Source organism: Delphinapterus leucas, chromosome 14 (assembly GCF_059928025.1).
Source record: "Delphinapterus leucas isolate spDelLeu-1000000601 "Yukka" chromosome 14, BTC_Dleu_Yukka2, whole genome shotgun sequence".
NCBI lineage: Eukaryota > Metazoa > Chordata > Mammalia > Artiodactyla > Monodontidae > Delphinapterus > Delphinapterus leucas.
In genome coordinates, this window is record NC_143142.1 from 790,786 (window position 1) to 931,135 (window position 140,350).

Consider the following 140,350-nt stretch of genomic DNA (forward strand, 5'->3'; position numbering starts at 1 on the left):
CTTGGGTCTCAGCACGACTCTCTGGGGCAGAGGCACGGACGTGGTCCCATGCTGCCTCTAGGGATGTATCAGGGTGTCTGGGGGGCCACCAACCTTTCCCTCCCAAGGGATGTAACTCCCTCCCAAGGAAGCAGCGCTCATCCCCAGAGGGCACAGCTGGCTTAGCTGGAAACCTTTGAGGCCAGACCACCAGGGTGAAGCAGTCCCCAGGGTCGCGAGAACATGCTGGTCCCTGTTGCCCAGGAGTCCCAACTAGAGCTGGGAGGGGTGGGGTCAGGGCAGAACCCAGACCCTGGAGTGTCCACCTCTTGCTGGTTCTGGGGAGGCAACTTGAGTCAGTGTGTGCGTTATTTCATCGAGGCCGGTACAATTATCCCATTTCTCCAGGAAGGAAATTGAAGCTGAGAGGATAAAGTGACCTTCGAGCCCTGGGCTGGAACATTTCCAGAAATGTCTTCTGGGAAAGGAGCCGAATATTCCAAGGCTATTTTGATTGTAAGTGACAGAAACCCAACTCAAAATGGCAGAAGAGCAGATTTATTGGTCATGAGAGTGGACTCAGGCACAACTGGGTGCAGGGGTTCAAGTGCTCCCAGGGTCGGGACTTGCCTGGCCGTGCAGTGGTTGAGAATCCCCCTGCCAATGCAGGGGACATGGGTTTGATCCCTGTTCCTGGAAGATCCCACATGCCACAGAGCAATGAAGCTCATGCACCACAACTACTGAGCCCATGTGCCACGGCTACTGAAGCTCACGCACCTAGAGCCCGTGCTCCGCAACAAGAGAAGCCACCGCAATGAGAAGCCTGCGCACCGCAACGAAGACCCAACGCAGCCAAAAGTAAATAGATAAACAAGTGCCCCCGGGGCCTCCGGCTCCACCCATCGTCTGCTTCTCTGCTGAGCTCTTCACTGTCAGCCATGCTCCCCAGTCGCTGTGAAGATGATCCCCGGCAGCTCCTCACCCATATCCCCCCACATGTGCAAACCCCATGGGAAAAAAGCACCATTCGTCAGTCTTCCACAAAAAAGTCCAAGAATTGGGTCGTGTTGACCTGTCTTGGGCCACGTGTCCACCTCCATAGCAGTCCTTGGGCCATGGGCATGGAATATGCTCACTGACCTGAGGAACCCTGGACTGCTTCAGAGCTAGAAGTGGGGTCTTCCTCACCTCAACCAACGGATTGAGAATAGGTGGCTCCTTGAAGAAATCTTGGACGCTCAGTCAATACCAGACAGCTGTTGACAGAAAATAATGGCATGGGTATCCTTCCTCAGCTGGACACAGAGTCAAAGTGAGATGCACTGTATGAGCAGGGTTCACCAGCACGTCTTCCCCAGGAGGTCTCGGCAAGATGGGTGTTCTTTTCTTAAAACAAATAAATTTATTTATTTATTTTTGGCTGGGTTGGGTCTTCATTGCTGCGCGGGCTTTCTCTAGTTGCGGCGAGCGGGGGCTGCTCTTCGTTGCGGTGCGCGGGCTTCTCATTGCAGTGGCTTCTCTTGTTGTGGAGCACGGGCTCTAGGCACGGGCAGGCTTCAGTAGTTGTGGCACGTGGGCTCAGTAGTTGTGGTGCACGGGCTTAGTTGTTCCGTGGCATGTGGGATCCTCCCGGACCAGGACTCGAACCCGTGTTCCGTGCACTGGCAGGCGGATTCTTAACCACTGCACCACCAGGGAAGTCCCAAGATGGGTATTCTTAACACAGGGTTCCAACCCCACCTCCACCAACCACCACTCTCACCCCCACCAGCTCTGACCCAGTTGCGCTAACTTGTACTTGCATGAGCTGCCGACACTTGGATACGTTGAGAGAGCTCTGAAAGAGGTCAGAGGTAAAGAAATGAATCTGGTGAAAGAGAGAGACAGAGAGACACAGAGAGTCTCTGTGTGAGTATATAGGGATATGCGTATGGGCAGTGGTGGAGGAGGTGGAGATGGTGATGGTGATGGTGACGGTAGTGGTGATGGTGGTGGTGATGGTGGTGGTGATGGTGGTAGCACTTTTGCTCCTAGCACAGGAGAGTTGAAGAGGGGTCAGCGTTCTATAAAATTGATCCCAAACTTAAAAGTCCACAGACCAGAAAGGTAAAGTAAATGACCGAAGTGGGCCAGACGGGAGTGTGGCAGACTGGATTTGCATGTCCTTCTAAAAGGAGTGGTACTTGCTCAGCTCCATCTACTTTTTCCATGAGGAAATAGAAGCCCTAGGTGGCCACATCTCTCAGTACTTCTAGAGACACCAGAAATCCTTTTAAATGTGAAATATTCTGGTTTGTAGATATTGGCAAATAACTCGAATTTTTGAAGAAGTGTTGGTGGACAAAAGAAAACAGGTCTACTGGGAACACGTGAAGGCCCTCTTTGAAATGACTTTGCACTGGAGGAGATACAGAGTAGAGCCAGAGGGGCTTGGAGCAAGACCCTGAACCTCCGCAGCCCCGGTCCAGGTGTAGGGGGCAAGGTCTCTCCCGGAGCTCCAGATCCATCCCCCTCATTTCCAAGGCCTGGGGGTCCAGATCCCAGGGTTCCCAGGGCACCCTGTTCTCCCTGGCTGGGTGGGAATCTCAGCAGTCTGCTGTGTGAGGAGTCTGGTGTTCAGATTGAAACGGGGCTTCTCTGGGAAAACTTAGTTCCACAGCAGCCTGTGATTGGAGCCTGGGGGAGCGCTTACTCTTCTGGAGAGGTAATGGAAAGCTCTCTTGCTGGTTTCAGGAGAAATTCTGGTAATTTCACCACAAAGCTCTCTGAAAGCCCTCCAACCCAGCCCCCCAAGTGGAGACAGAGCCCGAAACAGCTGATCTTCTCCTGCTGGGCCAGACCCGGAGGAACGCCCCTTCCCTGGGCCGAGGCCACAGTAAGGGAAGGAAGTGTGGAGCAGGGAGGTAGGGCCAGAGGAGCTGGTGTGTCTCTGGCAGTGACGCATGCAGCAGGCCGGGAGTTGGGCGCTGCACATTCATCCTGATGAATAACAGGATGGCTGATGTCTACCGGGCGCCTCCAAAGCGCCAGGCCCCATTGTTCACATGTTACAGGCGTTTATTCTTTAAATCCTCACAGCATTAGGTGGAAAGCACCCCGTTTCTCAGACCACAAAGGCCGTCAAGAGAGCTGAGGTGCTCCGCTCAAGGCCACGAGCCCCTCATTGGCTATCATGGGTCAGACTGTGTCCACCCCCCCAAATGCACACGTTGACATCCCAAACCCCCAGTAGCTCAGAACGTGACCCCACTAGGAAACAGGGTCCTTGCAGATGTAATTAGTCAAGTTAAGATGAGGTCGTACTGTAGCAGGTGGACCCTCATCCACCATGGGACTGGTGTCCTCATAAAAAGGGGAGATTTGGACACAGACACACACCCAGGGAGAAGGCCACACAAAGACAGACGTGGAGGGGGTGAGGCAGCAAGCCGAGGACACTGGGACTGCCAGCAGCCACTGGGAGAGCCTCGGAGGACCAGCCCTGAGATCCAGGATCTGGGCCTTCAGCCTCCAGAACAACAGGGAACAAATGTCTGCTGCAGGGGCCACTGTGCGTGGTGCTCGGTAGGGTGGCCCAGCAGACGAACACAGCGGCATGTCTAGACCGGAACCAGGCAGGGTGGTTCCAGCCGGCTCTTCCTCTACCCCTGTCTCCCCAGAATGGGGGCTGTCACGCTCTCATAGGCAGGCTGGGGGCTGGGCAGAACCCACACTGATTGGTCAGCCCTGAGCACATTCGCCCCAAGTGACCCCCCAGTTGCCACTCACCCCTGTGTTCCACAGGTGAAATAGGTTAAGGCTGAGACACGGGCAGGTGAGGGGACTTGCCCGAGGTCACAGAAGCAAGGCTTGAACTCAGGTGTGTCCCTCAGTGGCTCTCGATGTGGGGTCTCCAGGACACAGAAGTCTCTAAATACCCACCATCTCAAAGGACACCCAGAGGCCTGCCCAGCACCACCAGGCCACCCAAGAGCCCTCAGATCCCCAACGCTGGAAGGAAGGCAGAGGCTCAGGAACAGCCCCCAACACATACACCATGACATGGGAGCACACACATACACAAAGGGGCACACATAACACAACACATACCCGCGTGCACACACATACATTGGTACACACGCCACACATAACACACAAATACACACACATCCCAGTACACACCAGCACACAACACACATTCACGCGCACACCACGTGTGTGCACACGAAAACATGCACACACACACCGGGCACACATGTGCACACATGTACACAGCACACACACACATATACATAACCACACAACACACACGTGCACGCACACACCACACAAACGCCGACACATAATGCACATCACAATACACACACGCACGACTACACAATGCACATTCTTGAACACCACACGTGCACACACACAATGCTTGCACACACACGTATACACATATGTGTGCACACACTCACACACACACACACATGCACACACCCACAGAGTGCATACACATACATGCATGCATGTCAGTCCGGGAGCTGACAGCGTGGGCTCGGCTGTGACGGGGATGCCCGGTGAAGCGGTTCAGCACCTCAAGGCAGAGCCTCCAGGGCCCAGTGATGGCGAGAGCCGCTCCGAGGGCGAAGCTGCATTTTGGGGGCACCGTGGGGGCGTTCTTGGGAAAGTTTGCACGAGGGAACCGAAGCATGGGGGACTTGCGTTGTTTCTGCAGCCCACACCCGCTCCTTCCACTTCTGGAAACTGCAGCCCTCTTCTGTTTGGGGTCACTGCTGCCCCACTGTGCAAAGTCTTGGAGGGACCGGCCAGACGCCATTCCCTGCCCTCCAAAGAGAAGCCAGCTGGCCTCTGTCTCCCTGGCATCTGGCTGCTGAGCAGAGAAGGGCTAATGCTGGTCCAACCAGAGGCCCACGGAGCTCCGCCCCCAATCTCTGCCTCCACCCACTCCCATCCAGGGGGCACTGGCCTTTCTCCCAGCTCGGCTGTTCCCTTCACCTCCTATGTTGCTCACATCTTCCCAGTAGATCCTATTCCTGCACTTGTTTTTCGGGATCAGTGTCTGTGGCCAGCGACCAAAGGGCTCTGGGTAGATTGATGGCATCTGTGACCCCAGGAGCAGACCCCGTCCTTCAGCCCTTTGCCTCCCACGTTGCGGGCCCCCCACTGTGACGCACACCTTCCTTTGGCCACGGGCAGAGCAGCCTAGATGCAGACGGAGGCTTGAGACAGCCCTTGTGCATTTTCAGGCCCTCTCTTGCCTCTCCTTGAGCACTTCCAGAAGGTGCCCGGGCCAGCCCGCGGGGGAAGCCGGGTCATCTCAGCCAAGGGTCCACATGTGTGGAGGGGAGAGCTGTCCTCTCGCGACAGCCGAGCCAGCCCAGGAGAACCGGCTGACCTCGCCGTGGACAAACATAACAGTTCAGTGCGGGCATCTGCTGTTCTGAGCGCCTGATTGTGACTCAGCGTAACGGAACGTAATTCAACAGATGAGACAGAGAGAGCCACAGTATCTCCACAAGGTCTCATGACCAGCCCACCTGAACACTTCGCCCGGACGTGACTCAGCAGGGCCACCAGTCAGGTAGACGGGAAGCTGCCTCCTCTGTGGGGGGGACGCGACCCCAGCCCGTCAGCGAACTCTGTGCGTGGGCTGCTGCCCGCAGCTGCGTGGGTCTCAGAGTCGTGGTGATGACAGCTCCCACACACAAGGCAAGTCCCAGTGAGCAATTTCCTTTGATAAAGTCGTTAAGAAAATTATATGTAGAACTGAAATTATATAACTGTTATTACAGCTTGTTGAAAAATTATTTGGATTTAATTGATCAATTAGATTAAATTATATAGTAGTGGTAGCTGGCAAAGGCCCAGGCCGGCGCTCGCAGAGCTGAGAAGCCCACGCTCCGGGCTCTGGCTCCGGAAGCCTGGAAGCGCACAGATTGCGTTTCTAATGAGGTTGTTACAGGTTATTCTAGACGGTTTGTTTAGAAAAAGGGCAGGTGACATTCCTGCGTCTGAACGGCCTCAGGGCGTCCTGGGGACACCTGACAAGTCTCGTGGCAGCAGCACTGGCAGTTGCTCTGCAACGCGCCCCCGGCACAGAGCATCCGGGCGTCACTGCCACCGTTCCCTGCTGGCTTCCCATTTCCCCACCTTCTCCGGACACCCTTGCGATGGCCGAGCCCCCGGAGGCCCAGAGGTGGCCATGGGGAGCGCTGAGCAGGCAGCTTTCTCGCGACGGTAACTTTGTGTGCAGGTGGCCCCAGGGGACCAGCTCTGGCAGAGGCTGTGATCTCCTCCAGCCTCAGACCTGGGACCCGTATTGGCGGGTTCCAGTGACCGCTGTCTGGAGTGTCATGGGTGCACCCGCGGGGGACACGTGCGTGTGGGCAGAGGGCAGGTGAGGTCTGGGGGGGCCCGCGAGTCCATCTGCCACTCTCCCAGGCGCCACTTTGGCCAAATCCGATCCCATCGGGTCAGAGATGGGAAGAGCTGCAGAAATGTTTTCTCGCCAGCACAGAAGAGCGTTGATTTCCCCTAAAAATTAACTCATGGAGTTACGACAGGGTGGAAAGCCAGGTGTCCTCCAAAGCTTGGAACGATTCAGCCACCCACACGCCCTCTCTGCCATCTGCTCTGGTGCCCCCTTCTCTGTTAACTTGGTGAGGAATTGAGGTTTTGATTAGAGCTCACTGCCAGCTCGCCTTCACCAGTACCCCCAGCTAGCGCCTTCCCCTCTTTTCTGGATCTGTGTTTGCAGACACCCCGAACCTCCAGCTGGGAATAGGGCATGGAGCTGGGCAGCTTCCCAGAGGTAAGTCCTCAGCCTCGGGACTAGGTTCCTACTCTTACAGGAGCTGGTTAGGGCCCCCTCGAGACCCTTGACTGCTTGACAAGAGGGCTAGTCTGGGGTTCCCCGGCACCTCCACTGCCCACCCCAGCTGTCTGTGTCCACTGGCTTCTCCGAGGCAGACCGTGCAGTTCACCTCTCCTCCGTCCCGGGAAATGGGAAGCAAGTGTTTATCAGGCTCCCCCCAAGCGCCAGGCACTGTCCCTGAGGCCCGGAGTCTGAACTGGAGACACAGCCCAGGCACACAGCCAGGACCCCTGGATGCCTGCTCCGTGGTGACGAGGACCGTGAAGCACAGTGAGACAGACGCAGTGACTGCGGGGGCTCAGTAGGGGGTCGGGGCATGCTCGGGGGCAATGACACCAGAGCTTGGGCCTGAGAGGCGAGAAGGAGCAAGTCGGGTGAACACTGCGTACGGTGGTCAGCAGGTCACGGGTGTCCGGGGCTGGGACTCTGAGACAAGCGGGAAGAATAGCTTCCTACTTGCGGACGCCCACCCACGCATTCCTCCTCCATGGATGCATCACTGACACCCACTCCTGCACTCTGGAAGGGGTCTCCCCGCCCACCGGTTCTCGGGACCTTTCCGTTGGCCAGAAGAAAGCCGGGAGCAGGGCAGTGATGCCCCACCCAGAGCCGGCCATCCCGGCAGGTGCTCAGAGATGTCTGATTTACGAGGACTGAGTACATGCAGTTTGGGACCCACTTGCTCCTTCACACTAAATGAAAGGAAAGGCAGCGGCTGGGGCATCGTGTCCGCGAGCACACACGCGTGTACAAAAGGCTGTTGTAAATCTTCCTGTGTGTCGGCTCTGCTTTGTTGCCTATCTTGGGGGGTTCAGCTGGAAAACCAGAGTTGGGGAGACCGCCCGGAGGGGAGAGGAATGTCAGATGGCCCACAGGGGCGCCCGTGTCCTATCCCGACTCTCACTGCTTCCAAACGTCACTGAAAGCGCTGAGCTTTCCTGCTGTCAGCTTGGACAAAGTGCTTGGCAAGTAAAGACCTTTCTGGGATTCCCAGGGAGACCCCTTCTTAGAACTAAGAAATTACATCCTGGGTAATGTGTTAGTAAGAAAGCTTTTGTTGGGAAGACTGCACAGGCTGCGGAGCAACTAAGCCCGTGTGCCACAACTACAGAGTCCGCAAGCCACAACTACTGAAGCCTGCACGCCTAGAGCCTGTGCTCTGCAACAAGAGAAGCCACCGCAGTGAGAAGCCCGCTCACGGCAACAAAGAGTAGCCCCCGCTCGGCGCAACTAGAGAAAGCCTGCACACAGCAACGAAGACCCAATGCGGCCAAAAATAAATAAATAAATAAAAGAAATTAATTTTAAAAAAAAGAAAGCTTTTGTTAGCAAGCAGTAGAGTCCCAGCCCACACAAGTTTAACCAAAACAGGAAATGTACTGATTTATATAACCAGGGGTTGTGTGATGGATCTAGGGCTTCAGACATAGCTGGATCCAGGGGCTTAAATGATATCATTACAATTTACACACACACACACACACATATACACACGTGTTTGTGTATTTGGTCTATTATAATTATTCTCAGTAGTTATGTTCTATAAAGTCACTGCAAATACTGAATCAGTGGATACTAAACTGCTGTTCTTAGGGGCAAAACAGAGTTGTGTTCCTGTGAGTTCCTGGTCACAACATTTTCATCAAATAATCAATACATCACCTTGTTTTGTGTACATTTCTGTTTAAAGAAATCTCAATTAATCTATGTTGTTGATTCAGGCATGTGGACTTCACGTCCACAGCGCTGTGACCACACCAGAAAAAAACCCCTCTGACACGCATTTTCTCAGTGGCACATCACAGCCTTCTTGTCCTTAGGACACTGGATGGCGCTTCAGCTCTGTGCTGAGGGCTGTTTTAAACAGTGAAATCACCCACAAAAAGCACAAAAATGCAAAAAACATGGCCCTGAACAGACACGAAGTGCACTTGCTTACAGCCCCAGAGCTGACACAAGATGACAGCATCGCCTGGCTCCGCCCCTGCCAGGAAAACGCATGTCGGGCCAGTCACGTCTCTCCTGCTCTGCCACGTCCCCGAGTGACCAGGAAGAACCATGAGTACCGATCGTGAGGTTACAGATAGATTCCAGTGGGCAGGCACATGCGCAAGTACGGAATCCTCCAACAACGGGGAGGGACTGCACACGTGTGTATATATGTACTACGCATGGATTCCCTACACTGTGTGTGTTCTGTGTGTGTGGGCGTCTCCCTCTTCCACCCTCCCTCCCTCAGTTCTGCTGCCCTGGGCGTTGACTGTATTCTCAGGCAGGCTCCCTCCCAGAATTGCGGCCAGGACCTCCAGGTGTGTATCTCATCCCCTTAGTGACCCAGCAGAGAGAGAAAGCGCAGGCAGCCATCCCGGCCACAGCCAAGCAGGTGGCCCACCGCGCCCAAGGCAGAGAGAGTGGGGTCAGCCCAGGTGGGCTATGCGGGTTCTGGGGCCGTGGATTAGAGGTGGGGAGAGCCTGACATTAGCCCGCCTCCCTGTGGTCATTGCATGGAAAAGGGCCCTGCTTGTGGGGAAGAGAGGGCCAAGCTGGTGGGGAGGGCATGCTGGGGAGCAAGGTGTTAACAAGGGCCCGAGACCGTGGGGTGGAGGTGGAGGAGCGGCGCAGCTGCAGCCTCTGCCAGGGTCTCTGGTGTGAATCTCCCGCCACGGCCAGTTTCAAGCCCCAGCGGGATGTCAACCAGCCCCCGGCAGCCCTCGCTGCTTACCAGGCGGTCGCTCCCGGGTGAAGGGCGGGCGTGAGCCCCGTGGGTCTCCAGAGAAGCTGCCCCAGGTGTCTCAGACGCGGTGTTGACCCACAGCGTTTTAGCACATGCTGCTTCTTGCAAACATTTAAATACTGAGAAATTTCACGTGGAATTTGAAATTTCTAGTTTTCTTGAAAATTTTGGAACCTCTGACAACATTGGGGCCACAGTTGGCCGGAGATGAGATTTGTGAAGCCCTGGCAACAGTGAGGACCACATAAACATCAAATGGAATAAAGTCCCCTCCCCTCCCCCACTGGCAGACACCCCCCCCCCCCCGTCTAACCTCATGCCTGCGGGGTCCGCCACAGACTGTACAGGAAAATGGGATTTCCCTCATGCATATTGATGTCCATTGTTATCACTGTTTATATTTGAAGCTTGTTTTAAAGTCCTGTTATGAGTTCCCTGAGCACTGAAAACCGCAGGAGTTTGTCCTCTCGGTTCTGGAGGCCAGAAATCTGAGACCTGGGTGTCGAAGGGCCAGTTCCTCCTGGGGGATCTGAGGGCGGATCTGCTGTTGATTCTCCCGCTCCTGGAGTGGCGGCCCCAGCCCTGTGGACCATGCCCTCCGGTCTCTGCTCTGGCCTCGCCCGCCCTCCCTCCCGTGGGCCCCCATCCCCCTTTCTCCCCTCCCTTAGGGAGCCAGCCGCTGGCTGTAGGGCCCGCCCTCACGCAGGATAATTCATCTCAATATCCTTGCCTTAATTCCACCTGCAAAGGCCCAGTCTCCAAATGAGGTCTCCTTCACAGGCCCTGGGCCTGGCACATGGATGTGCGTTTGGGGGGCTGCCATTCAGCCCACGACAGTCGGAGGCCGCTGCGCCCCACCTGCCTCACCTGTTCTCCCGTAGGTGACTGCTCACAGCTTCAGCCAGGGCCCTGGAAGGCAGCGCAGAGACTTCAGAGGAGAAGTCAGGTCGGCCCTGTCCACTCCCGGTCCCGGCTCGGGGTCACCCATATCCCCAGGAGCACGACAGGTCCCCTCCTCCCCTTCCTCTTGGACACCAGTGTGCACCTCCTCCAGGGAGAAACCCGAAGCCACAAAGCCTGAAGGTCCTGCTGCCCAGCCCCAGCCCTGCCTGCGCCTGCCTTTGCTCCTTTCTCCACGGGGGAAGCTTTCCCCCCTCCCCCCCGGGGAGCCTCTTCCTGGCTGCGGAAGCCCCTCCATCCCGTGGCATCTCCGCCCTCGCTTCGCTCTCCTGCACATCCAACCCGCCTGCTGGATGCTTCCTAGCCACGCTGCACGAGCTCGCACTGTGTCCCCCGACCGCCCACCGCAGGACAGAAAGCCTGACCTTCTCTAACGAAGCGTGAGGTGCCCTCCGTGATTGGGACTCTCTGCTCTCGTCCGGGACACGGTCACACTGTGCCTTGGGCTGCGTGCTTCTGGCCTCCCCGTCTCGTCCTGACCGCCCTTTCCCTCTTTCTTGCTGAGGCTCAGCCACTCCAGCCTGCTCCCGGTTCCAGAAGGTTCCCCGACCCCGCGCGGAGCCCATCCTCACCAGGTTCTCGCGGGATGACGCTTCCCTTCTTCACCTGCCAGGGCCTCCTGCTTGGCGGCTTCCTCCGAGGAGCCGGGCGCCCCACCGGCCGCTCAGACGCCCTCTGCTATGCACAGCTGCGGGCCCTCCCCAGGGCACAGCGCCTGTGCGCCGCATGAGTGAGGCTGGGGCCCGAGCTGCCGAGGGTGTGGGTCTGTGTCTGGCTCAGTGAAGGGGCTGCGCCAGGGCCTCCACGGCTCCTCGGGCAGGGCCAGGGCCTCTGCATTTGGATGGGCCCGTGTGGGGTCACAGCCACCACGGGACGGACGTCAGACTGCAGGACGACAGCCCCGGGGGTGCGCAGTGAGGGGATGCTTGTGCGTGTGGGCCCTGAGAGGTGCCAGCAGCCTGACTGCGTGAGGTCAGGATTCCAGAGACAAGAGCGATGCGCCTGTACCCCGGTCGCCGGGGAGAGGCGAGCCCGCTTTCCATCCCTGCCGCCCAGGTGTGGCGCCCATCCTCCGTGCCCAGAAGAACCAAAGTCCGCGCAGACGTCAGGCTTTCACGCCAAGACGACGCGCTGCGGCCTCCTGGCCTCTGACCCTGGCCTTCTTTTCTGCAAAGCAGCCTTGGTGACTTATGCAAACCAGCATTCCCCTCTCTGCCCGGCCGCATGCCACCCACTCCCGCCAAGTCAGTCAGGCCCTGTTGCCGCGGGGGGCACACACGGGCACGTGCACACACGCAGTCACACACACACTTGTGTGCAAACACGCGCAGCACACACCCACTTGCAAGTCACCTCCACGTACACACACTGCACACACACTCACATGCACACCTGGCAAAAAAGCGTTCCCCACCCCCTCCTGAAACAGCACTCCAATCTCCTTGCACACCTGTCTGTTCACATCTCTGTTTTGGAAGCACACAAGACTAGACGTAGTTTTGCAGTCAAAGGCGGGCTGTGACTGTGGGGACTTGGGTCAGTAGGGCTAGGTCGCCCCCAGAAAGCGCCCATTTACTCTCCCTGCAGCGGGAGAGGCAGCCCCGCCCCATGACATCATGCTGTCCTTTTGGCCCCAGCTGGTCGAGCGGTTACAGTGATATTTATGGATGTTTTAATCTGGAGGTCTTTGGTCACCAGAGAAGTTGATTGTTTCTCCATAAGTGTACTGGCCACTTGTCTTTCCTCCTTTGTGAACTCTCTTTCTGGGGTGGGCGCAGGCCTTCCTGCAGGACGTGGGGCAGCGCTGGCTGGAGGACGCCGCCAGCCTGGCTGAGACTTCCCAGCCGCATCTCAGACTGGGCTCCACGGCCCTGCTACTCCTTCCTCCTGCCGCCCCGCAGGGGCCAGACCTGCTCGGTCTGAACACGTCCCTGCCCCCTCCGGTTTCCTCCCCCGCACCCTCTGCAGGCATTTCTTCCCACAGGTTTCCTGCGCCTCTCATCTGGTCTTGGCACTGAACTGACACGTCGTGTACCGGCTTCAGGTACAGATTGATCCAGAGGCTCAGTCACTGCCTCAGGGTCTTAGCTCTTCCCGTCCCAAGGCTGTAGTTTCCCCGGGGCTTGGCTGCATGGCCCTTTGGGTTACTTCCCTGCAGCGGCACTGGCTGCACCGGGGTCACAGCTCACAGCCCCCAAATCTGTCTTTCCTGGTCACTCAAGCAGAAGTCTTGGGTCACCTCTGACCAGATCCAACAGCCTGGTCGCTGTCCTTTTGTGAGCCGATCACGGTCACCAGCACAGCACAGTGTCTGATCCGCCCACCTGATGTCCGCCTGCCCCAGGGTGAGTGCGGGGTGGGAGGGGAGCCATGCAAGCCCCTGGACTGTGGCTGAATGAGGGGTGGCGCCCCCAAACAGACATTATTTCCAGAAGAAGGGGTGATGGGTGGGCGGCAAGAAAACAGAGGTCCACCACAGGGCCGGTCACTCTCCAGGCCTCAGCCCCACCCCTCCCCCTGCGAGGCTGCCAACTGAGCAGACAGAGGGCCCCCTCAGATAGCTTCTGTTCCCACATGGAGCTTAAAAAGAAGACCATGTTGGGGCTTCCCTGGTGGTCCAGTGGCTAAGACTCCAAATAAATAAATAAATATTAAAAAAAAAGAAGGCCATGGGGCTTCTCTGGTGGCGCAGTGGTTGGGAGCCCGCCTGCCGATGCAGGGGACACAGGTTCGTGCCCCGGTCCGGGAGGATCCCACGTGCCGCAGAGCGGCTGGGCCCGTGAGCCATGACCGCTGAGCCTGCACGTCCGGAGCCTGTGATCCGCAGCGGGAGAGGCCACAACAGTGAGAGGCCCGCGTACCGCAAAAAAAAAGAGGCAATCCTGCCATTTACAACAACATGGACGGACCCGAGTGAGATGATCCAGACAGAGAAAGACAAACACCGCATGATCTCGCTCACATGTGGAATGTGTGTAAAAGCGAAAAGAGTAGGATGCCGGTTTCCAGGGGCTGGTGGGGGGGATGGAGAGATGCTGGTCAAAGGGCAGAAAGTTCCATTTGCAAGCGGGATCTCACAGACAGTGTGGAGACTGTGTTTAACAGACCTGCTCTGTGTACTTGAAATTTGCTGAGAGGAAATGTTATTCTCACCGCACACACAGAATGGTATCTAAGTGGGGTGATGGATGTGCTATTAGCTTAATTGTGATGATCGGTTCACAATGTATGCGCGTATCAAATCATCACTTTGTACACCTTAAGTATCTACAATTTTTACTTGTCATTTATACCCCAATAAAGCTGGGGAAAAACCCCGATCTTATCGTGCAATTGTTCTGTGTCTACAACCTCCTCCAACTCCGCCCCGACGCTGATATCTTTCCAGGTCAGGTGGAGCCACAGAGCGTGTCCCCGGGACAGGGGCCCCTTCCGGGGGCCTTCTGCTCGCTCCCAAGCCACTGTGTGTCCCCCAGCTTCCTCTGTGGTCAGACCCGGCCATCAGCTCGCGGAAGTCCAGGCTGGACGCTCCCAGCCTCTCAGGGCCGTGTGTGGCACGGGGCCACCTTCGCTCACTCACCCGCACCCCATGCCGCTCTGGGAGCCTCGGCCCACGAAGGTCTGACTCCGGCCGGCCTTGGCGACTGCGTGGGTAGCACACCGCAGTCATCGGCGGCCCACAGCTCCGCGCTGGGGCTGCTCCCCAGAGGCTGCAGCCTCCCTCTGCTTGGACAGGACCCCGCGAAGGCTGGGCAGTGGGTCCCTGGAAACTATGAATGCTGTATTTTCAAGTCAGCCTGGGTTATTAGACCCTTTCAAGGGACCCGATAAGGGCGGGCTGGCCGGCCAGCTTACAGGTCTACTCCAGGCCTGGGAGTCGATGGAAATGAAAACCGTTTAGATGGAGATTTTCTCCTCTGGCAGAAGGAAGAGTGTCCAGTAATGGCCTTTTCCAGCTGAGGTGTTCTCTGTGGGCTCTGAGCTAACCCTACCTACAGCACAAAGGGAGATCAAAGATGTCCCTCTGCAGATGACGGTACTTTCACGTTCCTCATGCAAAGATGTCTGTTTCTCTTTGATAACGCGCTGACCCAGGTCACATCACTTCCCCGCATGACAGCAGCAGGAACCCTGAACAAAGGGCCTTCGTCGTGGTCTTCTGGGCCTCAGGAACTTGCTGAGCCCCCTTATCCTGTCCTGGCAGCACACCGGGCACCTTGAAACGTGTCCTCCAGGTAAGGGGGAGGTGGCAGCCCTGGGCCTGCATGACTGAGGCCCCACACTCTGGATGTCTTGAGATCCAAGTTCGCTTCCAACGAGGCAGAGCCTGCTGGCATACGACTGCCCTCGTGCCAATCCTGGCTGTGCAGCTTCCCCACTGTGTGGCCTGGCTGGTCACTTCACGTCTCTGAGCTTCAGTTTCCTTGTCTGCAAATCGGTAGTGATAACACCATTACCAGCCAGCCGTGTCCGGGGATTCCTGGGAAGGGACAGCTGAGCTCAAGCACAGGGGCACGGGGCAGGGTGTCGAGGAAACAGCGCAGGTTTCCATTTTATCGACCAGTGGTGAGGGGAGATGGAGCACAGCAGCAGATGGTGCTGGGGACATAGCGGAGAGCGAGCGTGCAGAGGCCTGAGGCGCGCCGGGGCAGACTTTATCCTGGAGGCACTAGCGAGCCGTGGAAGCATGTGAGAAAGTGTGGCACCCCTGCTGGAGCTATGCTTTGGAAGGAATCCTCATGCCACCATCGATGACGGACGGCAAGAGGGATGGGGGTCACGGGGAACAACTTTTTCTAAAAAATTAATTTTTTTAATTTATTTATTTTTGGCTGTGTTGGGTCTTTGTTGCTGCGCGCGGGCTTTCTCTAGTTGCGTTGAGCAGGGGCTACTCTTCGTTGTGCTGTGTGGACTTCTCTTGCTGCAGAGCATGGGCTCTAGGTGCACGGGCTTCAGTAGTTGCAGCATGTGGGCTCAGTAGTTGTGGCTCGCGGGCTGTAGAGCGCAGGCTCAGTAGTTGTGGCGCACTGGCTTAGCTGCTCCGCGGCATGTGGGAGCTTCCCGGACCAGGGCTCAAACCCGTGTCCCCTGCATTGGCAGGTGGATTCTTAACCACTGCACACCAGGGAAGCCCATGGGGACCAACTTAAAGAGGTGATGAAGACCTGTGCTGTGTGGTCTGATTGGGAAGGAAAGAAAGGTGTGGTGTGGAATGAGGATTACAAAGTGTGGACCACCGAACCACAGGATGGGCAGAGACCGGGATGGGACCAGTCGCCTGGACGGACCCGGGGAGTCGGCATCTCCATCTCGCTGAGGTCTCTGCCATTCTGGGCTTGTATCCGCAGGCTTTTCTCCTAAGCTCCACAGTATGGGAAGAAGATGCTGACTTGGGGCGTTCGGACAGAAATGGAAGCGGGTGTGGATGCAGTCGGGTGGAGTGCGTTGAAGGAAGGTCTAAGGACAGGGCCCTGAGCGGCGCCACACTTCAAGGCTGAGCAGGGAAGACCAGTCTCCACAGGAGACCCAGAAGGCGAGGCCAGAGGCGCAGGAGGGAATCCGAGGAAGGGTGGTGCCACCCTAGCTGGAGAGCAGTTTCCGAGAAAGGCGAGCGACCTGGTGTCAGGGCCGCCGAGAGAGGGGCTGGCCGGGCGGAGAGGCTCCACCCAGCGCACAAAGCCCAACTGGGCGTGTCCCCAACTCTATGTTCAGTGGTGTCACATTGCCAGCTTGAAACCAGCCGTGATGGGAGTATTTACACAACGGAAATTGGCAAACCCTACACAACTGCTCTCTTCCCCCCGCAGAGCTGATGTTAAACACGTCCCAGCACAGCATGGGAGGGGCGTGAGGGAGGAACTGAGAGCAGGTCCCTGAGTCTGGCAAGTACCTTCACGAGAGCCCTTCTGGTGGGAAGGCAGGGGTGCCACTGAAGGGGGAACCGAGGATGGGAATCCAAGCAGGAAGTAAAGGCAGCCGCACCAGGAAGCTTAGCCACAGAGGGCAGGACAGAGGGACAGGGATTCAGGAGGCCCTGGTGGTCCATCTCCTCCACAGGGGCCAGACTCCAGGTCGGCACGGACCACAGAAGGGGCCCCGTCAGAGAGAAGCAGGTGTGGGCCGAGCCATGCCCAGGCAAGGCGGGCACAGGTAGGGTGGGGGTGGCGCCATGTGGGGCTGGCAGAGCCTGCAGCAGCATTCCCACCTGGGTGCAGGTGACCCTCCTCAACCCGCAGAGCGCTCAGCTGATGACAAGGCTCTGAGGGCGAAGACAGCCAAGGTCATGGGAAGCTCCCTCCCTGCCTCTTTCACTGCAAAGGTACCAAGCAGCCTGCAGCCTCTGGCCTTGGAGTAGCCTGGGTGCCCCGGGTGCAGTGACAGCCCTGGATGCACACAGCCCCAAGCAGAGGCCACGGGTGCTCAGGGCAGATCCAGGTTATACGTGTTGCTTTGGCAACAGTTTGCTAGTTGCAGTCACTAAAAGCTCCTTGCTCAGAGCACAGGACGGGGAAGACACGTCACCCTTGTTCTCCAGCTATAGGACGGTAGACATTTATGGGGGTTCATGAGTCAGGGCACCGTGGAAGTTGTGCTTGTGGTGGATGACTGAGTGGTTCAGCCGGCCCCGAACCGCGGAGTGGCTCATGAGGCGTATTGACTAGGGATGCAGGGCCGAAAGCCTGGCTAATGGCAGCTCAAGCGATAGCAGTTCATTTGTTTCACGTAACAGGATTCCACAGGCCAGCAGCCCAGTCCTGGAGAGCTGCTCAGTGATGCTGTCAGAGACCTTCCTCCTTCACTTTTCTGTTTTGTCGTCCTTAATGGGTGTTGACCTTCATCCATATGCTTGTAGCTTCATGGTTACCAAATGGCTGCTGTCCCTCCAGGCATCACATTTGAGTTCCAGAGAGGACAAATGGAAGGGGGAAAGGGAAAATTGGCCAGATCAGTAGAATCAGTGCTTTTTACTCAAGGAAGAAAACCTTTCCTACAAGCTGTTCCCTGCAGACTTCTGCCTACACTCTCGGCCACAACTGGCTAATGTGACCACCTGTCTTAGTCCATTGGAGCTGCTATAACAAGATGCCACAGACTGAGTAGCGTATAAACAACGGATACTTATTTCTCACAGTTCTGGAGGCTGGAAGTCCAAGATCAAGGCACCAGCATGGTCAGGTGAGGGTCGTCTCCAGGCTACAGACTGCCAACTTCCGGCTGTGTCCTTACATGGCGGAAGGGGCGAGGGAGCTCTCTGGGGCCTCTTTAGTAAGGGCACTAACCCCACCCTTGAGGGCTCCACCTCATGACCTAATCACCTCCCGAAGGCCCCACCTTCTACTAATACCATCACCTTTGGGGGTTAGGATTTCAACATATGAAATTTGCGGGGGGGGGGGACACAAACATTCAGACCATAGCACCTTCCATAGACCTATCATGGGTTGGTTTCAACTAATCAAGATTTACTTCTTGGTCTGAAATAGGCGTTTGTGGCCAAGAGGCGTTTGTTGCTGCTCTTGCAACAGGGAAGGAAGGGAGGTTGGTTAAGCAACTGACGGCATCTGCCCCGCTGGGACTCCAGCCCAGGGTTTATGACATTAGACTCAGCTGCTCAAGTGGTGTAGCTGTTAAAACCTAACTGCAATCAAGAATGATGCCCACACAAACAAGACCCCTGGCTCCACCGGGGGGGATGGTCCTCCGTGCAGCTAGGCTTGAGCCATATCCTTCCAACAGCTGGGAAGTGAGAGCAAGAGACATTTCATCAGACTGGTTAGGGAAGAGGTCCCCAGGTAGAGTGATTCCAAAACATGCCCACAAAGAGATGTTGTCTGTGTCCCTCCCCTCAATCTGGGTGGCGGAAGCAACACTGTGTAACTTCTGAGGCTGGGTCACAAGAGGCAGTGTGGCTGGCCCTCTAGGCAGGCTTGGTCCTGGAATTGGCAGTCACTTTGTGAGGAAGCCCTGGCCACGTGGAGGGGCCAGTGTGAGCGGAGGGGCCAGCATGGGTGTTCCGGTAGCCCAGCCCAGGTCCCAGCCAACCACTGGCCACAACGACAGCCACGAGTGAATGAACCTTCAGATGGTCCCCTTCCACTCCTTAATGCCAACTGGGGCCCCAGACATCATGGAGCAGAGATGAGCCTGACCTGTGAGCCCTGCCTTGGTTGTAGACGCACCTGCTGAATGACTGAATGCTGTTGATTTAAGGTGCTGTTTGGTGGTGCTTTGAATACCCTGGTGGATTAATGATTCAGCAGCCCAGGCACCTGTGATGAAGGGACAAGTTAGCGTTATGGGAGAGTAGGAAACAGGAGAGATTAATCTTCAATATGATAAAAGGAAGAATATATTTTAGATAGCTTACTGGCAGCAGAGGCACCTGAGCGTAGAGTTTAAGAGCTGGAGCCCGGTGGCCTGGGTTGCATCCCAGCTCCATCTCCGATACCTGTGTGACTTTAGGCAGTTACTAAACCTCTCTGTGCCTCTATTTCCTCATCTACAAGATGGGCATAATGGCGCTTCCCTTTGAGGGTTGCATGAATGCATTTTGTAAAGTACTTGGACGAGTGTCTGGCATGTGGTAAGCGCTCTTTAAGTGTCTGGTAAATATAGTAAGAGTCGGACACGGAAGGCCTCCTAGATGAGGTTTTTGTTCTACGTGAGACCAGTGAGGAACAGACATTTGAACCATTACTGTCGGGAAATAGACAATGTCATTGTGCCGGAGCAGTTGTGAAGCTGGGTTATAGCTTCAGAACCCAAGGGCCAGACGTGATTCAGGCGGTGAGGACGCTCGCAAATTCGATCACCATTTTAGAATGTCTTGGGGAGAAATGACAGCAGGAAGCGACACCCAGCGTCTTCCATTGCGATGGACGCTCCCTTCCACCCCACCTCCCACCAAATTCTCTTTCTCCTCCGCCCTCCCCGTCCTTCCCATCTTTCTCTCCCTGTCCATCTCTCTCTCACACACCCCTGCTCCCCCTCCCCACCCCTTGCACGCACTTTCTGGTCATCCTGGCGCTACTTTCCTCTCTTGGCTCAGTGGAAGGTGCCCTTTGTGCCCGGAGAAGGCAGGTGGTGGTCTGGCCTGCAGATCTCAGACCCCCCTGCCTCTCCACCCACTGTGCACCTGCATCACCTGCCCGAGGACTGATGTACCCATCTGTGGGGGTAATGGGCTGCAGGCCCACCGGCTGTCATGGGGGGCATCCAAAGGGGCCCGTGGTTAAGGAACGGACTCCGCCAACATCTCTGTTGCCTCTTTAAAGCTGCTTAGAGTCAGATCTGGTGGCCTAAGTCAGAGGCAGGGGAAGACAAGACTGGAGTTGGGATCCTGGGGTGTCATTAGCTCCCCACTTTGTCTCTGGTCATGAACTGGAGCTGTTGGAGTGTTCCTGCAGCTCCGTGTCTGGGGGTCAATCTCTCAGCAAGAACTTGGCCCGTACAACCTCTGCCCTCGTCTTGGACCCCTGCCAGCTGAGAATCCCCATGGGGAGGAGCCCCATCATTCAGAAGCTCAGCTTGCAATTCTCAGAGGATGTTGGCTCAGGAGCAGATGCCTGAGGTCCAGCCTCATCAATGATTCCCGTCTAAACCAAAATTCACCGCACGTTTTTTTTTTTTTTTTTGCTTTAGTCTTCCATAAAATGGTTGCATTAAATTTTAATTTGACAACAATCCTGGGTTGCTACCCTGGGGAGCCTGGTATTTGGGAGTGTGGGAGGAGTTTGGAATAAAATCCTAATTTTCTGGAAGGTTGCTGTGTGGATCCTGAGTGTTATTCACCCAAATATCTCCAGATCGCCCTCTTCCAAGTGCATGGCAGAATTTCACTTCTACCCCAGCTGTTGGTGCGGGGTGGTCCACATGACACTTTCTGGAGGATACGTTTTGAGTGGAAATAGCAGGTGTCACTTCTAGGCTGGGAGTTTAATGACCAGCGTGAGGCCCCCCCTAAGCTCTCCTCTCCTCTCCCCTCGGCACAGCTGTAGGCAACGCTCAAGGTGGCTGCTCTCGGACGACTGGGTCCCGAGGTGAGTCGTCAGCAAACTCCCCTGTTGACCCCCGTGGATATGCAGCTTGTCCGAGAAATAGCCCCACATTGTTTGAGCTGCCGAGATTTGGCCGTTTGTTTCTGCAACACCACCCAGGCTCTCCTGACTGTTACGTTTAGATAATAAAACACCGCATGCCATATACTCAGGCTGAATTCTGAACAGGAAACGCCCTCCTCTCCATGAGCTAGGAGAGAATCATCTAGTGAATCTTGAGGTTCAGTTTGTGGTCCACAAAAGGACAAGGCCCAAGTCAGAGTGAATTCTGTTCAGACAAGAGTGTTGTCTCAAGGCAAACCTCGGGACGGAGGCTGACTTCAAGGACATCAGAGGACCTAGCACGTCCCTTCCCGGGGCCACTTTGTATTTCCATGGTTCCGCCTTCCCGTGGCCTGCACCAGCACAGACGCCTGCCCGCCTCAAGGCTGTGACCACAAGACTCCCTTAGTCCCGTGGATGCCTTCCCACTTGGTATCCGCAATTCCGGTGAGGGTTTTCCCAGGCTGGCAAATCAGCACTGTGGACTGCAGGCTCCCTTGCGGCTTCTGAAGGGCTGGCATCTGAGGAAGCCCCCGGGAAGCCAGAGCTCTGTCAGAGGGAAGATGGTCCTGGTGGAAGCGGGCTGGTCCTTCTCCTGGCACGGTCCTGCGTTAGAGCCACGTTACTGCAGCATATCTCACAACTTGCTGCTGAGCATTCAGCATGTTTAAGAAATCAAATGAACACCAGTCGGCTGGACTGATGCATTTCCGCCCTGCAAAGTACCCCCAAGCTTTCCCAGGTCAATGTGCTTTTACTTCAGATGAGATGTAGCCAGATGTGAATGCATATTGCGGATGCATCATTTCCTGCTAAACCTTAGGACGCAGCTTAATGTGTTTACATGAACAAAAGAATGCTTCCTTCTGCAAAACCACTCTAACGTCATGTTCAATAGACATCTAATGAAAAGTGCTTGATTTTTCTTTTCTTGAGTGACAGTGGCTAATACATTTGATTCTGGAGCCAAATTGTCTGGGCTTGAAGCCCAGATCCATGCTTTGCCCTTGATGTGACCTTGAACAAGGCTTTCGCCCTCTCACTGCCTCAGTTTCCTCATAGTTTAATTAGATCATGCCCGTTGCTGTTGGTCTTAATCGGTTAATGGCCATAAAGGACCTAGAACAGGGTCTGGCACAATCTTACCCACTGTGTAAATGTTAACCTTTTGTATTTTTATTCCAAAAGCCATCCTTGTAAAATGGGGAAACATCTTACAACTCGGCATTTTATAAACAGAAAAATACAGTATTTCTTAAGGAGGGACAGGGGAACGGCTATTTACCAAGAACAGACCAGTGTTTATCAAACTTGCTGCATGTGAGACTCTCCCAGAATGATGATGAAAAACAGAATCTCAGCTTCCTCTCAGGCGAACACCCTGTAGCCAGCTGTGGCCTCAAGTCCCAACGGCTGGGCCCTTCCTGCTGATGGCTCTCTGCCTTTCTTGGACAAACTTCCTGAGAAAGAAAAGAAAGTTTTGACGAGGGAAAGGAGCAAGGGGTCTTTCGGCTTCTCAGGAGAATCTACCAAGAGGCACAGAACCTCCATGCTGGATAGGCTAGTATGTCTGACGTTTAGAAATGTATGCTTGCAAGAAGAGCACTGGACCGAGAGCCAGAGACCCCAAAGTTCCCCTAAACACTCATACATGGATACACACACATATACACACGAACACACACACAGGTACATGCTCACGGACACACCCATAAATGCACACATGGACAAATACACACATGTACACATATGTACACACATAAATGCACCTCTGGACACACAAATGCACATATGTGGACACACATATGAACACACACACTCAAATACACACACAGAGGAACTTCCTTGGAGGTCCAGTGGTTAAGAATTTGCACTTCCACTGCAGGGGACACAGGTTCGATCCCTGGTCAGGGAAGTTCCACATGCCACGTGATGTGGCCAAAAAACAAAATGCACTCACAGAGACACACATGCATACAGACATGTGCACACACACACACACACACACGCCAAGAGAGCCCTGAAGCCCAAGGGTCAGTATCTTATTCATCTCTGTATAGTGAGGGACCAGCACAAAGCCAGCTCTTTTTAAAATAAAATTATTTATTTATTTATTTATTTATGGCTGCGTTGGGTCTTCGTTGCTGCACGTGGGCTTTCTCTAATTGTGGTGAGTTGGGGCTACTCTTCGTTGCGGTGCGCGGGCTTCTCATTGCGGTGGCTTCTCTTGTTGTGGAGCACGGGCTCTAGATGCACAGGCTTCAGTAGTTGTGGCTTGCAGGCTCAATAGTTGTGGCACACGGGCTTAGTTGCTCCGCAGCATGTGGGATCTTCCCGGACCAGGGCTGAACCCGTGTCCCCTGCATTGGCAGGCGGATTCTTAACCACTGCGCCACCAGGGAAGCCCCACAAAGCCAGCTCTTAATGCGTGTTCCCACAATTATTCACTCAACAAGTATTTACTGAGCACCAAGTAAACATGAGGCACTGGCGAGACAGCGTGAAGTCGACAGAACCCCTTGCCTCTGGCCGCTCAGTTTCCAACGGAGCCCGGCTGTCTCATCTATAAAACGCGAGCTTGGGGCTAGATTAGAGATGGGAATGGAGACGCGGTGAGCCGGGTTTGCTCTCCCCTGAGGTCTGAGGACCCCGACCTGGAGCACCCGATGCCCAGGGGTCTGCGCCTTTTCCCCCTCCTGGTGGGTTTCGCAGTTCCGCCTGGAGGTGCCCCTAGGTACCACCGACTCTCAAGCGCGGCCCACCCGTCCTTGGGCTCAACTTTCCCCAGCCTTCAGCCCCAGAGAGGGGCAAGGGGAGGGAGGCCGGGAGTAGATTCAGTTTGGCCTAGGGAAGGGGGAGACGAGCCACCGAGGTGGCTTTGACCCTACTGTCCCCGCTTCTCCTCATAAAGACGCCCCCGCCTACCCCTGCTCATCCGCGCGGACTACACCGCCTTGAGCAGGCGCTCCCCAGGACCCCGCTTCGGTCGGTCAAGTCTGGGGAGGGGGCGTGGAGAGAGACTGCGCGCGTGCTCCGCACCCCCCCGCCCCCGCCCGGATGCCCTTGGTCGGGGTACCCTGAGCGCGAGGCCCCGCCCCACCCTGCTCGGGCGCCGGGAGCGCGCGCCGGACCTTGCGCCCCGCAGGGGAGGTGAGGTGAGGGGAGGGTGGTCCCGGAGGGGGCGTCCCGGGAGGGTGGGCCTGCGGGGGAGGGTGCGGGCCCCGCTTGCATGCTGATGAGCTGGGCGGCCGCGTCACTCCGCACCGGCGCCGTGGCGGCGGGGAGGGCAGGAGCCGCACGCCAGCCGAGCGCCTGCCGGCCCGCACCTCCGTCGTTTCTCCGGGCCCCGAGGCCCGCCCCGCCGCCCCCGAGACTGGGCCGCGCCCCTCTGCAGAGGATGCCGGGTGCCCCCTGCATCCGCGGCCCCGGGCAGCCCCTGCGCGTGGGGAACCCGGGAGGCGGAGGGGCGTGCTGAGCCGGCGCGGGCGGTGCTGAAGGGACAGCTCCCGGGGACAGGCGACAGAGCGCGCAGCGGGTCCGCAGCCCCCAGCCCGCGGCAAGCCGGGCTGGCTCATGGTCCCCGAAGCAGCGGGCCAGACGGAGGCTCCTGCGGCCGCCGGGCCCACGGGGATGCCCCGCGGGTGAGGCAGCCCCCAGCTTCCAGCCGCGTTCATGGCGGTGGCCAGGAAGATCAAAACTTTGCTGACGGTCAACATCCTGGTGTTCGTGGGCATCATCCTCTTCTCGGTGTACTGCCGCCTGCAGGACCGCTCAGAGGGGCCGGTGCAGATCGTGCGCAGCGCCGACCGCCGGGTGCGCAGCCGGCACGCCACGGTGGGCGCGCTGGCGGAGCGCGAGGCCATCCTGCAACGCCTCGACCACCTGGAGGAGGTGGTCTACACCCAGCTGAACGGTGAGCCGAGCCAGCGCCCCGCTCGGGACAGAGGCGCTGGGCAGGGGGGAAGCGTCCCCGTGCTTGGGACGCTGCACTGCGCCCGACCGCTAAAACCTCCGAGGACCCCAGGGGCCCGATGGCCAACCAGGGCTGGGGTCGAACTCCTGTTTCTTGGCAGGGAATTAGGCAGGAGACCAAAGGCGATGAAGGCTCCGTGTGGCAGAGGGCACTGGCCTGCTTGGCCACACACGCATTCACTCGCCCAGTGGACCCTTGCGTACCGTCCCCCCTCCCCCCAGCACACATGAGGGGAATCCGCCTTGTCCCCCGAGGGGATGTGAAAGAACTTCTAGAGGTTGTAGGGCCTGCGTTAAGAGCAGGCGGTGCCCAGGACAAGAGCTGTGATGCCCTGGGAGATGTGGCGCATCGGGGCTTAGCCAGGACTCACTCCCCTCCCTCGGGGAGGAAGTGCAGAGAGGTGGGGTGGTGGCACTGCCCTTCAGAGGTGTCCTTTAAATGTTGGTGGAGAAAGGTACCCCCGGCCACTGGGCCCGTTCAGCCCCCTGTCCTGGGGATGCTCGGGGCTCACTCCACAAAGAGTCGTGGGCCACGTCTGAGGCCGTGAGCCTGTGGCTCGTGGATGAAGAGACTCCAGTGCCTAGCAGGGGCTTGGCAGGTGTTAAGTTACCCAGATGGACCCTGGAGTCCTTGGAAGCTTCTACAGGAAGCCCAGCTCCTGGAGGTGGGCGCCTTGTTTCATCCCAAGCAGGTGTGGGTCACCCTGAGAGTCAGAGTGGGAGTCAAGGAGGGTGAGGGGAAGGGGGGGAGTACTTTTCCACTTGGGGATGCAGCGGAGCAGAAGAAAGCGACTGCTCCCCCGTCGGTTCACTCGGTGCCGAGGTACAAGGAGGAAGGAGGAAAGTTAGTGCCTACCTCACTCGTGGGCCCTCTGCCCTGTGCTGTTCTGGTTTCTGCATCAGTGGACCCAGCAACGCCCCTCAGGCAGCGTCAGCAACAGGCTCTGGCAGGAGCTATCTGGGAGTCAGCTTGCACAGGCAGGGCCTGTTCTGCATGGCGCCCGCCCGATGTGAGGGTCATCTCAGGACTTTCTTCTGGAGGCCCAGCCGGCCTCGGAGCAGCGGCTCTGAACCTGAGGCTTGGTGACACCCGGAACGCAGGAGTTGTCCGCAGCCGTGCCCACCTGCTCGGGGAAGGCAGAGCATCCTCTGGCTTCCCAAGCACCTTCTCACCACCCGCGAACTCCTGGTTTTTCTCTGGAGGTACTTTTGGTGGGCTCCGTGGCTTTTCTGATCTCTCCTGCTCAGCTGAAGCCACGAGGGGAGAAAAGTTTGGTTCAACTGCCATTTGACCATTCTGGCAGTGATTCATCTCTGGGAAGGCGGCGTGCCCCAGTAATAGCACACAGCTTTATTGAAGTATACTTGCCAGGGTGTTATGGTCTGTTTTATGGGGAAACCAGAGGATTATATAAAAACACTGGCAGTGTGTCGGGTTGTCACATCATGACGGCCAGCTCAGCACCGAGAGCCGTTCTCCCCACCCTTCAGGGTGAGAAGGGACCAGGATTCTTGGAGGCAGAAAAAGCCAAGACCTTCGACCGACTTTCCCGACACTGATGGGAGATGATGAAGGGTTTCGGGAAAGTGGAGTGTTATCCCCAGGCCCACCCCAGCCTCTCCCTCTCCTGTCTCCCGGCTTCTCCCTCCTTCCTCTCTCCCTTCCCCTCGCTTCCCTCTTCCCCCTCCTCCCACCCTTTCTCCTTTCTTCTTTTTAAAATCTTTCCTCCTCTTCCCTTCAGCAAGTCTCTTCCTCGTCATCAATGTCCCTCTCTCCTTCTCCTTTCTTTTTTTCTTTTTTTTTTTGCAGTACGCGGGCCTCTCACTGTTGTGGCCTCTCCCATTGCGGAGCACAGGCTCCGGACGCGCAGGCTCAGCGGCCATGGCTCACGGGCCCAGCCGCTCCGTGGCACGTGGGATCTTCCCGGACCAGGGCACGAACCCACGTCCCCTGCATTGGCAGGCGGACTCCCAACCACTGCGCCACCAGGGAAGCCCTCCTTCTCCTTTCTTTACCCACCCCTTCCTCCAACTCTTCTGTCCCTCTGTCCACTCCCCCCAACCCCACTCTCTTTGATGAATCCGTCTTGCATCCCTCTCTTAGGCCATGTGCCTAGCATAGCATCTTACCCAGGGGTCATTCAGTATTTGTTCCTGGAAATGACAAGAGAGCCCCAATCTAACACTCAGCCCAGGTCGGTCCCTAAGGATAGGACAGTGCAGGAGTGGGGCTGACCTTTGTTCACAAGAAGCTGTGTGAAAGCAGCGCTCACCCCTTCAAACTGGCACCGGTTCCCGTGTTAAAGGGTGTTGAAGCACGGCAAAGAGAATGCTTCCTGGAAGAGGCGAGCCGCTGCCCTTTGCACTAGTGTCTGTTGTGTTTTAGATCCAAGAAATATGAAATGGATTCCTGGAGTTTCTACTCGACACTAATTCAGCTGAGTTTAGAAAGGAGAGGGAGAAACCCAAACAAAATTGATTAATTGCTTATATTTCCTTTGCTTTGACTGCTTTCTAGAAATACCTCTCCTGGCTTGAAGGAGCTGGTGGGAAGGAAAGGCTGTCCCCGGGAGCAGGGCCCAGAGGCAGGGTATTCTCCCCAGCTCTCCCCACACCCTTTCTTTAGCCGGTCCAGTGACCTTTACTTGAGATGTCTTGTTGACCTCAGCAAAGACTTATTAAGTAGTGTGTGTAGATTCAAATTCACAGGACCCGGGGGAAAATATTCTTTAAGGAAATGCAGTGTAGTCACATCCTGTATGTACACGAGAGTTTGCTTCTAAATTCAGTGCTCAAGGCAAGAAAAAATGTTTATAGACAAAAATCATCCTTCTGAATATCTTAAATTGCACATAAAATACAGCATCCCTGGTTCCGTTGCCTGCAACTGGCACAGCGAGTCTTTCGAAAGTGGAATTGGAGAACCTCTAAACTCAGTGAGAAGGGAAAGAGAGTCCCATTCAGTTGATTGTATGTTCAAGCCCTTCTGCCTTCTTATGACCCCTTAGGAGCAGAGGCTGAATTCAAGCTGGGGATGGGATGGGAGGGTTTCCATTTGGGTTGGTTGGTTGGTTTTTAAAATTCAGACACATGTGCGTTAATTCCCTCTAACCAGACCCACCCCAGCCCAAGTGCTTTACAGTCAGAGGTCAAAGCCATTACAGTCAGAAGTCAACGCCATGGGCCCATTGTACAGATGGAAAAGCTGAGGGCCAGTGAGACAGCAGGACTTGCCCCAGGTTGTTTAGAAAGTTAGTGATGGCAGCTGCTAAAAGCATACTCGCTTCAGAATGATCTACATTTCTGCACTTATTAAAAGTTCAAGTTAAAATAACAGAAGGTCCAGTTGTGGTCTACCAGGCAATGGCCTTGGACATCTCAGGTGCAGGCCCCCTCCCGCCAGCCCTGCCAACGTCACTCCCCTCCACTGGGAACAGGTACTTGCTGGCCCTGCTGTCTCTCAAACTAGAGACATTCACATAAGACTGGTACTGTTTCACCAGATTTGTGCACAACACCTGCTCTGCCATTCATCTCAGGGTGGGAATTTGCGTCTGTTTTACTCACAGCTCTAGATGCCAAGGGTTAGGGAGGCGCCCTGCGTATAGTTTGTGCCTTATAAACATCTGTTGGCTGAGCGAGTGAGCGGCTCTTTCTCTAAACAATTGTTTTGTTTAGAATAAATTTATTTTAAAAGGCAAATCACCACTGTACCCATAAGCAGGAGGGGACTACGTGAATGAACGCAATGAAAACAAAATCATGCCCTTTAATTCCACCGTGATGCAGCTGTCACCAGAGGCTCTGAGCCGGAAGCCTGCCCTCTCTTTGTTAAAAGGGAGATTCTCGAGTATGGGGGATATATTGGCATGAGACCAAGACTTTCTCCTTGAAGAAATCGGGAGATCGAGGCAGACTTTAAAAGGGGATAAGTCGCATGGCGCGAGTCAATGCTGTTTAACACCGTGTTCATCTTCTGCCAACAATCCTATCCTGTGTGCCGGTCCTGCCAGGGTTCCGACCTCACACTTTGGGAAGCCCGGGTCTGCATCAGAGCAGCAGAGGGGATGGTACGGGGGCTGCGGGCATGGAGGAAGGGGGTGGGAAGAGTGGGGAGCTGGGCTGTCATGTTGCCAAGGGGCGTGTGTCCCCGAGGCTGCCTCCGCTGCGGCGGGGCCCAGGTTTCAGATCGGGAAGCTGAAATCCTACCAAGAGTCTGAACACCGTGAGTTTTAATAATCGAAGCCTGTAGGAGCTGTGGCTGGGAGGCCCCCGGGGGAAGGTGAGAAGCAGAAGGGTGGAGAGAAGGCATTTCCCTTGGACTCTCGGGCCACAGAGGGAGCAAGTGTCTCCTCGTGCAGCCGTCTTCCCATGCTGTGGTTCTTGCTTCGGCAGTAGGCAGATGCCACAGCTGAGAAGCTGAATCTGGGGAGGCGTCCAAGGTTTCCCCACCTGCGACGGGGATTCAGACGTCACACGAGAGCACAAGCCACATGAGGACAGCAAGTGCCTCAAACTGTGGCACTGGGAGGATGCCTCGTCAGTACCGTTTACGCGACACACCTGGGTGGAGCCTGCAGGAGAGCGCCGTGGAGAAGGGGCTGGGTGGGAGTCTGAGAAGTGCATGGAAGGTTCTTGAGGCCGGAGGGGGGCTGGCCGCGTCACTGGACCACCCCTTGCCTCCGTGGCACTCCTGTACCAGCCCGCCCACCCCTGAGAGCCGACTTCTCAGGAGGGGTTTCCGAGCCCCTTCTGTGCATGAGTAGCTCCATTTTGAAGACCACATTCCACCTGTAGGGCATGTACATTTCATCACAAAGCTTCCCCTGTTCATTGTGAGTTTTAATTCCAGGAGTAGCTCCCCGCTGGTTCCGGGGCCTTTCCAGCTTGAGTTCATCCATCTCCATCCTCCCTCAATCTGCTTTACGAGCTAAAATGTCCTGCATTGCCCATCCCAACAGTCAAAGCCACCGTGGCTGAAAGAACAGCTGCAGTCTGTTTGGGATTTAATCACGGGTCCTGGCAGGTCTTGCTTCAAAGTGGCAGCATTTAACTGGTTGGCCCTTCCCCCCGCTCCGGGTCATTAATTGAGTGGCCTTATCCCCCTGCATCCGTCTCACATCTCCCCCACTGTTGTTGATTTACTACAGAAAGTGAGAAAATACTTGGTGCTCCCAACTGGAGCCCAGGCTTCACACAGCCTCGGCCAGCGGGGTGTTTGACAAGAATCACCTTTTCCCTTCTCCTCCGCTGGAGCTGCCTGCAATTACATTTCACTCACCCTGAGAAGACTAAGAGCGCGTTGGTTTTGCTTTTTTTCCTCTTCTTTGCCTGTGATCCTCTGCCTGCTGGTCTGGCTCTGACCCCAACTGACCACTGGTGAGTCAGAACAACCGAGGCCACTTCCGGTCACAGAGGTTAGCGCTGTGCAGACCTGGGCCTTGGCATTTTCAGGGGACGAGAGGCAGGGATGCTTCACCCTGAGATAAACACCCCTCACGTAATTCCCTTGGGAGGAGCGGACCTCACCTGGGCTGGCTCTATCCGCAGACTTCTGTCTGCAGATCTAGTGGGCCGGCGCTTCTAGGAATAATTCATGCAGGCGGTGATCCCCGCCTCGGGAGTGTGCCGGGGCTAAGTGATTGCATTTACAATTCAGCTCAGCAATCTGCATATTTCAAAGTTTCGGCACCGTATTCTGAAAGGACAGCTTATCCTTCATTGGCTGGAAACTCGACAAAAAAAAGTCTCTATCCATTTCCATATCCGATGTCCCACTGAGGACATTCCCAGATGGGATCCAGGTCTTGGAACAGTTTGGTCAGCTTCTCTGTTCTGCTCTCAAAAAGCACAGGTACCCTTGAAGGGAGGTTGGCCAGGTGTCAAAGGAGGGAGGGGTAAGGCCGATTCATGGCGAGAGGGGTCCTCGGAAACTCCCCTGCAGGCGGAAGCTCTCCCTCTCTGGAATGATGGAAAATCTCCTTTATCCGTGTGTTTTTCACTCCTCACGTGTTCCTGATGCCGAGTCAGGAGTGACTGAGGCACGGGTTCCTGCCTCTCGGGGCTGACGTCCCAGCGGGGACGGTAGTGGTGGGATTTGGACCCCGGCACGCTGGCGCCAGGGTCCCTGCCCTGGACCGCCCCCCTGGGGATGGACTGGGAGACATCAGCCTGGTCAGCTCGGTGGTGAGGGCTTATGCCTCCGGCTAGAGCGAAAAGGACTGCTTGTACTTTTAACAGGATACAGTCCAGTCAAAGCCAGCTCTGGGCGCAGCCTGCATCTGAAACCCAGCAAGCCTCGATTTCATTTCAGAGAAAGAAAGTAACAGAAAGTGCCTGGGTTATGCAAGGGACTATTTTCACACTATGTGAGCAGACTGTGGAAAATGTGTTAATATTCCATGTGCTTGAGCTCTTAGCAGTGGACGCAGGGAAGGAGAAAAGCTTACCTTCCTTGGTGGAGCAGAGCTTTGCAGCTAAAATGTGGCTGCAGAGCCAGACCACCTGGGTAAGCAGCCCTGCTCCCTGCAGCCTTGGGCAGCTTCCTTCACAGCCTTGCTCTCAGTTTCTTCACCTGTAAAATGGGATGAAATACTGATTATCTCCCTGTATCACTGTGAGAAGTAAGTGAGGGAAGCATGTGAGCTCTTGGGCGATGCCTGGCGCGTGGGTCTCGCTCAGCTGACTTGGCTGAGAGCTCCAGCTCTCTTTTCCGCTTGTCCACAGTCCCCTGACCTTCCCTCCACCGACTCCGCCAGCCCTGTGGGTCCCTTTCTGATGCAGCCCCACCCCTGCAGAAAAACGCATGGCCCCCAGGCATCCACAGGAAGCTGGGGAGTGGGGATCAGGGAGGTGGTTTCATCCAGTTCACACTTTGTTCACAGAACCAACGCTGGCTGCTTGCAGAGCACAGGACGGGGTGCCCAGAGCTCAGAGCCTGGGCGCCTTCCTCTGAGAGTTTACAGCCCGGTAGCGGGGAGGCAGCTGCCTGGCATTCTCTGTTCTCTAAGGCAGTGAGTGTGAGTGACAAGAAAGCACGGTGCTGACGGGCTGTGTTGAAGGTCAGGAGGGCTTCCTGGAAGGAGAGGAGTTTGAAGCTGCACACTGGAGTTGGAGAGATGACCCAAACCCCAACTGGGAGACCGTGGCAGGTCAGTTCCCCTCGCTGAGCCACGGTTTTCCCATCTGTGAAATGGGGAGGGTGATCATCCTTCCATGAAAGGATTTCTTTTTTTTTTTTTTTTTTTTTTTTGCGGTGCGCGGGCCTCTCACTGCTGTGGCCTCTCCGGTCGCGGAGCACAGGCTCCAGACGCGCAGGCTCAGTGGCCATGGCTCACGGCCCCAGCCGCTCCACGGCACGTGGGATCTTCCCGGACCAGGGCATGAACCCGCATCCCCTGCCTCGGCAGGCGGACTCTCAACAACTGCGCCACCAGGGAAGCCCCATGAAAGGATTTTGAGGCGACTAGACAAGATGATGCATGTGAAAGTGCCTGACACATAATAGGTCCTCAGAAATGTGAGCAAAGACAATGGAAGGAAAAGAATTGAAATGAGGCAGAATTTGGACAGATGGCTAGCATGATGCCTGACACATAATAGTTTCTCAATAAATGTTCACTGGATGGATGGATGGATTTATGGTTGGAGGGAGGGAGGGAGGGAGGGAGGGAGGATGTTTGAGTGGACAGGGGAATGGGTGGGGAGGTGGATGGATTATGGATGAATGAATATGGGAGGAGACCCCATAGAGGGTGCAAAGCCAAGCAGTGAGGAAGCGGGACAGGCATCTGGAATGGCTGGAGGAGGACAGAGACCCAGGAAGGTGGGGGCCCCGCGCACCCTTGTGGAGATGAACAGCTGGCCTGGCGCAGGTGTGAGGAAGACAGCCTCGTATCCGGCGTGGTCCTGGTGTAAGGGCGGCCCCACCCTGTGGCACAGTCAAAGAGCGCTGGGCACTGCCTGGGGCTGCAGGAAGCCCTTGCTGCCCCCGCGAACAGGGCTGTGAGGCACGTGCTCCCTCCCGGGCTGCAGATGTCAGAGCAGACTCCTGGCAGCTGGGAGCGAGTGTGTCCAGAGAGCTACCCAGAGAAAATTCACGTGGCTCTGAGACCCGCGGAAGTCAACTGCTAAGCTCTAGGCCTTCACCTCCTCGCCTCCAAGGTCCCTCCGCTGCTGGAAGGGCTGGCATCTCTGTTCCTGACCTGGTGGCCTGTGGGGTCAGAAGGACCCAAGAAGCAGGGACCTGCTGATCCTCAGTCAGCGCCACTTAGGGCAGGTGTCTTCACGCTGCACCCCACCTCCCTCCGGAAAGGCAGCTCTTCTGGGCCCAGGACTCTTCCCCCGACCTGGGGCCCTGCGGCTGGAGTGGCCTCTGGGAATTAGAGGGAACCCCCTCGGGCCGGTGGGTACCACAGGTCCCCAGCCCTCTTCCTGGTCTCACTTCATCCCAGCGCTAGCGAGGAGCCAGGAGGCCACAGAGCTGTGTTCGGTGAACTTGGAGCCATCGAGGGCAATTCTGAGGGTGGGTCGGGGACAGCCACTGCCGGTCTGATCTGTCCTGACTCGGCAGCCAGCCCGGCTCGCAGCGGATCTGCAGATTGGAGCCTGCAGACCATCCCCGAGCAGGAGCTGGTCTGCCTACTGCAGCCTCGCCCAGCCCTCCGTTCCCGCCTCAGCCCGCACCACGTAACTGTGGTCGCCGTACCTGCCCACGTCTGGCTGCACCTGCGCCACTCTGCCCTCGGGTCTTCTCGAAGGCACTTGACGGTGGGCCCATGACTCTCCTGTCTTGGTGGGAGTGGCTGGGATGCTAAACGTGGGGGAGAGAAACCCAAACGGCGGGGAAATGCGAATGGCCCCTGTGTCAGGAGACATTCGAGGACAAACAACACAAGCGCCCGTCGTCCTGGGTGTCACGCGCGCCACCTCGTTCAGCCCCACAGCAGCCCTGGGATGGGGGCTCTGCCCCCTTCACCCCGAGGGGGGCACACGAAGGCTGAGCGTCTCGCCTGAAGTTAGGACGCGGGTGAAGGTGGGGTTTGAATCTTGGTGGCTTCGCTCCAGCCTCCAACTCAAACACATTCCAGCTTTATTTAGGGGGGAGGGGGTGGGGTCAGACCAGGAGCAAAATGAGACGCCGGACTCGGCCCCCGCCTGGCTCTGGGTCCTGGAGAGCCCGGCGCCACAGCTGTCCAGGGGCTCAGGTCTGAGGGGACGTGAGTGGCTGATACACATTTAGAGAAGCCCTTGAGTTGAGACTTCCTAGTTGATGCCAGAGCGGATTAAGGCTTTTGGGGTTGTTGGGAAGGACTGAGTGTATTTTGCATGAGAGAAGGATATGAATTTGGGGGGCCAGTGGTGGAATGCAATGGACTAAATGTCTGTGTTCCCCAAATTCCTATGTTGGAGCCCTAATCCCAGTGGGCTGGTGTCAGGAGGTGGGGCCTCTGGGATGTGGTTAGGGGGAGGTGAGGTCATAAGCGTGGCCCCCATGATGGGATTAGTGGCCTCGTAAGAAGAGGAGGTCGGGGATCTCATTCTCTCTGCGTGCACACACCGAGGAAGGGACCCCTGAGGGCGTAGCAGGGAGGCCGCCATCTGCAAGGCAGGGAGAGGGTTCTCATCAGGAACCAAACTGCTATCTTGATCTGGACTTCCAGCCTCCAGAACCGTGAGAAATAGATGTCTGCTGTTAGGCCCCCTGTCAGTGGTGTTGTCACGAAGGCCAAGCTGACTGAGCTGGGGGTACCACGCCGTGGGGCGCTCTGCATCTTCAGAGTCAGTGTGAGCTCTTACGCTCGTCCATCATTCTTTGTCTGGAGGGACACTCTCTCCAGACGGAGCATGGGGGCAACACCCCTGGCTCCAGTTCCGTTTCCTTCGGTGGGCGCCCTGCAGTGGCCCCTTCATTCATGCATATGTGCCTTCATGCATTCATTCATAAGCACCTACTATGCACAAGGTCCTGGGGCTCTAGCCTGAGTAAGGCGGGCAGCCCCTGCCCCAGGATGTCAGCAGCTAGGCCCAGGGTGGGGCCAGGCCCTCTGTACCTGTCCAGTGGGGCTAGGGGCACAGAGCCAGGCTCACTCTCTGGGCTGCCCAGACTCTCGGCTCCCTGGGGACCTGAGTGTGGGCTCTGAGGTCTCCTCCTGCCTGTGACCCCCAGAGCAGGGCTGGCCTACGGGACAAGCATTTCCCGGGAGATTCTGCCGTCGGGACCGGAGCCCGATGCGGTGGGCGTGGGGAAGTTCGGGCCCCAGCCACCCTGACATCCTTGGGCAGCTTCGCTCAGAGCCAGGTCACCACTGAAGGGACAGGACGCCCAAATGTCCCCCGTACCCACTCCCCAGCAGTGATCAGGCCCAAATTTGGGGCACGTTGGCCCAAGAGCTGGCCGAGGGACATTCCACTGCCCATGTGCTTTACAAAGTGAAGGAGCTAGGAAGCGCATTTCGCCAGATGTTTCCAGTCATCCCTTATCTCCCAGGCTTTGGCCCCATAAATATTCATATTAGTTGAACATGAGTATTATGTATGAAGATTTATCAAATACCATATTAGTCTCAGTGAGAATATATTTTACAGGTATTGCCACGTCCTGCAAAATATTCATGGCTTCATAGTTTCAGAAGGGCAGTCTGTCTTCCCACTATTGACAATATGTTATTGGTTTGGGTCCCCAGGGAATCTTAAAAGACCTGTCTGTAATGAAATTAGCCGTTGTGTTTGGAGAGAGTGGCTAAAACTGAAGCTGGGAGGGACGTTATCTTCGAAGGCGAACCAGGGGCTCTCGCTTTAATCTCCTCTTTGTAATCATCAAAATTAATAATCAGGCACATTAAATCAGCCTAAGTTCTCATATGGGAAGAAAAGAGGGAAGCCGGGGCCACCGTTGCCACCCCTCATCCCCCCAACCCCAAGGTCACGGGCACTGGAAGGACACCACCTAGAGCCCGGCAGGTGACGGGCAGGTGACGGGCAGGTGACGGGGGATTTCTCCACTGCGCACTGTGGAGTCCCGCTTGCTGGGTGATGTTAGGAGAGGGGACTGAGGGCCTCTTTGATCCGAGGGCAGCGTGAGGACCCACAACCCGGCAGTGCCCGTCTGAAGCCTGTCTCTGTTCTCTCGAGTGTCCTGGTGTGTTTGCTGCGTGCTGGTCATCGTCAGGAAACACGGAGTTGTGGCCTCATTGGAGGCCTGGACGGGCAGGATCTGTATCTGCGCCGTTCCCCAGGCCTCCCAGAGGCTGTATGCCCCACACGGGGGTCCGTCTGGCCCTCTGACTTCCTTCCCCCTGTGCCCCCAAGTCCACAGAGTTCAGAACATCCTCCGGGGAAAAAGCAAGTCCTGGATTCATCTCCCAGATCTCCAGTGTTCTTCACGCTCATCCCAGTAATTTCTTCCCGTCTTGTCAGATACTTAGTGCTTTTTCACGATTGATTTTGTTACTTTGTTTTAAATCTTAGTGGTTTTAGGGCGGTGGGTCAGTCCGACTGGCCTGTCCTGTCCCTATGGGGACCCTGCTGACGGAGTCCCCTTCTCTAGGCCGCCAGCAGCCGTGTGTCCCCAGGGGTGTCCCAACACCGAGGCCGTACCTCACGGGCCTGTCCAACCCGGTTCCCAAAGGTGTCTTCATTCTGCTTCTTCCTCTCAGATTATCTTGTGACCGGCAGCCTCTCCATTTGGGCTGTTCCCTCTCTCAGAATATTGGCTTAAGTCACTATGACAGATGGAAATCGGTGATTCAAAGAGAAGCTGGAAGCTTGAAAGCCACGCTTCCTTCCAAGTTGAAAAATTGCAGTCGCCCACATAGCCCAGGTTTCTGTGCTGGAAGGAGTGGGTTGGCCAAGTGTGAAATGACTCTTCTCGGGAGAGGATGTTCCGGGGGGTGGTCCTCGGGAGCTGGCGGCTCCATCCACGTCCCAGGAAGGCTCTCAGCTCAGGGTGGGCAGCCAAGTCCTCCTTGGGTGGGAGGCCACTGGCTGGGGGAGGCGGCTTGGCCTTTCTTGTTGCAGTGTCCTCTTATTCCTAACTTGAACCGCCTTGCCTCTCTGGGTGAAGAATTCAGAGTCCTGACGAAACCCCAGCTGACATGACCTAGCTGCACTGTGCTTTGTTTTTCTTGTGAACATGACATCCCGAGGCTGGTAGATGTCCTCGAGAGCCCAACCCCATTTGAATTGCAGCTCCCCCCTTCCTCTCGTGTGGCATTCCACCTCATGGTCACACGACGGCTGCTCCAGCCCCAGACATTGAGTCCTAGTTCCAGGTAGGAGAAAGGGGGAAGGGCTGTAGATAAAAGGCAAAAACCAAAAACAAACCCCACATATACCAGCTGAGTCTCTGCGCCTTTTAGACACGTTTCCCAGAAATTCCACCCAGCGAATGCCATTTAAATTTTATTGACCAGATTTTGGTCACATGCCACTCCTAGCTGCAAGGTCAGCCCAGGGAGGCGAGCCTTTTAGCTGAATGCATTTCTCTCCAAGACAAATTGAGGTTCTACTAATAGAAAGGATGGAGAGAATAGATGCTGGCCAAGCAACCACAGGGTGTGCAGCTGGCCCTTGTCACCCTCCTACCCACCCCTCCCTCTCCCCCTCCCCCTCCTCCTTCCCTCTCCTATGAGCTTCCTGGGGCCGCTATAACAAATGACTGCAAACAGGGTAGTTTTAAACAACAGGAATTTCTTCTTTCACAGTCCTGGAGGCCGGAAGTGTGAAATCAAAGTGTTGGCAGGCTGATCCCTCCTGGAGGCTCTGAGGACGTCTGTTCCAGGCCTCTGCCCAGCTTCTCGTGCCCCCGGCAATCCTCGGCAGTCCTTGGCTTGTAGACGCCTAATTCCAATCTCTCTCTCCCTCATCATGTGGCTTCTCCTTCTGTAAGTGTCTCTCTAAATTGTAAGGACGCAGGTTGTTGCATTTAAGACCCACCCTCATCCCGATGATTTCATCCAAAGTCCTTACCTTAGTTACATCTGCAAAGACCCTTTTTCCAAATAAGGCTACTTTCACAGGTTCCTTCTGGACAACGCCTTTGGGGCCACCATTCAACCCAGCACCCCTCTCCATCCATCTAAACCAGGGGCACAACCTCTCGACCTCCAGGGCACCGTGCAAAACCTGCAGGGAGGGCGAGAGAGCAGAGGCCCTGCCTGGGGCGGGGGTGGAGCTCTCGGCTGCAGCCCATCGCTGCCCTGTGGAGAAGCAGGCCCGTGCGGCCAGCATGCCAGATCCTTCCAGAAAGCTGGAGTCAGGCTTCCACGTGAAACCTGATTTCCAAGAGCACCACGTGGGGAAAACACCAGGACCCACAGCAGCACCTCTGGGGCTTCATCCCCGCTCTAGCCCCGCTGGTTCCTCCTGTTGGCTGGTCCTCTGCAGGGTCCGGACCGTCCGCATTAGCTGAGGGTCAGCGCCCGAGGGTCCCGAGGCGTGTCCAGCTGCCGGGCACCTCAGAACCCAGGCACCTGTACTCTAGCCGGCTGCCCTGAGGTTCTGAGGTGCCCAGCAGCTGGAGAATCCCCGGGCCAGGGCTCATCTCCAGAGCACCTGGACTCCTGGGCCAGTGTACCCGGGCGCCTGGACTCCACGCCTGGCCCTGCCTCCACCAGCTCATGTGGCCCCTCAGCAGACGCCTTCCGCCTCTCCACCCCCCAAACCTCCGGGTCTGACAATCTGTGCTCCCGCCATCCCTGGGGCACCACGGCTCACGTGTGCTGACGGCAGATGAAAGGGTTTCGACTGCCCAGCCCAGGGCTACTGGCAAGGGCTGGTGAGAGCAGACCATCCCAAGACCCCAGCTCTGGGGGCCTCCCCACCTTGGCGGGCAGGTCTCCAGCAAGCGCTCTGCCTGGTCCCCTGCCACATCCTGGGGACATCAGGGCCGCAGGGCAGAGGAGCGAGAGAGGAGCCGCCCAGGACATTAGCTTCCCCTGCTGTTGCAGCAGCTTTGTCTGTCGAGTTCATTTCCTGGAGCTGCGGTGACAACTCACGTGCTGGGGACTTAACACCGCGCAGATTTGTTCTCTCACAGTTCCGGAGGTCAGGAGCCCAAAATGGGTTTCCCTGGGCTACGGTCGGGGTGTGGGCAGAGCCACGCTCTCCGAAGGCTCCAGGGGAGGATCCTTCCCGCCTTCGCTGCCCGCTGAGTCTCCACGTCACAGGGCTCCCTCTCTGTCTCTGTCAAACCTCCCCCAACCCTCTCCATTCAGGGACACTTGTGATGGCGTTTAGGGCCCTCCTGGGTAACCCATCTCTGCCCATCTCAGGGGTCTTAACTTAATCCCACCTGCAAAGTCCCGTTTACCATTTAAGGCAATGTGTCCACAGGTTCTGGGGATTAGAACCCGCTATCTTTGAGAGCTATTAGCCCACCACACCGGTCTTGGCTAACTAACAGATAGAGACCCTATTTGCTACTTAACTTATGAGATTTTTTTCCAAAATATGAATGAGTTGCTGATATGCAGAGAGATGAATCTGTACTGCTGCTTCCTCTCGAAAGTCTAGAAGATCTGATGTCTTTGGACCTGTTAGATCTGGAGCAGTAGTCCCTGCAGGTGGGATGTGTGCACCCACTCACCACAGTCCCCACCCCTCCCTATTGCCCTATGACACATGCCGAACGACAGTCCCTATTTATCATGAAATGCCATCGTCACTTTTCTCAGGGCACAACAAGAGAAAGCATCCAGGAAACGGGCTCCAAATTCCTCCCCTCAGCTCCTGAGTCGTCTCCTCAGTTGCACCTTCCTGCTGTCCTGCCTTCCAACCCAGAGTCAGTCCCCTGCCCCCCGCGTGAATAGGGTCTCCCACCCGCGCTCGGATAGAGATATCTCCTCGCCACTGCGTCTTCCAAATTATCTCTTGTAATTAGAAAAGTGTGCTCCCTCAGGTCGTGGGAAAGGAACTTCAAATGATTATTCCATAAAAGCAGAATTGCTGTGGGCGATCGGCGGTCTTTCACATAAGTGCACGATCCCTGCCAGTTACCGCAGAGATGATGAATTTGAGACGGTTCACCCAGGCCCTCAAACGGAAGACACTTTACCTCTGGAAAGTCAAATTGTTGCCTCTGAAGCCAAATGCGTTTCACCAGAGGTGTCCCCTCGGGCTCTGGGCCAGAGCAGCAGAGCAGAGAATGTTCTGGAAGCAGTGGGCACCCCGATGGGCACTCCATCAGTAGGAGCATGCTGGGACTTTGGATTTGGAAAGGGTCTTGAGTTGTGCCTGCCCCTCGGAGCCTTGCTTTCCACCCGACCTTGACGACTTGCTTCCTACAGCTCGGGACCCACCTCTGCCCCCTCCGCCTGGGCTCCCAGCTATCTGGGCCCCTGGGAGAGCCACCCACCCACCAGGCCTCTGTGCTGGGGCCTCAGGCCCTGTTCTGCCTTGGCCAACTCAGCTCCTGTTTACCTGGGCTGGGCTGGAGTGCACCTGAGTGGGCCACCCACCCGGGCTGGGATGGAGAACACCTGAACGGGCAGCCTCCCTTTGTGGAGACCAAGACGGCCCTCAAAGCCCTTATTCTTGGTGCTCAAGACATCAGAGGAGGGGGCTGTGTCTCCTGCTTATTAATCTTCCTGGGGCACATGCCCACCGTTGGCCAGTGTCCAGGGGATGAAGTGTCTCATTGGAACCCTGTGGCGGAGAAGGCAGGCCACATGGGTGACAGCCATGGAGAGGGCCGGTTCCTGAAAGAACCAGAGAGGGTCTGCTGAGGTCGGGGGGAGAGAGAGGGAGGGAAGGCACTGGGTCACCCATGCCCACAGGCCACCTTGCCCGCAGGGAGCCTTCATCCCCTCCCACCTGGACGCCACCGCCAGACCGTCAGACTCAGCACAGGCCCCTCTGAGCCCCCTCCACCCGATGGTTAGTGTTCCTGGCCCTTCCGTGGGCCCCTTTCCTGCAGGTTCAGAAAGCTCCCCAGAGGCTCCAGGAGGCCGTGTCTGAACCCCCAACCCCAGGCTGCGGGGGCAGCTGCCCTGTGTCTTCCCGTGAGCGTGGCTGACCTCAGCACACTGGCCCACGATTGCGTTTGTGTGACTGTCTCCTGCCCGGACAGTGAGCCCCTTGAGGGCAGGCATTGTGCCTGTTCCCCCGGGAACCTACGCACAGCACCTGGCACGGATCCTGGCATTTGAGATGCTTCATATATTTTTAATGAATGGTTGAAGGAATAAATGGTACAGCCACAAGATGAGATTTTATGTTCGCAGTCATAAAAAGTTACGCTTACGCAGAATTTTTGTGACATAAGAAAATGCTTAGGACGTAGTGATAAGAGCAGAATGCAGACTTGTATATGCATCATGTGTATTTATTAAACTTAGTTGAAACTATTATAGACAATCTTATAGAAATAATCTAGAGCACTGAAATACCGGTATTGGTTTTCCCTGTGGAGTGAGACCCTGGGTAGTCCTGTGGGCGTGTGTGTGTGTGTGTGTGTGTGGCTTCAGAATTTTCTGCAATAAGTATTTATGATCTTTTCAATCAGAAGAAATGCACTTTCTAATTAGAGAAGTAAGAACATATATTGCTGGCAACAATATAAAACAAATCTAAACTTTCTGGAAAGTGATTTGGCACCAAGATCCACAAAAATATTTTATCCTTGACCCAGTAGTTCAATATCTGAAATAAGGAAACAAACCTAAATGCATAAAATAAATAAATAAGTAAATGTACAAGCACATAGGAACTGTTAAGTAAATGTTTAAATATCGTGGTGCTTTAAAAGGTGATTATTAATTATAATTATTACCGAGTCACATATAAGAGCGTAGGAGACACTGACAATAACTTTAAGTGGCAGCGAAAGCAGGATGCAGAATTGCCCCTTGGTGCCCCCCCCGGCCCCTCCCCAAGGGCAATGCAGAAGCGGGGAGCCAGTGGGCGCCAGGGAAGTCTGGGTTGTCCGATTCCCACTGAGCTGGAGAAGCTCCCTGAATGCCAGTTGGCAGCTCATCTTTTGGGAGAGATGTGAGGCCCCTGTGGGTGTGCAGAGGGGCTCCATAGGTCTCCCGACCAGGGCTTGTGTTCAGTCTGGATGCTGTGACGTGGCTGCATCTGTTATCCACCGTCACCTGGTCGGGCCCCGTGCCATGCTGACTGTGGGTGTTCCCAGCACCATCCCTGCCTCTAACCTTGACTGGCATTTCCCCCCCTACCCACAGAGGGAGCCCCTTACCTGCCTGGAGGGGAAGTGTGCGACCAGGAGCACCGTGGACCAGCAGGTGCTGGGAGAGCCTCCTGTGGCTCACCTGTAGTGTGGGCCTGAAGCTCACCCCCGCGCCCCCACCTGCCTGGGCAAAATGGAAGCCAGGTGTATTTCACTAAAATGCTACCATGAGGATGCATCCTTCCTGCCCAGGGTGTAGTGCAGGACCTTCCTTTCATGAGATGGTAGTAATAGTGACAAGTAATTGTAATTAAAATGTCCTTGATGTCAAAGTGAAAAGCTGGTGACCTTTCTGAGTCCCCTCTAAGAAGCTTCTTTGAGATGCTTTGAAGTTTACAGCACGTGGCTAAGAGGCTGGGCTCGCCACCTCCTGGCTCTGTGGCCATGGCGAGCCTCGGTGGTCTCCTCCGAGAAGTGGGGAGATGAAGGCGCCTGGCATAGAAGGGTCCGTGGGGAGTAATGGAAGCAGGTGTGGGCAGTGCCTGGCATGGGCGGGCCAGTGCGGCGAACGTCGGCTCTGACCTCCAGTCCCAGAACTGCGTTGAGGATGCTGGCTTTGTTTCTTTTGTCAGAAAAGCTGTCCGACAGAAGTTTCCGAGCTAATGAATGCAAATTTCCCATTGTTCTCAAAATCATGGCTATTCAAGGACGAAATGACAAGTTTGCTGCACCCTCCACTGGAGGAGGAGGTGGAGGGTTTCAAACAGGAAAAACAACCCCTCTGCTCCTGTTAAGGAAGCCGGTGCCTCTGGAATCTGCACCCACATCCGCGCAGGTCAGCCTGACGATGGCCTGAGCGTCCATCGGATGTGAGGGATGCTGCACCTTGGCACGTGCAGTTCTCAGGATCCACTGGCTGCAGGTCACATCCCAGTGGGCGGTGTGAGTGGTGGGTCTGTGTGTTCGTTTCCTGGGGCCACCCTAACAAAGCACCACAAGCGGGTGGCTGAAACAAGAGTCATTCGTTCCCTCACGGTTCTGGAGGCCAGAAACCTTGCAGCCAACGTGTGTGCAGGGCCACGCTCCCTCTGGAGGCTCCAGGGGAGGGTCCTTCCTGCCTCTTCCAGCTCCTGGTGGCCCCAGGTGTCCTGCGCTCGTGGCCACATCACTCCCAACACCGCCTCTGTGGTCTCATGGCCATCTTCTCTGTGTGTGTCTGTGTCCAAAATTCCTTCTTCTTTTAAGGGGCTCAAGTCATTGGGTTAGAACCCACTCCAATTCAGGATGCCCTCATTGTAATTGACTACATCTGCAAAGGCCTATATCCAAATAAGTTTGCACCCATGGGACCCAAGCGTCAGGGCTTGGGCGTATCTCTGGGGGCCACAGTTCAACCCAGAACCGTCTGGAGAATCTGGTTTCTTGCTCTTTCAGGGGCCCTCGCACCGAGGCTGGCTAATTGGAGCGGGAGCCCCAAGAGGCAGGGCAGGAACGAGGGCACTTTGCTGCCTCCCCACACCCCCACCCCCAGCCCTCCGGCCCCAGCCCCGCCCCTGCCCCACCCCGGCCCCGGCCCCGCCCCACCCCCGGCCCCACCTCCGGCGCCCCCCCTGGCCCCAGCCCCGCTCCCCCGGCCCACCCCAGCCCCAAACCCGCCCCAGGCCCCATCCCGGCCCCACCCCCGGCCCCACCCCCTGCGGGCTGCTTGGTGATGCCAGGAGCTGAGAGATGTGAGGACAAAAGCCCAGTTGCAGGCGTGGCTCCAGCAGGCCTTGGCAGGCCCTACCTGGCCATCGGTTTAGTGGGCCTCAGACCCTGCAGTAACGGCCGAGCCATCTTTAATCTTGACAATTTTCTTCTCTCTCCGTTTGCCCTCATTTCCCGGGGGTACCAATCAATCCCGCCTCTTAGAAGGAATTCTTTGGGAGAAGAGATGTGAGTCAACGCTGGGACACGAGAAAAAAGGTGGGATGAGAGCTCCGGGAACCCTGCGGGGAAGCACCGATGTGCGCGACTTTTCCTTGAAAACGAAACGAGATCCGTGGGTTCTCAATCAGGCGAGCGGTTACATGTCTTTACTGCTCTGGAGACTGCGACGGGGGCTATCAGAGACCCGCGGCGGGCAGCTCTGACCCCTTGCCTCCCCGCAAGGGTGCTCTGGGGGGCCAGCCTCTGAGAGCCGCTGCAGCCTCCTCTGGGTCGGCCATCTCCACAGAGCCAAGAGGGCCCAGGGTGAGGCCCAGAAGGTGCCGACCCAGGATCCTCCCCTTGCTTCCAGCCCCACTGGAGCCCAAAGGCCGGGTGTGCACCATGTTCTCGCCTGCAGTGCGTCTTGTACTCGTGGCGGGGTGAAAGGCGGTGAGCGCCTGTTCCACGGCAGAGGTCCTCCGAGTGGGGTCCCCAGCCGGCAGCATCATGCCCTGGGAGCTTCTCAGAGGTGCCAGTTCTCCGGCCCACCCCGGACCTGCGGAATCAGATGCTCCGGGTGGGCGCCTGCATTCTGTGTCCTCCAGGGGTCGCTGCCCACGTTTGAGAACAGCCATCTAAGGGCAGCTGTTGCTCCGCGGAGCCCCCGCCTCCAGGGCCCAGCAGGAGAGTGTCTCAGGGGTACAGCCCCTTGGGGTTGGCGTGCTGGCTCCCTGCCCACCCTCTCTGTCCGTCGGACGCAGTCATTCATTCTCCATCCACTCTCCCAGCTCACGTCCCTCCGGGCTCTGTGGCTGCTGGGAGATCAGCAATGAAGAGCACGGACAAGGCTCCCGGGGCTTTGGTTCCAGCGATGGCCAGTGTCCAGCTGGTCCCACCAGCACGTCCGCAGCGGTGTTTTGTGGTCATTTGCGGACGTGGGCACCTGGCAAATGGCTGATTCAAGAAGCAAAGTCGTGGAGGGCTTTGAGGGATGGGGACCCTGAAGGCGAGCGTCTCCTTGAATCTTGCACCCCAGGCACCTCACTCTAGTCCCAGCTCTTCCGTGAGGAATGTCTGCAAGAGGAAACTGGACCCTGTCTCACGAGGCAGGTGATTCGGAAGCTCCTGGGAGAGTCAGCCGCACACAACAGTGAAGTGCCTTCCCTTGGTGCCACATCGCCTGCGCACAGATGCAGGTTCTGGTGCTTGCAAACTGTGTGACCTTGAGCAGGTCACTGGACCTCTCTGTGCCTCAGTTAACTCATCTGCAAAATGGGGTGAATTATAGCCCTACCTCACAGGGGTGTTGTGGGGAATGAATGTGCTGGTATCTAAAGGACACATGCTAGCTACTTTTAGCATTCTTATACGTTCATCTTAAAAAGCTGTACGGAAAGTCAAGTTGCAAACCTAAAGCAAACCAAAATATGCATACTTCGGGGAAATTAACAGAGTATCACAAAAGCAATCAATACTGCCTTGACATTTGGAAATTCTTCACTAAGTGCACGGGTTGAGTTAGTGATAGAATTCCACTTCAGTCCTCATGGGCCCTCATTGCTTGTCTCCACAGTGAATAATATTAACATAATCACAGTGTGGCAAATGTGGACTCCTCTCTCGTTTTGGAATCAACCCATGGACAAATCTGTGGAAAGCCCAGTCGCAGTTACAGAGCAAAATGTAGATGTTACAAATGATCTTTGACACCATAAAAGGGATGGCGCAGCTAAGCGGGAGACGCAAAGGAAGTATGTTAATGTCTTTTCTTTTTCTTTTGCGATTCAACATTTTATTTATTTATATTGTGGTAAGAACACTGAACATGAGATATGACCTCTTAACACATTTTTAAGTGCACAATACAGGATTGTTAACCAGGCACGGTGTTGTACAGCAGAGCTCTAAGTTTATTCAGAGGTGTGTGTGTGTGTGTATCCCTGGAACAAATATATATAACTGAAACTTTATACCCATTGAACAGCAATCCCAGGAGTATGTTAATTTCTCCTGTAACCTGGTAAGGAGTCCATAGACAGCAGCTAAAGTTGATACTTCCAGAAATAGAGCCTTAAGTGTTCCTTTTAAGGTCACAAAAGTAACCACCAGAACAGCTAAAAATAATAACATAGCTAAGAAAAATCAAGGGAGGCAGGAGCGGGATGTAGGCGGTAGGGGAAATGGACTAAATCCTCATCTTTCATGCCAGGAAGTCAAGGGAAATAGTCTCTGGCTGACAAAAACTAGACCCATAAAATTACTCTGCGTGTCCACAGTGGGCAAAATGGGAAGGCCTAAAACCAGAAAAAGTCATTTCCTTTGGAGAGAGGGAGAGAGCACAGGAAGCGCTAGCTCTTCATTTTATAGCTTTTTCTGGGTGGTTTGAATTTCTCAACATGTGCATATTTTCCTATCGTAAGCGGAACCTGGCGTGATGGTCTCAGCCACGCTGCCGGGGCCCGGCTGCAGCAGGCGGTCCCACCCGGGGCAACCCCTGCCCTCTGGCCACCTGAACGCACTCTGAGGCTGGGCTGCCACGAGCAGTGAGACTCTCTCTTCAGGTTTGGAAGCACATTTGCCTGTGGGAGACGTCTATTTACAAACCTTTCAAAGAAACTGCAAGTACAGTACAGACGTTTAAAAACAGCATGATTATACATATATATATATATATATATATATATATATATATATATATATATAGCAGTATTAAGATAAGTGATTTGTGTCATGTGATTTTTCAATTTTACATCCAGTGAGTATCCTTCAGTCCTACATAGATACCAACGCTACATTTGTCATTTACAATGGAGTATTCCCAGGACTTCCCTGGGGGTCCAGTGGTTAAGACTCTGTGCTCCCAATGCAGGGGCGCGGGTTTGATCCCTGGTCTGGGAACTGGGGGAGGGGGGTGGTCCCTGGAGCCTGCGGCCTTGGCTCTGGTGATCAGAGGAGCCCCCGGCTGTGTGGAGGATGGAGGTCGGCTCCCCCCCCCCCGCCCTCGCTGGGAACCGCTAAAAGACAAACTGAGGCATATTGCAAATTTTAAGATTATATTGGACATGGGAACTCCCTGGTGGTCCAGAGGTTAGGTCTCCAGGCTTCCACTGCAGGCGGGCGTGGGTTTGGTCCCTGATTGGGATCCCGCATGCGCACTGCCAGCCAAAAAACAAACAAAAAGGATTATATTTGGACAAAAATTGATTAGAATGGGGCAACCTAGAACTGGAAGTGCTTAGGAGCGCCCCACCCATAGCAGCTGGAGAAAGTATAGATTAAGCGCTGAAGCAAAGCAAAAGTGATCGTTAACTGGTATGGCTTAAAGCCCAGCTGTGAGTGGTTGGCTGTGATTGGCTGAGATTGGCTGTGTGTGGTTAGCTCTGTGTGATTGGCTGTGTGTGGGTGTCTGTGATTGGCTGTGTGTGATTGGCTGTGATTCTCTGTGTGTGATTGGCTGTGTGTGGTTGGGTTTCCATTTCGTAGCCTTGAGGCATTCACAGGCTGAGGTTTGGGTTTGTTTGCATATAGGCCGTGTATTAGATCCCCCAGCCAAGTGGCCTCCTTGTTTAACTAATTTAAAAACCTAAGGAGGGAGAGGGTGTCACAAAAGAAGATCCTGGTACCCAGTGTGGGGCAGCGTATGACATCAATGTTAGATATTTCCCTGAGTTTATACTTCTAGTGGCCTGAGCTAGGACCAGAGACTTCTCTGTGGAAGATAATAACTGCATCTCTGGGATGGGAATTCATCCCAACTCTTTCTGGCTTAAACTTCTGCTCCCCGGACCTCACTCCCAAAACCAAGATGCCCCAGACTCATCCATCCCAGAGAGAGCAAGGGGTGTTGTCGTTGCTAGATTGGCACTGCTCTGGTCCCTGGCATCAGGGGGATGGTGTCTCCTCTCCTGGCACAAGTGACCAAACAGAACATTCCAGAAAACACTCCCTTGGCCTGGCCTGACCTTCTCAGGCACCCACACATGCACACACACCCTGGTCATCCCGGGAGGGCTCCTTTTCAGCCAATGCCACCTTCCACCCCGGTGGCCCCTGCTCTCGCTGCTGTCACCATAGAGTAGCTTCCTCTGTTCTTCCAATTTTGTAAATAGAGTCGTACATGTGTTTTCCTCTGTGTCTTTGGAGGCTTCTCGCTCAACATAATGCTTTTGAGACTCATCCAGATTGTTGCATATTTGGTAGTTCCTTTGTTTTTATCCCAAAGTAGCGTTCCATTGTGTGGATGTACAATTAGTTTAAATTATGAAGACCAACAACTTCAAGGATTGGTGAGCACGTGGGGCAGCTGCTTTGCATTTTTTAAGTTAATTTATTTTTATTTTATATTTTTAAAAAACCCATGGGAGTTCCCTGGTGGTCCAGTGGCTAAGACTCCTTGCTCCCAATGCAGGGGGCCCGGGTTCAATCCCTGGTCAGGGAACTAGATCCCTCATGCATGCCGCAACTAAGAGTTCGCATGCCACAGCTAAAGACCCCGCGGCAATGAAGACCCGGGGCAGCCAAAATAAATAAGTAAATATTTTTTAAAAATAGCTTTTGCTTCTTAGAACAGTTTTGGGTTTATAGAAATGTTGAGTGGCGGGTACAGAGAGTTCCCATGTAGCCTAGCCCCGGCCCAGTTTCTCCTGTTATTAACACCTTGCATTAATGTGGTATATTTGTTACAATTAATGAACCTGCACTGACGCATCATAATCACTGAAAGTCCGCAGTTTACATGAGGGTTCACTCTCGGTGCCGTACTTGCTCTGGGTTCGGACAACTGTATATGGACATGTACCCACCATTACAGAATGATACAGAGTAGCTTCACTGCCCTAAAAATCCTCTGTGCTCTGCCTAGTCATCCCTCCCCACAAACCCCGGCAACCACTGATCTTTTTACTGTCTCCATAGCTTTGCCTTTCCTGCAATGTCCTAGAGCTGGAATCCTGCAGTATGTGAGGAATTTGCAGAGTTTGCACCTGAGAAAAGGGCCTTTTAGGGTGAGGCTGGGAGAAGGGCGGGGGAAGGACACGGTAGGTCCTGGGACATGCCTGACCCCCTCTTTTCTCCTTTCCGCCAGGGCTCGCCAAGCCCATCGGTCTGGTGGAGGGGCCGGGCGGCCTGGGCCAGGGCGGCATGGCGGCCACACTGCGTGACGACAGCCAGGAGACAGAGGGCAAGTTCGAGGAATACGGGTACAACGCACAGCTCAGCGACCGCATCTCCCTGGACAGGACCATCCCTGACTACAGGCCCAAAAAGTGAGTACGCTGCCCCTCCCACAGACACCTCCAGGCAGCCCCCCGCAGGCCTGGGCTCCTGGCACCCAGATGTTCACAGGATCTGCTGGACAGGCAGAGCGGAGGGAGGGGTGCCCTGGCAGGTGGGGCACCCCCCATCCGTCTTCTCTTCTCCGGTTTCTCTGCTCTCGGCCATGGGCATCTTCTGCAGGTGCCCAGTACAGGAATGAGGCTGCTCAGGGACGGCGCTGCCCAGGAAGCTGGGCAGTGCCATCGCCGATGCTCCAGGTGCGACCACTTATACAAATGACACAAGTGACAAGTGACACAGCTTGAAGCATAGTCTCTGCCAAATGCGTTTGTCCTCCCGCTTTTGGTGCAGGAGCCGTGATGGTGGGTGGAGGTTCTGCTTGAAATGAGCATCGCCCGTGTCTAAAAGGCATTCCATTTCTGTCACTTGCCTGTAAACCCCTGTCCCCCCCATTCCCAAAGCCACAGCAGTTGATTCGTCAGAAAAGTCAGACCCCTCGATGGCTGTGCCTCGCCTTCTGGTCACTCAGGACTCCTGGTCTCAGATCACTGCATCCTGTAGTAAAGCAGAGGCGAGACTGGAACAAAACTCCGTGTTGAGTGGACCTCATTGCTTTACTAACTTCTGCCGAGCAGGGCGCCTGCACCCTGGACATGCAGCCAGGCTCCTTTCTGTGGCCCTGCCTGCAGCTGGCAGCCTGGAACAGGAAAACACTTTCAGCAGCACCTTCTTCCTGGCAGGGGCTGCAGTGCAGGGCTGGGCTGGGCCGGGCAGCCGTGTGGGCAGAGTTGCCGCTCTGAGTCCTGAGTCCGCGGAGCAGCCTTCAAGGAAAGGTGGGTGGGGGGTGCGGGGGAGTGTCTCCTTTTAGCGCCTGTCTTGGTTTGCCTCTCTTCCAGTTGTGGCTTCTGAGACAGGACTCTGGTTTGGGAAGTGGTCCCAGAAGCCCTGGGAGGGGGTGGGAAGGCTGACAGGGAAGGGCCCGGAGCACGAGAAGGTGCATCATCGTTGCGGGTACAGGTGGTCGGCTGCGGATCAGCTCCACTGGGGACACAGGGCCTCGGGGCTACCCCAGCCCAGGGAGGACCAGGGAGAGGTTCTCACAGACTCCCTGTTCCTCCAAGCTTGAGGGCTTGCTGTGCGAGGAGTGAGGTGAGATGCCCAGAAACGAGTTTCTAGGGCGCTGGGGCAGGGCTGGCAGTGAGCGCGTGGCCGCACCAGGGAGTGCTGGGGCCTGCAGGGGTGCGGGGACCAGCGCGTCTGCCCAGGTTCCGTGCTCTAGCCGCAGCCGGGATGCGTGGTGGGAACTGGCTGACCTGAGCTGCAGAGTGGGAGGTTAGGCTGTCTCGTGACTCCATTTCTGTCGCATTATACCCAGAGAGCCTGGAGCAGGCGGCTCCCCCCCCGCCTTGACCACCGCGGCTCGTGATGGCGCTGTTTCATTTTCATGGTTACTGTTGATTTAGCATAAGTGGTGCTGCTTTCCATTTGCAGCGACGAAATAAAGGTGCCGTTTTGAATTTAAAAAATGCATTTAGGTGTAAAACAGGCCAATTTGGAGAAACATACAAAGTAAATAACAACGCAGGTGGTGCCGAGATGTGACGGCCACAGACCTGAATGAGTCAGGGGCTCTGAGGGTGTGTGAGTGTGTGTGCACGCGTGTGCGTGTGCATGTGTTTGAGTGCGAGTCGATTTCTGAAAGCCCCCGTTGTGTCCTGACTTTTGGAGGATGAACTAAGTTGCCCACCAGCAGGGTCAGCACAGCTGCTGGCGTTTAGCTCTGAGCGCCTGGGCAGCCCTGGTGCGGTTCGGGGGACCCCCCAAGGCCACCCTCAAGTTCAATAACTCACTAAAAGGAGTCATAATGCTCAGCAAAGCTGTTACACACGTGGTGCAGTTTGTTATCGCTGAAGGACACCAGGCAGGAGTTTCCAGCTGGCCCTCATGGTGGGGCTCACAGGGACGGTGCCTGATTACCCCCCAGTGGGGCGTGAGCACGCTGTGACATATTGCCAGCCGCGGGGCTCCCTCGAGCCTTTTGTTTGTTTGTTTTTTCCCTTGAGCCTTGGTGTCTGGGTTTTTACTGGCTGACCTCAGTCTCCAGCCCCTGCAGAGGTCAAGCCGAGACCCCAGATGAATCCCACTGTAGCAAAAACCACCTGGCAAGGCCCCAGGCCTCTAGGTGAAGGTGACGCTCTTCTCAGGCAGGATGTTCCAAGGGCTCAGAGGTCACCTCCCAGGAGGTGCAGGGCATGCACGAGCCAGACCTGTTGCCTTGGCCCCTTCCTGTGCACGTGGTCCTAGTGGGGACACCTCAGCTGACTTGGTACGGAAGTGGCGCCGTGCTCCACCTTCCTGAGCCACGCGGCACATCGGGTCACAGCACCCCGTCCCTGTGACTCCGGGGGCTTGCAGCCCCTGGACTTGGGTCGGAGGCAGTGGGGGGGTGTTCTTCTGCTGCGTCTCCTCCTTCACCTCATAGCATTTGTTGTCATAACTGAAGAAAGCCCCTTCTTGCCCTGTTTCCCAGAGATCGTGTTCTTTTGGTGGTCCTGCAGAACCCTCTAGAAGCCCTCCACGCTGCCTCTGCATGGCTGGACCCCTTGCCCAGTGGGCATTGGGCTTGAGTCCAGTCGTGACCAAGTTATGATGAAGCTGAAGCCTCTCTGTGACCCCCTGAATCCCCCCAGGGCCCGCTTTCAGAGCAGTCCCAGCCCACAGGGGTCCAGCCCACCACCCCCAGCCCTGGGCCAAGGGCAGGGGTCTCCCAACGGTCCTGCCGCATCTCGCAACATCAGAGCAGTGGTGCTTACAGAACAGATGTGCGTCTGCGTGTAGCAGACGCTTGTCGGTCGCCTCCTCAAAATCCAGTTCTCTTTCTTCGGGCAGTAGCTCCCTGTTTCCATGTGGGGACCCACGGAAACTTCCCACCCCTGCTGCAGGGTGGGTCACATGACCAGGGCTAAGCCAATCAGAGCTCACGGTCCACCAGCCACAGTGATTGGCTCAAGGAGATCACATGGTCTAGGCCAGTCCAGCATGAGCCTTGGAATTACCTGAGGCCATGGCGGGGAAAATCAAGATTTTCCCCAAAAGTAAAACTGTAAGTTTAGGAGCCTGGGGATCTGCACTGTCTTATCATCATGAGGGGAGAGCTTGAGCTCCCAGGGCGCACTTGTGAAACCGAAGAAAAAAATCCGGTTGCAGGGCATGGCAGAGCTGGGATGTGGGGAGGAACTGGGTTCCAGTGCTATGAGCACCTGGATCCAGCTGTCCCTGAAGCCACTTGCAATAAATTACAAATAAATTTTAAAAATAAGTCCGCTAGACTCTGCAGTAAATTAGTATACACACATACACATATATATTTTAAATTTTTTGCTTAAGCAAATTTGCACTGGATTTTCTGCTTTTTAAGCTGAAAGGGCTCCACCTGATGTGTGTGGTGTGTCACTGCACACTCTCCTGTCCTCGGGAGCACTGTCCTCCCATGTCTTGCTGGGCCTGGGATTTGCTCAAGCAGCAGGAGCGATTCTGGCTTTCCCTTTGAGGATTCAGATCCCCCGTAAGAAACCTCAGCCTGCCGAAATAAAAACTGACAGAGTGATCAATCCCAGTTGTCACTCTCACGTCACAAAAGAAGACATCAGGGCGAACTTTGAAAGAGCTGACCTTTACAATCTGCCTTAATTGATAGAAACCCGCTTTACAGAAACTCTGATTTGAAGGGGCGGAGCTCTCTGCCTCCCTGAATTAGAGAATGTGGATTTTATCTAGTTACTCACCTGGTTGTTTATATCCCATTTCTTCCCAAAAAAGAAGTGAGGAGGGTTTGGCACCAGGCGCGTGTGCAGACCACCCCTCCTACCCCCATAGGCGATGTGGCTGATGAATCAGACGTGGAAAGGGGCCTTCCCACGCCCCTTCCCTCACGCCCCTCCCCCCAGTGCTCTCCTGTCCCACAGGCTCTGCCCGGGGCCTCTCTGGAGCTTGCTGTCGCTGTCACTCGACCCAGAACTTCCCTCTGCACTCAGGGGACTGCATCATGGGGATTATTCAAAGCAGTGACAGCCCTCATGAGAGTCTCGCTTAAAACACGGGCTCCAGTCCCCCAGGGGCCTTTCTGACGAGGAACTGGGGTCTTCTCATGAGCATGACCAGGCATCCAGTCTTCTATATTTGGAAGTGAGATCTTCCCTGACCTTTAGTCCTCCAACAGGAATTCCCCTTATTGCCTACCATTCTGGGGGCTGAGTTGGTAAGACTTAAAACCCAGTTTGAAACAGCTGAAGCAAAAAAAGGGAATGTATTGGCTCAGGCGCTGAAGGGTAGGCTTTCAGGCACGGCTTGATCTAGGGGATGCCGCTGTTAGCCATCAGCTCTGCCTGCCTTCAAGTCGGCCCTTGGGTCAGTCAGGATCCTGGAAGGAAATGGGTGACATCCTCAAGAGGGATGTGGGCAGAATCTAGGAGCCCCACGAGGGATGTTGAGGCACCCAGGGAGCGCAGCAGTGGCTGAAAAAGCTGCTCAGTAAAATACAATATCCTGGTGCCTGATGTTCTGCAGTGGGGGGCGTCAGAAAACTTTTCCTGAAAAAGGCCGTGTGTAAAAACCTCCCTGTTTTTCTTTACTCTCACAAGACTGCCACACTCACAACACTTGTGACATCAGATGTGTGGGGCTTTCCCACACCAGCCAATTCTCCGACACCAGCTGGGTGTCCTACACTTCGATTCAGTTCTGACACTCTCTGCCTAGAGTCGGCATCAGACCCCACAGGTGCAGGGCTCAGAAGCCAACCTCAGCTCCAGGCTCTGCCCCGGCACTTGTGACCCCTGCTCGGCTTCAGACACTTGCTAGGACTGCTCACGGAACTTAGGGACACTTGTGTTTACTGGCGTGTTCTAGAATGGAGACGCGATGAAGGACACGGGGGAGGAGCCGGAAGAAGCGCTGCACAGCGGGAGGCCTGGGAGGGTCCTGAGCACAGGAGCGTCTGTCCCTGAGGAGCCGGGGTATCCCACCCTCCTGGCACTGGATGTGTTCGGGACCCCAGAAACTCTCCAAATCCCGTACTTCAGAGGCTTTTACGGAGGCTTCATCACGTTGGCATGATCCATTTTTAGCGTCACTTTCAGCCCCTCCTCCCCAGAGGGTGGGGAGGAGGGGCTGAAAGCGCCAACTTTTTTTTTTTTTTTTGCGGTACGCGGGCCTCTCACTGCTGTGGCCTCTTCCTTTGCGGAGCACAGGCTCCGGACGCGCAGGCTCAGCGGCCATGGCTCACGGGCCCAGCCGCTCCGCGGCATGTGGGATCTTCCCGGACCGGGGCTCGAACCCGTGTCCCCTGCATCGGCAGGCGGACTCTCAACCACTGCGCCACCAGGGAAGCCCTGAAAGCGCCAACTTCTAATCGTGGTTCGGTCCTTCTGATGACCAGCCCCCAACCAGGAGTCCACCCAGAGCTGCCTCATTAGAACAAAACTCCCTCCCGTCAGCCAGGGACTCCCAAGGCACTCGGAGCTCAGTACGAACACTCCGACCTCGCCCTTCGCCCTGGAGGTTCCAAGGCTGCGGCTCTGTGTCTGAGAAGCGGGCTCAGAGACCAGTGCATGTTTCTCATTACTTCATGAGCCAGACAGTACATGTTTCAGGCTTTGGGGCCTTGCGAGAGCAGCCACAGCCAATAGGTACATGAACGGGCATGGCTCTGGCCCCAAAAACTTTATTTGCAAATCCAGGAGGCAGCCTGTTGTGTGGCGTGATTTCCCCCAGAGTCTTACCTTCCTCACGTCACCCGGTGTGACCGATCGTATTTTCCAAAGGTGGACGCAAACCCCTCGTCTGGAACCTTGCCCCGCCCGCATCAAGAGGTGGAGACAGTGTCCGTCCCCTTGCAGTCAGGGGGGCTTTTGAGGCTGGTCATCCCATCGAGGAGGGCGGACGTGAGGCTGTGGAGCTCTAGGGCTCCCCGCCAGCCCGGCAGGCGCCCTGGACCAGGGGCCGCCACGTTGTGCGGAAGCCCCCGCGCGCTCCGGCAGAGCGTCCATGCGGCCAGGCGCCGAGAGCCGGCGCTCAGAGACCCGCCAGCCGGTGCCGCCTCAGCCCCACCCGACAGCCCGCTCCACAGTCCCTGACCCGGCACTGCCAGCCGAGACCTGGCAGGGGGCCGCGGTAGGAAACAAGATGACCACGATCCCGCGCTGAGGATGCCTGGCGCCGCGGGAGGAGGCCTGAGGCTGGCGCTGCAGCAGGCTGACACGCGGGCTTGCGAGGCTCGCTCGCGGGCACTGGGGGAGCCTTGCGCTCCGCAAACAGCAGCCGCTACGCGTTGTCACACGTCGGTGGCCGTGCCTGGTGCTTAGGAGGCCCTCAGGAAATATGCATGGAGGATTAAATGAATCAATACATAAATGCAAGCTCTGTCTACGCCTGTTTGAAACTTTCAGAGTTTGGTTTCCTGAACAGCCTTTAGCCCCCGGAGCCCATCCATCCAATCTGGCAGGTGCAGTCATCACAACACACGCGGGTGGAGGAGCGTGTGCGTGTGTGTGCAGGCACACGTGTGTGGGCATGCGTTCCCACCTCAACTGGCAATTCCATCCACTCTCAAACCAAAGTTCTCTCTACCTTTCTCCATTAGATACATTATTGATTTCCCTTTGTCTGGAGGTAGATAACTTTTCTGATTAAGCGGTGGCTTTAATTATGCCACAAAGCACATAACAAAGATCTTGATTATTAAGACTGGCCCACGGGATAATGGAAGGAAGACTGGCAAACCCAAATTAAACGGCATCGTAAAAATGAACGGCCTTGTCCGAGGCCCCGTCCTGCATTCCCTTGCAGTGATGCCCCCGCCCCACCCCCCGTTAGGGCTGGAGAAGTCTCAGTGCGTATGAATCGTCTCTGCTGCGCATGGCTCGGCGGTCAAGTGTAATGAGTGCGGATTTAGGGGATGGTGATCGCGAGGCACTGGAAGCAGGCACCGCATGCCACGTGCCAATCCGGCTCCACATGGGGGCTCTGATGCCACCGGCATTGAGGGTCTGCAAGTGGAGGCAAGGGTCCCAGATGGCGGGATGGAGAGCACGGTGCTGTCAGGGAAACGAGCTGGTTTCTTTCCTCCTGCTGCAGCCAGTAGACCCCCTTCCCTTCCCACCAGGCCCAGGAGCTCAGGGAAGGAGATGCTTGGGGAGGGCGGGGGCCCCTCAGCTGAGGCTGCTCCTCCGCCTGGGATGCTCACCAAGGGGAGCAGGCCCCACCCACTCACCCTCCTGTGTGCCGGGCTCTTCCTTAGAGCCAGCTGGTCCCCCTGCAGCAGGGTTGGAGGCTAACAAAGCCAGACAGGAAAATCGGAGGCCACCTGCCCCGTGGCTCCGTCTCAGCTGGGAATTTGCTGGGAAGGGGGAGCCCACTCAAGGGCCCCGTGGAGGGTCCACTCAATGTGGGGCTGCCCCAGATCCCGTCGGGGGCCGGACAAACAAGTACCAGGGTCCCACCTCTCCCTTCCCTTCCACTGTCCACCCTAAGGGCTTACTGATGATCCCCAGGGCCCTGCTGGGGCTGCTGGGGCAACAGAAGACACCTGCGCTGAGCTGGACCCTGGCATGGGGCGGGTCATCGGCCTCTGGCCCAGCGGCCCCAGGGACTGCCCTAGGGAGTGCCTGGAGGGGATGGAGGTCACATGCCCTGAAGGTCGCACACTTGGGCCCCGATGGACCTCACTGCCCAGGCAGAGACACTCCAGGTGGGCGCAGGGGTCCTCTGCAGCACTGCACCCAGGGATGTGTGGTCTGGCCACCCTTGCAGTCCGCTCGCTCTCCTGGGCACGAGCAGGCCTCCAGGCAGCCAGACGGCGACCGTGCCCATAAGCACACGACCCCACGTGTTACTGTCCCACCTGGCTCCTATGAGGGGTGTGTGTGAGGGGCCTTTCTGTGCACGGTCCAGTGTTCTGTTTCTGACCGGCTTTTGCTCTGAGCTCTGAGGGTGGCGTGTGTGCTCATTTCTCCTTGAACACGTGGTGCAGTGATTCTCATGCATCTCAGCCCAAGTGTCTCTCCAAAGGTGCGTGTGGGTCGCCCGCAGCTGTGAGCGAGGGCCTGGGTGTGGAAGGGTGAGTCTGAGATCCGTACTCACCCTTAGCTCCGCGCACAGGCTCCTCCAATGAATATGAGCCATTAATGTCTCCACAGAGTGTGGCTGTGCGTAAGGTGCCCGTGAGGGCGTGCGTGTGAATGCATCATGGGCACGTGTAATGCGCGTGTGCACATCTATGCTGTGTGTGTGCAGTTGTATGTATATTTGCAGTGTTTTACTTGTGTGCACGTGTGCTTGTGCACGTGTGTAGTATACGCACGTCTGGGTGTGTGCACGTACATATTGCTTCTGGGAGGTCTTGCAGCCAGCTGCCTGGACGGATGGGTGGACTCAGGCTGGGAAAGACAAGACCCCAAAACAGGAGGCTCTGGCGTTCCTCGTTGCTCAGGTTTCCTCCTCTCCACCTTCCCAAGCAGCCCCTCTTCTGCCGGTTTTCCGTGGGGCTGCGCTGTCTCTGTGCCCATCAGGATTCTGCCTTGGGCTGGCAGGAAGGCCAGGTGTTGGTGTGGGATGCACTGGTCTGGGATTCCAGGCTCGCATCGATGTTCCCAAGAGGGCAGGAGCGTGTCAACCCAGCAGGCTGCTGCTGCCCGGAAGGCATCCCCACTCCCCGGTGACGTGCTTCCAAGAACCCTCCTGACAGCTGTTCCCAGCAACGTCCCTCTCGGTTTCCGAGGGTACAGCTGCCTGGGTCTGTGCTCAGCCCAGACCCGTCTCCTCTGGCAGGAGATGGATGTGTTTCCTGTTGTCACAGGCAAAGCTTGCTGTCCCCCCGGGAGGCCACTGCCACTTCATCCCCTCTCTATCCTGCATTTCTTTCTCCAGCGGCACAAAGGGCGTCCCCATAAATTTCCATCAGTGTCGCTGCCATGGCCCCGTTTCCCCGGAGGCCAGGTGGGACGCGGCGTGCGACGCATTCCAGTCACGACCTCGGAAGTGGCTTCGAGAGCCCGTAACCGCGCCTGGTGCTCTGTGGGTGTATAAATCCTCTGTGAAACGGCTTGGTGGTTGAGGATGTCCTGCTTCTCGGGCTCCAGATAGGACATGCGAAGCCGAGCCAGAGCCTCTCTGGGGCCCATAGCCCAGCCCCTCCTCCGGCCTTGACCTGAGGGGGCGGGCGTGAAGCCGGCCAGCCTGCGGGAAGCGTCCAGCGTGTACCCAGCCCCGTGCGGGAAGCGTCCAGCGTGTACCCAGCCCCATGCGGGAAGCGTCCAGTGTGTACCCAGCCCCGTGCAGGAAGTGTCCAGCGTGTACCCAGCCCCGTGCGGGAAGTGTCCAGCGTGTACCCAGCACCACGCAGGACAGCATGTGTCCGAGAACAGGACGGAGCCGCCGGACTTTGGGGAACGCACCTGTCCTGGTTACGATTGCTGCTTAGTTAGCTGCGTTAAACCACGTTTTAATGTACTGAGGGGCAGGAGGTCAGGCGGGGTGCAGGGGGAATAGCCTCTCTCAGCAGTACTTCCTGAGACCTCGGCTGGGAAGGTGTGATGGGGGCTGCTCAACGGTGGGGGCTGGAATCATCTGGGGGGGCAGCGTGCACACGCCTGGCAGCAGATGGACGGTCCACCCAAGCACCCACACGTGGACCCTCTGTGTGGCCTGGGCTTCCTCACAGCGCGGCGGCCTGGGCAGAGTCCTGTGCCTCTCTGGTGCCACGTGGCCCCAGAACAAAGTCCCAGCACACGAAGCCTTGTTGCTCTTCGTGACTCAGCTCAGAAGGCACGTAGCACCCCTCCCCTGTGTCCTGTTGGTGAGAGGCCGCAGAGCCCACTGTCGTGCAAAGGGAGGGTGGCAAAGTCCCAGGGGACTTGGGGACTGTCGTTGCAGCGTCTTTGGAAAGCATGATCTACCACAGCACCCATCCCGGACTGTCATGAGGTGATGTCTGAGGGCACAAGGGCTAGATGACATTCCGAGGGAGGAGTGGGATTCCCCTAAAAAGAATGGATGTTCTGTGTCACCGAGAATGCTTTCAGATGAAAAACCTAGCAAGTCTGAAGTGGCTGCAACAATCCCGGGATTCCTGATCTCAGATAGTGAGAAGTCCACAGCTCGGGGTTGGGGGGGGGCAGAGTTGTTCATTGGTGGTTCAACGACATCATCAGGGACCTGGGCTCTTCCCACCTCTCTGCTCTGCCACGCTCAGTGCATTGGGCTTATCTCCTCATGGTCACAATATGGTTGCCATAGCTCTCAGCATCACGTCTTCACAGGCCAAATTTCCAAAGGGCTAGAATAAATATGTTCCTACATCTTGTTCCTCTTTAAGAACAGAGGAATCGTTCCCAGAGCCCCCTACAGACATCCCCTCCTGTGTCCTGGGCTGTCTGTGTGTCTCACCTTGCACCATGCAAGGCAAGGATGCTTTCCTGCTCCTTCTCAGAGCCCCTCCAGTGTTTAGTTTGCTCAGTCTTTGCCTCTCAGGATGGCGGGGACACCCAAGTCTCAAAGAATGGGGTTTGCCGAGAATTTAGCTGAGGAGGTTGGCAGTTGGCTCTCTCCTCCTCTCGAGGCAGCCGAGGTCCCAAGCTGGGACTGTCTGTGTCCTAGACAAGGACAGGGTTAGGATGAAGCAGCTGGTGTCATCTCTACCAACAATGTGAGAAAGCCCCCAGCTCGCCTGGACGGGGATGTCCTGAGACAGGGTGTGCAATGGCCAAGGCCAGACTAACGTCTGTGAGCACTGGACCCACTGGTCCCCTGTCTTCCCCTCTCGGCTTGGTCTGGGACTCTGGGGTGCGGCTGACTGGGCAGACCCCTCCTGAGGGGCATTCACAAGTGTGTCTTTGCATCATGCACATGTCAGGACCTGTGCAGGATCAGGACTGACAGAAGATCCATTTCAAATTGGCTTAAGCTGGAAAAAGAGAGAGAAAGAGAGAGATGGGGAGAGAATGTATTATTCCTGCAACTACAAAGTCTGGAGGAAGCACTGGCTTCGTGTAGACTTGGATTTGAGGCTCAGCTGATGTCATCTGGACCTGGCATCTCACCATCTCTCTGCTCTGCTATTGGCCTCATTGACTTCATCATGACCACTGGATGCAAGATGGATGCAGCTGCTCCAGCCTCACATCCTATCTCCCCAAGGCCCCAGCCAACCTCTCCATGGCTCTGTGTGTCTGTTCCTGAGCCTATTGCTGAGCTGCCTGGTTCAGACCCAATCACGTCCCCCCTGCTTCATCCAGGGGCTGGGATTCCACCCAGTGACTTAGAATGTGACAGTGGGGGGTGAACCACACGTGTTATGGGGGACAAGGAAGAGACTGAGCAGGACCACAGCAGACATCCACAGCCTGAGATAGGATGGACAGGACTCCGGCTGGAGTTCGATTTTCAGGGGGAGGAAGGGACCTAGGGAGTGTTGCACTCCAGCTAACATCAGTCACCGGGCACGCTGGGCTGGGTGCCGGGAGCCTCATGATGCTGGAACGGTTGCCAAATCCCAGCCCCGCCAGGGCCAGACCCCAGATCCTAGACCAGGGCTTCTCACGGGGCGATTTCACCCCGGGGCACATTTGGAGATGTCTGGAGGCATTCTGGGTTGTCTCAACCTGGGTGGGGGCCACGGATGCTGCTAAGCACTGTATCACACACAGGATGACTGCCACAACAGAGAATTATCTGAATTATCCAGCCCCAAAAGTCCATAGGGCTGAGACTGGGAAACCCTGATCTGGATGGATTAGACGTGGCTCATCCAGGACTGGAGAGACCCCCAAATAAGGCAGATGCCCCAAGTGGGGCGGGGGCACAGCCCTGTCAAGGGCTCATGGGTGTGTGTGTGTGAGTGTGGGCATGCATGTGCCCATGTGGTACGTGCAAATGTATCCTCAAATTCAGCCCGAGGCTCAAGTTTAGACTTTTAACGTCTCCCTCACACAAAATTATTCAGAGTTCCGACACATGTCGCAGATTTAAACGTGCACCTCATGCCCCACCTTTGATTCCACCAGGAGCTGTGAATGGAAGCTTCTTAGATGTTGTGGATTGAAGCCCATGGAGCGTCTGCCGTTCTAGATGCCGTGAAGCAGTGACCAGACAAACAGGGGGCCCTGCCTGGGGGCTCCCAGCCCAGGGGAGAAAGAGCAGAATAGCGGTCAGTGACGTGGCCGCGTGGGGGAGGGCGTGCAAAGGCCCTGAGGCAGGAGCAGGACTGGCGTGCTCCTGGAGGCACTGGGGCCACGTGGAGCCATTGAGTGAGCAAAAGGAAACAGACAAAGAGGTCAGGTCAGAGGGGGCCCAGCTCACACATCCTAGAGACCACGCCCTTTCTCAGCGGACGGTGAGCGCATCCAGGAAGAGGGTCAAGGGAGAGGTGGGGAGACCACAGTCAAGGCAAAGGCTTTGCCAGAGCAGGTGGGCCAGAAATGAACCGTGTTCATCACTAAGGGGAGCAGGTGGGGGGCAGCAGGAGGGAGGGCTCAGGGCGATGTCGTCTGGTTCTCTCCTGACCTGTACCTGTTAGCTTCAAGTTTGAACGTAGAAATGTTACTCGGTCAAGTGGAAATCTTTAAAGTGTATCACCCGTCTTCCTTCAGTTTTACGGTGAACCAAGAGCCTTGGCGTGTGGGAGCGCTCTGGGTCTCCCTCCACCTCCGGAGGCTCTGGGAGGGGGTGATGGGGTCCTCCTGCCCCAGGGCCCGAGTTCCTCTGTCCCGGCCTCTGCCCCACTCCTGAGACCCACCCTGGGTCACCAGATTTACAAGCTCGCAGAGCCGCCCCCTTGCTGAACTCTGATTCTTTCCAATCACCATAAACGTGGTTTATTTTCTGTCGGACAGGAACAGGGCTTTCAATTACAGAGGAGAACCTTCTGGCTCCGCTTAGACCGACTTCTTCCAGGGCTGCAGTGTGGCGGCCAGTTTTGTTTCCCCCGCCCCACCGAGTGCCTCCCGGGCTTCAGCGCAGGGACAGTCCCTGCAGGGTGGGAGGACATTGAGCCCTGAAACTGAGGCTGATTCAGGTGCAGAAGGAAACCCAGAAACACAGCACCTCCTGCCCGGAGGAGGGAAGCAGGGACATCGTGGGACAGTCCCACCCAGTGGCTGCCGGAGCTTGTGCGGGTGCAAAGGCAGGACAGGAGGACTCCAGCCTAAGGTCAAGTCCAAGTGCGCTACTGGCCAGGTACCTGGGGTCAGAGGGGTCGGGGGAGGGTGGTAATCTTCCTTGTCTTCAACGGGGCTTTAGTCTTGGGTTTCTTACTTCCTCACTGACGTCATACCTCCCTGTGTGTGAGGAACATCCCCTTCGATCTGCTCAATATTTACCGATTGATTTTTAATTTTTTGGCCTGCACAACTCGGCTTGCGGGGTCTTAGTTCCCCCACCAGGGATTGAACCCGGGCCACAGTAGTGAAAGCACCAAGTTCTAACCACCGGACCACCAGGGAATTCCCTCTGCTCAATATTTAACACAACCAATTTTTTTTTCAACTGAGAAGGGGATTATATTATAAGGAAAACAGATTATTTTTAGGCAAATTTGTGGTGGACCAAAATGAGCCGTATATATTGCACAATTTCTAATTTAAACAACCATTTGTAAGCTGCACATGTTTATAACAGGAGTGATTTGTTACGTGTAGATGAACACAATAAAGTGAGACAGTGCATCGCCCCATGGGAGACGTGCCCACACACTCCTGCCGCACCGGACGGCCCCGGTCCTAGCCTGGCTGGGCCCTCCTTAGCCTTTGGGTCTCGTTAGGGGCTGAATTGTGTCCCCCGACCCCAATGCACAGGTTGAAGTCCTGACCCCAGGACCTCAGGATGTGACTGTGTGTGGAGACCGGGCCTTTACAGAGGTGACTGAGGCAAAATGAGGCCATAGGATGGGTCCTCATCCCATAGGACTGGTGTCCTTAGAAGAGGAGATGAGGGCTTCCCTGGTGGCGCAGTGGTTGAGAATCCGCCTGCCGATGCAGGGGACACGGGTTCGAGCCCTGGTCTGGGAAGATCCCACATGCCGCAGAGAAGCTAAGCCCGTGCGCCACAACTACTGAGCCTGCACTCTAGAGCCCACGAGCCACAACTACTGAGCCCATGTGCCACAACTACTGAAGCCTGAGCTCTAGAGCCCATGCTCCGCAGCAAGAGAAGCCACCACAATGCGAAGCCCGTGCACCGCAATGAAGAGTAGCCCCCGCTTGCCACAACTAGAGAAAGCCTGCACGCAGCAACGAAGACCCAACGCAGCCAAAAATAAATAAATAAATAAATTTATTAAATAAATAAATTAATTAATTAAAAATCACTCTATTTGAATTGTGTTTATTGTAAACTGCACACAGCAGAGCTGTGTGTGACTGAGTGAATGTGTGCATGTATAAGTATGCTTTAGTGTGTATGTATCTAACTTCATTGAAAAGCCTCTAAAAAAGAAAAAAGAAAGAAAAGCCTCTGCCATTTTGAGGAGAGAGTAAGTTTGTTTGCATTTATTGTAGCAGCCAACGTACTTGATTGGGTGCCTTCTGTCTTACTTTATTTTTTGTTCCTTTTTTCCCATTTCTCTAGTTTTGAGAGCTCCCTTTGCCCCTTTGTGAACTTATTCCACTGTCACTGGCCTCATCCCACATGCAACATGGAATATTTTGCTTTCCCTGCCCCCCATCTTTCCCCCTCCCACAACCTTACAGCCAAGATAAGACCTTTGGAAGAAGATACTTCATTCTTCCATTTCACCCTCGATGCTAAGGTTGGGCGGAGGCCACGATTAGACTGTCCTGTGCAGGCATCTCTCCCGCTTCAACAGCCCTCGTCTGGCACTAGCGCTCCACCCTCCTGGGCAGCCCAGCAGTGTCTACTTAGACCCCACTTCAGGGGACAGTGGCCGCCGAGCGCAGGACCCACCCAGTAGATGCCACGTGTCCAGCAGCAGCCTGCTCCGTGACCACCCGGCGCTCAGGTAGAGCTGGGCCTCGGGAGCTGACATGGGCTCCGGGCTGGGCTCTCTCCCAGGCCCTCCACTGGGCTGCACTGTGAGATGACTACCATTCCTTTCATCTCTCTTCCACGCCTTCCAGGGGCATCAAGGAAGAATGCTCTGTGTGATCCCAGTGGGACTTTAACCCCTTAAAGTGCAAGCTCCCTGCCTCTCTGCAAGGAGACAGCAGGGTTCAGGCTCAGAGCCTTGAAGTCCAGACCTTCTGCGACAAACATCATCGTGCTGTTCCTCTCACCGTGCTCGGTCCTTTTCCATCTGTGGCATTGCTGTCGCCCTTCCACTGGAAGCAGGATTGAGAACTGGTCCCAGGGGGCATCCCGCGGGGGCACCAGGCTCCCACCTCCCCGTCACATCCCGGCACGGACCACTGCCCCCAACCCTGTCTCTCCCGCAGGTGCAGACAGATGACCTACTCGGACGACCTGCCCCAGATCTCCGTGGTGTTCATCTTTGTCAATGAAGCCCTCTCGGTCATCCTGCGCTCCGTCCACAGCGTGGTCAACCACACGCCCTCCCAGCTCCTCAGGGAGGTCATCCTGGTGGACGACAACAGCGATAACGGTGAGTGGGACCGGACCGGCGCCCCGCGAGGGAAGCATGTCAGAGCCCTGGAAGCCAGCAGTCTGAATTCGGGCTGGGAGTCGGGCCACACTCCCTCCAGGGGCTCCAGGGGAGGGTCCTTCCTGCCTCGCCCAGCTTCTCCCGGCTGCCGGCATCCCTGGTGTCCCGGGCTTGGGGCCACATCCCTCCCACCTCTGACTCCACCTTCACAAGGCCTCTTCCCGGTGTGTCTGTGTCTCTCCTCTTCTTCTAAGGACACTTGTCATTGGATTTAGGGCCCACCCTAACCCAGAAGGTTTTCACCTCAAGATCCTGAACTAGTTATATCCACAAAGATCCTACTTCCACCTGAGGTCTCATTCTGAGGTTCTGGGTGGACCTGAGCTGTGGCAGGGTGCTATCACTCCTCCAGCCAGGAAGGCCCCCAGCGTGTTGAGTTCTCCCATATGCTAATGGCACCTGGACAAAGCTGCAGTGGGAGCCTTGCTGGTGGGGAAGCTGGACTGGCGCTCACGGCCGGAACCTGGGCCATTAGCGTGGCCCTGTGTCAGCCTCAGTCCAGCCCAGCACGCTGTCCACACCCAGCTGGCACAGGGGCTCCGAGCCCCTCACAGGGGTCCGGAGGTGCCCCGCCTGCCCCCGTCTGCGGTCCCCACACCGAGCCCCTGGCGCGCTGAGCCGGGCCTGCCGGCCCCTCCTCGTCCCCAGTCCCTCCCATCACAGCAGCCTCTCCTCCTCACCTCGGGAGTCGGGGGGCGGGTGGAGGAGAGCGGGGCGAGGCCTCCCAGAGCCCTCCAGGATGGCCTGAAGGAGCTCCAGCCCTGCGTGTGCTCTGTGTCTACGCGGGGGGGGGAGAGCCCCGCCTGACACCGTCAAGGGAGCAGGGAGCGGGTGGCCGGCACCGGCCTGCGGGGCCCTGGAGAGGGCGGGACAGAGCACAGGAAGGCTGCTCCAGGAGCCCCTGGCTGCTGCGGCTGGGGGCACCCCTGGGACCAGGGCTGCCCTCGCAGGAGCGTCCACTGGAGCCTGGTGATTGAGGGGGAGGGATGGAGACAGGCCACCCCTGCACCTGCCCAGCCGACCCGGAGAAGCTCCCGCCTCACTCAGATGCCCACTCGCTTTTCCCCTTTTTCTTTTCCCTAAAGTCTGTTACTATTGTGACTTACTTTGTTGCTTGCACTTTTGGCCGTGGGGAGCTTCCTCACGTAGACGCCTGCGCCCTCGTCAGTTTTTTAATAATTTACTGAGTTGAAATGCTCATAACATACAATTAACCATTTACAAAATAAGTGTAGAGTTCAGGGGTATTAAGTACATTCACGTCATTGTGCAACTATCGCCATCATCATGTCCAGAACATTTTCACTTTCCCAAAGTGCAGCTCTGTCCCCTTTAAACACTAACTCCCCGGAGCCTGTGCTCCGCAGCGGGAGAGGCCCGCGTACCGCAAAAAAACAACAAAACCCCCCAAAACCCCACTAACTCCCCACCGCCCTCCCCCAGCCCCTGGCACCCAACACCCTGCTTTCTGTCTCTGTGGATTTGTCTGCTCTAGGGACCTCATATAAGTGGAATCACACAGGATTTGTCATTTGGCTACTGGATTACTTCACTGAGCGTAATGTCCTCAAGTTTCTCCATGTAGTAGCATGTGTGAGAATTTCCTCCCTTCTCAGGCTGGATCACGTTCCATTGTATGGATGGACCACACTTTGTTTATCCATCCATCTGTCCATGGACTGCCTTCCTTTCTACAGCTGAGTAATTCAGCCCCGTTTTCTCCTGTCTTTATAACACGTGCCTCTGTCTGAATTAGTCTGGCTTGATTGTTCATTGTCTCTCCCGCTGGAATGCAGCTCCGTGAGGTGGGCTCTTATCTCTCCGAGGTCCCCCCGCAGCACCCCGAACCCACATCCAGCAACGGTGGGTCCTCTTAAATGTTTATGAAATATGGATCCAGGGCACACAACGACAGTGGGTCTCAGTGACCTCAGGCCCTCCCGAGGTGTCACGCCCGAAACATCTCTGTGTCCCCCACAGTGGAGCTCAAGCTCAACCTGGACCAGTACATCAGCAAGAGGTACCCGGGCCTTGTGAAAATCGTCCGAAACAGCAGGAGAGAAGGCCTGATCCGGGCTCGGCTGCAGGGCTGGAAGGTCGCCACGGCGCCTGTCGTGGGCTTCTTTGACGCCCACGTGGAGTTCAGCATGGGCTGGTAAGGGCGGGGCTGGGCCCTGGGCGGGGTCGGCGGGGTCTGCTGGTGCCTGCAGGACCCCCGCAAAGAGGATGAGCCTGGCAGGGCCGGGGGCAGCTGAGTCCAGCCACGTGGCCACTCCACGTTCAGCTCCTGGACCCAGAACCCTGTTTCTGATGCGTATATATGAAGATTGATCTGTATCCCCACCTTGTCCCCAAAGGCATTTGAGTTGGCCACTCATTCCAGCAGGTGGGAGTCAAATGAGGCTGTTCACGTGACCTCAGGCCAGGGGAATACACAAAGGTTGGGGGCAGTTCCTGCATGAACACGTGGTCTGTAGGGTCTCAGTTAACGGAGACCTAAGTCTAGGGCACAAGTTGGAAGCAATTTCTCATCCTTATGGAAAATTCTAGATCAAAGCGCCCACTCATTTTCTCCCACCCATCCATGCAGGGGTGAGGTGGGCTTCTAGTGAGAAACCTGGAGGGGGATGTGGCCAGGGGAGTGGCAGGGATACCTCAGTGACGCAGGAGCATCTGCGTGAGATGATCTAGAGGTGCCCCGGGGCCCGTCCCGCAGGAAGGCTGGGACGTCTTGCTTTCAGGGCCCAGCCCAATCCAGGCTGATCTCATCTTGGGCTTTTTAACTGAATTACATCTGCCAAGACTCTATTTCCAAATAAGGTCCCCTCCCAAGTTCCAGATGGACAAATCTTTGTGGGAAGACACCGCTCAACCCTCTCTCAGCTTCTGGGGGCTCCAGGAGTCCCTTGGTTTGTGGCCGCGTCCCTCCAATCTCTACCTCCATCTTCACACGGCTTCTCCTCTGTGTGACTGTGTCTCTCCTCTTCTCTCTCCTAAGTACCCTTGCCAGTGGGTTTAGGGCCCACCCAGGTCACCCAGGATGATTCCATCTGGAGATCCTTAAGTTAAACCCACAGTGGGAGGGTCTGCAGGGGGTCCACATGGGCAGGGAGTATGAGCCCTGCACCCAGGGGCAGCCTGAGCACCCACCAGATGAGCTGCAGGGAAAGGTCAACCCTGGGGTGGGTGGGCAGCTTGCCCTGTTTCAAGAGAAACTAAACCTCACCCTTTTTATATCAAATCGCCCACATTACACCTTCAAACTCTGTGAAGCCTAAACTAAGACGTTCACTGAGATACTCCCTTGCGGGAAATGCGAGGGCTGCGAACGCTGTAAGGAGGTGTTCGTGGTGGACGTGCTGATCAAGTCCCACAGCGCCTGGCCGGTATCCCCAGCTGGGGGCCACGAGGGTCTGGCCTTCGGGGTCTCTCAAAGTTCTTGGTTTTCCTAACGGCTCCTGCTGGTTGGACCAGGGCTTTGATGCCTGGTCGGCAGGTGAGTGGAGCCCTCTCCTCCACGTTCCCTCCACTCTCGCTGTGGCATCTCAGTCACCCCAGGACCATGAGTTTGTTCTCAGCGCTGCTTCTGTCCCAGTACGTTCCTGACGGAGATTCGACTTCTTTCTGCTTTGACTTCCCCTGCTGGCCCCCACTTCCCTCTCCTCTGCCACCCTCATGAAGCGAGTCTTCTTTTCCCATGACACCTGTCACGTTCTATCGTTAATGGCGTGCTATGGTCTGCGCTCCCCACCAGGGTCACTCCATACCGTTGTGCACAGCTGCACTTGGAGGCCTTTCTGTCCCTCTAATGTACGTAAAACTCCCTGGAGCATTTGGAGGGCATTTGGGAGAATCACAAGTCTACCACATTAAATGCAACTTTAATTTTCACAACTGAAAACCCAGTTATCCATCTGCAAATAGCCCTTCCCTCCAAGAATTGCCTCCACAAAGATCCTGCCTGATTAGCAGATGTGGCATTTGCAGAGAGCTTTTCACTTCTGAAGCACTCTGCTAACAGTAATTAATTAAGCCTCCTCATGAAGCTGAAAGGCAGGTAAATACCAGGCTGTCGCTTGGAAGCACAGGAAGGAAGGCGGGCCACGTGGCGCATCTCGCCAGGGTCAGAGAACTGCCCCAGCCCCACCCTGCCCCCGCTGTCCCTGCCTGAGCTTGGCCCCCTGGCCCCCTGTAGCGTTCGTCTCTCTGGCTGCCCCGTCAGTGGGCTGCTCACAACCACGTTGAACTCCAGTTCAGTGACAGGCCCTCGGGCAGCATCTCATCCTTGCAGTAGACAAGGCCGTCTCTGGGGTCAAGCTGCACCTGCTTGCCTCTTGGACTCCTGCAAGGAGAATCCGCAACCGACAGCCCATGTCCTCTGGTCCCTCTCCTCCCCAGCTTCACTGCCTACACTGCCCCCATCTCTCCACTCCAGGCCCCTGGCCCGCTCCCCAAGTGCACCAGCACATCCCAGGAGCTCAGCACTGGCTGCTCCCTCTGCGTGGAACGCCCCCCGCCCACCAGCTCTCCCAACCACCTGCTACATCCTACACTTCCTTCTGTTCACCACCCAGGGCAACGTACACCAGGCACCCTATTTAAAAGTGCAATTCCAAATCCTCCTTACTTGCTCTCTTTTTCCACCACAACAGCTATCACCTCCTAATATATTATATCATTTATTTATACGTTATTGTCTGTCCCCTGACCCCCACCCAGTCAGGGCTACCACATACTGTTGTGTAGGTTGTGCACTGCACAACAGTACCTGGTAGCCTTTCTGTCCCTTCAGTGATTCCTAAGTTCCCTGAGGCATGGATTTTTTTTTCTTTTCTAGTTCGTGAATGTACTCCGGTGTGTTAAAACAGGGTGTGGCACATAACAGGTCCTCAATTCATGCTTGTAAATGAACGTACGGCCACCCGTGTGGGGAAGGAGGGCCCGGAAGTGGGATGCACTGGAGGGGGAGGCTGAGCTGTGAAGGGACAGACTGAGTTGACCCACAGGGCCTCTGGAGCCAGGACGGCCCCATAGAGGTGCCAGAGATTGGGCCCAATCCGTGTGCCCGTGTCCATCAGTCCTTAGCCACGGGCTGGCCCGGGAAGGGCGAGACCTCGGCAGGTGGGTCTGCAGCCCAGGCGACCCCGGGGCTTCCAGAGGTGAAGCCCTTGGATCCACCGTCCACAGGCGCCATCAGACCCAGGTGTGGCCGCCTCCCTGAAGGAGGCCTGGCTCCGGCCCCCTACCTGGGGGAATGGGGCGGGGGGGTCCCGGCATCCATGCCCTTCCCCATGGGCATGCACTGCCCCGCAGGGCCGAGCCCACCCTCTCGCGGATCCGGGAGGACCGCCGGCGCATCGTCCTGCCGGCCATCGACAACATCAAGTACGACACATTTGAGGTGCAGCAGTACGCCAGCGCAGCCCACGGCTACAACTGGGGCCTCTGGTGCATGTACATCATCCCGCCCCAGGACTGGCTGGACCGTGGTGACGAGGCAGCGCCCATCAGGTGAGCCGACCCCCGGGGCCCCTGGGGCAGGGCCTGCCCTGGAAGGAGCCAGGACAGTGTGAGGTGGCGGTGGGGCAGGGCTGCCGCAGGGGGCTTGGGGGCTGGAGAGACGGGGGTGCTCTCCTGCAGAAAGCCAGGGCCTGGCGCCACGTGGGGAAGTAAATGTGGTGGGATGCAGCGTCTGCCCAGATGTGCAGAGGGACATGGTGATGTGGTGGGGAAACTTGGGAGTGGCTCCAGTTTGTGACCTGAGAGATGACGAGGTAGGGCGGGGGCGGGGGAGAGGGAGGGAGAGGGAGGGAGACAGACAGACAGAGCTAACACCCAAAGAGAAAGAGCCAGTAAAAGAGACTGAGAAAAGGAACACAGACATGGAGAGAGCAGAACAGGGGACTCACCAAGGAAAGTGAGAGGGAACAAGAAAGAGAGATGAACAGAGGAAGACAGAGTCAGGGTAGGCGGCAGCGAGACCAAGGGACAAAACTGGGAAGGCGTCATGGAGTAGAGAGGACGAGAGATGCAGAGATGGAGAGAGGGAGGGAAAGGAGACAGAGACCTAGAGAGAACGAGGGAGAGACAGACACGCAGACAGACAGAGGCAGAGACAGCACCACAAGAGTCAAAAACACGAGCCGGGGAGCAGAGCAGAGACCTGGAGACCACAGATGTGTGTGTGCTACAGAGACCCCAGGCGTTTCAGCAGACCCCAGAGATTGTCCTGCAAAGCATTTATTTTATTTTGAATCGGTTCCCAAACGTGAAAATGGAGAGATTTTCACATGTTAAAAATACACAACCCAGGGACTTCCCTTGTGGTGCAGTGGTTAAGACTCCATGCTCCCAATGCAGGGGGCCCAAGTTCGATCCCTGGTCTGGGAACTAGATCTCACATGCATGCCACAACTAAGAGTTTGCATGCCACAACTAAGGAGCCTGCCTGCTGCAACTAAGACCCGGCACAACCAAATAAATAAAATATTAAAAAATAGTACACAACCCAGGGCTTCCCTGGTGGCACAGTGGTTGGGAATCCACCTGCCAATGCAGGGGACACGGGTTCAAGCCCTGGTCCGGGAAGATCCCACATGCTGCAGAGCAACGAAGCCTGTGCGCCACAACTACTGAAGCCCGTACGCCTAGAGCCCGTGCTTCGCAACAAGAGAAGCCACCGCAATGAGAAGCCCGCGCACCACAACGAAGAGTAGCCCTGGCTTGCTGCAACTAGAGAAGAAAGCCCGTGTGCAGCAGTGAAGACCCAATGCAACCACAAATAAATAAAAAAAATAAAAAATAAAAAAAAACCCACAGCCCAGCATCTTTATAAAAATGGGAAGGTGCATATTCTCACAAGGCAGCAGTCCCTGGGGCTGAGAAGCAGTCCCCTGTCTAAACAGCGTGGTGGTCTCCAGTTCCCGAAATCCCCACCCCTCCCCGTTGTCTCCCTGGCGCTCTGCCTTCCTACCTGTGCTGTCATTCCTTGTACCTGGCCCGCTTTGTTTGTTTCCGTCACCGACTGAGCTTCTGTAGTTTGCAGCCCTTCCTTCCACTTCCCTAGTCTGCTGAGCCCCTGGGAAATCTATGTTTCTAAATCTAGTGGGGCCACCGCTTTCTCCTGGGGGCCCAGCAGGATGGAGGCATTGTTTTCCTGGAGTGAACGTGCACCTGCAGGATCTGTTGACCCCTTAGAGCCTTGGCCAGGTCGCCCCCTGTAGAGGTTTGGATTTTAGGGCCTCGGGCTGGGACCCCTCCTGCCTCATCTGTACAAACTGATGTGTCCCTGCTGAAACAAGCCACTCTGTCCGCAAGTGACCAAGACCATCCCTCATTGCGCCTCTGAAAGCTCTCTCTTCCCCTAGGAGTGTCTTACGGGGGCTTCCGGGCACCTACCCTCCATTAGCAAAGAGCCGTCCAGCGATAAATTAAGTCTCAGAGCAGCCTGGATGCCCCGAGCTATAGGAAGGATGCTCTGGCCACACTGTGTGTTGTCTCAAACTTTGTTCCTTATTACTATTACCTGGAGAGCATTTGAAAACCCTGATGCCCAAAACCCAAATAAAAAATGGGCAAAGGCCTTGAACAGATACTGCACACAGGAAGGTAGACAAAGTGCTAACACACTCATAGAAAAATGCCCACCACGGAGCCACACAGTGTCCCAGTGAGGGGCCCTGCACGCCTGCTAGAATGGACAGACAGACCAGTGGCAGCGGAGGCTGGTGACACAGAGCAGTCGGAACTCTCAGCGCGGCCGGTGCGAGAAGGCATCGGCAAGACCACTTTGTAAAACTTGCAGTTTCTCAAAGAGGTAAAAACACTTCCTGTATGACCAGCCACTCTACCCCAGGTATCTTCCCAAAAGAAATGAAAACGCACGTCTACAAAAGACACCTGCGAATGTTTGTGGTGGCAGCTTTATTCACAGTAGTCCCGAATTGGACCCAAATGTCCACCAACAGGTGACTAGATAAACGAAGCATAACCTCTCTATGTAACGGGAGACTTCTCAGAACTAAAAGGGAATAAACGGTTATGCCCGTAACGATGCGGGTGAAACTCAAAATGGTGAAACAGAGGCGAAAGAGCCAGATACACAAGAGCGCGTAGTGTGTGATCTGCTGCACAGAGAAGCCCAGAGAACGCAGTCCCCTGGCGGAGGGCTGAGGAGCCCTGGATGGGCGCATTCTCCGTCTGGACTGGGACGGGGTTACCCGGCGTTCCCTCCGTCAGACCACTCGGACCACACGCTGTCAAGGGATGTGTCCTATTGCGTGTAAATTTAACTTTGTTGAGTTGATTTTTAAAATGAATTTCAAAACATACGAAAAAGCAATAATTCCAGTGCCCAAGCTGCTTACCATGCCAGTTAAATTAGCATCTCTGAGCCGGGACCAGGAGGATTCCAGCAACAGAGAAGGGCACCAGCTAACGTGAGCTGAAGCGGCTCTGGGGAGGAGCCAGCAGGAAAGCCAGACGTCTCCCCGACACTGCGGACGGGTGTCCCTCCACCCCAGTCAGTCCCCGGAACAGAGGAGGCAATGGCTGAACTTGGGCCACAAACCCCTGCCCCCACCTTTCCTGGAAGCAGATGGGAGAAGGGGTCCTCCAGTGACCCGCTGACCTTCACAGAGGGGAAGGTCTGGGGACTCATCGTCCCACAGGGAGTATGTGCAAGGAGAGAGGCGGTCTCCCTAAAAGATGTTGGGGTGTTTATAAGAAGGCTGGGCGCAGCAGACAGCCGTGTCCACATCCTGACCCCCAGAGCCCATGAAGGCGACCTCATTGGGGAAAGGATCTTTGCAGATGCAATTAGGATCTTGTGACGGGGAGATTACCTTGGATCACCAGGCTGGGCCTTGAATGCCGTCATGAGTGTCCTTAGGAGAGACACACACAGAAGAGGAAAGGCCACGCCACTCTGGAGTCAGAGACGGGAGGGATGCATCCAGAAGCCAAGGGACGCCTGGGGCCCCCAGCAGCTGGAAGAGGCAGGAAGGACCCTCCCCTGGAGCCTCCAGAGAGAGCGCAGCCCAGTCCTACACACCTTGACCTCGGACTTCTGGCTTCAAGAGCTGTGAGAGGACACATACCTCTTGTCTGAAGTCCGTTTATGTACTTCTTTTCGCAGCCACGGGAAATGAACACGCTGGGTAACCAAAAATGGCCAATGTCCAGAACAGGCCCTCTGCAGAGCCCTACGCCAAGACTGGAAGGTCCTAAGCCTTGCTGGGCATCTGCCAGGAGGGGTCCCCGTGGGGATGGAGCCGGCACACAACCACGTTGAGATGAGACCATGGTGGCAGTTTGGAGCTGATGCTGCGTGTGACAATCACAAACATGCCTCAGCTCCACGCGGAGCCACCACCACAGCCAGTCCCCGAATTGCGTCCTCGACGGGCATGAGTGCAGCCCGCTGGGAAGCAGAGTCCTGACAAGGGCCTCTCAAGGCTGCCTGCGGGGCTGATGGCTTTGACCATGCCCAGCCAAGGCTCCCTGGGAATCAGATGTGGTGTGTCCCTCGGGGAAGAGAGGAAGCCGACCGGAGCCTCCCCAGACCCCGCCTGGCCCTCAACAGGCTCTGTGCCGGGACTCACTGCCCTGCCTGTGATGCTTCAGGACGGCCCCCAGACCCCCGGCCCCTCTTCTTGGGGAAAGAAGTCACTCTGAATCTCCCGTCTCAGTGTGCACGGCACCCGAGGAGCCAAGAGTGGTGTAACCGCGTCCTTCAAGTTCTAGAAAAGGCCGTCTCTGAGTTACAGCGTGTTGCCTCGATTGTACCATGTACGTTTTGAAATTGGAACCAAAGTTTACACTTAAGAGATTTCATATGAAATTGATATCTACTCTCTGAAAAGTAGAAGATTCTGGAAAACCCAGGCCCCCATTCCTGCCTGGTGACGATCCACTGGAGCTGAGCTGCCACTGGTCCCCCGGGAGGGGCAGCGCCACAGTCCCCAGCGCTCCCAGCAGCCTGCTCCACTCGGGCCTCGAGCTGGGGGTTCAGGAGAAACAGGACCACAGGGGCAGCCGCGAGGTCCTTTGCTTCCAAGGTTGTTATCCAGAGGATGGCCCTCCTCTCCCCCTTCTCAGGGAAGGGTCTTCACACAACCTCCCCGTGACAGCAGACCCCACAGGAAAAGCCCTGGCACCCCAGTGCCTGCAGAAAAGGCTCCTGGCCACCCTCTGATGGAGCCCCTCACCCTGCACACCCCGACCCCCGGACCCCAGGCTGGGAAACTGCATCCCCGGGGACAGTGCGGGCCTGGAAGGGTCTCTCCTGAAAACCGCTCTGGGATTTCTCGTTTCCCTCGGACCTGGGCGCGGAGCCGCTGCCCTTCTCCTGAAGGACGCAGCTCGCACACCTGCCCTGGAGCCCGGGTGGGAAATTAGCCCGGGAGAGGCTGGCGTGTGAAGATTTCCTTTAGGAAATTTCCCTACCGTTCATTATCCTTGAAGCTCAAGGAAGAAAAAGGAGTGAGAAGAAGGCTTGGATTGCTGGAGGGAAGTATCTCAGCCTTGACAGAAGGAGAAAGACGGCTCCCCCTGCACGTGGAAAGGGGAGTGAGGGGCCCGCAGGCCTGGTGTGGGCCCAGGGGTCCTGCGTGCTGGGGGCGGCTGGCCGCAGGCGCAAACCATGTCACTGAAATGGAGCTATTTCCCGGGTCTGAAGGAGGTCAAAACGGGACCCGTGACCAGTGGCGTGTTTGTCCCCGTCTCCGCGTGGCTCCGAGCTGCTAGCAGGGTGCAGGTGTGGAGCATCTTGGCTGCGTCGTATGGACCCCCGCCTCGGGGAGGGCAGTGCAGTCCCTTGGCGCACGCGGCTCGCGTCTTCCAGGGGCCGTGGAGCTCTTGCGAGGGTTTGAACCCCGTCCCCCGAGGGGAGTCCAGATCCGGGCCAGTGTGTCCGGTGGACGCGGAGGGATTGCGGGTGTAAGTTGGCTACCAGTGGGGCCAGAGGAGCCCGGAGGAAAGGCGGACGCTCGGGGGGGTGGCAGAGGGGCCCCCTCCCAGCACCCAGTCCCCCCACCAAGCAGGGGAGCGTGGAACGAGGCCCCAAGTAACACACGCACACTCACATGCGCAAAATCACACACAGATGCACACACGTGCATAGAGGTGCACACACAGGTACAAATGCAAGCACACAGACACATGTACACACTCACACACACAAAACCACACATAGACCCGCCCACCCAGACACACACGCACACACACACATACGCGCAAGACCACACATAGACGCGCGTGCACACACACACTCACACATAATTGCTTCTCCGGTCACGGTGGTAGGATAGTGACATTTTCCTGCTGACTTGTCACTTACCCTCTCCTGAGCCGTCACTTCCCGTGGTGCTGGGGTTCTTGGTAAGCACCTCGCCTGCTGGGTAAGTAACAGTCCATAAAAGGGATGGCTCGAAATTCATTCGACCGTCTACACTGATGGACTCTAAGTTGATTTCCCTTTGGCCGCTATAACTCACGCTGCAGTGCACAGCTTTGTGCGAATAGCTTTTGGATTAGTCTCCTAGGATAAATGCCAGCTGTGGAATCAGGGGATAAAATAATAACAGCAAACGGTTCCCAGGCTCCAGACACTCCTCTATGCAGTTTTCATCTGCACAGCAGCCTGTGGAGGAGGCACCGTCCTGCCTCTCACGTTTTGGGCGGGGAAGCTGAGCACAGAGAAGCTGAGCGACTTGCCCAAGGTCACACAGCCGGTGCGCACCGAGCTGGGTCGTCGTTGCATCACTGCACAGGTATTGTTGGCTCTCTATTCATAGCTTTGGACTTTTCCAAGACAGTTGAGCCAACCCACCCCAGTTTCTCCACAAACTCGCCACCAGTGCATGTGACCCCTGCACCCAGTTCGGCAGCGAGTCTGCAAGATTCTGCACACGCCTTCCCTGTGCTTGTGCCGATTGCCTGGCCACGCCCTGCCTGCGAGCACTTGTTCTTCCTCAAGACGCCGAGAGCAGATGACTCTCTTGTCCCTTGTCACTCTCCTGAAGGCTGAAGGACCCATTTGTGACCTTAATTCTATGCGCTCCCATTTATACAGAACTCCAGAATTCCATGGACTCGAGGATGTGTATTGTCTATGCGTGGGTGTCTGAGTGTGTCTCTGTGTGTGCATGTGTTGTATGTGTATCTGTGTGTGTGTTCACTGCAGGTGTGGGTCTGTGTTTATGTGTGCGGGGGGTGCACATGTGTGTTTCTCTGGGTGTTATCTGTGTGCATCTGGGTGTGTGCGTGTAGGTCTGTGTGTATGTGTATCTATCTGTGGGTACGTTTGTGGGACCATGTACGTGTATTTCATGTGTCTGTATATCTGTACATCTGTTTGTTGGGTGTGTGTCTGGCCTTGTAGGGGGTGTGTTGCGTGTGTGTCTACATGTGTCTGTGTACCCGTCTGTTGCATGTGTGTATTTGTGCATGCATGCGTGTGTGTTGTGTGCATCCATGCATCTGTGTGTCTCCGCATGTCTGTTGCCTTTACAAGGCAGGAGCCCGGGTGAGGACCCTTTGCAGAGATGCTGCTTGCTATATCCCGGCATGTGCACATCAGCCCCGATATAAGGATGCCCCCAGGACGACAAGTCTCCCCCTGCCCGGCCGAACCTGAGAACCCCTCGGCCCTGGCTGTTTTCTGTAAACACAGCAAGAATTTCTCATGCAAATAAATTCCGTGCCAGCTGATTCTGCTTCCATTGCCTTCTGAGTTTAAGTTTATTTTGGAACTCTGAGCAGTAATAAAAAAATTATTACTAGCTACATCAGACTTGGCAGGGATTTGGTAGTTAAATTCACCAGAGATCGCCTGAGATTTTTGTGTCGTTAAGAAAATGAGAGAAATATCTCTCTTGGTTGGTGAACTATAACTTAACCAGTCAAACGCTTGCTATTACACATCACAGATGACATTAAAATTTCGTTGCTGTTAGATTTGTGGCTCAAATGTCATGACTGAACAAATTGGATCTTTTTACAAATAAAAGGATAATCGCCTTTTAGTGCCTCTGTTATTCTTGGACAACTCATGGGCATTTGCTTCTGATGTCCTAGTCACATTTAAAAGAAATGCTTCTTTTAAATTGTGATTGAGAACAATTTATCATGGCGTTTTCATGAGTGACTTCATACCTGTGGGAGCAGCGGGAGGGCACAGCGGGGGGAACGGAGCAGGAAACAGCCTTAGCCTTCAGCCTTGCCAGGACCACAGGGGCCTTCGGGGACAGTGGGGAGCCTTTTTGTTTTTGTTTTTTAATTTATTTGTTCTATTTGTTTGTTTTTGGCTGCGTTGGATCTTCTTTGCGGTGCGCGGGCTTCTCACTGCGGTGGCTTCTCTTGTTGCAGAGCACAGGCTGTAGGCACGCGGACTTCAGTAGTTGTGGCTCGCGGGCTCTAGAGCGCAGGCTCGGTAGTTGTGGTGCGCAGGCTTAGTTGCTCCGCAGCATGTGGGATCTTCCCGGAGCAGGGATCGAACCCTGTTCCCTGCATTGGCAGGCAGATTCTTAACCACTGCGCCACCAGGGAAGCCCCAGCGGGGAGCCTTAATTAGTCCTCTCAGAGCTCAGAAGAAACTAAGCCCTCAGCCTACAAGGGAGGTGTCTTTGTTTTGAGGGAAACATGTCCTTCAAAAGCTTGGAAGGTCCTGCTTTCTTACAAAACAGAGACTGTGTCTACTTCTTGCTAGCAAGATATTTTTCCATTCTCTTTCCTTTCTCTTTTTTATCCCCTCCGACTAATAGGCACTCAGTATATCCTGCATTCATGATGTGAATGTATCATGAATGAATGAATGAGTCAGCAAATGTGCAGTTCTATTCACAGTGACACCGTCCACTTTTCTCTGCCACTCTGTCTCACCCTGTCCTGCTTTGACCACCGCTGCTCCATGAGACCAGTGGAGGTCTCGACACTGATAGATTGTTAATGCATTTTAGAAAAAACTATAACCGGCACATTGACACATGATTTTACAGATACAGTTGCTTGGGACAAGGCAAGATTTACTGACATTTTAAAAATATGTAGCTGTAAATAGAGTTATTACAGGAATAATAGTACAGCTGGCAGTCTTTTGCAGACAGCTGCACAGGTTGTGTACTGTACAACTTCAAGGTGCGTCATTCAGAGAGAGTCTGATATTGAAGGGCTTCCATAGAGTTGAGCAGTGCACAGCCTGTGCAACTGCCCATTACAGCCCTGACTACTGATACACAGATAAAGTAACGAAGGAGGTAGGCAAGTGACTGATGATCAGGGCAACTAAACAACTCATTGGGTAAACAGATTTTTAAAAATTTACACTAAGTTGCCTGAATTGAATCTCTGAGGGACGCAAAGACAAGTCCTAGGCAGCCCTGCCTGTGTCCCAAGCCCTGGGCACAGTGACCAAGCGGAGACCAGGAGTGCAGGGATGGGGTGTGAGGGCTTGGAAAGAGGATGGTGAGGTCACCCAGGCTGTGGAGATCCGGGGCCACACACCAGCAACCAGCTCATGCACTGCCTGCTTCCCTCCAGAACCCCGGCCATGATCGGCTGCTCCTTCGTGGTGGACCGGGAGTACTTCGGGGACATCGGCCTGCTGGACCCGGGCATGGAGGTGTACGGTGGGGAGAACATCGAGCTGGGCATGAGGGTAAGTGTCACTGCCTGGCCACCGAGGTCTCATGAGGGGACCGTCTGCCGAGCAGACCTGTTGGCCTGGCTGGTCCGTGAGCTGCGTGTTACCAGTAAGGGGGATGTAAGGCCCCAAAACTTAGGTCAATGTAAGAAACCTCAATGGCAACGGGACTGGGAAACATTATGAATATGGTAACAAGAGATTGTGTTTTGGATGTGACTTTATTTCTCAAGCCACGCGTTCTGTTGCATTACACTAAAGTGGGGGCTGTTGGCGGGGGTGGAAATTGTAAAAGCTGGTCCTCGGTTTGGGGAGTTTGCGCGATGGCAACGAGGAGAGCCACCCTGTTTCGTGGGCTTGTCTTGGTGGATGTGTGTAAAGCAGGGTGCAGATGGGGGTTGTAAGCATCTGAATTCCCCACGGCTGCTCCTGGGGGGGCAGCTTGTAGAGAAGGCTCCAGAGAGGACGTTTTCTTCTAGGAATTTTATGATTCCAGGTCTTATGCTCAAAGCTTTAGTCCATTTTGAGTTAATTTTTCTGTATGGTGTAAGATAGTGGTCCAGTTTTACTCTTTTGCATGGAGCTGTCAGGTTTTCCCAGCACCATTTATTGAGGAGACTATCTTTTCCTCGTTGTATATTCTTGGCTCCTTTGTTATAAATTAATTGACAATGTGTGCATGGGTTTATTTCTGGGTTCTGTATTCTGTTCCATTGATCTATGGAATGTTTTTATGCCAATGCCATATGTTTTGATTCTTGTAGCTTTGCAAGGTAGTTTGAAATCAGGGAGTGTGATGCCTCCAGCTTTGTTCTTCTTTCTCAAGATTGCTCTGGGGTCTTTGTGGTTCCATACAAATTATAGGATTGGTTGGTCTATTTCTGAGGAAAAATGTCATTGGCATTTTGATAGGGATGTACTCAATCTGTAGATTGCTTTGGGTAGTACGGTCATTTTAACAACATTTTTCCAATCCATAAGCATGGATACTTTTCCATTTATTTGTGTCTTCTTCAACTCCTTTCATCAATGTCTTTTAGTTTTCAGTGTGCAGGCATTTCACCTCCTTGGTTCAGTGTATTCTTAGGATAAAACCAGGTTGGGTTCGGAGCCCAGTCAAAGGCTAGTATCCTGGGCTCTGTTCATGGCTCAGCAGAATGGTCACAGCATGATTAACGTGACGTGACACAGCCCATCCAGAGAGGGATGGGCAGGGCTTTCAAGGACTGTGGACCTGGGGTGCCAAAGGACCCTGCTTCCAGGAGAGTTCGGGTTTGAGCCCTCAGCACCAGGTCGTGGGTTACAACCAGGTCACCAGGTCACCAATTCCTTGCCCTTCACGCACAAGTGCTCCTTCTGAGGTGCTGTGACCCCGCTCCACACAGAATGCTCAGAGGCCCAGGATGGGGAAGCAACTTAGCCATTGGTACCAGGGGCCGGAGCACAGATCCACACTAGCTCAAGCCTAACTAACCAGCTGGTTAGCTGTCTGCCCAGTGGCGACACCAGAGCCCCCAAATCAAAGAGTTTTTGACACTGGATCTGTTAGCCTTGACAGAGTACCGTCACCCGGGAGGCCTAAAGCCACGGCCCCCTCCTCTTACTGCACTGAGGCTGGAGTCTGAAGTCTCCGGGGCTGCGCCCCCTGGGGGCTCCCAGGGAGGGTGCTTCCTGCCTCTCCCAGCTCCCGGTATTTGCTGTGAACCCTGGTGCTTGTAGATGCGACCCTCCAATCACATGGCCGTCTTCTCCCTGTGTCTTTACGTCCCTTCCCTCTGTGTGTGCTCCCTGTTAAAAGGACACCAGTCACACTGGATTAGGGCCCACCTGAATGACCTTGTTTTAACCTGATTACTCCTTTATTTATTTATTTTTTTAAAGAAACACTGTTTTAAGTTTTCTCTCTCTTTTTTTAAGATTTTTTATTTTTATTTTTTTTGCGGTACGCGGGCCTCTCACTGTTGTGGCCTCTCCCATTGTGGAGCACAGGCTCCGGAGCGCAGGCTCAGCGGCCATGGCTCACGGGCCCAGCCGCTCCGTGGCATGTGGGATCTTCCCAGACCGGGGCATGAACCTGTGTCCCCTGCATCGGCAGGTGGACTCTCAACCACTGCGCCACCAGGGAAGCCCAGACCTATTTTTAATTAATTAATTAATTAATTAATATTTGGGCTGCATTGGGTCTTCATTGCTGCACACGGACTTTCTCTAGTTGCAGTGAGCGGGGGCTACTCTTCATTGTGGTGCGCAGGCTTCTCATTGCGGTGGCTTCTCTTTGTTGCGGAGCACGGGATCTAGGTGCGCGGGCTTCAGCAGTTGTGGCTCACAGGCTCTAGGTGTGCAGGCTTCAGTAGTTGTGGTGCACGGGCTTAGTTGCTCTGCGGCATGTGAGCTCTTCCCAGACTAGGGGTCGAACCCGTGTCCCCTGCATTGGCAGGTGGATTCTTAACCACTGCGCCACCAGGGAAGTCCCTGATTATTCTTAATTATCAGCATTGCCAGCACCAAGAGCGTCCCATCCAGGGGCAGAGTAACTTAGGCAGCTGTTGGTGCCCCAGTTGGTGATGCCCTCTCTCCAGGGGAAGCTGACTGAGCTTGGTCATGGGTCCAAACTGTGAAGCAGGGCAGCTCCAACGGCCTGGAAGTGACGGTGGCCCACGGGGCTCTGGCTGTGTGGGAGCGAGGCTGCCAGCAGTTGGGAAGCTAGAGCCGGAGGCCAGGGATGTGACCCCTACGCTGTCACCTTTGACCTCACTGCCGTGGCCTCCGGCCCCTCTTCAGAGAGGCCAAGACTCAGGGTTTGGGGACGGCCAGTGAACTGAGCAAGTCCTGCAGCAGCAGGTGGGCCACGAGCTCCCACCCACCAGCAACCAAGCCTGAGGTTCAGAGCTGTTTCTGGATGTAAAACAAGAGGAAGCCAGCGTGTGCAGTGACTTCCCAATTTTTAGGACATTATATGGGACAAGAATCACAGTTAGCCAGGATGCTGAGTCCTGATGATACCGACCAGGGTTCTTGGCCTTCCCCAATCGATAGAAATTGGCCTGAGGCCAGACAGGAAATTCAGGCAAGGCTTTCCTGGGGCCCCTGCTGCAGCTGGTCGGGGGGGTGTCGGAGAACAAACAACAGCTTCCCTCGCTTGCCTGCTCCCTGAGGAGTGGCTGGTCCCTTACACGGGGTGAGGGTAGGGGTGTGTCCAGGGGTCGAGCTGGAGGCGTGGCTCAGGTGGTCTGCCCAGCGCTTAGGTGGTGCTGAGTGCAGGGGGCCTGCTCGGTGCCCTGCTTGTTTTTGCTCCCGGCTCTTCAGAAGGGGCAGTTGGGTTTTATTTGGTCTTGTTGTATCTTTTGTCCAGAATTTGCAGCAGCTGCACATGTGTGCATTTATTTTTAGTCCCGTATAGTTTCTTTGTATTTATTGCTGGAGGAGAGGTGTGTCCAGGTACAAGCACTGCAGCAAAGGGGCCCAGGTTCCAGGTCCCAGCCTGTCTCACTGAGGCCCCAGGATGCTGTGACAGCCGCTCCACCACTCAGAGCGCTGAGCAGAGCACGTTCACAGGCAGAGCAGGAGGGGCCAGGAGACCTACCAGAAGGGTGAGGCTGGTCTCTGGGCCTGGTTCTCAGACTCCAGCTGCACCAGAATCCCTTAGAGGCTCCTTAAAATAGATCACTGGGCCCCAACCCAGAGATGTGGATTCAGTATGGCAGGGTGGAGCCCGGGAATCTTTTTTTAAAAATTCATTTATTTATTTATTTTTGGCTGCGATGGGTGTTCGTTGCTGTGCGCGGGCTTTCTGTAGTTGCAGCCAGTGGAGGCCCCTCTTCGTTGCGGTGCGCGGGCCTCTCATTGCGGTGGCTTCTCTTGTTGCGGAGCACAGGCTGTAGGTGCACGGGCTTCAGTAGTTGTGGTACGCGGGCTCGGTAGTTGTGGCTCACGGGCTCTAGAGCGCAGGCTCAGTAGTTGTGGCGCATGGGCTTAGTTGCTCTGCGTCATGTGGGATCTTCCCAGGCCAAGGCTCGAACCTGTGTCCCCTGCACTGGCAGGTGGATTCTTAACCACTGCGCCACCAGGGAAGCCCAGCCAGGAATCTTAATTTCCAACAAATTCCCAAGGGCCACTGACTCTGTTGGTCCAGGGAACCCACTTTGAGAACCAGCCTCCGCCCAGCCGCCACTCTGCGGACCGTAAGCCAGCCAGGCTTGCTCTGCACAGGGCCTGGAGCATTACTGAGCACTCTGTAAATACCCACGGATGGACGGAAGGGCAGCGGCCAGGGGCCAGGCCTCGGGGTCTCCTGTGGCCAAGCTCTGCTGATGTGGGGCTGAACTCTGATTGGTTTGGGGTCCTTGTGGATTTTGTGGGTTTTTTCTGGGGTTTCATTTAAGGTTTTTGTTTGTCTGTAGGGACTTAGGTCACAGAAAAGATTATTTAAGGCTAGTTTTTAAAAATTTATATACAGTTTATTGAAGTTACACCTTTCCAAACCTGTTTGCTTTAAGCTTGTCAGTTAAACCTAGAGACCATAAAAAAAAAATAAAAAAAATAAAAATAAAAAACCTAGAGACCATATTATTGTGGTTATAAATAAAGTAAGAACACTCAGCTTCCCCTTTTCTTTGATTAATGCTTGATTAACTCAGTTTAACAGATTAGATGCTATTAAACAACGATCAGTTGCATTTCTGCCTTTAGTTAATTAAATTCCCTTGAACTTTTAAAATGACACTTATAAATGTGGCATATTTTCTTTTCTCTTTAAGCACATTGAACGCCTGATATCATTGCAGAAGTTCCCCTAAGCGCTTAAAAAACTCTAGAGTGTCTAGTATATTAAACTTACACTACATCTCAACTTCTCTGAAGCACTTCGGTATTGTTTGCAAATGTTTAAAATTCTCTGACAAGGTCCAATTTTAAATCACAAATTGAGAATCAGTCCTCAGTTATACATGTTAAAATGGAATCAGAGGGTTAGCTGGCAGAGCCTTCAGTATGCTGACTTTTCTCAACTGTTTTCGTCATTAAAGACAAATCCTTTCCAATGATTCCTGAACCTGGCAGAAAGTACCAGCTCTCCGTGTTTGATTGATTCCTGCACCTCTACACTGGATTCTAATCCTTCCCAGTGTTAGAGGATGTCAGCTCGGGAACCACAGTCAGAGTCCCAAGGAAGCTGCAGAGCCCCTGGGGGCTGCCCCTGACCCTTGGCCTGGGTGTGGGTAGCAGGGGGCTCAGTGGACATGCGCCTGGGTGGAGGGACCGCCCTGGGGGGGATGAACCACCACTGGAGACGCAAGGCGCCCACACAGGGAGGGGCAGGGGAGAAGCGCCCCGACAGACCTCTTGTGCCCTGTCTCCTTCCAAACCAAACCCAGCTGGGAGCCTGAGGGCAGGAAGGGACCTGCCTGGAAGGGCGACCGGGCCTTGCCAACCCAGCCAGGTGGGCCCGGCCAGGGGTTGTGGGCCATGAGGGCGGGGACCCCCAGGGGCTCGCAGTGGCTCAAGTCGGGGGCAGTGCAGGGTCAGGCAGAAGCCAGCATGGGGGAACCGACCAGGGAGGGAGAAACAGTGGGTGTGGTCGAGGTGAGAAGACGCCAGGTGTCGGGGAGGCCGGACGAGGGCAACAGCCACATCCCGCATGCCGGGGAGAGAGAGAAGTGAGGCTGAACGCCACCACCGGCATCCAGGAAGCAGGCTGTGTACGGGGTAAGGTTAGGGTCGGGGTCCATCTGAGACCCCGATCTGTCCGAAAGAGAACTTGGTATGGGGGGTGGGGGAGGCAGTGCCCTGGGTGTCACCACGTAGGCGCCTGGGAGAGGGCGATGGAGAGACGGGCCAGTCTCCATCCCTGGTGGCACCTGGGTGGGAATATCCTCCTGGAGGATTTTGCAGCATGGGGAACGGGGAAGGAGGTGAGCCTCCACGAAGGAGCGTCTCCTGAAGGAGAGGCAGGAGCCTGTTGCCGTGGTAACTAACTGGGGGCACGAGACACCTCACTGGGAAGAGAGGGCACCCTGCGCAGGGGTCGGGGAGACAGAGGGGACGGGGCAGGGGGTGACCTGAACGTAACATGAGCAGTGCCCGCGCCCACCACGTACAGTGCGCGGCCCGCAATGAGGGGGCGTCCAGAAGTGGGGTAGGTGCCCAGTGCACATAGGGGACAGCCAAGGCCGCATGGGGCTCACGGGGTGCTGACGGGCGCAGGCGGAGGGCAGAGCTGGGGAAAGACCCCAGTCCCAGCTGGTGAGGCAGGGAAGGGTCCAGGTGTGGAAGCTCCCTTGCACCCAGCTGTAGCTGGGAGCCCTGAGCTCTGTGAACGCACAGTGACTGCGGGTTTGGCCATTAGACAGCGACAAAGGGCCAGGTTGATGCTCCCCTGGGAGAGCTCTAGCCGGTGGTCACAGTGACAAGGGATTGGAAGGCAGAAACCCTCCGAGGTGTTGAAGAAGGGGCGTCCAGCAAAAGGAGGCCCGGCAGCAGGCTCCGTCTGGCCCTGGTGCTTTGACCACAGGTGGGTCCCCAACACCCCTGGTCTGGGTCTCCACTTTGTAAAGGGGGCTCTGGGCTCTGAGCTGGGCAGGGTCCCCCTAGCTGTCGGGGAGGGGTCTGGGGTTGGTGTTGCCTGTGGGACATCAGGGGACGTTTGCGGACTGGGGTGATGCAGGTGTAGGTGTAGATATGGATTAGGTGTGCAAATGGGTATGGATGTAGCTACAGAGGCGTAGATATAGATATTGCTGTAGATCTGGATATAGATATGGATAGACAGGCATGTAGAATCCATACAGATGATATAGATATGCATATACAGAATCACACATACTTATGTACATTAAGTGTACAGATGTGCGTATATATTTTTTTGAACTTTTATTTTTTTCAGTTATAGATATATATACATTCTTTTTTATACTCTTTTCCATTGTGGTTTATCCCAGGATATTGAATATAGTTCCCTGTGCTCTACAGTGGGACATGTTGTTTATCCATTCTATATATAATAGGTTACATCTACTAGACCCAAACTCCCACTCCATCCCTCCCCCACCCCTTTCCCCCTTGGCAACCACAAGTCCATTCTCTTTCATAGATGGGTTCATTTGTGTCATGTTTTAGACTCCACATGTAATTGATATCATACGGTATTTGTCTTTGTCTGACTTACTTCACTTAGTATGCTAATCTCTAGTTGCATCCATGTTACTGCAAATGGCATTATTCTATTCTTTTTTATGGCTGAGTTGTATTCCACTGTATGTATGCACCACATCTTCTTTATCCATTCATCTGTCAATGGACATTTAGGTTGTTTCCGTGTCTTGGCTATTGTGAATAATGCTGCTATGAACATGGGGGTGCATGTATCTTTTTGCATTATAGTTTGGTCTGGAAATATGCCCAGGAGTGGAATTGCTGGATCATATGGCAACTCTATTTTTATAAACTTTTATTGTTGACTGGATTTAAGGTAGCTTGCCAGGAAACAGAAAAATCCCAGCAAGATAAAGTAAATTATAAATAGCAAGAAAGAAGAAAGAAAAAAATCAGACAGAGACATGAAAGGGAGGTGGGACCTCCACGGGCAAGCCCAGAGGCCGGGATCAGAGCCCCAGGACCTCGCCTCTGGCGTCGGGTAAAGGCAGGCCCACCTTCCAGGGGCAGCAGACTGTCCTTGCCGAGGCCTGGGGGTGGGGAAGGCCGGCGGGACGCCTCAGTGATGCCTGCCCTGTGCTTTGCAGGCTGCCCTCTGCTGTTAACAGCCAGTGGCAGGAAGCCCATGGGCCCGAGGGCAGCAGCTCCACTGTCTGTGCCCTGGGCCGGGGGCTCCGGCTCAGTCCCTGAGTTTAGGGCAGGGTCTCCTTACAAGCCCAGCAGCCCGTGGGCCACAGCAGAGCGCAGAGGAGCGAGGCAGCGGGCCCGGGCCGTGGTGGGGTCAGAGTGGGCAGGTGTGCCCCGCCCCCGTTTAGAGCAGGGACGAGATTCATTTCAAGCCACCTTTCCTAAATGTCGTTCTCGGTGGAACAGTTGTTTAACGTCATACAGCAATGTGGCCCCGTGGCCGTCCCTGACCCAGGGCACTGGAGCAGTTCCACACACCACCGCTGGGGGGCGGGGTGGGCCACGCTGTCCTCCATGTTCCCGGCCTCGGGGCTGTGCCCTCAGGGTCCCCTGCAGGCTGCACGTCCAGGTTCTGGAGAGGCTCTGGCGGGGCCGGGCTGGGCATCCCTCCCCCATGCCTGGGGCTCCAGCTCCTGCCCAGACAGTCCCTAGGTGCTTCCGGCAGCTTCCAGGGAGAGGCCTGGGCGCTGTGCACCCCGTGCCCCTCACAGCCCGGCTGTTGCCTGTCGCTGGCTGCCTGAGCCCCGCCCTCCCCACCGCCCGCCCTACCGGTGACCAGTCCTGTGTTGCATCCCCTGTTTGAAACGACCGGATTAGTTTCTGTTCTGATCGGGGGTGCCTCGCAGCCCTGGGCAGTGTCCTCCCAGAAAAGCCACCTGTCCCTGGAGGAGGGGGGCCTGGGTAGAAGGCCTCCATCTCACAGGACATGAAGAGGGACAGGGAGTGAATGGAACGCGGGCCCAAAGCCCAGGAAGGAGGCTGGACGGCGAATCCCCGCTGAGGGTGGATGCGATGGTAGATGGGATTGTTTCTTGAATTTCTCTTTCTGATCTTTTGTCGTTAGTGTATAGGAATGCAACAGATTTCTGTGTATTAATTTTGCAACCTGCAACTTTACCAAATTCATTGATGAGCTCTGGTAGCATCTTTAGGATTCTCTACGTATAGTATCATGTCACCTACAAACAGTGACAGTTTAACTTCTTCTTTTCCAAGCTGGATTCCTTTTTTTTTCTTTTTCTTCTCTGATTGCCGTGGTTAGGACTTCCAAAACTATGTTGAATAAAAGTGGCAAGAGTGGACATCCTTGTCTTGTTCCTAATCTTAGAGGAAATGCTTTTTGCTTTTCACTGTTGAGTATGATGTTGGCTGTGGGTTTGTCGTATATGGACTTTATTATGTTGAGGTAGTTTCCCTCTATGCCCACTTTCTGGAGAGTTTTTATCATTAATGGGTGTTGCAATTTGTCAAAAGCTTTTTCTGCATCTATTGAGATGATCATATGGTTTTTCTCCTTCAGTTTGTTAATATGGTGTATCACGTTGATTGATTTGCGAATATTGAAGAATGCTTGCATCCCTGGGATAAACCCCACTTGATCATGGTGTATGATCCTTTTAATGTGTTGTTGGATTCGAATTGCTAGTATTTTGTTGAGGATTTTTGCGTCTATGTTCATCAGTGATATTGGCCTGTAGTTTTCTTTTTTGTGGTATCTTTGTCTGGTTTTGGTATCAGGGTGATATCAGGTGGCCTCGTAGAATGAGTTTGGGAGTTTTCCTTCCTCTGCAATTTTTTGGAACAGCTTCAGAAGAATAGCTGTTAGCTCTTTAAGTGTTTAATAGAATTCACCTGTGAAGCCATCTGGTCCTGGACTTTTGTTTGTTGGTACTTTTTGTTTTATAAGTTATATTGACTCTTCTTAAAAATTTTATTTATTAAATTCATTTATTTTTGGCTGCGTTGGGTCTTCGTTGCTGTGCGCAGTCTTTCTCTAGTTGCGGCGAGCGGGGGCTACTCTTTGTTGCGGTGCCTGGGCTTCTCATTGCTCTCTTGTTGCAGAGCACGGGCTCTAGGCGCATGGGCTTCAGTAGCTGCAGCATGCGGGCTCAGTAGTTGTGGTTCGTGGGCTCTAGAGCACAGGCTCAGTAGTTGTGGTGCACAACTTAGGGCTTAGTTGCTCCGTGGCATGTGGGATCTTCCCAGACCAGGGATCAAACCCGTGTCCCCTGCATTGGAAGGCGGATTCCTAACTACTGCACCACGAGGGAAGTCCCAAAAGTGTGGTTTTGAGACAGGCTGGGACCTGGGACCCTTTACTGGAGTGCTTGCAGCTGGACAACAGAATACGAAGAAAGTATAAGGGACTAAAAATAACTGCACGCATGCTCAGTTGGGGCAAATTTTGAACAATAAGGTACAAAAAGGCCACAAACCAACTGCCATTTGTGAGGTGCAGGGAGCAAAACCGGGTCCTGCCCACGATCCCTGCACATGGCATCACTGAGTGGGTGGGCAGACCGCCTAAGGCACCCCTCCGGCCTGAGCCCTGGACCCACCCCTACCCGCTCCCCATTTAAGGGACCAGCCCACCTTCCCCGGGAGCTGGCAAGCCCACCTCTTACTAGCTCTCACTCCCTGGTGCTTCGGCACAGCCCTGATAAAGCCTCGCCTGAATTCCTCACCTGGCCTCTTATCAACGTCTACTGATTAAAAAACCCAGGTCGGCGTCAATCCCACCTGGAATTCAGCTCATCTCCGGCCTGCACCCTTCTCCCTTCTCATCCACTCTACGTAAAAGCTAAGAGAGGGCTATTTCAACCTCATTAGGGCTTCCCCACCCTGAGAGTTAATCCCAAACTCCCTCCCATGGTGTGCAGGACCCTCTCACCATCCTGCTGACCATGTGTCCCGGTGCCCACCGTCTCGCCCACCAGCACCAGCCCCTGACCTTCGGCCTCCCTTGTCCAAACCGAGCTCCATCCCCCTCAGCCCAGGAGCCCCGCCCAGCCTGGCTGCTTCCTGACCCTTGGTCTTGGCCCTGCCCAGCCACAGCCCACCAAAGCCTGGCTGTGTCTCCTCCCGCGACGCGGCTCTATCCATCACTGTCTCACCGGTTTGCTTATTTTTTACCGCCTGTCTCCCCTCCGTCACCAGTCGGGATGTGAGTGAGCCCTTGTGCCCAGGGCTGGGTCTCCTTCACTGCTGCATGCGACTGCCTGTCGACGTTTAGGTTTACTTACAGAAGAGATAGACGGATCATTTGGGAAAGAGGGGGCCTCTGTGCTGTGCTAAGTGCTGGGTCGGTGGTGGGGGGGGTATCAAAGGGAAGCAAGCTGTTCATTTGCTGAACAGTGTCTTGTTGATGAATACGAGTGTCCGGGTGCCGACCACCATCCTAGGTGCTGGGGATTCAGCAGGGTACACACGTCCCCTCATCCCCAGGGTAGCAATGTCTGGGATGGGGGAGGTTGTCATTTTAAAAGGGATAATCAGGGAAGGGAATACAGAGATGTGACATCTGAGCAGACATGAAGGAGAGGAAGCAAGCTGTGTGGCTATGGGGAAGTGTTTCCGGCGAGGGAGCAGCAAGTGCAAAGGCCCTGTGGCAGGAGCCTAGCCCTCCTGGCAGAGCCCATGAGCGGCCCTGGCCCGCGTGCTCCTCCCCCGCCTTCCTGGAACCCCTGCTCCTGCCCAGATGGCCCTTGAAGCCACCGCTGAATCCGATCCGTCGTTAACACAGATGGCCACGCAGCCCTTCTGATAGATTCAGTCCAATTAGAGGAGTAATTCTGTGGTCCCAGGGCTAATTTACATTTCTGTGATTGTCGAAATGCCAACTGCTCGTCCAGTAATGAGGAAAGTCCTTGAGCCAATTAGGGGGAAATGAATCCGTCGCGTCCGTTAGGTTTAATAAAGGTCAAGACAGAATCAAGAGGCACGCGCCTGGTTAGGCAAAGTTCTGCCACACAGAGATTGGAAATCGTTCGCTTCTCTATTTTAAAACGTTCCGACTCGCTGCCTTCCCAGGGTGTTACAGGCAAACCTCTCAGCATGGAGGGCAATTACTGGGCCTTCAACTCCTGACCCTCTGAGGGGCTGTCTTAGCGCTAGACACCTTGGGGCCGGGTGGTAGGTTTTCCCTATTCCCCAGGAGTGGATCGTCACAGGCTCCTGTCCTGCCAGAGCAGGGAAGTGACCTCGTTACTCGTGGAGGAATCCACGCTGCTCCACGGGCCACACCAGAGGGGCTGTGGGTGTCCCCCAGGCTGGTCCTGGACCTTTCTTGGTGGCAGTGGGGAGTAGACTGTGAAGTCCCATCTGGTTCTGCTTCAGGAAGGGCTTGTTCTAGTCACAAGTGGGTCTGTCTGCCTGATAAGGTGAGGACGCGCGTCCTCTCCCCAGTAGCCCACAGGGGGACCCCTCACCTGCCCAGCCAGCCTCCGCTCCCCCAAACAGATGACCCAGGCCTCCAGACAGTGGAAGCAGATGCAACGCGGGGGAGGGAAAGTCTCATCCACTTGAGTGTTCTGTGGAAAAGCCCCTGTGGCTACATGGGGTCATCAGATATCCCCTTGAGACTTGCCTTTGGAGGTGGCCCTGCCCGTCAGCCACCTGGGCCACCTCCTTTCTGAGCCTCAGTTCCCACTTCTGTCCCCAAGGGGCGTATAGGACACAACTCCTGGGGCCGGCTGGGGATTAAATGAAACGTGGCCAGCGTGTGACGGCGCTCATTGTTTGTGCAGGGATTTCTGGGATACTATTTTTCTTCCCTTTATAAGAGCGACTTTTATTAGAAAAACACAAGGTCAGCTAACAGGAACAAAATTAAGTCACCCAGGATTCTGTCTCTGTCGTCGCCAGGGTGGACATCCTCTCAGAGGTGCCTTGCACATGTCTAAAATTCTCTCCATGTGCACATAATGTGCGCCACATTTTTGCTTCTGTTTTATATATGTGTACATTTCTTGAAGGCCATGACCCCAACAGTTACTCGATGGTGGGTCTCTGTCTATAATGGGGCAGCCCCTCCACACGGCACAGCCCTGAAGTCGTGTTCTCATGTCTGGACCTTCCTTCATGTCTCAGCATTTCCTCAGGATGAGCTTCTAGAAATGGAATTGCTAGATCAGCTGAAACACATAATTTTATGGCTTTTGATACAATTTGCCAAATCCCCCGCCCTGCCCCCCACAAAAGTCTGTGTGTGGTGTGTGTCTGTGTATGTGGTGTGTGTGTGTGTCATGTGTATGTGGTATGCGGTGTGTGTGCTTGGTGTGTGCTGTGTGTTACGTGTGTCTGTGTGTCTACATGTCTGTGTGTGTGTCTGATTACGTGGTGTGTGTCTGTGTATGTGGTGTGTGTGTGTGTGTGTGGTGTGTGTGTGTTTTCTCAAATGGTACATGAGGAGGCAGTTTCCCAGGCATATAACACATGTGATCTGATTAAATATAATCTTCCTTTTTTCATACATGACAGACACACAGGGAATGTCTTGTTGTTTAACTTGCTTTTCTTCAATTACTAATGAGGTTAATTTTTTTTTTTTTTTGCGTTACGCGCACCTCTCACTGTTGTGGCCTCTCCCGTTGCGGAGCACAGGCTCCGGACGCGCAGGCCCAGCGGCCATGGCTCACGGGCGCAGCCGCTCCGCGGCACATGGGATCTTCCCTGACCGGGGTGCGAACCCGTGTCCCCTGCATCGGCAGGCGGACTCTCAACCACTGTGCCACCAGGGAAGCCCGAGGTTAATATTTTTGTACATTTGTTGACCATATATTTTTCTTTCTTTGCTAATTTTTTTCTCATGACGTCCCTCATTTTCTAGTAGATTTTAAGAGCACTTCATACATTAGGGATATTAACTCTTTACTGTGTGACACGAGTGCTTTCCTTGTTCTTAATTTTATGATGTTGACTTTTTATAGAGAGAAATTTTTAATGTAAGTACCTACTGTTTTATTAAATGGCTTGTGTATTTGCTGTCCTTCTTAGAAAGGCCTATTTGAAAGACTATTTGACCACATTTCCTTCTGACACTTTTATAGTTCCTTTTTTACATTAAAATCTTTAATCCACTTGGAATATGTTATTTATATAAGTAAGGTTGTGATATTTCTTTATACTGTTTTAAATGATGGACTATCTCTTTTCACACCATCCGCTAAGCATTCCATCCTTTCCCACTGATGAGAAAGGCGACCTTTATCATATTCTAAGTGCTTCTAGATACGCTTGTGTCTATTTTGAACTTTCTACTTTTAGCCATTATCTCCTGCTTTATAAAATATGCTAATGCCTAGCAATTGAATGCTTCCTCATTGTCATTTTAGAATCTTCCTGGCTGCTCTCTTGCTTTTCCTCTTTTGTATGAATAGTCCTGGGCCCTGAATCCCTCGTGTTCTATGACCCTTTGCCTTGTACTCTTCTTGAGTCCTGGCGTACGTCGTCCACCTGAGGCTTCTGTTTTACGGATCCAGAAAGTGCTCGGGTTCTTAGTATGTGGCCTCACCTGATCTGGAAATCCTGTTGGATGCCTGGTGAGGCTGTGCCATCGACCCTCCAGGTCTCTTCAGATCTCATCCACTTTACCACATCTTCCTCATCCTGCCATGTGTTCTGGGTAATGTCCTCAGCTCCATATTCCAGTGAACAAATTCTACCTTCAGCCAGGTCCAGATGACTATTTAAGCCACATACTTAGCTTTGCCTCTCAATTTTAATGAATGCATCTTATATTTATGAGATCTTCCGGTGGTATTTTTCATATCTGCTTGTTCTTTTTTATAACTACCTGTTGTGATTCATAACTTCCTGTTCTGTATTGATGAGTGCTTTTCCCTCATTCCTCATCTCTTTGAAAAATGTTAATAGTCTGCTTAAGACCTTCTTAGTCACTTTTTCTCTCTCTCTTTCCTTGGGTTTAAAGCCACCCATCTTTGGATTTGTTGGTGGCTCTCCTGGAATCGGGTTTCCTTGTGTGCTGTATCTTCACAGCACACTCACTCCTTCCTGGGAGGAAGTTTCAGGTTATCTTGTCCCCAGATCCGTGGCTCAGAATTTAGTGGCTTAGGGTTTTTTTTTCCTTTTTTTCTTTTTATTGAACCATAGTTGATTAGCGATAGTTTTCACCCTGAGATCTCCAGTTTCATTTCTCATGCAGAGAACCAGATTGATTCCAGGTGCTGTGTACATGTCTGCTTCCTCTCTTGGTAGATTATTTCTGGCTGAACCCCAGGGATCAGTCAGAGCTGGTTTCGCCTTCTACTCGTAATCAGGGAGCCTAGTCTCAGCCCCAGGCTTCACACAAGGATCCTGGCTACACATTCAGCCCCCGCCCCTTGTAAGGGTTAGATGCATTTGCCTTAGAGCTTCAGCCTCACTTACATCAGTGCATTTCTGCTCTCTCTGAGCTAAGCGGAATTTCATCTTGTTTTCTAGTATATATTTTTAACTTGTAAAATCATTTTGTCTATCATTTCTATATGTTTGGGGCAGATAGGGGAGATTTTCACATCCATGATATTAGCTAGATGTCTTCTTTGTCATTTCATCCAGCTGCAGTGGGCTTGGTTCCATGGGAATCATGACCTAAAAAGTATAGCCTCACTTCTGTTTGAGGACAGAAAACTCAATAAGATGTGGTCCCACCCTCAAGTAGTGTTCAAGGGACAGAGCTTCTGAAGTACACGATTATGCCAAGTGCTCAAAGTACTAATGAGAAGGTTGGGGGGAGGGATGAGAAGCCTCAGCATTTAGCACAGCTGTTCTCAAATTGCAGCAAACATCAGAACCCCCCCCAAGGCTTTATTAAAACATTCCCAGAGTTTCGGATTCAGCAGGAATGCAGCCGGAGTGCAGCCTGAGAATCTGCATTTCTAAGGAGTGTTGGGGGATGCTGATGCTTCTGGTCCAAGGACCACACTTTTTTTTTTTTTTTGGCCTCCTTCCCCAACGAGGGATTGAACCTGGACCCTTGGAAGTGAGAGCACCAAGTCCTACACTGGGCCGCCAGGGAATTCCCCAAGGACCACACTTTGCGCACCACTTGTTTACAAGGAAGGAAACTGGTTTTTTCTTTTCTGTTTTTTTGAGAAGTTCAAAGCATTCAGTGAAACAAGTGGGAGGAATCTGGAATGAAAGCTCAGCTTGAAAGTTTCTGGCATAAGAACAGAACACTGAAACAGCAGTTTTCATAGCATATGTGTGTGTATATATATATAACCTCAGATAGTCCGGGAAGAGATGTGTTCTTGTCAAAAATTTATGAATCGAGCCCAACTGAGCCCTGGGAGATGGGACTTGCTTTTCCAAAGCTAAATCCAGTCAAATTCTGTCCGTGGAGATGAATCATTCCCGCAGAGCGAGGAGTCTGTGTGACAAGAGGGAGGCATCAGCCTTGGCTGCCCTGTAGGAATTATTTCCTGAAGTTGGACCTGGGCTGGGGGGGGGGGGCAATTGAGCAGATTGTAAATCTTTTTTAAAAATTAGGTTCCGATGTGAAATCTCTAAACATGAGGCACATTGTTTTCTTCAGGGTGAATATAAAGCCCTGTTTTTTTGTTAAAGGTGGAAACTCTGTACGGCCAAAAGGAAGTTGGTACCTCTTGGGTATGTGCCAGGTGTGAGGCAGGATGCCTGGGTTCCTGTCAGCCTCAGCCTGGACCACTGGTGCATCCGACCTTTTTCCTTGAGGCCTGGGCTAGGAACACTGAGCTTGCTTCGCCTCTCAATTTGATTTCCTGATCTTCATACAGCTTTGCACATTGCCTAGAGTCATGTTGATTGTATGCACTAATGCGGATGAATGGGTGGGTGGATGGATGGAAGGATGGATGGATAGATGAGTGGATGGATAGATTGGTGGTTGGTGGATAGGTGGTGGATGGATGGATGGGCGGATGGATGGATAGATGAGTGGATGGATAGATTGGTGGTTGGTGGATAGGTGGTGGATGGATGGATGGACGAGTAGATGGGTGGATGAATGGGTTTATCAATGAGTGAATGGGTGGGTGGATGGACAATTTGATCGGTTTTAGATCCATGGATTATTACAAAGGTAAAGAAGAGAAAGGCCAACCTGAGTAGATGTTGGCCATAGCTTGACAGGCAAAGTCCCATCCTCAGTATTTTCAAGGTGAAAACCAGCTTCTATCATGTTCAGTGGATCCCAACACCCAGAAGGAAACGTGTGTGTTCATCACATGTAAACCTAGGAGTTAAGAACTAAATTATCCCCAAGTTGTCCTCACCGTTTACAAACGCAGGCTAGCCCAAGGACGACAAGCCCAGAGACTCAAGAAGATGTTCCTCATAATACACAGCCAGCTTTAAACTCAGAACAGCACTCAGCAAAGACGTCAGCTTCAGCCCCTGTGGCTCTCTTGGGCCCTGCCAATGAGTCCCCTACTCATTGGTCCAAAGAGAAAACACACTCCCCACAGACTGTGGAGCCCCTTCCCAGAGAGGTGACGAGGGTACATGGATCTCAGGAGGAAGATGCCCAGTGAATGCCAGGGACACATCGACGGGAAGCCAGGATTGGGTGCTGCAGGCCTGGGGACCCACCGACATCTGCCATGAGCCTCCTGCCATAGAAAATGCCTTTCAGTGCTGCAGGGTGGCACAGCGAGGAGATGCCAGGCTGGGCTCCTACACCCCACCTCCAGCTTCCCCACTCTGCCTGTTACACTGCTTGTTCGGAACCAAGGAATTGACTCACGCGGATGAACCCACATGGGAGAAGCCTCGGAAACGCCAGCCCCTCCCCAGCTCTGGCACAGACGCCCCTTAGAAGGGATGAATGGAGGTGGGCCGTTCTGGACCTCTCATTTGCTTCTCCAACCTTCGCTCAGCACGCGCTCCTTCTCTTCCACGGGGTCTCCCACGCAGGCCGATTGCCCCCCTCCATTTTGCTTCTCTCCCCTCCCCTCCCCTCCCCTCGCCCTCCCCTCGCCCTCCCCTCCCCTCCCCTCCCCTCCCCTCCCCTCCCCTCCCCCTCCCCTCCCCCCCCCCCCCGCAGCAAAACTCCCCTGCGTGATCGCAAGCCTCCCTTTCCTGGAGTCCAGCACCAGACCGCCCCATTAGGTGTGGCCTCCCACCCCCGCCCCCCACTCCCAGATGGGGCAATGCGGGGAGGGGGCGGCAGATCCACCCTCAGGCCTGAGCAGGGACATTCTCCCATGCTGTCCTCGGCGCCCGCGCCCACGCTCCTTCTCCATCCAACAGCCGCTGGGAGAGCACGTAGCCACCACGAAGTGCCGGGTCCCCAGGGGCTGTGTGCCCCGCTGCCTGCAGTGCGCTGAGACGGAAGCCAGGCGTGAACTCCTGTGCGCATCCAGTGAAGTCTGATTTCTGATTAGAGCGATCAGCCTGTCCTGATACCGCAAAGGGTCGTTCTCTTCATCCTCAGGTCTAGGGCTCAGAGACGAAACGACCAGCTGGGGCCATCGGGGTGGATGTGGGACGTGCCAGCCTGGGCTGGGCCCTCAGGGAACCCAGCGGCGTGAGCTTCCCGGACGGCGGGAGAGGACGTCTGCTTGCGTGAGCCTGTCCACGTGGCAGCCGAGGCAGCTACCAAGAAACAGCCGTCACCAGGAACCGAGGGCCGCGCTCAGAGAACCCTTCCAGCCTGGATGCACAGCAGAGTCCGCGGAACAGCCGTGACTCCGACGCCACCAGGCATCTCCGTGCACGCGGGGAGCGCTGATACAGCTCAGCTCAGGATGCGTGCCAGGGATGGTTTGTTACTGAAAGCCTCCCTGTGTCACCTGCAAATCATGTGAGAAAGACTTGAGGGTCCCGAGCAGGTCGCCTGTGAAACTGACGACTTCTGTTCTGCCAAAGTGGCCCGGGCCGGGCCCACAGTGCCTGACTGGGGTGTGCACCCCCGAGAGCCAGAGTCTGTGCATCATTCCCTCCCAAGTGGCCTTAAACAGGCTGGACCAGAGAGCAGTCACGAGGACGCTGGCAAGGCCACCAACAGCAGCAGAAGTTTCTCCCAGGCCTGCACGTGGGAGCCCAGCAGCTTCTCAGATCTCTCAGCAGCACACTCTGAGTTTGCCCGGCAGCTAGAATCTTCCTCCAGGGCAGCTGGAGAAGAATAATGGGGACGGGCCCTGTGGAGTGGCCAGGCGCACCCTGCTCTGTGAGATGAAAGCTGAGAGGGAATTGGGGTCGAAGGCCCCACTGTTACCTGCTGTCCCAGCCCCCAGGTAGCCGCCAGCCCTGGCCAGCTGTTTTATTATTATTCAGGTATGGAGCCGCCAGCGGATCAGGAGACCACGTCCACTGACGGGAGGGGGTTTCTCCCAGCTCCCAGGAGGAGGGGCCGCGGGGAGGTCAGGAGGCAGAGGGTGGGGTGCACCGGGGTCAGAGCCTTTACTGGGCTTCCCAGGGAAGGATGCCTCAGGGGAGCCCAGCAGTGGCTGGCTGAGCCATTCCCGGGGCTCTGGGGCGCGGGGCTGGCCCTGCCCTGGGGGTGAGAGCCCACGGGGGGGTCGGGGTGGGGCTCCGGCTGACTGGGTTACACGTGACAGGGGCGCTCAGCTGAGTGGTTTACAGCCTCCTGGAATCGGGAACCTGGGAGAGGCCGTCCCTCCGGGTCAGCGAGGCCCCAGACGTCAAAGTATCAGAATAAAGACGTTTAAAAGATAGTTAAGGGAATTCCCTGGCAGTCCAGTGGTTAGGACTCCGAGTTTTCACTGCCGAGGGCCCAGGTTTGACCCCTGGTCGGGGAACTAAGAGCCCACCGGCCTCTTGGAGCCACCAAAAAAAAAAAAAAAGACACAGTTACTACACAGGCCAGCCCTCCTCTCCCCTCTGCATGGCTCCCCTCTGGCCTGTCTTGAGTCTGTGCAAGCCCAGGCCAGCTGTCTCGTAATGAGCCAGCATTATAGGTCATGGACGTTTGCATTTGGGCACATGAATCAATGCCCTCTTTTCCAATGCCCTTTGGGGTGATCCTTCCCCTGAATAATCCTGAAGGAGGTGGTGTCTCCAGCCCTGACCCAGCCTGGCAGTGGCCACGTGCATCAGGCTGGGCCACGCCAGCGGTGCTCCTCAGGTTCTCTGAAAGTACAGGAAGGATGGACAGATGTTTGCGGAGGGGCTCACGGCTCAGACTGCCTGCGTTTCCAGGTTGGGGGACCAGCCCCGTGGTTTTGTTTTGTTTGTTTGTTTTGTTTTTCGGGGTGGTTTTGGCCATGCTGCGTGGTTTACGGGATCTTAGTTCCCCAACCAGGGATTGAACCCTGGGCCATGGCAGTGAAAGTGCTGAACCCTAACCACTGGACCGCCAGGGAGTTCCCGCAGCCTGGTGGTTTATCTGTTTACCTCTTATCCGGCACTGTTTCACCAGCCAGCGCCCACCTGTGGAGGGATTGGATTCATAAACAGGAGCTCGGCCACCGTGGCACCTCCCGCCAGGTCTCCCAGAGGCGCTTCTCGGCTGTGATCAGGGAGGGTGGGCCGGGCCTGAGCATCCCCACTGCTGACCGGCCCCCAGGCCACTCTGAGGGGAGAGGAGCTACAGCAGCCCTGGCCGCTCTCCAGCTTCGACGCTGGGACCCCGAGGCCTTCGGGGTCAGCCCTGAGGCAGCAGACGCCCGACCCCGTTCCTCCTCCATCCCCCTCGGCAACCAGGGCTGCGTCTGGAGAAGCAGCTGCAGTTGTTTGCTGGGCCGCCAGCTCCAACGGACCTGAGATTTGCTGGGTCTCTGCTCTGGGCCCGAAGCTCTTTATTTCGGGTCCAAGATGTGTCAGCGGCCTTCTGTCCCAGTGGCCGGCACTCTGAGCCCTAGGGCTCCGGCAGAGGCCCCGGGGGGCTCCTGGTTGTCCCTTCTGAAGTCCCCCCACGGGGCAGGGGCCTGCTCCACAGAACAGCTGCACGCCCACAGGGCGAGCTGTCCCCAGCGGGAGGTGTGAGTGTGCGCGTGTGCATGCGCGTACGTGCGTGTCCTTTCCCACCCACCTGGCCGCCCTGCGGGTCTCACTGCAGGGTCGAGCCGCGGGCCCCGTCGCCTCTCTGGGGGGACCCAGTTGGAAACCCTGGTTGCAGCAGCAGAGGCCCCTGTGTTCAGCTATATCCAAACAGAACCGCGGGGCTTGCTCCTTCCGCCTCCCCAGGAGGCCCCTGGGACAGCACGGCCTCCCCCGAGTACAGATTCGGGCCCCAGGGACCCGACCATCAGCCCATCAGTTCTGATGTGGTCAGCAGGGTTGAGAATTTTAACCTCCACCAGGAGATGCTACCGCAGAGCAGACTGGGAAGCTCCTGCGCTGGCAGCGCGGCAGTGCCCCTCCGTGTCCCTCGGCCCTCACGGGAAGGCTCACGGAGAGGCGGGGCCAGTGAGGAGCCGTGTGCCACGCTCCTGGGCTGTGCGGCCAAGGGGATGAACTCGGAGTCCAGAGAGGCGTCTCCCTACAAAGGATGCACAGACACGTGGCCTCTCCCGCCAAGTGGCTGGGACCATTTTCCTTCTCCGCTCAGGTTTCAGGAGGCACTGGCTTTTTAGTAGCAGGGCTCTCCAGAAATGTCGTGTTGACCATTGTGGTGCAGGAGGAAGATGGGGAAGAAACCACGAGAAACGGCAGCTTGATTCACGATGGACGTCCTAAGAGCGTCGATTTGAGGGAAGGCACTCAGGCCCTGTCGCCCGCTCTGCCATCCCCAGGCCACACGCGGCCCCCCTGTCACCGGGTCCTGGTCCCAGCCCCTCGGCTCCTATTGGGACACCTGTCGGGCGTGCATTGCCAGGGCGGCTGGAGGGTAAATAAACCTTCACAGGCATTCCTGCTGATGGACCGTTATTTCTGGACTTTGTAAGAAGGGCTTATGTATAAAGGCTGCTGCTCTGGAATCCCAGCCTCAGAAACCAGCAGCAAGGCTCCAGGAGCTGAGATCTGCTGGCTGAGGGGCGGGGGTCCCTCTGGGCGGGGTGGGCGCCCCCCCCGCCCCCGTGCCCTTCGCCCTCCCTCCAAGCCGCTGCCCGAAGGCCTGACACCTGGTCCTCTGCCTCGTGTTTGCTGTTTCTGTTTGGGTGGCAACTAACCAAGTCGATTGAGATAATTAGTGGTTGAGACACAGGGTGGGTGTGACAGGAACACTTAGATCGTGTGAATCGTCCCTGTGACACCTTTCACAGCTGTGGGTGAAGCAGAAACTTCAGGGTCTTCATGCAAGGGTTCTGAATCCCTGTCCCACCAGGAACCAGCTGTGTGAGCCTGGATGTGTTTCTTAACGTCTCTGAGCCTCAGTTCTTATTTTCATCTGCAGCGAGGGTGAGGTTAATCCCCTGCTTGCCCCCGCATGGCATTGTTGGGGTTTATCGTCATCCCTCTGCTTACCTCCTGGTCCAGCTTTGTCAGCTGGGAATGCGGCAATGGAAAACCCCACTGACCGAGGCTTACATTTTAGTGGGGCAGACAGACAACATGGAATCAGCAGGTAAATGGTGTCCCATGTGAGAAAGACACAAAAGCCACAGAGGTAGACAGGGCTGGCCGGGGAATGAGGCTTGAGGGGCTGCACTTTAAATGGGGTGGTAAGGAGGGAATCCCGGAGGAGGTGACATGCGAGCACAGTTGAAGGTGGAGAGGCGGCCAGGCAAGCGGAGCTTGGTGAGGGCGTTCCTGCCAGAGGGAGCAGCCAGCACAGGGGCCCTGGCAGGGTGTGGGGTGGGCGCTGAGACGAGCAGGGGCAAGGGGAGGTTCAGAGGCCTGGACGACTGGACAGAAGCCCCGGCCCCGGCTGGAGACTAGGCAGGCACGGACAGCAGGGAGGCCCCTCAGGAAACGTGTGGTGACGGTGGCCACAGAGGATGGGCAGGGGGACCGGGCACTTGCCCTGCGGGTGTGCAGAGCTTCCTCTGTTTGTTTCAGTGTTTGGCCTCCTGGAAGGTTCCCGGCTCACCAGGTGACCACCTGCGCTCCCAGTCTCCTGGGCAGCTGGGCCACGTGCCGGGGTTTGACAGAGGTGTGTGAGCGGAAGTGGTGGGAGTTGGGCAGGGCCCTCAGCCCTCCCCCTGCAGCCCCACCTCCAGCCACGTGGAAGCAAAGTCACGTGGAAGCAAGGCTGGGTCTGCAGCTCGGGACCTGGGCGTAAACATGCACCGCGTCTCTGATACAGAGCGTGCGCGGTTCTCACCGTCAGGCGGAGGCCGTGGGTGCTGCCTGCTGAGCCTGCAGGGTGCCAAGCAGTGGTCCCGAGTGGCCATGAGCCGGGCCAGGGGAGAGCGTGCTGGGCACGTGCTCAGTGAGCCACGAGGAGTGGGCAGCCTCCCCTCCCTCGCTCGGGTGATTTCTTATCCCAGCCGTGGGTGGTGTCAGGAGGGGCTGCCCGTTACCTGCTGTGAGACTTTCCTGTCTTCCTCTGCTTTCCCGGGGGCAGAGAGTAGGGCCGAGGGAGCAGGCAGGGCTGGGCCGTGCTCTTCCCTGAGACGGGGGCTTGGCGTCTGTGGTGGGTGAATGGCAGCCCCAGAGACCTCTGCCTGGAAGCTGTGAGGGGTCTCAAGATGAGATCCTCCTGGAATTAGGGTGGGCCCTAAATCTGATGGCTGCTGTCCTTACCCGAGAGAGGAGAGGGGAACTTGAGACACAGACCCATGGGGGGGAGGCCACGTGACGGGAGGGATGGGGCCACAAGCCAAGGGCACCTGGGGCCACCAGAAGCTGGGAGAGGGAGGTGGGACCCTCCGCTGGAGCCCCGGAGGGAGCGGGGCCTCAAGGGCTGTGAGAGAATGTGTCTGTTGTTTACACCTGGTCTGCGGTCCTTGTTACACAGCCCCAGGAAACGAGCGCTGCCTCTAGTTGGTGTGAGCTCTAGCAGGCCCCGCCTTCCACGCCTCCCGTGAAGCCAGCCCCGCTTCTCAAGCCCCTCCTCATGGGTCCCAAAGTGGGTTCTGCAAATTCAGGCTGGAGCCCCGAGGTGTCAAGGCCACTCTGCGCAGTCGCTGTCTGGGAGGAATGGGCCTTGATGAAGCCGGTGCCACTTAAACTGGGCGTAAGGCAGAACGTTTAGGCTGAAGAAGGCTAGACAAGAGGCCAGAGGGACCCACGGAGTGAAATCCATGCCCAAGACTGAGAAACACCCAGTTGTGTTTGTCAACAAGACTTCAGCTTAAAGTACTCGTGCCTGCCAACTTACCTGACGATTTAGCCCAAGAACGTGTTTCTAATGTGGAGTACAGCCTTGATTTTAATAGTGAAGAAACTACAGGAGGAAAATCTAAATGTCTAATAACTGGGGCAATAGGGAAGTGAATTAAGGCCCATCCTCTCTGCGATAAGAAATGACAACTTTTGGACTTCCCTGGTGGTGCAGTGGTTAAGAATCCGCCTGCTAATGCAGGGGGCACGGGTTTGATCCCTGGTCCGGGAAGACCCCTTCCACTGCAGAGCAACTAAGCCCGTGCGCCACAACTACAGAGCCTGCGCTCTACAGCCCGCGAGCCACAACTAATGAGCATGTGTGCCACAACTACGGAGGCCTGTGGGCCCAGAGCCTGTGCTCTGCAACAAGAGAAGCCACCGCAGTGAGAAGCCCACTCACCGCAACGAAGAGTAGCCCCCGCTTGCCGCAACTAGAGAAAGCCCATGAGCAGCAACAAAGACCCAACGCAGCCAAAAAAAAAAAAAAATCCCACAACATTGTAAATCAACTATATTGCAATAAAAATTATTAAAAAAAAAAAAAGGGGGGCTTCCCTGGTGGCGCAGTGGTTGAGAGTCCACCTGCCGATGCAGGGGACGCGGGTTCATGCCCCGGTCTGCGAAGACCCCACGTGCCACGGAGCGGCTGGGCCCGTGAGCCATGGCCGCTGGGCCTGCGCGTCCGGAGCCTGTGCTCCGCAATGGGAGAGGCCACAGCTGTGAGACGCCTGCGTACCGCAAAAAAAAAAAAGAAATGACAACTTTCAAGTGTGGCTGCATGGACAAATGTTTGTGAACTGATGTTATATTTCAACTATAAAATACAACAGTTTCCAGAAGACAGTGGCTGTGCGGGGGAGGTATGACCAGCACAGCGTTGACATTAAGAGGCTGTGGGATCAGTCAGGCCTGGCCAGGTCCCCTGAGCTCGTGTGACTGGCTTAACCTCTCTGACCCTCGGTATCTTCTTCTGTACAGTGAGGAGAACATTGCCTGTGGTACCCGTCCTTCCTGGGTCCTGGTGGGTTGAGTGAGATGAGGCGAGTAAGGTGCTTAGCACATGCCTGGCATTTCCAAAATGTCTGAATTAGAAGAGGCTTAGGGGTAAGAATCTGACCGAAGAGAGCTTGGGCCAAGTTGATCAGACTGAGTTGTTCATGGTGAAGTCGACCTGGTGGGTTGCACCAGCATTTTTTCAGTGGGATGGGGTAGGGTGGGATAAGATAGGGTAGGACATTAGTCTGGGTTATCCAGAGATGATAAGGAATTGGCCCACACAGTTACGGAGGCTCAGAAGTCCAAGACCTGCAGTTGGCAAGCTGGAGGCCCAGGAGAGCCGAGGGTGTGGTTCCAGACCAAGTCTGAAGGCAGGAGAAGACCAGCAGCCCAGCTCGATGACCGTCAGGCAAAGAGTGAACTGTCCCTCCCTCAGCCTTTCTGTTTGTTCAGGCCTTCAACTGATTGGTTGGGGCCCACCCACACTGAGGAGGGCAATCTGCTTTACTCGGCCCACCAACTTGTGTTCATCTCACCTGGACACACCCAGAGCCGTGTGAACCAAATATCTGGGCGCCTCATGGCACAGGTAGGATCGCATAGGATGGGGTAGAATAGAACAGACTAACACAACCCATGTGTTGTGTCCCTAGTAAGGCTAAGTTTTGTCAGGTGAAGCAGTGCAGAAGCAAGCAGGCATGAAAGGAGATCCTGATGCAAGATAACATTTCTATTACAAGTGAGGGTTCTAGCAGTTAGGGACTTTGGGGAGCCTTATTTGCAGAAGAAACAGCTGTTTGTTTAGACTTTTCCTTTAGACCGGGACTGTGTCTGGGGTGCTTGAAGCACTGTTTGCATAGCAAGCTTCTCTTTTCTGAAAATATAAATTTATTTATTTTATTTTTGGCTGCATTGGGTCTTCATTGCTGCACAGGGGCTCTCTTCTCTAGTTGCAGTGAGCAGGGGCTACTCTTCATTGCGGTGCGCAGGCTTCTCATTGCGGTGGCTTCTCTTGTTGTGGAGCACAGGTTTTAGGCACACGGGCTTCAGTAGTTGTGGCACGCGGGCTCAGTAGTTGTGGTGCGCAGACTCTAGAACACAGGCTCAGTAGTTGTGGCTCATGGGCTCTAGAGCACAGCTTCAGTAGTTGTGGCGCGAAGGCTTAGTAATTGTGGTGCACAGGCTTAGTTGCTCCGCGGCATGTGGGATCTTCCTGGACCAGGGCTCGAACCCATGTCCCCGGCGTTGGCAGGCAGATTCTTATCCATTGCGCCACCAGGGAAGTCCCACAAGCTGCTCTTTTAAAATTAGACTGTAGGTTGGTTCTTCCAGCTGCGGGGGGAGGACAGCTGCTGGTAGGAAGTAGCCCCCTCTCAGGCCAGGCTCTGGGCCCAGAGCAAACACTGAGTGGTGGCAGGGGCCATAGGAAAGGGATAATAATGAACTGTCAGGATATCAGAAAAAAATCCCTCCATTGTTTAGATCATGGGACGTGCAAGAGAAATGCAATTCGGTGGGAAATCCAGAAGGGGAGGCAGCCTTGCCCCCAGGCTTTGATGGGCTTAACCCAAAGCCACGGCTTCTCTTTGGCGTCTTCCGCTGGAACGGCCCAGGCGGCTGGGCCTCCTTGCCCTCTGGAAGGCCTGTCCCGGGGATCTGAGAACAGGGGATGCGGGGAGGGGGGAGGGTGCCCTTGGCCCCGGTGGCTGCTGGGAGGGGCGGACCCACCATCCAGACCCGGGTCCCCACAGGTGTGGCAGTGCGGCGGCAGCATGGAGGTTCTGCCCTGCTCCCGCGTGGCCCACATCGAGCGTACCAAGAAGCCCTACAACAACGACATTGACTACTACGCAAAGCGCAACGCCCTGCGGGCGGCCGAGGTGTGGATGGACAGCTTCAAGTCCCACGTGTACATGGCCTGGAACATCCCCATGAGCGTAAGCTGGTGGACCGGGTGGTGACGGGGAGGGCTGGGGGCGGGGCTGCCCCCGGGGACAGCCTCAGTGGTCATCCAAGGCATAGCCCGGCCACGGGAGGTGGGGCCTCCTGGACAGCTCAGCCAGGATGAGGCTCAGGAACGTCATGACCTTCACCAAGCAGAGCCCGTTTCCAGCAGCTGTGACGCTGGTTGGCACGCCTCCCTCCCGCCCCGAGAGCTCCTTCCCTCCACGGTGTGAGCCCCCGAGCGGCTGCAGACGTGGCACTGCGGGGTCGCAGCCGCTGCTGCGCTGAGAGCTGCCCCAGGGTGACCACAGCCCCTCCTGGGACACATAGCATACCCCTCGCCACGCAGAAGCCTCTCCCCGTAGTTCTGCACGAGGCCACGGTGATACGATGACCGTAATGATGACCCCATCACTTCCACACGGCAGATTGGGAAACTGAGGCACACGAGTGTGCGCGGCTGAAAAGAGGCAGAGCCGGAATGTAACTCGGTCCTCCGCAGGACCCTGTCACGGGGCTCTCAGGGCCCGCCTGCTGTGGGGATGGTGGCTTCTCCCACGTGTGATGTCTGCAGCCAGACCTGCCTGCCCTGCAGGGAGCGGGGGCAGGAGGGGTCTGTTCGAGGGGTCTGCCTGTGGCCGGCGGGAAGCAGGATCTGGGTGTGAGCCAGAGGGTCCTAACCAGGGCTGGGGGGCGGGGCAGCCCAGAGAAGGGGCTTGGGCGTACACGTGTGTGTGCACTGTGTGCATGCATGTATGTGCGTGTGCATGGGAGTGCTGAGGACAGGCTGCCCATCCTGCTCACCCCCACTGGCTGCAGGACCAGCCTCACGCACTTCTGCTCCCCTGGACACGGGAGGATTCGCGTCTCTGGGGTAGACTCATCCTGGAAGCATCCACCCACAGAAGGAGCTTGATCTTTTATTAGGACACACACACACACAGGCACACGTGTGCATGGATGTCTAGCTGTCAGCAGATAGAGCTTCGTGTATATAACAAAAAAGTTAAGAGACATTATCTTCATTATGTGTAAAACGTCCTGGTATTTTAAACATCTTCACTGCAACCTCCTGAGCTGAGTCGGATTCACGGCCCCATGTCTGGGTGATGCCGCCTTGTAGGTGGAGGGCTCCCAAGGTCATCTGCTCCCGCGTCCAGCCCAGGGTCTGCCCTTCACACCAGGCCCACGGTCCTTCCTTAGCTGGTATCAGAGCCTCGGGGACCTGGGCTTGGGGAGGGGGCTTTCTCAAACCCACCCACATCCCCAACCTGTCACAGAGTGTCAGGGCCCCCAGGACCACCCTCAGGTTTGGTGTTTGGCTACAAGGACTCAGAGCTCAGAAAAGCTGTTACGTGGGGGCTGTGGTTTCTTATAATGAAAGGATGTGACTCCCAGGGAGTCACAGAAATTGCGCTTAATTCTCCCAGCTGCAATGTGTGACAATATGTACAGCGTATCACTAACCCGGGAAGCGCACCCGAGCCTCAGCCTCCAGAATTTACTGGGGCTCACGTGCACGGGGCTGACCTCCACGTGCCCGGCCTTGGTCTCTGGCCCCTGCAGAGGTCAAGCTGATGCCCCACGGCGACCCCCGTAGGTCACCCTGTAGCACAGACGACCTGGCCTGGCCCCCGTAAACAATACTCGGGATGTTTGAAGTCACCTCCCGGGAGCTGGCTGAGGGCAGGTCTTTCCTTGGGCGGGTGCAGGGTGTTACAAGCCTGGCCCACACACACTGCCGGTGGCTGTCTGTCCAGGCCGGCTGCTCTCCAGCTGGTCCTGCTGCAAACAGGCCGGAGATGCCAGGCTTTTCCCATCGGCCCCGCTGCCCTGGACCTTCAAGGAGCCTGGGAGGGCAGAAGGCCCCCAGACGAGGCTCAGGGCCGGGAAGCCCTGAGCGTGGCACGGTCCTGTGATGGGGGGCCTGCAGGTCCTGGGGCTCCCCAACCCCCCGGGCAGAGGCCTGGCTGGTGCGGGCTCTGCACACCGCAGCACCCGTCCCGCCTCACTTCCGGCTTCGCAGAACCCCGGCGTGGACTTTGGGGACGTGTCCGAGCGGCTGGCCCTGCGCCAGAGGCTGAAGTGCCACAGCTTCAAGTGGTACCTGGACAACGTGTACCCAGAGATGAGGACCTACAACGACACGCTCACGTACGGAGAGGTACCGCCTCCGAGGGATGGCTGCACCCTGCACCCCGCACCCGCGCCCCGCCTCCCGGCATCCTGGCCTGTCCCCGGGCACACGTTCACGGACAGCAGCCAGCAGAGCGCACAGGCACACTCACGCACACACCAGTGTAAGAGCCGCAGGGACACACACTCGTGCCTGCATACCGAGGTACACAAAGTAGATTCAGAGACACGTGTGTGCATACGTATCTGTGTCGCACACGTGTTTATACATGATCTCATGCACATGCATTGATCTGTGCAGACGTGCATATGGGTGTAAGTGCACACAGACACAGAAGTGTACATTTGCACACTGAAAGCTACCTGTACATCTTCACCTGTGTATGCAGACCCCACCCAAGCTGCCTGCCCTGCACGGTGCAAATACTTGTTACTGAGACAAAATGACACGTGAACACATAAGTACATATGTGCAGAGCCCTGCACACGGATGCGTTCACACACACAGCGTGTCTGTGTGCCACAATACCTGCATGCGAGTGCACGACAGGACTCACACCAGTACAGGCACCAGCTGTGGGAAGACCCACGTGTCTGCACCGGCCCCCACGTGCACGGCCACGCACACCTCTCCTTAAAGCCGGGGGAGGGCACTGCGTTCCTGCCCACTCGTCCTGGTCTGTGCTGGGGGACAGGCCTCCCCCTACCCCAGGCCTCAGCTCCTCCACGGGGACCCAGGCTCCCCAAGGCGAAGGAATGCATGAACTTAGGTGGGCCAAGCAGAAGTGATACCAAGGGGCGGGGAATAATCCCAGGAGGCCTGTCCGTTCCTGGACCTCCTGGTACACCCCCAAGCCAGATTCCCGCTCCTCTGGACACAGAGGTTTCCCACATGACAGGGAGCTCCACGGATGCATATCAGCAGCGTGGGCGGGAGGCCACTCTCCTCCCAGCCCCTCCCAGGCTGCCCTGCGTGCTCCTGACCACGATGAGTCAAATTCATGCATCGCCCACCCACAGAAGCTGTAACGTTAGGAACTTTGCCAGCTGATAAGGTTCAAACCTGTGCTACCTCTCGGGGTGGGAGTGCTATGTCAGTTAGTTAGTGCTGCCAAACAAACATCCCTAGAACACAGAGGGTTCGGGCAGTAAGCCTCTGTGCCTGCTCACAAGTCTAGGGGTCATCCAGGCAGCCCTGACCTGGGGCAGGCTGAGATGACCTCGGCCAGTCTGACATCAGGTCTCTGGGGACAGGCTCACCCGCACACCTGGAGGGTCGCTGGCTGTCAACAGGGCACTGGGGCGCAGGTGACATGTCTGTCACGCCCAGCGGGCAGCTCGGCTTGTTCTCAGGGTAGAGTCAGGGGTCAAGGCAGTGTGGGGGCTGCAGGTGTCCTGAGGCTCAGAGCTGCACACAGCCATCTCCGTTGCGTCTATTGGCTGAGCAAGCCTCCAGGCCAGACCAGACTCGGGGGCTGTGGGAGTAGCACCCTGACCCCCGGTGAGGGGACGAGCTGCAGTCATGCGGCAAAAGACGTGAATGTGGGGAGGCTGTTCCCGGGAGCCAGCCAGGCCCTCCTCGCTGTTTTCCAAGGCTACCGCTTCTGTGGCGAGCTTCACCTGGGGAGGGTGGCCGGGTCTACACGCACACGCACGCACATGCATGCACACACGGCACATCTGTCCACATCGCCCCCAAAGCCAGGCATGGTCATCCCTTCCAAGGAGCCCAGCCAGTCCCTCCGCAGCCAGCCCACTGGCCAGGGCACTGTCCTCTCCCCGCTCCCCCCTTTCCCCTCCTCTCCCCCCTCCCCCTTTCCCCTCCTCTCCCCCCTCCCTTCCTCCCCCCTCCCCCTGTCCCTCCTCTTATCCCAGGAGGGCCACCCCTTCCTGCGACCACAGGCCCTGGGCAGGGGACCGGTCGGTAAAGCTCCCTCCAGCCTGCCTCTGCCTTTAGCACCCTTGTGACGGGGCCTCTCCTTTGATTTCTGGTCGTAGGTGAGAAACAGCAAAGCCAGCGGCTACTGCTTGGACCAGGGGGCAGAAGACGATGACCGTGCCATCCTGTACCCCTGCCACGGGATGTCCTCCCAGGTAGGGGTGGCGGTGACGTTCCTGAGGGACACAGCCCCGAACACAGGTGGAGGTGGCTCCCGGCGGGCAGAGGCAGGCCTGCCGGGGCATTCTGATGCCGTGCAGGCTGTGAGCTCAGGCCCTGGGTAAATTAAGAGCAATGGCTTTGCTTTGGGTGAATCACCTGGCACCTGTGCCTCAGTTTCCCTATCCATCGAGGGGATGATCACGGACCTATTTCTCAGGGCTGCCGTGTGGACTGAAGTGGAAAATGAGGGTAAATGGTAGCCACGGTGTAGACGTAACCCAGGAAGTATCACATTAGTCACCAGTTCTTATCACCTGGAGGGCTTTAAAGACAGCCACTCGGGTGTCCAGACCCCAGGCAGGTGTGTTTCCAGAGGTGGCGGTGCTGGTGTGCTGGACCCCGATGCACAGCCTGATGTTTCCAATCCCAAGCGGACCCGCCTTCTGCTTGCAGTGACAATGCTGCTTCTCAGTGGGTGGGATTTAAATTAACCCCCGAAATGACACTCGGCCCCCTTGAAGCTCTCTGAACCTGCTCCCGCTCTGGGACACCCACGGGTGCTGACACATCCGCACAGCTGCGTGGGGGTCCATCGCGGGCGCGAGGTGCCAAGCCTGTGGCGACGGAGAAGACCGTGCTCCCCTGGCACCCCTGCAGCTTCTTCACAGGACCCCTGCTGGCACGTGGCCTTGCCTTAAGAGAGCGAAGCAGAATCACCCATCGAGGTGCAAACGCGGCCTCCCGGGAGAAATCCAGTTTGCTGGGCCCTCAGCTGCAGGAGGGAATCCTCTGGCCGGCACAGACCTGAGGTGAGAGGCCACGTCTGTGGGGCGTCACCGGACACGCCCTGCTCCTCTTCGACTCCAGGTGGCTGGGTGGACGGTGGTCGTTTCCCAGCGAGCCCTGCTGTGGAGCGCGGGGCCAGCCTCGGAGGTGTCTGGGGCAGCGAATCGCGTGGCTGAGTGAGGTGTGGGTGTTCCAAGGACGCCGCGTGACACCTGGGGGAGCGCCCCCCTCCACCTGCGAGTGGACCCTGGGGCGGCCGGCAGAAGCGGCCTCGCTGCTGGAACCAGGGTGGATGTGGACACAGGTGGACGGGGAGGGCAGCCCACGGGACCGCGCCCCACAGAGAGGTCAGATGGACCCATGTGCCCACCAGGCCGGACACGCCCGTGGTGGTGTCTCCTTTGCAAATGACTTCAGTCGGTTTGGTCTCAGTGGAGGCTGCTGAAGTGTTCACGGGGACAAGCTACATCCCCAAAGCCCGATCCCCGGCTGTGTTAGTGTCCTGGGGCCAACTGGGAACCGGTTTAAATGACAGGTGTTTATTCTCTCAGCTCTGGAGACCAGAAATCTGAAATCACGGCATGGGCAGGGCTGTGCTCCCTCCTGAGGCTCTAGGGCCACCCTTCCCGCCCCGGTGGTCCCACAGTTCTTGTCTGGTGGCCACATCCCTCCAGGCTCTGCCTCCGTCATCGCGTGGCCTGTGCGGGCCTCTGGCTGAGTCTTCACCCTGCCTTCTCCTTGTGCCTCTGTTTTCTCTGCTCATCAGGATACCAGTCATGTTGGATTAGGGCCGCCCTAACCCAGTATGACCTCACCTTACCTCGAGCGCTTCTGCAATGATCCTATTTCCAAATAAGGTCACATTCACAGGCGCCAGGGGGTTAGGACTTCAACATGACTTTTGGGGGAAACAGTTCAGCCTACAACATAAAGAAAGCCAGTCTCGGACCAAAATCTGCACACGTACAGATGGTTAGTAAACAGTCTTCAGGGAGCAGACACAGACCAGTACCTGGACCCCTCACGATGGGCCCAGCCCTCTGTCCTCTGTCCGCTGCGCTGGCCTGACCAGTGTGAGTGAGAGGGACACGGGGCAGGCGCGTCCACCTCCTTGTGGGCGTGGGACCCCTCCTGGGCTGGACTCGACATAGCCTGGGGGTCGTTAGGAGGCCCTTCCTTTAACCTGTCAGGTTTTATTCTGACCACTTTCAAGCTTCCAGAAAAGTAGAAAAGTCTTCAAATGACCAACCACACGCTCATGGGGTCAACAAAGAGCAGCCTGCCGGCCAAAGAAAAGTTTTTACCTTTTTAAAGGTTTATGGAGGGAAAAGAAGGGAAAACACGTGCAGCAGTAACCATGAAACACACATGCTTGTTCCCCGCCCTTCACAGACACGGTTCTCCACCCCTGATCCTGATGCAGTGGTGTTCAGATCGGGCCGTATTTGCATCATTTATTTTTTTCTGAGTCATTTTAAAGCAAGTTGCAGGCGTCAGGTCCTTTCACCTCAGAGTATTTCAGAACGCATCTCTAGAAGTACACAGCTTCCCCACAAGCCAGCGGCGACGCCTGTGGTCACCTAAACCCTTCCCAGCCCAGCTCGCTGCCCCGCTCGGCATCTGGGACAGACCTCCCTGATCACGGGCCGTGCTGGCTCCCCGGCACTGAGGCTCCCTCTTCCGAGCTCCGCCAGGTCCTTACCTCCGAGGCTGAAGCTACAGGTGGCAGGGGCTCCGGCTTGGAGCTTGTGCTGGACATTTCAGGGGCTGCCGACCCCATATTCAAATCTCCGTGGCTTCAGCAAGTTTACGGAGAAGGGACACGAGCATATCTGTGACCACCTGTCCCCAGGCAGAATGGCCCGCAAGGACCACAGTCTTTATTTTACTCACAGATCTGGAGCAGGACCCACTCTGCACGGCACTGCCCAGGCCACCCGGCAGGCTGGTGAGGCCACGTCTGAGCCACCGTGAGCTGCCGCTCCGGGGCCTCGGCCCCTCCCCACACGGCCTCCCCCCTGCTGCTCGGGCCTCCTCACCCTGGAGCGGTGATGCCGAGGACGGTCGTCCCAGGAGACGTGGGAGGTGTCACGTGCATTTACGCCCAGCCCCCGAGTCTGGTGGCACCACTTCTGGGATGTTCACACGCCGCCCCCAGGAGGACGCAGGAGAGAACGTGGGCCCCATGCTAAGCGGGGGTGGCAGAGTCGCAGGGCCGTGCGAACATGCAGGGGAGGTGCTGTGCCATCAGATTGTACTGGAAAACACATCAGAGGGTGTGTGTGTGCGCGCACCCACTCTTCTGGGAGAGAAAACGCGAGAAAGGAGAGGAGAGAAGCACTTGACCGACCCCGGCACCTGCTGTGCTCAGCCTGCACTCCACACGCCTGTGGGTTCCCCACGGTGGCCCTGCCCGGGCGGCACTGTCATCATCCCCTCTCACAGATGAGGAAGCCGAGGCACAGAGAGGTGGCGTGACTCGCCCAAAGCCACACAGCCGGGGAGCGGAGGAATCTAGAGCACTGGTTTCCTCGTGGGTGCACAGGCGTTACTTAGCTGGTGTTTGGCAAATGACGTGACCTGGAGCCATGAACTTGGGGCGGCCTCCGGTTCGAGGGCAGACGGGCGGCCCGGGGCACATGTGAAGTCCTCCTCGTCTGAGGCGGAGTCTCTGGGCCCCATGGAGGGAGGGGTCCGAGCAGAGCTCCGGGGAAGGAGTCCGAGAGCATCCCGCTGGGGGAATTTGTGGAAGAAAGGGGGCTGGGGCCGCGGGGCCACCGGAAGGCATCCCCCGTGGGCTCCCCGCCCATGGCCTCTTGGGCGCCCTGGGGCCGAGGGGGCTCCTCGGGCCCGGCCCCTCCCCAGCAAGGCTGGCCCCTGACCGGGCTGGTCCCTCCCGCTATGCCCCACCTACTCCCTCCAGGGCCTCGGGCGGGCCCCTGTGAGGCCAGCCCCGGCCCACAGCCCGCTACGCCTCTCCCCAGCTGGTGCGGTACAGCGCTGAGGGCCTGCTGCAGCTGGGCCCCCTGGGCTCCACCGCCTTCCTGCCCGACTCCAAGTGCCTGGTGGATGACGGCAGGGGCCGCACGCCCGCGCTGAGGAAGTGTGAGGACGTGGCCCGGCCAGCGCAGCGGCTGTGGGACTTCACCCAGGTCAGCAGGCTGCTGGGACCCCGGGCCGCCGGACCAGCCTGTGGGGAAGCCGAGGGCAGCGGGGGCTGCAGGGCTCGGGGGCTGGACCAGCTGCTCCCACGTGACCCCCTCACGGACGTTAGGGGACCTGCCAGCAGCCACAGCCAGGGAAGGGCCGGGCTGTTCACAGCCCCGTGGCTGCCTCTTCTGGCCTCCTGGGGAGGGGCTTTAGGCAGAAGGGATGGGGTCTGACTGCCCCGGAAGCCCCGCCCCAGCTGCTGGCCAAGCGGGGCCAGACTGGACCCCCCCAGAGATTTGTTGAAATCGACCCAACTCCTCCCACGCAGGAGACCCTGGGACAGATGTGTGCACGGTCCTGTGTGGGGGCTCCTGGTTACAGGAGAGGCTGCAGGGATGAGCTGTCACTGTCTCAAGTGGACCCAACAAGACCAGCGGGTCCCCAGGAGGCCGCGTTTGGAGCCAGGACGCTGAGGGCCAGCGTGCATGGGAGGGACCTGTCTGGAGAAGGATAGAGGACGTACAGGACATGAGCTTGGGGGTCCTTGGGTTTGGGCCAGGGCCCTTGATGTCTGGGGGACCAGAGGGCCTGCAGAGGTGACCGATGGGCAAATCAGACATGCCAGGGGTCAGGGGGGCAATTCTGGGGGAGAAGCCCGTCTCAGGGGCCCTGGGGTCCACTGTCTTGATCACTCCTGGGACTCCAGGAGAAGGGAGATGGCTGACGGGGGCGGGGGCGAGAGGACAGAGGGATTGGGGGACAGAGGGACTGGGAGAGTCAGGACCCCGAGTCTCAGGTGGCCGTGCAGTGACCCGTTTGGCCTTGGTATCACCCCCACTCCTTGGAAGCTCTTGCGATGGGACCCCCGAGCTGACTGGGTCTCCCTCCCATGCAGGGCGGCCCCATCATGAGCAGAGACACAGGCCGGTGCCTGGAGGTGGAGATGTCCAAGGACGCCAACTTCGGGCTCCGGCTGGTGGTGCAGAGGTGCTCGGGGCAGAAGTGGACCATCAGAAACTGGATCAAGCCAGGGCGGCACTGACCCCCCAGGCTCACCCTGTGCCCCCGCCCCAGCGCAGACCCTGAGGACCTGGGGCAGGCGTGGGGCCCCTCCCACTCAGCCCACCACTGGAACCCACAGGGCCCTGGCCGTGCCCGCATCCCCTCGGTGGCGGGGGGGACCTATTCTCAGCTGCCGGCGGGTCCTGGGGACATGGGGACCTCTCCCCCTCCAGGAGCGCGGACCCCCCGCAGCTGGTGGCTCTGCCTGAGCGCATCAGCTGACCGCCAACTCCAGATCTGAATCACGTGCCTTTTCTACGGTATCCCTGTCGAGCCGCCAGTGGCCACCTCCTTGCATGTGCTGAAGCTCCCGTCCATCCCCCAGGCAGCAAGAGCCCCCTGTGAACTCCGAGCTCCTGACCTCTCCGCCCTTTGGCGGGGCTGCCCCGGTGACCACCTCCATCTAAACCGAGCGGAGCTAGGCTCTCCCTGGCTGGTGAGGGGGGCTGGGGACAGCGGCTGCCGTGGCCTCAAAGACAACCCCCAGCAGCACTTGTGCGAGGAGACTGATGTGGCTGCTTCAGTCCGGTAGAGTGATCAAACCATACCGACCTGATGTCTCGCCCACAGGAGCCAGAGCTGGTCGGCCGTCCAGGGAGGAACCCTGTCCTAGCGGCCCACCCGGGGCCAGGCACCTCTTGTGTTGCTCTAAGGCAGGGGTCAGCAAACGATGACCCGCGGCCCCTCGCCTATTTTTATAAATAAAGTTTTATTGGCACACGGCCACACCCCTCGGTTTATGTACTGTCCACAGTGGCTTTCACACTCCAGGGCTGGAGCTGAGAAGCAGCACACCCCCACCAGGGCTGTCCCAGAGCCTCCAGCAGGTCCTCTCAAGATTGCACTTAAAATTGCAGGACAGGGCTTCCCTGGTGGCGCAGTGGTTGAGAGTCCGCCTGCTGATACAGGGGACACGGGTTCGTGCCCCGGTCCGGGAAGATCCCACATGCCGCGGGGCGGCTGGGCCCGGGAGCCACGGCCGCTGAGCCTGTGCGTCCGGAGCCTGTGCTCCACAACAGGAGAGGCCACGATAGTGAGAAGCCCGCATACCGCAAAAAAAAAAAAAAAAAAAAAATTGCAGGACAAAAAGTTCTGCCTGTCCCTTTCCCCCATCAGGTCCAGTGCCAAGCTAGCTTCTTCCCAATCCTAGCTGCTTCCTCCTGCCTCCTGTCCGATGGTGGAAGGCCTCAGCTGTGCAACGGTGAGGGGCCCCAGGGCTTGGCTCACCCAGCCATGGAAATGAACAGTAGATGGGATGCCAAGCTCCTGAAAGCCAACCCACCTAGCTCCCCCCACCCCATGCACAGGGTCTCCTGGCCCCTTTGGTGGTCTCCCAGGGACAGAAATTGTGGGCACCATCAGTAACTTCCAAGTTTCTCCCCATTTGTATAGAGTAACCCAGAAAGCAGGCTGGCAGGGTTTCCAGACATCAGGGCTTCAAGCTGGGGGGCTTGAAGATCCTACCTGCTCTCACTGTGCTGTGGCCAGGCAGCCCACCCTTCCAGAAGATGGGGAGCCAGTCCATCCCCCACACCTCCCGGGCTGCCCCCTTTTGCTCCCTGCCTCTCAGTCATTAATCCCATAGTGCCTCTTTCTGGGAGAGGAAAGTCCCTTCTGGTAGTGCCAGGGATCTTATATCTCGTGGGGGAATTTTCCCCAAAGAAGAGATGAAAATTTTCCTGGAAGATATGAAAGAAGCAGAAGAAGTGTTACTGAACCAAACTTGGGTCTGGTCGCCTGCGCACAGTAAAGCTGATCTACTGACGCGAGTTTGTGGTGAAGGGAAGGGCAGTGTTCATTGCAGGGAGCGAGCAAGGAGTCCAGGTAGTTAGTGCTCAAAAGACCCGCACTCCCTGAGGGCTTTCAGGGGAAGGGAAAGACAGGGTGAGGGAGGGAGGTTTCCAGGTGCATGACCGCCTTGTGGACATTCTACTGATTGGTTGGTGGTGAGGTAATCGGGAGTCAACACCATCAACTTTCTGGTTCCAGCCGGTCTGGGGGCTACGTGCTTGTGGGCAGCATAGAGCTAACTTCCTCCACCTGGTGGGGGTCTCGGTATCTGCAAAACAGCTCAAGGACACGGCTCAGCATAGTATCTACAGCCCTTGAGGAGGAACTAAAGGTCCTTGACTTTGTTTAATGGCTAAACTATTATAGTCTTGCTTGACTGTTTTCCTTTCTTTTTGCATTTTCTCATTTCTCTGATTAAATTTATTCTTTGAAACTTGGGGAAGGCCTAGGAGGCTAAAGTTTTTCTGCACACAAGAGGCAGGCGGAGGACATGGCAGGGGCAGGCCGTCTGTCCCAAGAAGGCCCCACAGGGTTTCTGCTCAGTTACAGAAGCGAACTCTGGGTCTCTGGGGAGAGTGAGGGCTCTGGCCTTCCCTCGGAGTCTGAGGGGGCATGTTGGTGATGCATCCACGGCCCCCTTGCCCTGGGGTGAAGTAATGAACCTACACTTCACTTTCCTCCGTCCCAAGCCCAGTGGCATGTGCCCCTCCCCCAGTGCCCTGCCCACTGGGCACCCCCTTCCGCTTCTCCTTCCTTGGGGATCCTGACCCCATTCCTCCAATTCCTTGCTTCCTGCTGCTGGGAGAGCTCTGAAGTGTCCCAATTTCTCCATTCTCGGCAGAGAGCTCTACCAGCTCTAACCCAAGTCCCCCAAACCCTCTCTCTATTCCAGATTTTCCCCCAAATTTAAGACGATGATGGAGGCAATAAAAGTGGCCATGGGTGAAGCCTTAAAAGCCAGTCTGTAGCCAAGGACTGGTCTGCAGGAATACAGGTTTCTTAAGTGAAATTATGACACGTAGTGGCCATTAGCATGCAGATGCATTGCCTGTCATTTAAAATAGGAAATATCACAGGCTCGAACTTCTAAACCTCACTTGTGTTACAGTTCATTAGGCAAACTGACACTCCCATCAGAGTCGGCTGGTTTGCAGCCAACACAGGATCCCATGAAATCCTGACACTTGGAAAACTGCTTCTCAATGTCTTGACAAACCTCTCACCCCCTTGGGAGGTGGTGAGTTCCCGTGTTTTGAAACCCTGCGCGTTCTGTCAGGGTCCTGTCTGGCACCAGGACACGTGAGGACAAAGGTGCTGACCAGGCACGGGGTGCTGAGCTGGGTCCACGGGCAGCGGGACTGTCAGTCAGCCCATCGCGGCCCAGCGCCGTCCACGGTCTCCTAGCGGGAGGCAGCCGTCTATCGGACCCGAGTGGCCTTCATCCTAATACACGGCCCTGGAGCACGCTTATGTCTATTCCCTGCAGTCCTTACCTGCCTCATGAGCAGGTGTATCCCTCGTGAGGATTGCCCTTTTCTAGAAGAACCGCCCAAGAATCCTGGGGGTAACTCCATGCAAAGAGTCCCCACCCAAACGTCAGCTGGAAAGAGAGTTGAAGGTGGACCACGGTTTCCATGCTGCTGTGTGTGGGGCAGCCACTTGGTGGTGCCCCTGGGAGCGGTCCCTGCAGTTTTGTGGTCGACACTTGGCCATGGCTGGTGGGACATCCCTGCTGGTCGAGACCCCTGCCTGCACCCCAGGAGTGCCTCTGTCTGGGGCCAAGTTCACAGAGCTTTCTAATTCATGGTGACATGCACATTCATTGACCCCCGCCTCTGTAATCCTGGATTCAGAATAACAACTAACGCCATCCACGGACGGTACTGAAGCCATCCCGGCCCCCTAAACCATTTGGCCCTCCTGTTCATACTTCCTTTACCTTAGGGACAATGTTTCTTCTTTGTCTTGTTTTCCAACCACTGGCCCATGGCTGAGGCCACCCCTATTGTACCTGCATCCCATCTGTCAGACAAAGGGAATTTGATACCAGGGATTGATCACACAAGTTACGGAAGGGCTGAGGCATCCCAGGGACTCATCTTCCATCGGCTGAAGGGACCTGGAGGGGGTGGTGTAAATAGAGCCAGGAGCCACAGCCAGAAGGAGGGATGGACGAGACACAGCGTTTCCAGAAAGAGCCCTAAAGCCAGAGATGGGGAGGGAAACACCCTGGTTTCTCTCCACCCTCCAATTTCCCAACATATCCTCTTGGCTGACGCCACCTGGAGCCGAAGGACAAGAAACGTGGGACGCAGAACGCTCTGCTTTGCAGGGAGGGCCATAGAGCAGGAGGCGGGTCTGAGCGCAGGCCCGGGGGTGGCGGCCACAGCTCGTCTCAGCTGGACCGGACTCCTGACTCGGACGGGTTGAAGCCGGGCCAGAGGGTCCCCCTGCCCTGCAGAGGGCCCAGGACACCCTCCCCCCTCGCGGGGCCCGGGCTGAGAGGCACCCATGATGAAATCAGGCCTGCTGTGTCCCCCACAGCAGCACCTGAAGCTGGACCACTCCAGCTGGCAAGAGCCAGTTTTGAAATTTTCAGGAATTTTGTGCACCAGTTGTGAACCAGAGCTATTACTAAAAATAAACTGCATGCACTTACAATTCAATTATACTAAAAGCAAAGGTAATAAATACACAAAACTCACCACTTCCTGTTGATTTACTCTATTTCAGATTATTTGCGTTTATGTATCCGTGTGGTGAGGACGGTGGCGAGCTCCTGTTCTCAACTCCACGCTTTACACGCAGGTCAGACAACGATAAGCAACAGGCAAACTGCGTGTTGGATGGTGGTAAGCGCTGAGGAGAGAAGCAAAGAGCCACAGAAGAGGGAGAGGCTGGTGTGCAACCCCTAAAGAGGCATCAGGGGAAACCCCACGGAGAAGGTGCCGCTTGAGCAAAGACCAGCGAGGACAGCCTGTGCAAATGCCCTGGGGCAGCAGCAACCAGAGAGCAAGTGCCCTGGGCTGGGGCAGGCGAGGGCAGAGGAGTGGAGGTGGTCAGAGCAGGGCAGCGTGTAGGCCTTGCAGACCCTCGGGGAGTGCCTCCAGCTGGGATGTGGGGTCATCGGAGGTCGGGCAGGGCAGCGTCACTGTCTGTGGCGGCAGAGACCGTGAGGACCGGACGAGGGGGTGAGAGAGAAGAAGCGGCCTCTCCTCCGATTCAGATATCTGGGCTCAGGATGGGCGGAGTTGCCATCAACCAAGACGGGGGTCTGGGGAAGGGGAAGGTGGGGGAAGGGCACAGGTGCATGGGGGCCGGTGCCCCTCGGACAGCTCACCGAGGGCACCGATGGAGTCTGAGCCTGGGGGAGAGGTCTGGGCTGGGATCAGGGCTGCTTCAAGACATCAGACTAGGTAAGATCACCGAGGAGTGAGTGTGGCCAGGGAGGAGAAGCCAGGAAGGGCTCCAGTGTAGAAGCCTCGGAGACAAGGAGGCCCTGGGGAAGGAGAACCCGTTTTCTGGGGCCGCCAGACAAAGTGCCACGAAGTGGGCACCTTCAGCAACAGACACGTATGTCTCCCAGCTCTGCAGCCGGAAGTCCCAGATCAAGGTGCCGGCAGGGCTGGCTCCTCCTGAGGCCATGCAAGGGGGTCTATCCCTGCCCCTCCCCCAGGTCCTGGCGGTCCACTGGCAACACTCCTCGGCTTGTAGAAGCATCACCCCATCTCTATCTCTGCTGCACGTGATGTTCTCCCTGTGCGCATGTCTGAGTCCAAATTTCCCCTTTTATAAGGACATCAGTCCTGTTGGATCAGGGCCCACACCTTAAGGGTCTCATTTTAACTTAATCACCTCGGTAAAGATTTCATCTCCAGATAAGGTCACAGCCTGAGGTCCTGGGGGTTAGGGCTTCATGGTTTTTGGGGGGGACACATTTCAGCCCACAGCAGGGCAGCTTAGATACTGAGGCCAATGAAGAAAGACGTCGCGGGGGAGAGCCAGAGCTTGTGTGCCCGTAGATGGCGTGAGAGGAGACTGAAATGACTGCCAGACAATAGAAGAGCTTCATAAAACACTGCCCATCACCGTTTGGAGAAAAGCACCACACACAGAGCTCCTGGCACGAGTACAGCCAAAGACAGTCATTACTAATAGCCCTTGTGCAGCCCCGAGGGAGGGCCTGGCCTGGAAGAAGAAAGGGGATGAGGGGCCCCCCAGCACCTACCCCCTCCTGGGGTCCCTGGTCCAACCACAGGCACAGAGGGCCCATCGCTGTGATCTCAGCCTCCCGGGCGTTCTCTTGGGGATAGACCTCACCCCCAGGCGCACACACTAAGGGTCAGCACGGTGCCCCCTGGCATCCCCACAGTGCCCCTCTCCCTGCTCAGAAGGACCCCAGCTGCATTTAATATTTACCTGAGGTCCCTAATCATATTTGAACGAGGAGCTGGGCAAATCGTGTGGTCAGTCCAGCCACACGCCCGCCGCCCCCCGGAGCCTGTCCTGAGACCCCCTTTCAATGGTGACTGGAGGGAAATACCTCTTGCCTGGGCCATTCATTCATTTATTCATTCGCTCACTTATTCAACGAGGGTGTTCTGAGCACACTGGCTGGGAGTGGGGAGCCTTGGGGAGTGAACGCCGGGGAAGCAAAGATGCCAGGAGCCCCCAGCCCCATGGCAGGGCCCCCATAGTCGGGGAGAGGGTCCTAACCCTGCCTCTCCAGGGCCTCCCCGGAGAGGTGAATGACGAGCACTCTCTCAACAAAGGTGTGCAAAGAACTTTACTCATGACGAGAGCCTGGAGCTCGCTTGAGATGTGGGCTGAGATTTTAGGAGCCTGCAGCCCCGAGCACGGCTGGTGGCCTGCTGGCAGGCCCTGCGTTAGCCCCTACTGTGTGCTGGCCTCGGGCGAAGCCCCGCTGCTCTGTGGATCTCTGTTATTTTAAGCCCAAAGAGCTGCTATGTTCTGGAGTCACCAAAGCCCTCCAAAAGGAAATCAAAGAATCCCCATCAGAGTGGCTTTACCGTGTGGCTCCCAGCTGATCCATGGTTCTCACTTACTGGGTGACCAGGACGCTGCCCCTGTCATCCCCATCACAGCATCCGGAAGCCTTGCCGTTTGCCTGGGAGGGGACCCTAGAGCATCCCTGAGGCTTGGAAAAGGGAACATCCTCCCCTTCCTGGACCCAGACCGTCATACCCCCTTTGGCTTCAAAATGCTGCTGCTTTGAGCCGCAGTGCGTGGTGGGTCTCCCACCAGCGCCACTTAAAGGGAGATGATATATCTGCACAGCGACAGCAGGAGCCAAATCGATAAACTGTCTTTGAAAACGTCTTCCGCGCAGAGGATTAAAAATGAGGACATCAACTGCCCCAAGCCCGCGGGACGTTTCAGGCAGAGGCTCCCAGCCCTGCCTCCCCCGCCCGGGCAGGCGGGACAGCCAGGGATGCTGTTTGTCCTGGGGCTCCGCGCAGATGGCAGAGAAAAGACCCCCAGAGCCCAGGAAATCTCCTCCAACAGCTTTGAGAAAGCATGGGGGCCTCCTGCAGAGAAAGGGGCTACTCAGCCACACAGTAGGCTCAGGGGCCGGGGTCTCCTGGTACCCTGTGCAGCTGGGACCCCCAAAGACACAAGATCGGTCTCCTGGACAGTACAGAATCGTGCTGCCTTGGGCACGGGGGAGCGGAGCCCGAGAGAACCCTGCCAGGCCCGAGGCCTGGAGGGGAGCATAAAACGGGACCACAGCACTGACTGCCAACCACCATCACTCCCAGGGGGGCCGAGGGCGTCAGGAGGCACATCCCAGGTGCCCCCAACCGGGACCCCACCCGCCAGGCTGCCCAGGCCTTCAGGATAGCGCCCCACGTGTGGCTCTGTGCCCCTTTTCCCGGCTCCTGAGGACACCATCCGTGGATGAAGACCCACCCTGGACGGCCCCATTTCCACTTAAGGTCACGAGGACGCCGCGAAAGCAGGCGTCAGTGATGAGGAGCTAAACACGTCTTGGGGCGGCAGTGGGGAGGGGGACACGGTCCACACCCCACGCTGGTGCTTTAACGTCTATGGAAGACAGACCAGCCTGGCAGGCTGGCCCCGTGCCTGGCGGGGCACAGAGGCCGGGTGCGCTCTCAGAGGTAACTTGATGGCAGACAAGCGCCCCCAACCCCTGGGCTCACCCACCCTGAGGCCTGTCCTCCCCCAGGCCTGCGTGAGGTACACGCCCCGACGCTGCCAAGCCCGGGCCTTGAGCAGACGGGCTGTCCTGGCAGAATGGGAGGAGGCCTGGAGCGCCGGCCTTGGAGACCAACAGCACCGTCTGGCCCCGGGGAGGTGAGATCCCCGGCAGAGCGAGAAACAGAGGGGCCGGGCCAGGGGCCACATCCCAGCCCAGTGACAAGAAGCCGGGTCAGGTGGGTGGACACTGGAAGCTCGGCTCCCCGGGTAGAAGGGCTGAGCCGCGCTGGGGGCTGCAGTGAGCGTGCGGGGGGCCGTGTGAGGCGGGAGGCCACACCCCCGTGGACGCCCACCCTGGAGCCCGGCTCCCCTCCCTTCCAAGAGCCTCCTACGGGCTGGAGGGAGTCACCGCCAGACCAAAGCCAGAAACCGTCCTTGGGGACCGGGACTCACCCTGACTCTCGGGCTTGGCTCTCCTTTGCCCAGGGTCCCAAGCCTGTGGCATGTCCATACCCTCAGGAGTGCCCCAGGTCCCCTGTCCTGTGCAGCGGGTCGAGGATGGTAGCCGTCCTGGCAGGGGCAGCACAGGGACAGAAGGAGGGCCACCACCAGCTCCCCTGAGTCGAATTTGGCTCAGAAAATACACGCTGCAGGAACATCAAAGGGGCCCAGAGTCGGGCCCAAGCCCGCAGGGGCCCACAGGGCGCAGAGGGAAGCACCACAGCCGCCGGCTCGCCCTGGGCAACGTCGGTGACAGCGATGCCTTCCTGGGACATGGGCAGGCCAGGGAAGAGGTCACTTCCTGTGCTGGGATCGGCAGTGCCCCCGAGACGGTGTCCAGCTGGAACCTCAGAAGGTGACCTTATTTGGGACTAGGGTCTTTGTGGAGGTAATTGATTAGGAAGAGCTCAGCCAGGAGTAGGTGGGCCCTAATCCAATGACAGGGTCCTTAGAAGAAGAGATTAGACACGGAGAACGCGGCCATGTAAAGACAGAGCCAGAGATCGGAGTGACGCAGCCACACGGCCGGGAGGTCAAGCACGCCGGCAGCACCCGGAGAGGGAGAGAGGCCTGGACCAGTCTCTCACTCTGACACCACAAGGAAGCAGCCCGGCCGACACCTGGGTCTCAGAGTTCTGCTGTTTTAAGCCAGGATGTTTGTGGTCACTTGGTGCGGTCGCCCAGGACACAGATACACTCCTTTAGCCATAACTCCCGTCTCAGAGATGCATGCGGCACCGTGCTCGCCACCCATGGCACCTAAAGGACAGAGCCGGGACCCGCAGCCTGGGCGCTCAGCTGACGTATCTGTATCCCGGACGCTCCCCTCCCAACAACCCCTAACGCTCCCCGCCGGCATCTCGGGCGGCTGGACCAGCACGCGTCCACCACCTCCAGGGACTGCAGAGCAGAAGTCAGATCTCCCAGGCCCAGCGGCCGAGGGTGTGTCCGCGTGGAGGCTGCACAAGGATGAGGCCACCCGGGCTGACAAAAGACGTGAGATTATAGAGGAGACCAGTTCTGCTGGGATCCAGCCAGCTGGCAAAGTATTAAAAACAAACACAAGGGCTTCCCGGGTGGCACAGCGGTTGAGAGTCCGCCTGCCGATGCAGGGGACACGGGTTCGTGCCCCGGTCTGGGAAGATCCCACGTGCCGCAGAGCGGCTGGGCCCGTGAGCCATGGCCGCTGGGCCTGCGCGTCCGGAGCCTGTGCTCCACAACGGGAGAGGCCACAACCGTGAGAGGCCTGCGTACGGCAAAAAAAAAAAAAAATAATAATAATAATAACAAACACAAGTGTGACAGAGTCGGCTGCTTTAGCTGAGCTTCAGATACGAAGCTGCGGCCGCAGGTGTGAGGGCGCCTCAGTATCCCAGCTGTGATGAGGCGGGAGATTTCTTCAGTGATGGCAATGATGCAAATTGAAACTCTGAGATTTCCACTGACGACTTCGCCATCCACATGCTCCTAATAAAACCGAGGTTTGCCACCGTGCAGCCACCCATGTCATTCACAGATTCTGTATTTGTGATGTACCTGCCTGTTAAATCTCCCTGTAACCCCAACATCAAGAGTTGGGTGCTTTCGTGGGTGCTGAGAACGTGGCAGAGCAGGAGACACGTGACTGGCTCAACACGCGTGTTCCCGGCAGGGGCGGAGCCAGGTGACGCTGTCTTGTGTCAGCTCTGGGGCTGTGAGCAAGTGCCCTTTGTAACTGTTTAGGGTTTTTTGCATTGTTGTGTTTTGTTGGTGGTTTTGCTGTTTATAATGGCCCCAAGTTCAGAGCTGAAGTGCCATCCAGTGTCCTAAGGACAAGAAAGCTGTGACGTGACACGAAGAAGACGCGTGCGAGACGGGCTTGGTTCCGGCGTGACCACAGCCTGTGGGCCCGAGGTCCACGCTATGAGTCAACAACGTAGATTAAATGAGGTGTCTTTAAACAGAAACACATCGAATAACATCGTCTATTGATCGGTTGACAAAATACCATGCCCAGAGGCTCACAGGACCCTGACTAACCCCGCATTTTCCCTGGAGCAGGTTTGGTAACCACTAATTCCACGTTCATAGCGTGGGACTCCTGCAGGTGATGAGAACCGAGCGTGTTTAGAACTGAAGGAAACACTGCTTTCCATTTAGAAGTTAGCGAGGACGAAGACGTGGTTTCTCCCCTGCACGGTCACAGGCCCTGGGAACGGCTGCCGCGTGCTGGCACTGTCACCTCCCGCGACGGGCTGGCCCTCATCTGGCTCCTGTCACGCCCTGTGTGGCCATAGGAACTCGGGCCCAGGAGAAGGGGATGAAGAGCCCCTCAAACTGGCTGAGATGCGTGTCCCCCCCTCCAAGGAGGGGCCTCCGGCGCACAGAGGTGTTTAGAGCAGCCAAGTTCCGTTCCTTGGGCGCCCGGACCCGGGCGACACAGTCAGGCTCAGATGCCCTCATGTGCGTTGGCCTCCGGGAAGCAGGAGGCGGGAGCAGCGCAGGCGCTCGAGGTCTGAGCAGAGGGCAGCCAAGGGCTGCGCGCTGGAGATAGCGCCGACGGGCGTGAGCCCCCCGAACCGCTGGGCCCCAGAAGAGCCACAGCCGCGTGAACGGACAGGGACCTGCAGGGCCGGGTACAGCAGCGCTGCTCCCTCTTCTTGATGAGAACTGCTTCCCAGGCCAAAGTCAACTAAACTGACAGCCTTGATAAGCCGCAGGGGTAACCGCTCAGGGATAAATAAGAGGAGATGCCTTGTTTGTTATTCCTTGTTGTTCTTTTAAGCACCCGATAGACATTTTAAATTAAATTAAATGGCTTATCTGGGCTAATGCAGACGGACAGGGTGATCGACTCAGTGATGGGCGATCGTGTTCTCGCCCTGCAAACATCACTCATCTCGGCGCAGCTCAGCCTGGCCACGAGCTTCCAAGTGATGAATATCAAAGCCAGTGTTGTTTTCTCCCTGCAGGTTACCGTTGAGTGGGCTCCAGGTTGTCCTTTCTAACCTCAGACCCCACCTTCACGGGGTGTCCAGTGCGGGGTGCCCACAGAAACAGGAACATCCTCGTGGCAGGCTCGTTCCTGTTTCTGGGCAGGGCTGTGGGGCTGCAGGAGGGAAGACCCCGTGCCCACCATCAGGACCGCAAGGCGGCCCGGCGGCCCCTCGTCCGCCCCTCCTCCCACAAGTGCAGCCAGAAACTCAGGACATTCCGGAGAGAGACCCTGGCAGGTGCAGAGAAGGGCAGGCTGGCTTCGGGCCTCGGGCCTGAGGAGTGACAGGTGAGGAATGCTGCTGAAACTCGGCGTCCGTGCACCGGTGCCGAATAGAAACGCGGAGACAGAGTTCCGGGTGAAGGAGAAAAGAAATAGCTTTATTGCTTTGCCAGGCAAAGGGGGCCACAGCGAGCTCCTGCCCTCGAGACTGTGTGTCCCGACCTGGAGGGGGTCGTGAGGAGTTTTATAGCAATGGTTCAAAGAGGAGGGCGTGGTCAGCCCATGGACCTTCTTCTGATTGGCTGGTGGTGAGGTAATCGGGGGTCGGCACCATTGACCTTCAGGTTCCAGCTGGTCTGGGGTCTGCGTGCTTGTGGGCAGCACGCAGTTAACTTCTCCCACCTGGCGGGGGTCTCAGTATCTGTAGAGCAGCTCAGGGACACGGCTCAGCATAGTATCTACAGCCCTTGAGGCGGAACTAAATGTCCCTGGCTTTGTTTAATGGCTGAAAATATTATTATTTTGTCTCACTTGACTGTTTTCCTTTCTTTCTGCGTTTTCTTACTTCTCTGATTAAATTTGTTCTTTGACTAAAGTCTTTTCTACAGACCGAGGGCAGACGGAGGACACGGGTAGGGTCTATTCTGGGAAGGCCTCACAGGGTCCTGCTCGGTGACAGGAGTGTCTTTCTTCTTGCCGCGTCAACCCACACTGACTGGGAGCCTCAGAAGCCAGCGACTCAGAAACCACAATGCGCCCAGCAAACAAAGCCTGCTCTTTGCCAAAGGACCAGGAAAGGGGCATCTAGCAGGACAGAAGACTCCCAAACCCGAGTTGCTCTCCTCTACCCAAATGCCGTGGAAGGTCTGGGCCTCACGCCCACGCACGCTGGCCAGGGCCCGACCGTAAGGTCAGCGGAGGCCACGTGGGGAGCCAGGCCCTCTGCCCCCACCTGCTCCTGCCAGGGCCCTCTGCACCGAGGCCAGCGGGAAGTAGGATCCCCCCGATGGAGATGGAAACGAAACATCAAATGTGGGGGGCATTTGGGACACGCAGCCCCCAACGCTCACAGGAAAGAGAAACGTATCAGATCCATCATCCAAGCTTCCAGCCCAAGAAGCAAGCAGGCAGCAGAGAGAATAAACAGCAGAAATCAGTGACCCCGAAAAAGGAAGACAGGACAGACCATCACGGTGCTGGTTCCAGGAAGAGATCAGTACAGACCGTCACAGTGCTGGTTCCGGGAAGAGATCAGTACAGACCATCACAGTGCTGGTTCCGGGAAGAGATCAGCGAAGTGGACAAACCTCTAGTGAGAATGACGGAAAGAAAAGGTGGAAGACAAATCACCAGAATCAGGAATGCAGCCAAGACACCACTACCAACCCTACAGACGCTGAAAGAATCAGGGACGCAGGGGACAGCTTGTACACATGCAGGCTCCCCTTGGGACCTGGCCCCATGATGGGGACCTGGCTCTATCTTCTGACCATTTTCTGCTGGCCAGCCTCCTGGTCAGTGTCGTGGAAGGGACAGTCTTCCCACGAGGGGCCAGCGATGTCATCTGTCACCTGGCGTTCTCCAGTCCTGACACCCCGAGCTGAAGGTGACCTCTCAGATGAGGCCAGGGTCCCCACCTGGACAACCTCTGATGAGATGAAAGCTGGCAATAGGATGTAGGTTCAAGGAAGATGGAGTCACGTCTCTTAGATGCCTCCGTGGAGGATGGAAACTTGCACACGTGTGGGAACGGAGAGCAGAGTAGCGACAGCAATGGTCACGGGGGCACCTGGGAGCTCTCGCTGTGCACAGCACTTTCATACCTTGGTTCTTTCATCTTCACAAAGAGCCTGTGAGGGAGAAGCCATATTAACTCCCATCTTGCAGACAGGGAAAGTGCAGTAGAGAGAGGCTCGGTAAATCGCCTGAAGTCACACTGCCGACAAGCAGTTGTAATAGTCAGGGCTCTCCAGAGAAGTCGAACCAATACGATAGCTGGATGGATGGATGGGTAGGTGATAGATGATAAACGGGTAGACAGACAGATTAGATAGATAATAGATAGATGGTAGGTAGATAGATGATTGATAGATAGATAGATGAATAGATGATAGATAGATGGATAAGCAGACAGATAGAAGAGACTTATGAGGGACTGGCACACATGGAAGCTGAGGAGTCCCAGGACCTGCAAGCTGGAGGCCTAGGAAAGCACGTGTTGTTCAGTCCAAGTCCCGAGGCTGAACTGAAGTCGGCGGAGCCACTGGTGGGACGCAGGAGAACATGGCTGTCCCAGCTCATGCAGAAAAAGCAAATTAGCCCTTGTTCTCCCTTTTTGCTCTACTCAGCCCTTCCGTGGACTGGATGATGCCCCCCCGCCACTGGAGAAGGTGGATCTCTTTATCCGCTGATTCAAGGGAACACCCTCACAGGCCCTCCCAGAAATAACACGTTACCAGCTCTCTGGGCCTCCCTGTGGCCCGGCTGAGGGGACACCTAAAACCAGCCATCTCAGTGGTCAAGCTGAGCTTCCTTAGAGCCCACACTTCCAGGACGACAAGAGACATGTCCTGATCAGCGTTCGGACACCCGATTCCCTGCTGAAAGCGGGCAGAGGGGGCCGAGAGCGGGAAGGCCCAGAAAAATGGTGCTGCTCTCCTCGGGGCCCCCCAGCCCCAGCCCCTGAGACGAGAGGGCTGCTCGGGGCGCTGACAACCCTGAGCCGGCGGGTCCGAGGAGGGAAGAGGGGCGACGCAGAAGCTGAAGAGATCGCCTCGTCCAACACACACTCTGCCCAGAGGAGCCCTCCCGGATGGTGAGAGAGAGCTCCTGGGGACCGAGAAATTAATGTTATGGAGAAACAAATGAGAAGTGCTGAGGGGATAAACCTCACAGCTCCGGGGACGTCTGCTGGGGACAGGCGTCTGTTCTCAGCCTGGGTGGGACGCCCGGGTCATCAGGCAAAGCCTGCGGAGGGGCCTCCTGAAGGCGGGGGACAGGCGTCCTGTGCGAGCCCTCTGCACCAGCTGGGCCAGCAGGCTCCCTGTGGACGGGGAGGCCCAGAGCCGGGGTCAGGCTGGCTCAGCCCCTGCGAGAGGCACAGGCTGCAAGTGGGACCCACGAGGAGTCCAGAGGCGAGTTGAAGGAGAGAGTCACGTCTTAGATTTGCTCTCCTGCTCTATGTAAACAAGAAAATAATATTCTGCCGCTTCTCATCATTATAATTGTGGTTATAATTAATATCCATAGTGATTATATTAATAATTTCATTTAATTGTGAGTATAAATAATAGAAACTATTTAAATAATGATTTATTATTAATTACATAGTGATTACAACTAAAACTATACAATTTATAACTAATAATTAGTATCTATTAATTATATAGTTATAATTAATGATTATATAGTAATAATTAATAACTATGTTACTCATTTAAAATAATTGAGTTATAATTAGTTATAATTATAATTTCTATAGTTATTCTGTAATAGGATAATATTCTATGTCAAGAAATGATTATTTCTTTGTGTTTTTAAAAAATATTTATTTTATTTGGCCGCGCTGCGTCTTACTTGCGGCATGCAGGATCTGCGTTGCCACGTGCAGGATCTGCGTTGCCACGTGCAGGATCCTTTGGCTGCGGCATGCATGTGGGATCTAGTTCCCTGACCAGGGACAGAACCCTGGCCCCCTGCATTGGGAGCGCAGAGTCTTAACCACTGGACCCCCAGAGAAGTCCCGAAACGATTCTCTCTTAAATCATGGATGAGTTGAGCGAGGGCCCAGGGGTCTCTGCTGGGCTGAAGGGACCTCAAAAGTCACCTTTGGGCCCATCGGCAGCTGTACATCAGCTGGGCCGCCTGCTGGGCGGGGCTCCAGGCAACCCGTCCTGGGTCCCTGACTGGCGCCCACCTGCGATTCCGTGCAGGGCCCAGCTCGTCCCAGGAAAGCTCAGGCCTGCGGGAGTGAGCGACGTCACCCTCTGGGAGAGCCACGCCCCTGCAAGGGGAGACGGGCAGCAGGATCCTCCAGACCCGAGAGCCCACCTTGCTCCTCAAAGGCAGACCTAAAAGCCTCGGGTCTGGCTCGCGGGGCCCTGACCCCACCCTTACCACTCGGCTGCCCGCCCCCCACCTGCAGCCAGACGTTTCCAGTCCTCTCCGTCCACAGCCCCCTCAGGACGTGCTCTCATTTAATTCCAGGTCCACCCCACAAGGGAAGCGTAAGGGCTTTGGGAAACGCTGTGCTTCTTACCGTAAGAGCAGGTCTACGTCTGCCCCACTGCAGCCAGTAGGAAAAGCGATGCCTCTTAACAGACTCTGCACCGCAACTTCAGGCGCCACCCGAGACAGGCCCCATGGCAGCGCCCAGAGGCCCCCTGCTAGCCCGGGGTGGGGGGCCCCCAGCACGCTGGCGCCTCTCAACCACTGCTGCTCGCGCTGGGGGCCTGTGTGAGAATGAGGCCACCCCACCCTTGGAGCTTCCAAGCCACGTGAGGCCAGGATTTGCATTTCTTTTCTTGGTTTTTAGGGCAAAAGATATTTTAATACATAAAACGAAGAACCACAACCAAAATGTATGTAAAGAACATCTACAAATCAACAAAAGTTAAGTAGAAAAATGGGCAGAGGTTGCTTGACCAGACTTCTCAGCACTAAAGACACATGTGAAGAGTATAGCTCTCACATTCAGAGTTCTTATCACAATAAAAAGTGCTTTAAAATACTCATACTAATACTAATAATTGGCATTTCTAACAAGTTCGCAGGTGCTGCTGGCGCGGCTCCAGGGACCCCACTTTGAGAACCAGGGGTGGGAAGCAGTCCCCGCTCCCTGAGAAGCTCGGGTGTGGCCTCGAGCCCAGGAAGACACTCCTCTTGTTACTGGGACCTCATTACCACGAGCGTAAAGGTGAGTTTATCAGATGTTCACTGTGAGACGCGTCATCATGGTCTGGGCAACTTCTGTTGACTTCGCTCTTCTGCACCTCCCCCCCCACCTCCTCCCCAGGTGCCCCCTCCCCAGGTGCCCCCTCTCCAGGTGCCCCCTCCCCAGGTGCCCCCTCTCCAGCAGGTCTGATATTTATCTTTAAATAGACATGTATCCTTGCAAAACGTATAGGATTTTTTTGTGTGTGTTTTCCAGTCACACCAGTGGTATTGTGTTTCCACATCTCAATCTGTTTCCCCTCCTTTTTCTCATCAAACCCTGCCTGTCACCATGTTTCCACGTTGCTGTATGCGTGTCTGGTCCCCGCCACTGTGCCCACCACATTTCACTCATCCATCCCTTTGTCTGGAACACTCAGCTCCCAGTCCCTCAACAACAACCAACACATAACCTCATCGCTTCTTGGACGTGTAAGAATTTACCCAGTGCCGCAAAGCCCAGATGTCTGAAAGCGTGTCCCTGCGGCCCAGCATCCTGCCCCACCGTCACCCTCGTGAAGCAGCATATCCGCCCTTCTGCTGGCCGAGGATGGAGAGGCCGGCTACCAGCCCAGGACACCAGGGGCACCGGCAGCACCAGAGGCTGGGGAGGCAGGGGAGGCAGGGGAAGCAGGGAGGCTCCTCCCCTAGAGCCTCAGGGTGACGCAGGAGATGGACAGGCCCCCGCGCTGGACAGCTGGGTTCACCCAGTGGAGGACCACTAAGCTCTGTTCTCACCCAGATGCTCCAAGGACAAAGCTGGTGGCAGAAGTTGAGCTCTGCTGGAATAAAGAGATAAGACGACCCCTCCCGAGGTCAGGGAAACTGCCCTGTCTGCACATGCGCAGGAAGGCTTCTTGCAGGTCAGAAAGGGAGGGGGCACCTCCCACAAGCCTCTGCAGTGGGATCTTAGTGGCGGCGCGCAGGCTGTTCTCTCTAGTTGTGGTGCTCCAGAGTGCATGGCTCAAGAGTTGCGGCGTGCGGGCTTAGCTGTCCTGCGGCAACTTAGTTCCCTCACTAGGGATTGAACCCACGTCCCCTGCCTTGGAAGGTGGATTCTTAACCACTGGACCACAAGGGAATCCCAATTACTCTTGTTTTAAGCCTTGGAGTTTGTGGTGTTTGTTACGTGGCCCCAGGACACTAATTCCCCCAATTCTCCATGCACCCCTCGTCATTCCCCACGGGACGTGTGCTGTTCTTGTTACCACTTTACAGGTGGGGACCCTGAGGCCTAGCCAGGCCACGTCACTTGCCCACAGTGGTAGAGCCGGGTCAGCGTCTCCCTCCATGCACAACCTCCTCCCCATGCCTGAAGAGGAAGGACCTTCCCTCCCCCCAGCCCGGGGCCAGCGGAGGCTCCGCGGTTTGATAGCCTTCCAGTTCAGAGGTGAGGTCCGTGCTCCCTCCCTCGAGGCTGGGAGCACAGCCGGTGGCCCTGGGTGACTTCTGAAGCAGGGTCATTAAAGGCCACACAGCGTCCACCTGCTCTCAGAGCCCTGGCCGCTCCGTGGAATCCACAGGCCCGAGGACCCCAGAGCCACAGAACCAGCCCTGGGAGTCCAGCTGCCTCCAAAAGACCCGGCCCTGCCATCGAATCACCGCCAGGCTCCCACCGGCCCACTGGGGCCCCAGACACTGTGGAGCGAAGTGAGCCATCCCAGGGGGCCCTGTCTCTGAATTCCTGACCCAAAGAACTTGGGAACATAGTAAAATGCTGTTTCTTGCCACCGAGTTTTGGGGCGGTTTGTTTCACAGGAACAGTAAGGGGAGGGATAGGAGGCCTGCGGGGAAATGCGCACATCGTCCCAGAGACTGTCAGGGCTGCACCCTGCTTGGGGAGGCTCTCCTGGAGGCCCCGATCACACAGCTTGCGATGGGCCTCCAGATCCCAGACAGCATTATGCGGGGAGGGGAGCAGCGCTGAAGTGCTTTGCCCGAGAGACAGGCCAGGCAGAGAACGGGCCACAGCGCGGGGAGCAGGGCCAGGGGCTCCTTCTTCTGGCAAGAGACTCAGATTTCCGGGGAAACGCTCACCTGTCTGCCTCCGCTAAATGGGGGTGGGCGCCAAGGAGAGGCCCTGCCACTCGGGACCATCCCTCCCCTCTGCCCCCCAACTGAGACTGGTTCAGCGGCAGCCTCTGCAGCTTCTGGGGTGGCGAGGATGCAAAGGGAGGGATACAGAAGGTGTCACAGCACAGACACTGTCACATTCTCCTGGGAGAACACCTGGCCACACGTTTAATGTTTAATCCACTTCCCGGGAATCTGTTGTGCCCAGTAACCCTAGAAATTAGTAACGGCCTCTCGGAAATTCAAACAAATTCCTCACAGGTCAAAAAAGAAAGGAGGGGGCTTCCCTGGTGGCGCAGTGGTTGAGAGTCCGCCTGCCGATGCAGGGGACATGGGTTTGTGCCCCGGTCCAGGAAGATCCCACATGCCGCCGAGCGGCTGGGCCCGTGAGCCATGGCCGCTGAGCCTGCGCGTCCGGAGCCTGTGCTCCGCAACGGGAGAGGCCACAACAGTGAGAGGCCCGCGTACCGCAAAAAAAAAAAAAGAAAAGAAAAAAAAAGAAAGGGGGAATCAATACTTCAATGACAGACATTCGATGACAATTCAATACATCACAGCTCAGGGGACATGCAGGGCGGCCAGTCAGCGAGAATGCCACATGCACACACTGTGTCATTATGTTTCCAAGGCAGACGGGTGGCTGGGGCACACGAGACCTGTGATGTGATGCTGGGATTTTTCATTAAAGGGGTGCTGGGGAGAGGGCAGATATGCACCAAGCTGGCAACCACGGTCGTGTCTGGGACTGGGGTCCCGGGGACTATTTTTTAAATATATTTAAATTTATTTATTTATTTATTTATGGCTGCATCGGGTCTTCGCTGCTGCGCGTGGGCTTCCTCTAGTTGCGGCGAGTGGGGGCTACTCTTTGTTGCAGTGCGTGGGCTTCTCATTGCAGTGGCTTCTCTTGTTGCGGAGCACGGGCTCTAGGCGCGCGGGCTCAGTAGTTGTGGCATGTGGGCTTGGTAGTTGTGGCTCACGGGCTCTAGAGCACAGGCTTAGTAGTTGTGGTGCACGGGCTTAGTTGCTCCACGGCATGTGGGATCTTCCCAGACCAGGGCTCGAACCTGTGTCCCCTGCACTGGCAGGTGGATTCTTAACCACTGCGCCACCAGGGAAGCCCAATCCCGGGGACTATTAATGGTCAGTTTCTGTAAAAGGGAAAAAGCATAACTCACCTACAGATACAAATGGACGCGTGTCAGAGAGTCGATTTAACCGTTAGCTAATGAAACAGCTGGTAAAGCTTCAAACTGTTCCTGAGGGGACCCGAGAGCAGGCCTACCGGGAGAAGTGAAGTGAATCCCCCAAACTGATGCAAAGCTGCCCCCTTCCACCTGCAGGGGGGACACCACCGTCCCTCCTACAGACCAAGTTCATTCCGTGGACAAGAACTGTTTGCATAGCTCTTGGTCATGTCCACCAAAGAAGACCCAGAGACAGACAGACAGACCAGGAAGGTCACTAGACCAGGGGTGGGCAAGCTGTGGCCCGCAGGCCGGATCTGACCCCGGCTTTGTAGAGAGTTTTATAGGCACACAGCGTTCACATCCGCGCTGTCCTGGCGGCTTTCTACAGCAGAGGTGAGCTGCTGCCCCTGGCCACCCTCTGGGCTTTCCAGAGCCTCGTGGCTGGCCCCCGCCCCGGGCAGTGCCCATCTCCCAGAGCAGTCTCCTGGGAATCTCCTTGATCATTGCAGAGCCTCACAGGTCCTCCATGTGCGGCTTTCCCTTCCCACCAACGTCCATCTCTATAGTAACTGAGGTCTTTATAATGAGCACAAATGAACTGTGTGGAGAAGAAACATTTTGCCCTATTTTAGCACGTCTGTCTTGGCAGGCCTTTAAGCCTCAAGCAATGCCAGTGGTGCAGGCCTCCTCTGACCTCGACACGCCGTACTTAACGACCTCAATGGCTCCGGCTCTGACCTAGAACAGCCCAGACCTCAGGGAGCTCAGCCCCGACGTCCCAGCCGCCCCAGCTCCTGCCGAGGAGAGCAGAGACCAGCTGTGCCCCCGCAAGCCCTGTGCAGGCTGCAGACTCATGAGCGAAATCGATGTTGTAGTGGTTTCATGCCTCTAAGTTTTGGACTGATTTCGTACACAGCCACAGCCCCTGGAACCGCCCACTTTGTGGATGAGAGGACCGAGGCCTGGAGGGGCTGGGCAATTTTCCCGAGCACAGAGCGGGGCACCAGCCGGTGGGCACTGAGGCCGTGACCTCACCAGGCCGTGATCAGCTGGGAGCAGGGGTGGGGCCCCGGGAGGCTTCCATTAACGGAGGATGCCCCATGGAGGAGGGCGGCTCAGTGCCAGGGGCCAGCTGCTGCCCCCCCCAGCCCAGCGGGAAAGCCCTGATGGGGGCGCACATTCCCCAAGGTCTACGCCCTGGTTGTTTCAGGAGGCACCCCTCGGACATCCGGTTCTCTGCAGCTTACTTGCTACATGCCCGTTAAATGCTTGAGCACTCCTATCGCTGGAGGGAGTTCTCCGCGCCTCGTGATACGTTCCTCATTACGCGTGTGGCTGTGACTTAATCCTCCAACAGCCCCATTCATCTCCTGGAGGGAGACAGACAGACAGGGAGACAGAGGGACAGAGGAACAGACAAGGCTGGCCTGTTTGTGCAGCAGGACCAGGGGACGGCGCCCCAGGCACACAGCAGGCAGCGCCCCGCCCCCCAACATCGGGCCACCCCCGCCCTCCCTCCAAGTTTTTCTGAAACCCTGGACCCGACAGCCCTGGAGCCGTGGCATCGTGCAGCGGGGTAGTCAGCGGGGGCCCGCCGCAGATGCAGGAAGGGGTCCCCCATGTCCCTGGCTCACTGGGTCTCAGTAACTCGAGAGGCAGGACCACGGGTCGTGCAGGAAACAACACGTCCCTGTGTTTCTGCCGCGGGATTGAAATTCTACTTCAAGCTCCAGCTCCGGATGCGGCAGAAATGAGGTCTCTGCTGGTCAGGGTCCCCCCCTTCCCCGGTGGTGTCGGGACAGAGGTGTATGTGCCGGGAACAAAGAAGCAGCGTTTGAGTCAGGAGGAGGGCAGGCTGCCCTGAGATGGACAGCAAGGAAACCACCGTTGAGTGAATGAGGCAGGGAGGCAGGGCCCAGGCCGTCTGGGCAGGCACACTCACGGCGGGGCTCCCTGCAAGGAGCCTGGATTCAAGTCACTTGGGAAGGACTCGGCGGTCCCCTGGCACGCAAGGTACTACCTGTCCTCGCTGGCACCCCGAGAGACCCGTCTTCCCCTCCGTTCGGTTGGAGACCACGCAGGAGGCCAGCAGTCCCCTCTTCCCCACCGTGAGGCTCTTGCCTGCCCTGCTGCCCCTGGCGATCCTGGATGCCCCATCCAAGACCGTCCGCCAACCTTTCTACTCTGGAGGTGCCTCCCGGCCTGCCCCGGACCCTCCTCATAGCAGGGTATCAAACCCCCTTACTGCTTGGTGGGGTGGCAGGTGCAGGGACTCTCTTTCTCAGGGGCCCTCCAACATCAGGCACTCAAGACCATCCCCACCCTGACACCGACTACAAGTCCAAGGCCCCTGAGATCCCCTCGGGTTGGACAACCCCCTGGGAGGATTACCCGAGCCCCATCAGGGCTCTGTTCTCACGGTCCTGGTTCACTGCAGGGAGGGGGCGTGAAGTAGCCTCAGCCAAGGGAAGGGCACAGGACAGACCCCGGAGATCCCAGACCACGAGCATCCTGTGTCTTCCCCGTGGGCCCTGACGTGTGACAGCACACACACGGGGTGCTGCCAGCCGGGGGCTCCCCGCCTCGGCGTCCCGTTTTTACCGGGGCTGTGGGACCCACGTGGCTGCCTCCAGTGTCCAGCCCCTCTGGAGGGGGAGCGGATGCCACTCAGCCCAAAGCCCCACCGTGACCCCCATCGGGGACTTTGACAGGCCGCGGCCCCGCAGACGGCGCTCCCATCAGGACGCCTGGGGCCTCGGGTCCCTCCTGGAGCCGGACAAAGGCCAGCCCTCAATTTCAACCAGGTTAAATCCCCCACCAGACGCCAGACTCCCGGGGGCGGGCATGGCAGGCTGGCAGCCCAGAATGCGTGGACCTCCCTCCTACAGACCCCAGCCCAGGTGCTGCCACCCGAGGGTCCTGGCTCTGCACGTCCACTCAGGTTTCCGATTCCTGCTGGAGGCCTGGGGCTGACCCAGCTCCGAGTGGCCACCCGGCCTTGGAGGGAGAAGATGGCAGAGCCCACTCCATGGGGCCCCGAGCAGGCCTGTGGGGACTTCTGGCCTCCAGACACCTTCCCATGGACATGGGCCTCCTCTTGAAACAGGAGAGGTCAGGATACACACCATTCACGGGCAATAGAAAGTTCTAGAACTATACACAGGCAACAGTCACATGTCATGGATGCACAAATGCCACTGACTCATGCATTTTTATAAATTTATTTTATCTATTTTTGGCTGCACTGGTCTTCATTGCAGTGGCTTCTCTTGTTGCAGAGCACAGGCTCTAGGCACACGGGCTTCGGTAGTTGTGGCTCGCGGGCTCTGGAGCGCAGCCTCAGTAGTTGTGGTGCACGGGCTCAGTAGCTGTGGATCGCGGGCTCTAGAGCACAGGCTCAGTAGTTGTGGCACACGGGCTTAGTTGCTCTGCGGCATGTGGGATCTTCCCAGACCAGGGATCGAACCCGTGTCCCCTGCGTTGGCAGGTGGATTCTTAACCACTGTGCCACCAGGGAAGTCCCTGAATCACGCATTTTACAGTGGTTAGTTTTATGTTTTGTGGATTTCACTTTAACTTTTAAAATTTAGTGCACCTCAAATATCAAACGGGGCATACCTAAGCTAAAAGGTATTCATTCTGTGTCTGAAATCTTTTTTTAAGCAATTTGTAAAAACTGGACCTAGGAAACAACAGCGTCCCCAGTGCCACAAACAAAACATCTACGTGGGCAGGTGGAGGGAGGCTTTGGGCAGGTGTACCTGGCCTCTCCCCCGGCGCGGGAAGCATGAGGGTCTGTGCGGGCGAAGTGGCGGCAGAGGAGAGGGTGGGTTGCGGGCTGGGGAGCGAGCAGGCTTCCACATCTCCCCACACGCTGCTCTTTCCCTTGAGTTCCTAGGTAAGCGCATGCTGCTTTGTAACTTACAAAGGCCAAACAAACCGGGGCAGGGCTGTAGTTAAGCAAAGGGCAGCAGGCTTCCCCTTCGTCCTCCTCCAAGGGAGCCGCTGGAGGGGTGAGGCTGCCAGTAGCGGGTTCGCTGGTGCCTGTCTTTTTTTCTTTTTAAACACACAAACGTTTACTCTAAGCGCCTGCATTCTCGTCTCTGGGCTCAGAGGTGGGTCGCTCACAAGCGGCTCAGGATGGTCTCCTGGTACAGAGCAGGGAGCCGCTGTGTCCTCCGCCCTCAGGTACACCTGCCCGAGGCCCTTCCCTCCCTCCGCCCGCCCACATAGACATCTTATTTGATCCCAGGTGGTTCCAAAGCCCTTGAAAGTCTGAACTTGTACCTCCCCTGGAGCCAGGAGCCCTGCAGTCAGCCCCACGTGCCCCAGAGGCTGTCCCGGCCACCCCTCGGGCTCCTGAAGGGCAGGCAGAGCCCCAGCGGTGCTCCCAGCCCCCCCGTTCAGTTCTTACCTCCAACCCACCACGCGGCCTCTCAGCCAACCTCACAGCCACTGGGAAGGGCACTGTCACCCCTCTTCCCCCGCGGACAACCAGGGCCAGAGGACAGGAAATGGGGACCTGCCGGAGGGCAAGCACGGCAGAGTGCGGCTGCCCGGGCACCAGCGTGGCTACGGGCCACAGCCAGGACCTACGGGAGCGCAGGACGCCGAATGCAGACAAGACCAAGAGAGCCTGTTCAAGTGTTTTGTAGTTTGTAAATTTTTTTACACAGTGGCATTTTTCAAGAAAAGCGGGAGCTCTCAGGCCATCCAGCACTGCCCCCTGGCATCCCCACACAAGGCCACGGCGGCCTCTGGCCCACTGGACACTCCTGGTGCCAGACGGCCCGGCTCTCTCAAGACCGCCCACCCCCGACCCCCGCTCCAGGCAAGCCCTGCGCCCCAGGGACAAGGCGGTTTCCAGCTCAGTAACGAGGATCCCCTGCTGCTCGTGGGAAGACGGGTGAAGGGCAGCGGGGCCACGTGGTGTGCTGCTACCAGCAGGGTGCACTGGGACCCCGGGCCGGTGGGGGGGACCTGGACACCAGACTGGCGGAACCCTTCCCTGCTGTGACTCCAGGGTGCCCACCACAAGCTCCCACCCTGCTCCCCAGGGGGAGGGGCAGGGCGGGGCCAGGAGCGGGGCACAGGAGGCGGCGGAGGGCAGCGAGGTATCTTATCTCCCCGTGGGCTGCCCCACCCCTGTGCCCCCGTCTCCAGGCATGTGCCGGACCGAGCGGGTTTTTTAAAGGAAACTGGGTCACTACCAGAGCCGGAAAACCCGCCACCTTTGGCAGAAAAGAAACCTCTAAAAGATAACCGTGGAAACAACCGGGCTGCTGGCCCACTCTGCTCAGGGGGTGGAGGAACGG

The 140,350-nt window shown here is 56.3% G+C and overlaps 2 protein-coding genes across 3 annotated transcripts in view; one reads left to right on the forward strand and one right to left on the reverse strand.

The window, feature by feature from the left end:
• The first annotated feature begins 24,307 nt into the window (after window positions 1-24,307).
• On the forward strand, window positions 24,308-115,152 carry GALNT9 (polypeptide N-acetylgalactosaminyltransferase 9). Its single transcript, XM_022597937.3, has 11 exons — window positions 24,308-24,548; window positions 48,727-48,907; window positions 64,361-64,527; window positions 66,568-66,742; window positions 69,901-70,098; window positions 79,126-79,243; window positions 105,745-105,930; window positions 107,964-108,101; window positions 110,072-110,167; window positions 113,945-114,112; window positions 115,006-115,152. Exons 1-11 carry the CDS (start codon window positions 24,308-24,310, stop codon window positions 115,150-115,152), a joined length of 1,815 nt encoding a protein of 604 aa, XP_022453645.1.
• A 24,528-nt stretch (window positions 115,153-139,680) lies between these two features.
• Window positions 139,681-140,350, reverse strand: part of NOC4L (nucleolar complex associated 4 homolog) — a 5,610-nt gene continuing 4,940 nt past the window's right edge. For both annotated transcript variants that reach the window (XM_022598013.3, XM_022598012.3), the window contains exon 15: window positions 139,681-140,350. This exon is cut by the window's right edge and continues 714 nt beyond it. The gene's annotated coding sequence lies outside the window, so the exon portion shown is untranslated.

Coding starts and splice junctions, on each gene's coding strand:
- GALNT9 (XM_022597937.3), top strand. CDS start 24,308: ATGGCGGTGGCCAGGAAGATCAAAACTTTGCTGACGGTCAACATCCTG. Junction 24,549..48,726: donor GGTCTACACCCAGCTGAACG/GTGAGCCGAGCC, acceptor CCTTTCCGCCAG/GGCTCGCCAAGCCCATCGGT. Junction 48,908..64,360: donor CCTGACTACAGGCCCAAAAA/GTGAGTACGCTG, acceptor TCTCTCCCGCAG/GTGCAGACAGATGACCTACT.